The following is a 144,179-nucleotide window of genomic DNA, read 5'->3' as shown; positions in this document are numbered from 1 at the left end:
GTGTCATGAGAATTGAGAGTAAATGCCTTTAGACAGAACAACAATCAGAGGAGCGTGTCCTACTAACCTCTGCTTCAGAATAACTGGAAGAGGCTTAGAAGCAATTGAAAGAAACTCCATTAGATAAGATGGTTGTATGTTAAGGGACAGGCAATTAAACTGGTTTATTCAAGGTGGTGAAAAAATTCAGTTAGGAGGAGCATGAGGGGACGATGTTTCTTCTAACACAAGAATAGTCTAGGATTGACTCTTCCAGGGTCATGGACAGGAAAGGTCATCCTATCCTAGCACAGAGTTACAAAATGAACACTTTCAAATGTATATGAGTTTGGAGATTGAGGAGGAGAAGCTCAGATACAGCAATCAAACTTTTGGATAAATTTATTAAGGTTCAATTATAAATGTTAAAACCTTAGAAACATTATCTAAACAAATAAAAAATCTAGTTGTCTTGCCCATACAGAAGGGACTAGTCTGATGAATGAGAATATGTTTTAATGAAATACATTTAGGACACATTTAATGTATTCACAAACATTGGTAAAATTCTGTCTTACAGTTAAAATTTTTTTAAAAGGTATTTGATTATTTGAAGTGATGCTTCTCAGTGGTCAGGAGGCTTGTGATGTTTTGGAACACTTTATAAATTACTAAAAATCATCAGCTCTAACACTGGCGTCAAGAAGGTATTACAACTGCATGAGCTTTTAATAAAATGCATTCAAATAAATGTTAGCCATGGGCTTCCCTGGTGGAGCAGTGGTTGAGAGTCCGCCTGCCGATGCAGGGGACACGGGTTCGTTCCCCGGTCCGGGAAGATCCCACATGCCACGGAGTGGCTGAGCCCTTGAGCCATGGTCGCTGGCTCCGGGTGTCTGGAGCCTGTGCTCCGCAATGGGAGAGGCCACACCAGTGAGAGGCCCGCGTACCATAAAAAAAAAAAAAAGTTAGCCAAAACTCCAAACTTGCACATTGAATCCTTTCGTTTCATTACCTTCAGAATATGATTTCATAGGAAATTTCAATGTCAATATAGACTTTACAATAGCATATATGCTTAGAATTTCATTTGTATATATTAACAGCTTTCAAACTGTATGAGATATAGTTTATATCTTTTGAGAGGTTTTTTTTTTTAAGTTTTGACTTCCTACATCAAAAAAGGTTAAAAATAACTATGTAAATAGGATTCAGCTGAACGTTATATGGTCTTTCTTTATTCCCAAGGGTCACATTCATGACATAGCACTGAATTTATGTTAAAATATTGTTCTGAGAGGAGTGTTGACATAAGATAATGTGATTTATGCCTCCCATCCATCATATTGACAGATTTTAGACAGATGTTGCTGTTTGTCAAACATGGTACAAAATAAGGCAAAACCTCATAATATCATAAAAAATATTTGCCTTTATCACCAACTCATCCATCTTTCATTCCTATGAAAATTTTAGTGTTAGAAATAATGATTGATTCAATAGGAAATTTTAAAATATGTTTTTGTTAAACAGTTTTCCCCTGAAGACACTTAACATCTGTCACTCAGTTGTCATTCAAATAAAGTGTAGTATTTTAATTTCAGTCAAATAAATATATAAAATGTATTACATATGAACAGAATGAACATGGTTTGAGGGATTATGTTTTAGATAAATGAAACAAAATAAATACCAGGTAAATGAATGTCGATTGAGTGACTTTTTTTTCTTAACAGACCTTAAATGCTGGTTATGATAAAATAGTAACCCTTCCAACTTTCTGAAATGCTCTTCAGTACATTCAGACAGCATTTTATGTATATGAGCTGAATCTCTTTTGTGATATGTAAAAGTGTGCATTAATAAATCACTAAATGTACAGTATCAGGCCCCTGAGGCAGGTGAGAGACCATTTGAAACTACCTTTTATGAATAGCAAACACCTGTGTTATTTGTTATGTAAGAAAACAACAGCAAGGTCATCCATAAGATAATTACTAGAGACCATTGATTTTCAATTTATATGACTCTTTGCCTTATATTTGTTTCTTTGACACTATTTGTTACACTCACATGTGTAAGGTCACCCATTACGCTAACTGGGTGGTCATGAATTTATCAGATAAAAATCAAGGGGGCAGAATATTTTCCTACTCTCTAGGAGGGCTATCAATCTTGGAAACCGTTATGAATTACTGTTTTCATGTAATTCTTAGTATAAATAGTACTTTATTGGTCTCTGCAGATCATACAAAAAAGGCTTATGAATTGGATTCAGCTTTCCAGTATATTATATTTTAACTGAAAAAAACATGTGAAAGTGTAATCTTTTGAAGCTTTTAATAACACTTTAAGTTACCGTAGTGTCAGATGGTTAATATTATAAAATAATTACATTAAAGCATTACTTCCAAGTGTGATACATAGAAAGTAGTAATAGTTTTACCTAGGATAAATATTAAAATGCAGATGTCATAGAAACTGAATCAAATAACCCTAAATAGCTGTTTGAAAATCACACCCATTAAAGGTTTAGGAAGAGAAAAGTATATAAACCCTTATATAGCTAGCATTTAGTTTTCTGTGAATAGGAAATTAGAGCCATCAGATTCTGAGGTTCACTATCAGAGGTTTTCTTTTGTATACAGACCTCAGGAATCTTCATCTTAAACTAGCATTCCAGGTGCCTTACTACAAAAGTACCTGGAACAAGACTTTCCAAAATATTGAAATAAAAAACATATAGAAAGGCTTAATAGAAAGTGATATCTATATTACTATCAGAACAGAGGGTTTATATATATATATATATATATATATATATATATATATATATATATATATATATATATATATATATATATATATATTTGTGTGTGTGTGTGTGTGTGTGTGTGTGTGTGGTACACGGGCCTTTCACTGCTATGGCCTCTCCCATTGCAGAGCACAGGCTCCAGACGCACAGGTTCAGCGGCCATGACTCACAGGCCCAGCTGCTCTGCGGCCTGTGGGATCTTCCCGGACTGGGGCACGAACCCATGTCCTCTGCATCAGCAGGTGGACTCTAAACCACTGCACCACCAGAGAAGACTGAGGGTTATATTTTGAAGAAAAAGATATGACAGTAATCAAGACAGTATGGTACTGGCACAAAAACAGAAATATAGATCAATGGAACAGGACAGAAAGCCCAGAGATAAACCCATGCACGTATGGTCACCTTATCTTTGATAAAGGATGCAAGAATATACAATGGAGAAAAGACAACCTCTTCAATAAGTGGTGCTGGGAAAACTGGATAGCTACATGTAAAAAAAATGAAATTAGAAGACTCCCTAACACCATACACAAATATAAACTCAAAATGGATTAAAGATCTAAATGTAAGGCCAGACACTATGAAACTCCAAGAGAAAAACATAGACAGAACACTCTATGACATAAATCACAGCAAGATCCTTTTTGACCCACCTCCTAGAGAAATGGAAATAAAAACAAAAATAAACAAATGGGACCTCATGAAACTTAAAAGCTTTTGCACAACAAAGGAAACCATAAACAAGATGAAAAGACAACCCTCAGACTAGGAGAAAATATTTGCAAATGAAGCAATTGACAAAGGATTAATCTCCAAAATACACAAGCAGCTCATGCAGCTCAATGTCCAAAAACAAACAACCCAATCCAAAAATGGGCAGAAGATCTAAACAGACACTTCTCCAAAGAAGATATACAGGTTGCCAACAAACACATGAAAGAATGCTTAACATCATTAATCATTAGAGAAATGCAAATCAAAACTACAATGAGATATCACCTAACACAAGTCCGAATGGCCATCATCAAAAAATCTACAAACAATAAATGCTGGAGAAGGTGTGCAGGAAAGGGAACCCTGTTGCACTGTTGGTAGCTATGTAAATTGATATGGTCACTGTGGAGAAAAGTATGAAGACTCCTTAAAAACCTAAAAATAAAACTACGACACGACCTAGCAATCCCACTACTGGGCATATACCCTGAGAAAACCATAGTTCAAAAAGAGTCATGTACCACAGTGTTCACTGCAGCTCTATTTACAATAGCCCGGAGATGGAAGCAACCTAAGTTTCCATTGACAGATGACTGGATAAAAAAGATGTGGCACATATATACAATGGATTATTACTCAGCCATAAAAAGAAACAAAATTGAGTTATTTGTAGTGAGGTGGATGGACCTAGAGTCTGTCATACAGTGTGAAGTAAGTCAGAAAGAGAAAAGCAAATACCATATGCCAACACATATATATGGAATCTAAAAGAAAAAAAAAAGGTTCTGAAGAACCTAGGGGCAAGACAGGAATAAAGACGCATATGTAGAGAGTGGACTTGAGGACACAGGGAGGAGGAAGGGTAAGCTGGGACGAAGTGAGAGAGTGGCATGGACTTATATATACTACCAAATGTAAAATGGATAGCTAGTGGGAAGCAGCCACATAGCACAGGGAGATCAGCTCGGTGCTTTGTGACCACCTAGAGGGGTGAGATAGGGAGGGTGAGAGGGAGTTACAAGAGGGAAGATATATGGGGATATATGTATATGTATAGCTGACTCACTTTGTTATAAAGCAGAAATTAACACAGCATTGTAAAGTAAGTATACTCCAATAAAGATGTTAAAGGTAAATAAATAAAGGGTTTCCTTGGTGGCGCAGTGGTTAAGAGACTGCCTGTCAATGCAGGGGACACAGGTTTGAGCCTTGGTCTGGGAAGATCTCTCGTTCCACGGAGCAGCTAAACCTGTGAACCACAACTACTGAAGCCCGTGGATCTAGAGCCCATGCTCCGCAACAAGACAAGCCACCGCAATGAGAAGCCTGCGCACCACAACCAAGAGTAGCCCCCACTCACTGCAACTAGAAAAAGCCCTCACGTAGCAACAAAGACCCAACACAGCCAAAAATAAATTCAAAATATAAATAAAAGTACTTCACATAAGTGGAAAAAATAAAATAAAATAAAAGGGGGCTTATTGTACGAATATATGGAAAGTACTGAAAAAGAAGAAATGTATGAAAAGATGCACAACAAATTATCATGTTAGTAGAATGTAGATCAGATCAGAGTGGACATCAAGCAATGTGGTAAGGCTGTCTTTTATTTTTCCAGAAGCCCAGCTGCTCATGACTCTGTAAGTCACCATTGTGGAGCCCAACCAAATCATGTCTCCTTCCACTGTTTCTGCTTCCACAGATAACTTCCTTTAACCCAGGTCTTGGCTTACTCATGGCTTCTGCTGTCTCAAAATGTTGCTCCTCAGTGTCTGCCTCCTTTTCCAGCATTACTGTACTTATTACAAACATGTATTACATATATTGAATGCTTATTTCATACCAAATCCATCTACCTACATGGTCTCATTTACTCACCACAGCCACCTCATGGTGTAAACGTTACTACAGTTAACATTTTGGAGTCAGAAAGCTGAAGCTTAATAAAGTTAAGTAATACGCAACAAATCACAAATGTAGTATCACTGATATATGGTGTTGATTCCAGATTTAGTTCTTAACCTCAGCCAGCTCTTTCCCACCATGGTATGTTCTTTCTTTCTTTGTCTGGCATACGAAGGGTAGACTCTGTTTGGAACAGAGCTGTTGTTAAAGAGATTTTGTTTACTCAACTATTTTCATTGGCCAGTGATTACCTACAGATGGCTTCCACCAGTCCAATCAGTTGTCACCTGGGAAGTAGGTTCACTGGTTTCAAGACGTGGTATTCCATTTGTAAAGTTCACCTTCATAAAGCTGTTGAGGTAACACAAACTCAGAAGAAAATATAATGTGAGACCTTGATTAGAACTGTAATATTTTAGACTTTAGAAAAGTCTATCTATTAGTCATAACTCAACAAAACAGATCATTACCATGTGCACTTTAGCTAATTTCTTCTATTTTCAAATTTGTGTCTTGAATTATATAGTCAGGATTTTACTGTGCATACAGTATTATAGCACAATTTTAGTATAGATCCATGAGTGATCTTCTGTATAATTTTCTCAACACTTCTCTAAAAATATAGGAATAATGTACCAAATATTTAAAAAGTTCATTAAAATATAATAGCCATAATGATACTAAGAAGACAAGAATTTTTGCTCAAGAACAAAGAACAAATATATGTATACATCCCAGCTTTTTCCTTGTTGAGGGGGTCCCATACTGCTTCAACTTTCATACAACCTGAAACCTCACTCTTTCACATTCAGAACTTTTAAATTCTGGCATTGCTAAATCTATTAATTCTTTCCATTATAACTTGTATCTTTTGGGTCCATTTTAAAATTCTTTCTCTATATCCAAGTTTCTAAATCTATTCTCATATATTTTCTTCTAGTAAGTATGAGTATTTCATATTTGGGTTTTTATTTCTTTCAGAATATATTCTGTATGTGGAACTATGTCTTTTTATTTCAATGTAACTTTATATCTTTTATTTCAGGAAAACATTTCTATATACTGAAGCATATTTTCTTTCACTTGTTATGTTTATTATGAACCCCATTTTGTTTATATTTGTCTTCATATCTATTCTTTATTCTTATATTTTCTGTCCACTGTGTATATGAGTATTTTCATCATGTCTAGCTAGCACTTAACATATATTTTTTCCAGATTATTCATTTTATTTTTGTTATTTTTAAAATTGAATTATTTGTCTATTTATTAAATTCCTTTTTCCTTTTGAATGACTCTCTCAGCTCCAGTGGCTCATTTTTTAAATCATTTTTTCTCTTGTAACATTTTCTGTTCTGTTTTGAATCTTCTGATCTCTTCTTTCAGGTTTTTCTTTTTTTTTAACGTCTTTATTGGAGTATAATTGCTTTACAATGTTATGTTAGTTTCTGCTGTATAACAAAGTGAATCATCTATATGCATACCTATACCCCCATATCCCCTCCCTCTTGCGTCTCCCTCCCACCCTCCCTATGCCATTCTTCTAGGTGATCACAAATCACCAAGCTGATCTCCCTGTACTATGCATCTGCTTCCCACTAGCTATCTATTTTACATTTGGTAGTATATATACATCAGTGCTACTCTCTCACTTCATCCTAGCTTACCCTTTCTCACCATGCCCTCAAATCCATTCTCTACATCTTCATCTTTATTCCTGTCCTGCCCCTAGGTTCATCAAAACCATTTTATTCTTTTAAATTCCATATATATGTGTTAGCATATGGTATTTGTTTTTCTCTTTTCTGACTTACTTCACTCTGTATGACAGACTCTAGGTCCATCCACCTCACTAAAAATAACTCAATTTCATTTCTTCTAATGGCTGAGTAATATTCCATGTATATATGTGCCACATCTTTTTTATCCATTCACCTGTCGATGGACACATAGGTTGATTCCATGTCCTGCCTATTGTAAATAGAACTGCAATGAACATTGTGCCACATGACTCTTTCTGAATTATGGTGTTCTCAGGGTATATGCCCAGTAGTGGGATTGCTGGGTCATATGGAAGTTCTATTTTTAGTTTTTTAAGGAACCTCCATACTGTTCTCCATATTGACTGTATCAGTTTACATTCCCACCAACAGTGAAAGACGATTCCCTTTTCTCCACACCCTCTCCAGCATTTAATGTTTCTAGATTTTTTTGACAATGGCCATTCTGACTGGTGTGAGGTGATATCTCATTGTAGTTTTGATTTGCATTTCTCTAATGATTAGTGATGTTTAGCATCCTTTCATGTGTTTGTTGGCAATCTGTATATCTTCTTCGGAGAAATGTCTGTTTAGATCTTCTGCCCATTTTTGGATTGGGTTGTTTTTTTTCTGGATATTGAGCTGCATGAACTGCTTGTATATTTTGGAGATTAATCCTTTGTCAGTTGTTTTCTTTGCAAATATTTTCTCCCATTCTGAGGGTTGTCTTTCGTGTTGTTCATGGTTTCCTTTGCTGTGCAAAAGCTTTTAAGTTTCATGAGGTCCCATTTGTTTATTTTTGTTTTTATTTCCATTTCCCTAGGAGGTGGGTCAAAAAGGATCTTGCTGTGATTTATGTCATAGAGTGTTCTGCCTATGTTTTTCTCTAGGAGTTTTATAGTGTCTGACCTTACATTTAGGCCTTTAATCCATTTTGAGTTTATTTTTTTGTATGGTGTTAGGAAGTGTTCTAATTTCATTCTTTTACATGTAGCTGTCCAATTTGTCCAGCACCACTTATTGAAGAGGTGGTCTTTTCTCCTTTCTATATTCTTGCCTCCTTTACCAAAGATAAGGTGACCATATGTGCATGGGTTTATCTCTGGGCTTTCTATCCTGTTCCATTGATCTATATTTCTGTTTTTGTGCCAATACCATACTGTCTTGATGACTGTAGCTTTCTCATATCGTGTGAAGTCAGGGAGCCTGATTCCTCCAGCTCTGTTTTTCTTTCTCAGGATTGCTTTGGCTATTCTGCATCTTTTGTGTTTCCTTACAAATTGTGAAATTTTTTTCCCAGTTCTGTGAAAAATGCCATTGGTAGTTTGATAGGGAATGCATTGAATCTTTAGATTGCTTTGTGTAGTATAGTCAATTTCACAATGTTGATTCTTCCAAATCAAGAACATGGTATATCTCTTCATCTGTTTGTATCATGTTTACTTTCTTTCATCAGTGTCTTATAGTTTTCTGCATGCATGTCTTTTGTCTCCTTAGGTAGCTTTATTCCTAGGTATTTTATTATTTTTGGTGCAATGGTAAATAGGAGTGTTTCCTTAATTTCTCTTTCAGATTTTTCGTTGTTAGTGTATAAGAATGCAAGATACTTCTGTGCATTAATTTTGTATCCTGCTACTTTACCAAATTCATTGATTAGCTCTAGTAGTTTTCTGGTAGCATCTTTAGGATTCTCTATGTTTAGTGTCATGTCATCTGCAAACAGTGACACTTTTACTTCTTCTTTTCTGATTTGTATTCATTTTATTTCTTTTTCTTCTCTGACTGCTGTGGCTAAAACTTCCATAACTATGTTGAATAATAGTGGTGAGTGTGGGCAACCTTGTCTTGTTTCTGATCTTAGAGGAAATGCTTTTAGTTTGTCACCATTGAGAATGATGTTGGCTGTGGGTTTGTCATATATTGTCTTTATTATGTTGAGATAAGTTCTCCCATGCCCACTTTTGGAGAGTTTTTTTTATCATAAATTGGTGTTGAATTTTGTCGACCTTTTTCTGCATCTATTGAGATGATCATATGGTTTTTATCCTTCAATTTGTTAATATAGTGTATCACATTGATTGATTTGCATATATTGAAGAATTCTTGCATTCCTTGGATAAATCCCACTTGATCATGGTATATGATCCTTTTAATGTGCTCTTGGATTCTATTTGCTAGTGTTTTTTTGAGGATTTTTGCATCTGTGTTCATCAGTGATACTGGCCTGTAGTTTTCTTTTTTTGCTACATCTTCATCTGGTTTTGGTATCAGCGTGATGGTGGCCTCATAGAATGAGTTTGGAAGTGTTCCTCCCTCTGCTGTATTTTGGTAGAGTTTGAGAAGGATAGGTATTAGCTCTTCTGTAAATGTTTGATAGAATTCACCTGTAAAGCCATCTGGCCCTGGGGTTTGTTTGTTGGAAGCTTTTTAGTCACAGTTTCAATTTTGGTACCTGTGATTGGTCTGTTCATATTTTCTATTTCTTCCTGGTTCAGTCTCGGAAGGTTGTGCTTTTCTAAGAATTTGTCCATTTCTTCCAGGTTGTCCATTTTACTGGCATAGAGTTGCTTGTAGTAATCTCACATGATCCTTTGTGTTTCTGCAGTGTCAGTTGTTACTTCTCCTTTTTCATTTCTAATTCTGTTGATTTGAGTCTTCTTCCATTTTTTCTTGATGAGTCTGGCTAATGGCTTTTCAATTTTGTTTATCTTCTCAAAAAAACTAGCTTTTAGTTGTATTGATCTTTACTATTGTTTCCTTCATTTCTTTTTCATTTATTTCTGATCTCATCTTTATGATTTCTTTCCTTCTGCTAACTTTTGGGGTTTTTTTGTTCTTCTCTCTCTAATTGTTTTAGGTTTAAGTTTCGGTTGTTTATTAGGTTTTTCTTTAAGTGTTTATCTTGTCTGTAATCAATTTCAGAATATGAAATACTCTTTGCAATTCTCATGTGTTTCTTAATCTCCTTTTTATTTTATTATTTGATATTTTCTTAAGCTTTTAAAAAAATTTAACTGTTTTTCTGAATAGTCCTATGGTTTAATTCTTTCTCCTCACTCCTTTGAAAGTAGCTTCCAAATAATTGTGGTGTGTGTGTGTGTGCATGTGTGTGTTGTGCATAACTGCTGAGAGAGGAGAGGGGAAGAATGTTTGCTATATCAATCTGCCACATCCACTTGTGATTCCTGCTTGGCTTTCACATCCATGTGTCTACATGGCTCACAGCAAAAACTTCCTGTCTCCTTTTTCACTCCAGCTTCATTTGTAGAGTTCTTCCTGTGCTAGTAGGCTAGGTTGTAGGGATCTGCATTTCTTTAATTGTGGTGTCTAAATTAGCCATATCTTTATTACCTAGAAACCTGTTAGAAGTGCACATTTACAGACCCCATGCTACACCTATTAAGTCGGGAACAATGTGCTTGCTGCCCAGAAATCTGTTTCAATAAGTGCTGTAAGTAATGTTAATGCATAGTAAAATATAAGAACTGATAATGAACAACAGAATTACACTGCAAGTTTCTATTTCTCTCTACTCTGATGCCATCTCTGTTCTAGAGTGTTTAATGGCTTTTCTGCTCTTGAGCTCTTTCATGTATCCCCCCAGTACCCCTATATGTTATCATTTTATTCAAAGATAGATGGTTATCTTTCAAGTCAGTGAAACTTACTTTAGAGAATATATATAACCTGCTCACAGTCTAAGGAGGAATGTGTCAGTCTTCAGATAACAATCTGATAAAAGTCTTGATTCTTCCAGAGTTTGTGTTTGGAGATCATAGCATGTATATTGTTTTATATATGTTGAAGGTTTTTTTGTTTTTTTTTTGTTTGTTTTTTATTCAATTTCTTATTCCCCTGCAATTCCCCTGTAGTCTAAATTAACAGTCCTTGGAGAAAAAAATACAATGAAAATTAAACTAAAGAAAATAAAACATAAACTTCTAATCCTTGCTATTCGAATCCAAAGTTACAAAGAAAAGAAAAACACCAAGGCATAATTTAAGTTTTTGGATCCAAAAACTGAAATAAATGAGACTGTCCTTTAAGCTTAAAGTAGAACATTAGAAAGAGACATTCATGTAGTTTTGTATGAACAAAACATTTGCCATAAATCAAGTTGTGAATAAGATTTAAGTTTCATTGGGTCAAGAATAATAATTTTGAAGTGTATTTAAAATATATCCATAGTATGCATGTATGTATCCTGTAAGGTAGTCTCTCACTATAGTTAAGATAATACTAATAGCTCTTAAATGAAACCATAAATAAAATCATGGAATGACCTTTGTTAGCAGAAATGAAATTTTAATGGGTAACTTCTTATATACAAAACAGAATCATCAAACAGGTGTTGTTCTAGGAAGAAAATTTTCTTAAGTAAGACAAGAAATGAACTTAATATCTACTAGTACTATTTAATGAATATTGGAAACTGGGCAGCCTGAGTATTATTTTAAATATTTGTGGTATTAGCAAATAATATATATTTATAATAACCAGAATGTAGGTTTTAAATATTGATCAGAGCCCTGCTATTTCATGTTAATGAAGTAACTTTCATGTTAAGATGCTTTGCTTTGTTTTTGAGTCAAGGAAAAAAAAACTTCACAATGCTATAAATACTCTTTAATAAATAATCATCATCATAAACTTCTTAGCAGTTTATCTTTTTACTGCTAATGTTTTCTGGTAACAGAAGCCTTCATAGTCCTTTAGCCATTGATTAATTTCAATAATTAATAGAGACTTTTATAGTTAATCCTCAAAGCATGCATTTCATATTAATATTCTGACTTTTAAGCAGAAAATTAACAAATTTTGTAATCCAAGGGGAGAATGAATTCATAATTATTTGGCAAACAAAATGACTTTCCAGTAAAATATCCATGAATTTATCTCTAAGTCAAAATCTTTTGTTGGCCATTTATCATTACTAGCTTACTGAATTTGATCCCCACATTCACTTTCTCTCTCTCTCCCTTTCTCCTGTATTAGCTTTCATTAATATTGTTTGAAAAGTTAGTTTTTACGTGAGACACTGCCAAATCATTGAAAAAAAATACAACTACACTTATGCAGAAAAGAGTCATTTCTTCCGTAGTCCCCTCCCAGAAAAAAACAAAAACTCTTTTTAGACCTCTAATAATAATAGGCTGCTTCTCATTGACTGTGGTATGTGCTAGATCCTGTACTAAGGACTTAACTATCTCATTTAATCCTACAATTTATTTTTTAAGGAATGTATTACTTTATCCATTTTATGGTAAAGTAATTCACAGTGATTAAGTCACAGAACTCAATGTCTTAGAGGTAGTAAATGTTATATTAGGATTTTAAGTGTGATTCTATGTAAAAAGTCTTCACAAAAATAAAGGGATAATTTTCACAAAGGAAGTTGCATACAACAGTACCAAATGTAAAATAGATAGCTAGTGGGAAGCAGCCGCATAGCACAGGGAGATCAGCTTGGTGCTTTGTGACCACCTAGAAGGGTGGGATAGGGAGGGTGGGCGGGAGACGCAAGAGGGAAGGGATATGGGGATATATGTATACATATAACTGATTCACTTTGTTATACAGCAGAAACTAGCACCACATTGTAAAGCAATTATACTCCAGTAAAGATGTTAAAAAAAAAAAGAAAGTTGCATACGTTTTTCTAAAAACTTGGAGGGACATTTACAGGGCAGCTACTTTCCCCATTTTTGCCAATAATTTTTTTATTTGCGGCATGGTTTTCCTTTGAGGCAGTTTCTTAAAGTATCCTCTACTCTCTGAAAGAAGACAAATTCTTGTTTAAACTCTCTGACTTTCATGATATTCCTGATTGGGGATCTAAACTGTGAGACTGTTTTTGATAAGAAGGTATTACACTGTATTAGAAAGGCTGCATCAAATGAAGAATGTCTTAGAATATTCTAGGGATTTTGCATTTTTCCTAAGTTAATGTAACTTTTTGCATAACAGAGGATACTCCAAATTTAAGACATTAAACTTTTATTCATTTAAAAATGTGTAGGGCTATCTTTGATTGAAATGAGAGGCTTAATTGAATTTCAGCTAAAATAAGTCTTTTATCTCTTTGTCACTTTACTAGTTAAAACTCAAATTCAGCAATAAAAAAGCCAGAGTCACAATAGTTCCATTTAAACGGGACAAATAATTATCTCTTCACTGTGAATATCATCACAACTGAATGTCTCGTGACATCATTATTGCAATTTTCCATTCCGCTTAGTTCCATTCATTGCATTAAAGTGTATTTTTAGCTTCTCTTATGGCTATACGGGTTCACAGTGGTTCACTATTTAAATAGCTATGGAAACATTAACCAAGTGAGTGGAAGTCAGAGGGCAAGAATATGGAATAGAAGAGGAAGATGTTGATGCAATACAATGTAGGTACAAGAGTGTCAATGCATACACTATGTGGAAGAGATATAGAATATGTTGAAGACATGCCATGTTCTCTCAACTTTGGCTGAAAGTGTTGTGGAAAGTCTTGACTGGTTTAGGTCAAAATTGGGAGCAAAAATCTTTTTCATAGTCAACAGATGATTCAGGGAGTAAAACAAGATATTCTTTCTACTGTTCTCTATATTAACTTCTATGCTCCACTTGTCAGCTGGATTCAGCATATTAGTCACTATATCAAGTTCTGATTAGGCAAGACCACTGCTATTAACCTTACATGCTCTGATGGATGGATAGATAGGTAGGTACGTAGGTAGGTAGATAAATAGAGAGATAGATAGATAGATAGAATAAATGTCTAATTACTAGTTCTATTTCTTGATATTAAAAAAGAAATAAAACATCCATATCTAGCAAAAGAAGGCATCTATATGTTAGATAGAAAAGTAATTTTACTGCAAATATAAAATAGTTATTTTCTGATAAAATTAGATATCTTTGATATACATCATTGCCTCTGGAGTCCCTCAAAATAAAATTTCTTCTACTTGCTTAACCATACAATACACATATTTTCATTTTAGAAGCTAATTGAAGTTGCTCATCTGGAATCTCTTTGTAAGAACGATTCATAACTGTGTCTGAATGAGGAAGAAAATACATACATATTTTTATTGGTTTAAAAAAATCATGCTAATGACTACTTATTACATGTAGTTTTACTGGAAACACATGTTTTATTAAACATGAGGTCCATGAAATCAAACATATTAGTGTTCATTATTGACAGTAAAATCACTGTTCTATTTAATGTGATTTAATAGAATGACTTCTGGTTTATCATGAATTATATTAATAATATCCCCTGGTTTCCCACAGGAAATAGCAAAAAAGTTCAAATTAAAAGATGGAAAAGTTGTGACAATACTGTGTCTTATCTCTTTTGCTCCAATCTACTTGGAGCAAAAGAAATAAGACATTATTTCCTACCACTGATACAGTGGGTATTTGAAATTTCCTTGGGATCTGAATGCCTATTTGACTTTCAGGCAAATTTTACATTCTCTTCCCCTCTGGTTGGAAATTGAAACGTTTATATTATTACATTATTTCATTATGGTGTATTACTTGCCTGACTGAAGAAGAAAAGGATATTCTTGCTCATCTGAAAACCAATGTACCCAATGTATAATTCTTCTAATTTGAAATAATTATGCTACACAAAGTGCGAAGCCATTTATTATATTGGATTCATTGCATCAATTTTCCTTTAAGTTGTTTAAGATATAATATGCCTTTCAAGCATCATTTCTGTAGCACGTGACAAAATTTCAAGAAACAAAGCAAAAATGCGTGCACTTTATTTACCTCTGAGAAAATATGCAAAACTATTTAAACAGAGGGAATTACCATATATTTTTACATGGAAAAATAAAATAAGAGATAAATAGAATATTGGAGAAGGGAGCTGTATGAATCCATTAGGAATACAAAAGATGGATAATTTGTGTCCTAATTACTCACTTTCCAGTTAATTCTACATAATTTTCAAATGCTAGTAACAAAAAATAACACTTAGAATGACTAATTTGGCTTATCTACTCTATTCTTAGACTGGACATAGTTGCAGCTCAGAAACAAATTACTGAGGTGGAGAATTACAAAGCTTTTCTTATCTCAGGAAATACACCTTGTCTATTTCTGAAGGGAACATGTGAACTGAACAACTAAATGTTTCTCAGGTAAGCACATATATTTAAAAAGTATTTAGCTAGATTCATTAAACATTTTAATAAATATCTTTATTAAATAAATATTTAATAAATATCTTAATATTTTGTAACATGAACTAAGAAAAGTAACACCACTATATTAACATATACTAGCTAATATTGTATATTTTACACCATTAAAATTAGAGAAAAAATAGAAAAGCCCCATTTTCCTGGACCTCCCATAAATTATTTCACTGTTACTCTTGGAAAATCAACACTACAACACACTGTTTAAGAGCATGATGTCTGCAGTGCAACTGTGATGACTTGGTTCTTATACCTAACCAGCTGTGCTTTCTTGGAGGCACTCAATTTCTGTTATGTAAAATGGGCTTAATAATGGTATCTACCTCCTAGGGTTTTGAGGAGGAGAGATAATGAATTTTGAACAGCATAGCGAGCACCCAACAAGTATTACCTGTCATCAGCCATTTTGCCTATATTGTACTAAAAAGGAAATCTCAAACATCTAAATCTATAGATAAACAGTAAAACAGTCATTTTCAAAACCTCCTGTAACATAGTCCAGTTTGATTGTTGAAATATTTCCTAACATTATGTAATTTAGCTAGACTGTATGGATTTAATTACTGGACAGGGATTCAGGATACATGTGCTCAGGTCCAGCCTCTGGAATTACAGAATTTAGACAGTGACAGTGATGTTTCTCTGTTTTCAAATTGAGAATTCTCCAAGAATCCTTAATATCTATAAAAATCGGGTGATTCTATGATTCTAACCATTACATTGAAATATATAATGGTTTTTGCAATGATGCAGGTCAGTTGCTACGTCTAAGTCTAGTGAAGATATTCCATGGTGAATAAGACTTCTCTTATCCTTTCTACAGTCAGAATAACATGAACTTAAAATAATAACTCATCTCAGGAAAAATATGCAAGGAAATGTGAAAAATTAAATATCCTCTTGAATAATTTTTCATCTTTTCTAGGGCATTTTATTTGATTTAAATAGAAAATGATTCAATGGAACAATTTCACTTTTTTAAAAATAAGAGTGACTCTATAATTGGAGTGACCACAGTATATAATTGGAGAAATTATTTTAGAAAAATTAAGTAGCAAATGTATTGAGATCCTTATTAGACTAGGAAATGAAAGACTATAATCCAGAGACCCATTCATGTGAGTTGGTCATCACATTTATTCAAATAATAAAATGTCTTTTTTAAGTTAAAAAAATGTTGTTAAAGAACAATGAAAGAGTTCCTTCAACTATGTAATTGATTGAAATGCAAAATAGATTTTGAATAGTCTTCAGTAAAGAACTATATATTTATATTATTTTCAGTTTAAAAAACTTCAGTCTGATAGTTTTGGTTATATGAAATAATCAGTATGATCTTCTACACCTGACAGATAATTCAACAATCATTAATTTTTGTGTTGGAATTCACTCAGAGACACCCGTGAAGATGAATAAATACTATGAAGCATCTTTTTTTTTATACAGAGGTAGAAAGTCAAAAGATTTTTATATACTCCTACATTCTTCCCTTTTCTTCACTAGATGAAATTAAAATGAACTATTTTAGATTGGGGCTACAGAAGCCTGAAGGTGACTAGTTGTACTACCTTTATTCAAATATTTGTTCTTTCCATCATAAAATGGAAAAATATAAAAAACAGTAAAATGAAATAGTCATATAATTTTTGCCATATGATTTTGTTTCCTGTTTAGATGAATAGTAAATGTCTAATTAACTTGTACATATGACAAGCTACTTTTATCCCCAAATATTTGCAATTGAATTCATATCATTTATTGAATAGTGTATCCTTTCTTCACTAATTTGAAATGCCATGCTTTTTATATATAACTCATTGTTATTTACACAGGAATCTATTTCTGGGTTGTTTTCTGAATGTCCAGTCTTGAACGTGCATTTCACTCTATTACTTGAGTTTTCCATGGCAGATAACCTATGACTTCAGCTCTACTCTATTTTTCTTTATCATTTTTTTCCCATGGATTTAGAACGAACATATATAATATCATTAAAATTATCAGATTTTTTAATGTATTGTATTGAATTTATTAATAGAATTGCCACTTTTAAGTACAATTTTCCATTCAGAAACAGCATTACTGTTGATTCACTGAAGTACTTCTTGTGAACTAGAGCAAAATTTTACATTTTATCCATGCATAAGTCTTGCACCTTCAATTAAACTGATTCCTATATATTCATAATTTTCATTTGCAAATGAGATATTTATATTAAGTTTTCAGTTATGTATTGCTGATGAATGTGAACCTTCTCATTTTTTAAAGTTAATTTGTTCCTAGGTGTCTTATTGACCTTACACAGTATAGTGGTTAGAGTATAGACTGGGCAACTAGGCTACTTGTGTTCAAATCCCAGATATGTAACTTTAGATAAACTGTGCCTCAGTCTGTTCATCAGTAAAATGGGAACAATAAAAGATAACAGCTTCATAGTATTGCTGTTATAACCAACTGGTAATTTATATAAGCCATCTGGCATATAAATTTTACTTATGTTTGGATAAATGTCAGACTTTTGAATTTCTAGGGTAAGAACATAATAAAAGCAGAATCATCTCTTTCTTTTAAATAATAAGTATTGCTCATTATTTCTTATCTTATTACATTGGTTTCTTGTTTGGGCCCAGGAAGTGACTGTATGTTTCTTACGTATCAAAAACCAGTGTTTGTTTCAATCTATTTGCATGTAAAATAATCAGTAGGAATACCCAATTTGGGATATATATTGACAACATCTCTAGATATTAGCTGCCTGAATTACCAGGGAAATATAGTCATTGTGTTCAAAGGGTGTCCAAACTGGACTCAGTAACAGATTCCTTAAGAAAACCTGGGCCTATTATGTCAGGTGAAGTGAGTCACTTTTTTTCAGAATATTCAGGACTCGTTTTTGTCTAATAGGGGAACAGACACCAGTCAAGGCATATCTCTTAGCTTCACTCTTTAGTCTTTGAGTGTGCAGAAAGAACATTCTAAACACGTTTTTAAATTGAGTATAATAACCAACCATAAATGTCTAGCAAGCAACAGTCATTTTGGCTTCTGTAGTTCATTGCCTTTAATAAGATACACATTGGTTTTGCCATTGGTATCTTGGAAATCTCACTGTGTCTTATAATCAATAGCATTCTGGATTCAAAAACTATAATATATATATATCTTGAACTTTTTCTCCTTTGTTTTATTTTAATACAAACTCCAATAATGTAATTTTATTTACTCATTTTTCCCCTAAGAGGATCACAAATGACAAAATGGGTTTTATGTCCAAGATGATGGGCCTGATATTAAGATTCTTTCCAGTTTACTTCTCGGATACTTCATCCCTTTTCCCTCTAGAGTTAAATGGGAACAGATTATCTGGCTATTCCAGATGTCGCAGAACAGCTGTTATAATCCCTCCATTTTGGTATAATGGTTCTCATTCTCTGATGCAGGGTAGCCTGATAATTCCAGAGGAAGCTTATGACAAGCTATGGTTAATTATACTGAGAGAATTTTCTTCTATGGCAAGGAGGTTTAAGTCTTATAATTTATTACTTAACATAGGTTTAGAATTTTAGCATATAATGCACATTTCATTTGTGTTTCAGAATGCCTACTTGAATGCCTAATTTTGGTAACATTTTGATGCTGCTTTATAGTGTACATTACAAGCACACTAAAGTAAATCAGCTTCTGGATATTCAAACACATGGAAGTTCTTCCATGTAGGGAGTATGTGGAGTCAGCAGGCAGGATATGTTCTCTTCCTTTATGTCAATGATTTTATCAGGGTTATTGACTTTTGTGAGGATTTTTTCTTAGCTTTCATTGTGTTATAAATGAACGGCAATCAACTGTTATGTGCTATGAAAGATTAGTGGGCTGTATTTTGTTTTAAGCAGATGCAAGAGGCCTCAGGCTCCATGAATTTCTGATGTGGTCTGGGGAGATGAGAATAATGCAATTATACCATATTCCTAGTTGTTTGATCTATATTCACTGGAAACTTATGGCCTTAGTTCAGCTGACTTTTTACAACTTTCAATATATGGAGCAGGATCCTGTTATGTATCTATAAAAGAAAGAGTAATCCAGAGAAATTGATCATTGCATACCTTAATGGTGGACTAGAGGAACCACATAGGTTATGTGCCCATTACCATTTTGCTTTTCCAGGTCTCATTACACATCTTGGTTAAGCAGCTGGTTATTCCAAGTTTACTCCAATCTTGGGTCATGATTTGAGCCCCAAAGATAAGATTATTATATCAGCTCTGGAGCTACCTCTGTTTGGTAGGACTATTATGGACCAATTAAAAGTTACTCATCACCTTGACTCTTTCTTGGGTACTGACCTATGTAATATGTGTGCATGGTTGGTAGTTGTGAGGTGCCTAGGTCTCCATCCAATTGGCATACAAGGCCCAAATTTCCTCTGTACTATTAGAACATGTCCAGACCAAACTTAGACTGTGCCATATCACAGATCACACATATCATAACCTATCTGGTCCAATGAACCTTGGCCCAGATTTTAACCAAAATAGTGCTTTGTTTGTCTGTTGGTTTCCAAGAGAATTGAAGATCAAGTCAAATGGACTGTTGACTTGATTGAGAGATTATTACCTGGTTTGAGCAGTACCATTCAAGAAAATTTTTATGGCTGCCACACCAATAGTGTGAGGACACCCAAGGTCTTAACAGAAAATAGATAGAATCCCTCTGTATCCTTGGCTATTCTTCAACCTGCCCCAATCAACTTGTGATTTCAATTTAAACATGAATCAACCATACCGTTTTCTTGTCATGTTTCAAAAAAAGTTTTAGTCAGACTTCTTAGTTTATCTTCTAGTGTTCTAAGAAGGAAAACTATTTAGACTGTGCTTGTTGATGTAAGCTAGAAGAATAAGAACTTCAATAATTATAAGAGATGCTTCCTGTACATTATTAATATTAATGCTAGAGCTATGGTAAAAGTAATTTATCACTTGATAAAAAATGATGCCAACTGAGTGTAAATTATTATTCATTTAATCATACCTATAAGCTTTTGTGCAACAGCACACCCCCAGCCTCAGTTCCCAAAACTCATGCACACAAAAGGTAATACACACCCCCAGGAAATCTTTGAAATCCATTGTCCATGGACAACAAAGTACAGTAGCCATTGTAAATTGTGTTAAACTATTTCATCCTTCCATTTTTGTTTTCCCAGCATACCAGATCATATTCTCCACTTGTCCAAGGCGGTTCTTTGTCTAAAAATTTTTTGATACCAATTTTGGTAATTATTTCATGGTCATATTTCAACTTTACCTAGCGGTCTACCTGCCCATAGTAGATGTTCAAAAATATTTCCTGAATTGAATTAATCACAGGATTGCTAACAAAAGCCTCCCTATAATTTAGCAGGAAGAATTACATAGTTAGGTATCTTAAAAGCCATATGTTTCATTTTTATATTTTCTAATCTATTCATTTTTATTAGTGAGTCATATATTTATCTCAACTTTGAATTTGTGGTCTTAGCAAAATGACTGTTTTTCTCTTTCTAATTAATATTTCACTCAGGCTTTTCATCATAGAAATGCCCCCAAATGCTTCAGCATTCAAGAAACCTATTGGCTAAACACAATTTTACTTCTTACAGATGCCTGCAACTTGTTCCTGACTCCAAATATGAATTGATTCTAGAGGAGATATTTAACATGAGGAAGGAATTTTGACTACCCCTGCAAAACATCTGTTTTTGCAAATGACTTGAACAGTTTTTAAACAGAATACTTCCAATGTCCATTACACCAAGCCATTAGGTTTAACCAGAGAGAATACATTTTCCATTATGTATTTTATCATTTACCCTTTCGGTGACAGCCTCTTGTGTTAAGTGAATGCCTTGGTGAAATATTACCAATCATGGAATGTTTATGAACAAATTGTGTTAAAAGATTATTGAGGAATTCTGTAAACTAGTTTTCCAAACAGGCAGACCTCTCAGAACTGTATATGATAGATAGATTGAGAGATAGATAGATATCCTCCCTTCATTTTCCATTCTGGCAAAAAAGAGTCTGTCAATATTACATTGAGATCCTAGAGGAATTGTTTACTTGTCCTTCCTGAGGCTGTTACCAACCTTAGGGAGGATAGATAACCAGTTCTCCTGGGATCTCACCATAATATTGGTAGACTTCTAGAAGTATACAGGGGCCATAGCAATAATTATAGTTCCTGTGGACAGTCTATGTGTATAGATATAGTGATAGAGAATTTTTTCTTTAATTATTATTTATTGTTCATAATCATATTTAAATGTATCCCTTTCCAACTCAAGTAGTGAGATATTTTCCAATATAGTCTAACAAATCCTTCTATAAATTATCTCGGTCACTTATATAATGAACTGGTTGCACTACAGATAGAGAGCCCCTGTTAACTGCTTATTCATATTTTATGACTTAGTAAAGGTCACAGATGGATCCAAAACACAGTTGGGCAGCTTGGTGAAAGTACAACACACTACTGTGTAGGAGTTCACAGGTCAAAGAGAAGTGGCCAAATGAGATGCCCCGAGGCATGAAGTGCCTTCTGTCGTCCTTGCTGACACTGGAGTCTAACTCAGTCAAGAAAATAATTTACCAGATGTAAGACCTCAGTATAGAATACAGATCTAATTATCACCACAGTCAAAGATAATGCTAATGTCACCAAGTGGGAATAGTTCCAGCACTCATTTCTACTAAAAGGTGAATTGTGTTTGCTGACACATTTTGAAAAAAAAATTCTTAGGTTTTGCTACAGTATTTTTAGTATCCAATAGCATTTTTTGACTACTTCAGCCTGCATTTCAGTTCTGTGGAAGTAGCAACTAATACAATCTAAAAACAAGCACAAATTATGTTGCTAATATGGTGGAGTGACAGGATAGGGATCTGTGAGACAGCCACAGCAGTATCAAGGATAATAATGCTTGATGTTAATGAATATTAGGTGGCCCACAGTTTGACTGTTTTTTTTTTTTGCCATTCATGTAACAGGTTATAGTGTTTAACCTGTTGTTTTTTTTGTTTGTTTGTTTCCTTAAATCTGATTTTGGTGGACGGACAGAGGTAAATCAACTGCCATTATTTTATTATTGAATATATGACAATAAATATTATGTCATTGTTTTAGGAATATAATAATATTCTATTGTAGTAATGCTTATAATTTTGTAATCTTGTTCCTTTAGTTGGCCATAATGGAATATGTAACTACTCATTATTCCTGCCATATAAGTTACTCCACCCAGTGACTGATGATGTAGGAATAAAAAGTATTATCATCTCCACTTTTGTATATGAGGAAATAGAGACTCACTCTAATCCAAAACCAAATTTATCCTCAATTCAGCATTGCTTTAAGCCTTATCCCTAAAGTGTCCTGCAGCCTCTCTAACAACACTGACATAATGGAATGAGTGATAAATTGGGAGACAAAGTAGGAAAACACTACAATGTTAACCTATTGTAAAAAAAAAAAAAGAAAAAAGAAGACAACTTACATTTGAAAGATTTGCAGAATTGGATGGGCATGTGAACACGTTGTTAAGAGCCCTTCCAACGCTTTGGAAAGGGGCTATAAAAGTGAGGATTGCTGAAGGCTATACTTTATTAGTTTCATAGTAAATTCACCTTTAGTTAATATTGTGTTAGTAAGATCTGCATTTTGGAAGAATTACAAAATGTTAAAATGAAAAAGTTTTTCTTTTCTTTCTCACATTTTTTAAATATAAGAATGTTCTTTTAGAACAAGACAATAGATGGTCTATGCTCTAGATTTTAGGATACTAACCTTAGCATATTGACAATATAAAAAAAAGCCTTAATTTCCTATGAACCATACTCATTGCTGACCTCCAGGAAATTAATTCTTAACTGCCTCTGTGATGCCATTGGTGATCTAGATGATATAATCTCATTTTCAAATTTTTATTTTGTAACGTTTTATATCCATATTTTAATTGTAGTAGTCAAGAACATTTAGAGATATGAAATGTCATAAATTTTAATAAAACTCCTACTTAGGGCTTCCCTGGTGGCACAGTGGTTAAGAATCTGCCTGCCAATGCAGGGGACACGGGTTCGAGCCCTGGTCCAGGAAGATCGCACATGCCTCGGAGCAACTAAGCCCATGCACCACAACTACTACTGAGCCTGCATCCTAGAGCCTGTGAGCCACAAATACTGAAGTCCGTGCACCGAGAGCCTGTGCTCTGCAGCAAGAGAAGCCACCGCAATGAGAAGCCCATGCACCGCCATGAAGAGTAGCCCCCGCTCACCCCAATTAGAGAAAGCCCGTGCAGCAACAAAGACCCAACACAGCCAAAAATAAATAATTAAAGAAAACTCCTACTTGGACAAGGTGACAGGGATTTAGAATAAAAGAGAACGTTTCATTTTTGAGAGGGAATACTTGACCCTACATTGTTATATTCGAGTTATTAATGAAACACCTTATTATAATTTTAAAAGATAATTTATCTGAATTATATATTTCATTGCATAATTCAGGGAATAGCTCACTGTTATACTTAAGACAGAAGAAGGCAAACATAGGGAAAATGAATTCATTCAAGCTTAAATTTGTTAATTGAACTCTAAAATCTAGACTTCTTTCTTGTGTCATGAAACAACTTACTTTGTCATTCTGCAAGTATGACCCTACCTTGACCAAAATAAATCAATCTTTCTAAATTGCTAACCAAACACTGTAACTTAGTACTAGTATTTGCCACATATATAGGTTTTAGATTTTTGAGAACTGCCTTAACTATGATTTTTTTAAAATGTTTTAACTACTTATTTGTGGACATTGTTTAAATACTTCTTACCTAAGAATCTGTTATTCTTACCTAAGAATATGTCTTACGTAAGAATATGCACAAGTGAGGTTTTGTTATTTATTTATTTTCCAATACAAAATGTTGCTCCTGACCTGCAAGTTGGTTTGTCAAAACACTGTCGTTTCTCAGTCATCTATTACAAGAACTGTTCTATGTCAACTTAGAGACTTTAAAAAGATTTTATATCCTTACATATTCATGGGGTATTTAATTCATATGATTTGCTTGATAAAATTTTTCCCCAGTTATACCAATATTTCTATATGGATATTACATGCTTACTAAATACGATGATCAGGAAAAAAAAAACACATTTTAGAGCACTCTTTATTTAGCCTAGACATTAGAGGAGTGATATAAAAGAAAACCTGTAAGAACTGGGAAGGTCAAACCATCTTCAAGTAGGTTTAAATGCATTTTATAACAAGAATGAAGATTATACTTGCCCAAAACTTGCAAATCCATTATTGTGTTAGCCAGATAGAAGATACTTTCAGTTTGGGAGTTTTGGTTTCTGTAAAAGCAGAGTAGCATCTATCACACCAATCTTACCTCACATAGCCATTGTAAACTCCAAATTATCATGAACAATACTGAAAGCGTTGCTGAGGCTTTTATTAGAATGAACGACAGATTAAAAGCCGTCAGAATGGAATTAGACCCTTGAAAGAAAGGTATCACACTAGATAAGATTTATGTTTGTAAAACTTTTGCTCTGAGAGCACTGCACAGTTTCTGTGGTACAAGTTGGCTAGAAATCAAGCAGCAACGTGCAGTCTGTTAGGAGTAGGGAGTCGGAGGGTGGCGTTTGGGAACACCAACCTGGAGAGAAGTTGAGGAGACATAATCCAGAAATGGAAGAGCACAGAGGGTCAGTCTCCACAACTTGTATTTAAACTCCTTTCAAAGCTGTGTCTCCTCCAAGAATTGCGCATTAACACGCCAGTCTTCAAAGAATCCAAGGGGAAGAGAACCACTGCAGAGCTCAAAGAGCTGACCAGAAATTTCAGCACCTGCTCACTTCAGTGGACTGTGGAGTTCAAGTCCCACTGAGTTAGAGAAGAGTGACAAACTTTATTATAAGTATCCACCAAGTCCTGGGCTTAAAACAGTCTGAATAAATTTAAAAGGATTGAAGTCATATGGAATACATTTTCTGTCTGCAATGAAGTTAAAATAGAACTGAATAAGTTGCCTCAAAATAATCAAACACTTGGAAATTAAGAAAAACATTTCTAAGTATACCATGTGTGTAAGAAGAAACCACAAAGAAAAAAAGAAAATATTTTTAACTATACAAAAATGAACAGAGAGCAAATCCAAATTTATGGACTATAGCAAAAGCAATCCTTACACGTATGTCTTTAAATACTTATTTTAGAAAAGAAGTGTCTAAAAATTAATGTTCTGTGACTATACCTAAAGAAGTTAGAAAAGAAGACCAATTAAACTCAACAAAATAAAAGAAAACCTTATTTTAAAAGGGAGGAAATCAATTAAATTGAAAACTAAAAACAATAGAGTAAACAAGTTAAAAAGTGGACTTGTGGAATTAAGAAAATTAAAAAATCTTTACTTATGTTAACCAATAAAATAGAAAATACCGATGTTCAATATCAGGGATTATAGAGAGAACAGTATTATGGAGTCTTCAGATGTTGTCATCATGATAAGGGAATATTATGTATAGCTAATGACAATGAATTCAATAATTTAGATAAAATAGACTAATATCTTGAAAGGCACAACTTGCCAAAGCTTGGATGGGATAATTAGTATATTTGAATGGCCATATACTTTTTAAGGAAATAGAATGTATTATCAAAAACCTTATCACAAAAATATCCCAGGAAAAATTTACTTCACTAGTTGATTCTAGCAAACTCTTAAAGAAAAAATAATGCCTATATAATGTAAACTCTTTCTTCATAAAATGTAAAGGAAAAAATATCTATCAAATTATTTTATAAGGTTAACACATCTCTGATACCAAAACCTGATAATGTATACTATGAGAGAGGAACAGACTAATTTACAGACTAATATTTCCCATTAACCTGATGCAAAAACTCTCAATAAAATATTAGCAATTTAAATCCAGAAGTATATGTATATATACACAAATATATATATATATATATAATCCAGAAATATAAAAATCAAGAGATATGAAATATGATCATATGAAATATATATGTCATATGACTAAGGAGTTTATCTTAGACAGGGTTTATTTTTAACATTCAGAAATCAAACAATATAATCAAAGATGTTAACAGAAAAAAATATTGATGAATGTAGAAAACTGTATTTTACAAAAGTCAACACTGGTTCATGATAAGAACTTTCAGCACACTGATGTTTAAAGGATCTCAATTTATAATCTACAGGCCATCTATGAAAAACCTACAGCTAACATTATACCTAATGGTGAAATGTTGTACATTATTCTCCTAAGATCCAGAGGCAGATAGAGATATCCATTGTCCAGACTTCTGTCAAAATTGTGCTAGAGACCCTAGCCAATGTCTAAAGCAGGAAAAATAAATAATGAGCAAGTAAAACAGTCTTTATTCAAAAAAGACAAGATTATGTGCATTAAATGATATTAAAGAACTACAAAAAAAACAACTAAAAAAATAAGTGGATTTGGGGCCAAAACAATCTTAGCAAAATAATAATAGGGAAACTTATACTAATCTTATTTCAAAACTTACCATAGAGCTATAGTAAGCAAGAAAATGTAGAAATTATACATAGATAAACAGACCAATGGAATAAATTTCATGGAGGGATCAATTAACTCAAAAAGTAAATGATAATTTTTATAGCATATGATGCGGGAAAATTTTTAAAATCCAAATTAAAACAAAGGAAATGTTAACCCTTCCTCACACCACAGAGAAAAACATTAATTTGAGATAGAGAGTAGACCTATATATAAAAGTAAAACTAAAAATTTACAAGAAAACAAAGGAGCAAACCTTTGAGACTCTGGGGTAGGCAAAGAAAAAATAAAACTATAAATTCAACATTAGTTTTAAAAAATATATATCTTAAAAAGACAGGCAATGTTACAAATATGAAAAAGTAAACCACAGACTGGCAGAAAATATCATAATATATTATATATATCTGACCAAGGACTCAAACCAGAATCAGTATAGAATTCATACAATTCAATAGTAAGAATGAAAAAAACTCCACCTGAACTGTTAAAATATAGGCAAAATATTTGAATAGATAACTTACAAAGGAAGAGATCCCAAATGGAACACAAGCCCATGAAATGACACTTAATATTATTAAGCTGATGGAAGTATACATGAAACAGTCATTTTGGAAAACAGTTTGACAGATTTTTATAAAGCTATATACACTTACCATTTGATTCTGAAGTTCTCCTATATATTTACCCAAGAGAAAGGAAAATATGTCTACACGGAGGCTTCTATATGAATTTTATTGTGGGCATATTTGAAACAGCCAAAATTGGGAAAGAAAACCAGAACAAGCACTCATCAATACATAAATGGATAAAAAATGTGGACTACCATTCTGTAATAAAAAGGAATCAATTACTGTCACATGCAAAATATGAATTAATCTCAAATCATTATGTTGAGTAAAAGAGCCAGGCACAGAAAGACACACTCTCTATTTTTCAGTTATATGAAGTTCTCTGACAGATAAAACTAATTATGATGCTGGCAGTCAGAACAGTGATTAACTGTGTTGGGGTGTGGCCTACTGACAATAAAAGGATTATGAAAGAACTTTTTGGGGGTACAGGAAATGTATTTCTTAATCGGGGTGCTGGTTGCATTGATTTGTATATTTGTCAAAGCTTATCAAGCTATATATTAAGAATGTGCATTTTACTTTATGTGAATTTATACATAACCATTTAAAAAATGAAGTTCATTATTTCTGCCTTACCAGAAAGGACATGCAAGGAGGACTCTAGATGATCACAAATAAAGTTTCAAGTCTACATGTGTGCTATGAGGAAGGTAAGACTATTTATAAACTGTAATATTACTGTAAAGGTGTGTGGCAGTAATTATATCTCCTTATGAAAACATTTCAGAGAAATGAAGTCCAATGTTTATAGTGGTAAAAAATACTTAGTATCCATAGTTTCCTCCCCAAACTAAGAACAGCTATTTATATTAGTGGATAATCTTTATATTTCATCTGTGTTTTGAAATATCCCAACTGTAAATCAGTTAGGATGTTAATGTACTAATGTGGTAGGAGCTTGATATACTTTGGGAAATATTGGTTAGTTGGTTAACACATTTTTTTAAAGTTTGCCTAAGATTTTTTATGTGAGTTTTCTACAAAACATTAGATTTTGTCCAGTAGCTTCATTGTGAAAAGAAAAGTAATTAATAAAATTTAACCATCCCTTCTTCAAAATAGAATCGCTCTCCACACAGGCCAATCCATGAGTTTCTGTGAGGTCTCACTGAAAGTATTCTGAAAGCTACCCAACAGTATCCCTGTATAAATATGCAAAAATATATATTTGATTGAGAGGATGACTGTGTGAACTTAAGGTACAAAGAGTCAATAAATCTAAGTGTTTTAATTTTTTTCCAGAGTTTCGTGGGCAGAACAATGTCCTTGGATGGTTGAAATTGCTGTGAGAAACTAAGGACAAAAATAGTTTTTGAAATCGATCCTATCAAACGTCTTTTCCATTGCTTACTCTCACAAAACTGAACACAAGAACCAGGAGTATTCATTCCTGTTCACCAAGGTGGAAATCACAAGCAGTGATGGCCCACACGCTATCAGGTATTCTCAACTGCAAAAATGAGCTCTCGGTCAATACCAACCAAATCAGTGAGGTGTGTGCCAGGACCATCAGAGGGAACAAATTGCTAGGCGCAAGGAAAAATGGATATTGAAAATAAGTTCAATGAATTTGTTCAGAGATTTAAATTGTGGTATCACGTCAACAAAGAAAAGAATTGGCACTTAAGAGAAGAATTTATTGAAGATCTTATGAAAAATATAGTTACTGAAATTTTAAAATATCAGTAGTTGGGTTAAGTAGTAGAATGCATAATGCTGAACAAAAATTAATGATGTGCAAAATTAGAGGGGAGAATTTTCCCAGAGCACAACACACTGGGATAAAATGGAAATTAAATAGGAAAAGAAAAGAGGTGAAGAATAGATACAGAGGTGCTAACTTCTCTCTGGCAGAGTTTCAGAAAATAAAGGTAAAGAGAGTGATGCAATTATTGAAGACATGAAAGCTGAGAGTTTCACACAATGAAAGAAGATGGGATCATCAGATTACAAGACCCCACTGAGCACCAATTAAGTTAAAGATAAAACTACACATTTCAAAACACTCTGATAATTTTTTTGAAGACAGGGAGAAAATCCTAAAAGCTGGCAGAGTAAAAGACATAAATTACCTACAAAGCAGTAAGAATAAGGCTGACTTTAGAATTAGTATCATCAGTATTTGGGTTTAAAGAACAGAGAGCATCTTCTAAAAAAATATTGAAGAAAAATTTTGATTTTAGAAATTCCATTGTCAGACAGATGTTTTGCACTGCACAATTTGAATGGTTAATAAAATTCTAAGTAATATATTTAGCAAATATATCTACACCAGACTCTCCCTGAAAGACTCTGGAAAATGTATTCCATTGAGCATGAATAAACGAATCCAAAAGGAAGAAAACAAATACAAAAGGCAATCTGAAGCAAATAAATTAATGAACTCATTTTTGTACAAATAAGCATTTAAAAGAATACATTTTTATACTAATGTAGAAGCAAAATGTGGACAGTATGGAGGGTTAGAAGAAAGTAAAATTTTGATGAGGTACTTGCCTTGAGAGGATAATAGTCTTAGAAGTGTATTAGCATGATTAAGTTTGGCTGAGAGTAAAAGAAATTCAAAAGTGCAATGGCTTAAACAAGGGCGATATTTATTTTTCTCATGTGGAAGCCCAGTTAGACAGTTCAGGCTGTTGGGATGGCTCTGCCCTACTGCTTCTCCAGGGAGCTAGTTTCCTTCTTTTTTGCCACCACCTGCTATCCAGCATTCCCAGTTCACCTCATGGTTTAAGGTGTTGGTTCTAGTCCCAAATATCCACCAACATTACATCCAGCAAGAATTAGAAAAGGGAAAAACAAAGGGATGTGGGCATAGGATATTTGCCAGTTGCCTTTTAATGAAGCTGATGCAAGATGCTTTGGCTTCACTCTGGCAAGACTTTAGTCAAATGTCTCAGCGGCACAGACCTGCCTTGTCACGGTCTTTGGGTGACTGTTTACCCTTCTAAAAATCAGAGGGTACGTTACTAAGGAAGAGAAGAACAGTTATCACAAAACCAACAGCTCTCTCTACCACAGTGTAAGTGCCAAGCAAGAGAAGGAAAAAATAGAATAAAGAAAAGTAGTTAATCTAATGGGAGACCTGAACACAGAGACAGGGAAAAGCAGCAACAAAAAGCATGATAAATAAAAAACACAGACTATGAACATTTCTCCATGGACATGTCTAAGTTTTTAATATTACTTGTTTTTCCTTCAGCATTTAGCATTGTTTGCTTCTGAGTATTGGTATCTTCACATGAATCTAGGGACTGTGTTTTCAATTCTCTCTATTAAACTGTGATCACTTTGGGATCAGTATTAATATTTTATTATTCTTATCATTTCTTTAACAGAGTAGGCCCCCAGTAAACACTCATTTAATGATTATTAGAACAGGTAAGTGTCAGAGACATCAGGCTTAAGAAGGATAGCTCTCACTGATTTCTTAGAAATTGACAGAGAGGAGGCTATTTCATTTAAGCTGCTTTAGCCTCAGCAGGGCCTGTTCCTCAAAGCAGAAATTTTAAAAATTTATAGTCCAATGGGTAAATAGGTTATTTGATCTAGATTATAAAGTAGATGCTGGCCATACATAGGAACAAAAGCTGTTGCATTCTTTGTCTTCAGGAATGTAGATAAATTATTGATTTTTTTCCTAACATACCCTGAACCTAGGCCCTCATGACTTTTCTCATTAGACATTGCAAATGAAATTTAATTATTCTTGGAAAGGAAATTATAATTTTAGAAGTAAAATGAGGAGTAGAGTTTTGAATAACTACAATTTCTAGTGAATTAAATAAAAGTAATGAATCATGAACTAGCTTTGCACATTTTTACAGTAAATTCCCTATAATGTTTATGTGTTTATGTGAGTGAACGTGTGTGTGTACACGTGTGTGTGGGGGGGTGGGTGCATGTTCCAATGCACATATAATCTCTGCTCTAGAGAAAAAAAATACATCCCAGATTTTTATGAAGAAATAAAGGCTTATGTCTTCTTATTTCTGGCAAGGTAGTAATAACATATTTCTGATAAACACAGGATATATCCTTCAGTAATACTGTTGAAGGTACTGCAGTTGCTGGTTCAATTAGGAATGATACTGAGCCTTTGCTATCAGGAACATACAGAAACCCTGAATGTACAAAGGACAGGACAGCCTAGGCATAGTTGTATTGATAGATAGTTCAAGTAGTTAGAGCACACAGAAGATAGAAGGAAAAGGAAAGACACAGGGTTTGTGCTAGGGGTTCTGAGTTTGTCGTGAGTTTTACAGTGATTTTAAGAGTTAACATATCTGTCAAACTCAATGAATTGTACGACTTAAATGGGTGCAGTTTATTGGCCTTTAATTATTCTTCAATAAAGTTTAGAAAAGTAAAATAAACCTTTTACTATCCCACAAAAAAGCCTTCCTTGGATTACATAATAAAATCATAGAAAAACTAGAGACTTCCCACTTATTATTAGATCTAAACTGGGAACAAGGTGTTAATAATGGGGTGGGGGACAGTGGAATCTGCTGGTGTTTGCAGCAGGAGGGAGCCAGCACATCTCTTATATGGCCACATCGGAATTTAAATCGTGCATAATCCAGGCCACTTTTCTTATTTTGTAACACGAGAATAGAAAATACTCAGACAAGTACCTGTCATCTCCATGAGGCTTAGTTCTCTTTAATATAATACAAATTAAAATATTCAAACTGGGCTTCCTTGGTAGCGCAGTGGTTGAGAGTCTGCCTGCCGATGCAGGGGACACGGGTTCGTGCCCCGGTCCGGGAAGATCCCACATGCTGTGGAGCGGCTGGGCCCGTGAGCCATGGCCACTGAGCCTGTGCACCCGGAGCCTGTGCCCCGCAACGCGAGAGGCCACAGCAGTGAGAGGCCCGCGTACCGCAAAAAAAAAAAAAAAAAAAAAAAAAAAAAAATATATATATATATATATATATTTATTTATTTATATTTATATATATATATTTAATATATATATATATATATATTCAAGCAGTTGTTCTCTCATTTCTATTTTACCTTCTCTCCTCCTCTTCCTGTACCATATTCCTTTCCTTTCCTGTATGTCCTACTCTTTCCTTCCATTCTATACAAATTCACTTTTTAACTACATAAACAAATAGATTTAGAAATAATTATGATTATAATTATGATTATGTTATATGTGTAATGTGCTTTTATTCCCTGCCTATGAGTACTGAGATGGCCTAGAACCAATGATTATACTGAACATTCAAATCTATATTTCTACTTACCATCCTCTGCTAAAATCAACCATTATCCCTTGTAGAAATGTCTAATTTCAGGACTGCAGTAGAAATGAATCTGGAATATCTTGTGTCGGAAAGAAAAAGAAAAGTTCAAAGAACAGTCTCGATATATCAAAATGCAGAAAAGCTCCTCTAAAGGGGTACCTCCCTGGCTAAATTGGTACAATTTAAGCATCAAAGTAAATAATGGTAGTAATGGGTTAAATCCCATTGAATAAAATAGGAATTGAGGATTCCATACAGAGTTTTTTGGGTTTTTTTTTTTTTTTTTTTTGCGGTACGCGGGCCTCTCACTGCTGTGGCCTCTCCCGCCGCGGAGCACAGGCTCCGGACGTGCAGGCTCAGCGACCATGGCTCACAGGCCCAGCCGCTCCATGGCATGTGGGATCTTCCCAGACCAGGGCACGAACCCGTGTCCCCTGCATCAGCAGGTGGACTCTCAACCACTGCGCCACCAGGGAAGCCCCAGAAATAAATATTTATGGTGAGGTTGCCATAACAAAATACTGCATACCCAGTGGCTTACATAAAATAAATTTATTTTCTAACAATTCTGGAAGCTAAAATATCAAGATTAAGGTATTAGAAAGGTTGGCTTCTTCTGAGGCCTCTCTCCTTGGCTTGTAGATGATAGTCTTCATCTTGTGTCTTCACGTGGTCTTCCCTCTGTGCGATGTCTGTGTATTAATCTCCTCTTATGAAGACACCAGTAATATTGGTTTGGGACCGACATATACAAGAACATTTTAACCTAACTACCTCTTTAAAGACCCTATCCACAAATATAGTCACATTAGAAGATACTGAAAGTTAGGACTTCAACATATAAATTTTGGGAGAACACAATTCAGCCCATAACAAATAAGATGGAAGACTCTTTAGCAGAGATAACCTTCACATGGTCTTCACATGGTCTTGCTATAAGGACACCAGTCATACCCTAATCCAATATGAGCTCATATTAACTTAACAGCAATGTTCTGTTTCCAAATAAGATCATATTTGATAATCCAGGTGGACATGAATTTTTGGAAAACCCTGTTCAACTCTTTAAAAAGACTTTCCATTGAAATTCGGGGCTATGTTTTTCCATTGGCTTTGCTTCTGCTAAAAAATATAGACAGTATTTTTTAAATTAAATAAAGGCAATAGTGAACTGCTTTATAAAAGAGGATTTTAACATTAATCTCGTGTTCCACTCTCAAATACTCATTTTCCAATATTAATAACTATAGCTAAAGTTTATAATATTCCAGTAATTTATAAAAAAATAATTATTTCTATAATTTACCATACATATTTCTTTGTTTTATTATATATTTGTGAAGGTTTTTTCAAATTTCTATGTATTCCTATGGTTCTTGATACTAATATCCTCTATACAATAATGGATTAATATTACTAGATTCCTGTATTCTGTAACTCTTGGCCAAGGTAATAATAACACATTGTTATATGAAATGATATAGAATATTATTTTTCATCAAGGTTCTTTGTATATGAAAATAAGCAATAGCTAAATCTAAAATTTATCATTAATTTTAAAGTAATAAGGTTAATTCTTTTACTATGATTCATTATTTTAGCAACTCATTTCATTTTTCACAACACAATTCTTAGACATGCTCATTTTGAAATAAGTCCTAGGTACATTTTTGGTTTTTAAACATAATTAGGTAGTCTATATTATATATAGTTAATATTTCTATGTTTTAGGATTATTTATGTCATTAAATTATTTATTAAGGCAAAATGCATTTAGGAAACAATGAAAAATAAAAATGTGCTCTTTCAAGCAAAATGAGGTGTTTATGTAAGCTAGAGTAAAATTTATTATGTAGTTAATAGCACATGTTCTACCCAATAGATGCCACCAAAGTTCAGACCTAATCAGTGGAAAGATAGACAAACTGCTTAGAGTTTTATTTTCCTTTTTTATTGATATTTTTAAAGTTACAGTGTATAAAACAACAGCAGATTTGTTTAGTTTTTACTAAATATCAAATGGGTGGTGATTATTTACTCAAATTGACTGGTGAACAATGAAAGAAAAAAGCTGATTAGTGAATGCTTTATTTTGCAGGAAACCATTCTGACATAACAGAAACACAGTAATTTACACCATACTAATTACGAAAATTTTGACAACATAATACACAAAGTAATTGGAGGCAGTTTGCCATTCATTATGGAGAAGCACATATTTGATTTATCAATATATCATCTAATTGTGCATGCATTCACACCCTCTCCCATTGAAAATTATTTTCCTAATTTCATTTTCTTGTTTATTGAATTAGATTCCAGTGAATATTTAGTAACTCTGAATGACATACTATATATTTTATTTTTATAATGAACCACTTTATCAACCACATAATTAGGAATATAGCCTAAAGGATAATTTTAGGATGGTCATTTAATTTTTTATTCCTAAGACTCTAGGAAAATTTATGTTTCTCAGCACAACTTGCACTTAAATTCCTTATTCCTTTTAAATTAAGAAGATATTGGTTATGTATATTATAATGTTCCTTGATATAGCTTCTATGCTTCAAAAATTACTCTGCTATATGCCTCTGCTAAATAAGTTATCCACAAAACTTCAGAAACACGCAATAAATTCAGAGTTTACAAAATATTAAGGTTAGGGTTTTGAGAAGGTTTTCTATTGTTTTTAAGCTGAAATGTTACAAATGAAACTCTTATTATAAAATCTGGAAGGAAATTATTCGTGTTCCAAAGAGCCATCTCTTAAGACAATACTGCATATAAACTGCAGACTTTAGTTTCAGTTGTCCAATGCAGGAATGCATAGATAAAATTTCTAAATATAATTTTAATCCTGTGCCAAAATAAGTAGGGAAACCAATCCTAAAATGTGATCAAATTAAATTTTTGTTACGTTTCAAAAGGAACTCTTTCATACAGAAAGAAAACTATTCCATGCACAGCCTCAAAACTCAATATGTGGGTACTTTCATTCTAGGAAGATGGAATAGATGTACTTTCCCTTATCCTTCTGCTGAGTACAGGTAAAAATCCTGCACGTTACATATAAATCAAACATAAGACAACTTTGGAAATTATTCTTTGGAAATATTCTCCTAAATATTTGTTTCAGAAAGGCAATGATTTTCTTAAGTTTGTATAGTTTATTGATTGATGCTTTTAAAAGAATTAAGGCTTTCCAAATCTTAAGATGATTTATTTATAAAATGTTTAGAACACTGAAAACAATCTGAAATTAGACAATACTCAAACAATCTAATTTCCAAACAAAATTTAGTTATAGGTGAAATAAGGATTTGTAATCATGCACTGGACAGTTTTCTCATCATTGATTGAGAGAGTAGTAAATTCAGGTGAAGAGTCATCTATACATTCATTCCCCCAATATTTATACTGTACTGTATACCTTTAAAATGCCACTTGTTATGATGAGTTCCGGTACAATGGCAAAGAAGAGAGCAAGAACAAATGCAAAAACTCGAGGTCAAGCTCCAAATAGGGTCAAAAGGGATTGAGTCTGAGTGAAATAAGGCATAGGTGGCAGGCGTGAGTGAAATGTTGGAAGAGGTAAGACTGGGTCTAGCTTCCCTCAGGCTGTGTTGTGGAAGTCATGGATCAGGTCTTCCTGAGAGACCAGCTCTTATAAAGGGAAATAGAGTAGTTAATTCCCCCATGGGATGGATTAGGAGTAAAAAATCAGGTATACCAGTTGACAGCAGTAAAAACAAAACCTCTTAATCCCCATTAGTTTTAAAACCACATATGAAGGGCTTCCCTGGTGGCGCAGTGGTTGAGAGTCCGCCTGACGATACAGGGGACATGGGTTCGTACCCCAGTCCGGGAAGATCCCACATTCCGCGGAGCGACTAGGCCCGTGAGCCATGGCCGCTGAGCCTGTGCGTCTGGTCTGGAGCCTGTGATCTGCAACGGGAGAGGCCACAACAGTGAGAGGCCCGCGTACCCCCCCCCCAAAAAAAACCCACATATGAAAGCTTTAGGATTTGGAAATGTAATGGCTGGTGTAAAATTGAGTAAAACTCTGGCCCTGTACAAGGAATTTCTGCCTTTACACTCCAGCCCCCATTCACACTGGCACCCTATTGTTAAGCTACCTTGTGAAGCTGAAATTTAAAGTTCTGCAGAAGAGAGTGCCACATACTGCCCTTTCCAGACTTAGTCACTGAAGGAATAATTTCCTTCCAAGATCCTGAAAAGCATATTTATTCTTTCTCCTAGAATTATCAGTTTTCTCAAGGAACTTTGAAGAATACACTGCTTTGAAAGATGATTATAGAATGTACAGCATATTTTAAGTGTTCAGCTGATAGTATGGCTGATAATAACCTTCAAGTTTTTATCATTAATTTTAAATTGTCTATTAGAAAAAAATGCATACTCAGCCTAGGTAGGACATCACTACTTTATTTACACATATTTCAAGGTAATATGGAAAAGTCCACTCAAGCTCTCTTTATGTCCAGTTAAGAGAAATGGCATAGTGGATAAAATCATATGGAAAGAGAATACAAATGAAAAGTGGTGAAATCCTCCACACTAATCGCAAACAATACCTTCTATTAAACATTTTCTTTTCATTTAATTCTTGGAAATTTTAAGCTACTCTCAGACAAAATGGTAAGATAAAGCTGTCAGAGACCCTTCTATTCAGACAAGCAATTTTATTCTAGAAGATTTTAAGTTTCCCCACACAGCATTTAGTTGGTCTTAATTACGGAGTAATATAAATTATTTTTTTACATAGTGCAAATTATGTTTTTTTAATTTGAAAAAATATAGAAGTGAAATTGGTAAATACAGTAATTGGTTTAGTAGGAGACTATGTACAACTAAAAGAAAACATTAATTGATTTTGTTTTTTCCATAGTCATATTTTCTCACTATATTATTTATTAGTATTAAAACTTGAGAAAAATATAACAAATGCCCCTGAAGTCTTGCCACAAATAATAAAACTTAACTAGGTATTTGTTTTAGATGATTATTAAAACTACATTTACTTTGTTGCCCTTCTCTAGTCCAATCCTTTACTTCCCAGCCAAAATTGAAGTTGATTATATTTTATTGTATTCAACACTTTTATGTTTTTTACTAAATACATATATAACTAGATATAAGATATTTGGTTTTGTCTTAAATGGTCTACAGTATTTATTGTGGAAGATTGTATGATTATTCCTAATGATCCACTGTGTTTCCTTTCAGAGAATTATGCATCCACTTCACTCTCCATGTAACTTGCCATGATGCCCTGCACTTTCCTAGCCCATTGAAGTCAGGCTTGGCTATATGACCTGCGATCTCCAAGCTGAAACCTTAAATGACATTGCATGATTCTGTTCTTGCTCAGTCATAAATCAAGGTAAGGGCTGCTTCTTCAGCCAGGGTCTCAGGATAGAGGACATGTCCTGCAGAATGCCAAGTGGCCTGCAGCTGATGTGTGACATGAATGAGAAATAAACTTTGTTGTTGCAGTGACACTGAGATTTAAGGCTGTTTGTTATTGAAGCATACTGTGGGGAAAGATGATTAATACACCATTCTTACTCAACTTGCCTTTTTTCACTTAAGATAATGCTTTTTGATATATTTTGATACACATAGTTTTTGTTCAGGCTGGCAAACTAAGAGTAGCCTTTAATTATTATTAATAAGTTATACAATTTTAATGTGACCTTACCACTTAAGTCTTCTTACAAATTTTGCCATAAAACAATTTTGAAACTATTTTGTTTCCTCTTTCATCTTAGAATTGTACAAAGTTATTAAACTTTGAAGAAAAACTTACACATACACACTCACACTCACAAGGATTCAGTCTTAATTGGAGTAATTTTGAGATTAATATCCCTAGTCATTGGCATTCCAAATATGGAAATGAATACCTGACATAAATGTTCAAGTAGAATTTTGTAATTTGTTTTTGAATTCTGAATGGTAGGTATGACAGCATTTCCAAAAATTGGGGCAAGCTAGCCAGCATTTTTTCTAAAGAAAGAGTCAGAACTTTTCTATAAGTCAAGAGATATAACCTTACTATCCATAAGACTTGATATTCAAAAGAGAAGATGGTTATATTTTATTGATGTAACTTACATGAAATTCAAGGAATGTCAAACTTTACATTCTGCCACAGAATAATAGTTCAAAATCTAGGACAGATCTCAGCAAACTTTTTCACCAAGTATTTTGGGCTTTGCAGGCCAAGAGGCAAAATTGTCTCAATGACTCAGATTTTCCACTGAAGTATGAGAGCAGTCATGGAAAATACATAAAAGAGTGATCATATCTGTGTTGTAATAAAACTTTATGAACATGAAAATAGATTATTCTTTGTTTGATTCTTTTTAACCATTAAAAAATGTAAAAACATTCTTTGTTCATGTACTTTATATACAAAAACAGGTAGGAGGATGGATTTGACGTGTGAGCTATATTTTGCCAACCCCTGATTGAGAACAAGCAATGAGTGATTCTGCAGTAAGGATAAAAGAACTATAACAGTAAGTAATGAGTATTTAAAATCTGTTAATGATACAATCTACACATGAGCTTTGAGGCTGTTGCATTCTCACATGTGAAACCAAGGCACATGACTCTGTAAGTTTCCCAAATATGAGCATTTACTACTGAATTTCTGACAACTATTTGGAAACCATCTTAGTGTAGCTCTCATAAGAGAACAGAATGCACGACCATCTCCACCAAGTCAAAATTTCTACTCTAGGAAACAATCTGTTATGATTTTTAGAAAAAAGCCATCATCTCTCAAGTTATTTAATTTGTATCTCTGTCTTCCTAAAAGATGCTATAAATAAACAAAACTACTCTCCTATCCTATAAATAAATACCGACCACCTCCTTGCCATAGAGAAAATCTCTTTAAGAAAGTTATAGGAATTATGCATACACACTCCATTCTTTGGTATTGGAAGCCACCCATATGTTACCTAGGGGGCAGAGGGTGGGCAGCAGTGTTTGGAAACTAGAGGCTTATTACATTCTCTTCACATGAACTTTTATCCTTAAGTCTCAGTGTGTCAAAATTTTCTTGTCTATTTTTTTGGACACCACTTTCAGTTTGAGGTGTCTAAAGTATACGCCATTTCTCCTAACTCAGAACCAGCTGTTACAGGAGTTAGTCCTAGGATTTTGCTTAGTCCTTTTATTGTGCCGTACTTTCCTCAATATTGGTTTCTTCAAACCAATATTACCAATATCATCCTTCTAATATTTAAATAAGATCCTACCTATTACAAATTATAATGGATATAATTATTGATGAAGAGAAATCTTAGGTCTTGCTGTTCTACTTTCTGTTTGTATACCATAGAGGGTTAACTATCTACTCTCCAGTGAGGTATGGTCCTATAGATTCATTTTATAATTTTTACAGAATGAGAAAACTGCCAGTCAAACTATCTGCCATTTATTTATCGATCAATACACAATTGTGTAGTACAGTTGTTCTAAAGTTCTTAGTAGACAGTGAAGGGGTGATGAGTCTAGCATTGATTGGCTCATGTCATAAGTTGTCATGGAAGAAAAGAGTGCTAAAATTATATGTGTGGTGTAAATATAGAAGGCACAAAAATATTTTTAACCTTTATCTTTTTTTTTCTGAGTTATTTCCAAATAACGCTCTGAAAATCAGTCCATGTCCTGGCTAAAAAGACCAAGTTATTAAGGCAAATGCAGGATGGAGATGTGTTTGTGTGATTAATTATTTTAATAAAACTTTGTAAACTGCAAGTAGGGGAGTATATACAACATGTAAGTAAAGAAATAAGTGGGAAAAATAGAAAAAAACTATAATATTTTTAAATCCATGTAACTAATGATTAAAAGGGACAGGCTGGCATAAAAAATGTTTCATACTTATTTCCATCAAGTCAAAAGAATTATGAAAAAACTGATTTCTTTAAACTGAGGAAATACTGAAATTAATTTGATAGCTGGCAGCCGTGTTTCCAGCTTGAAAACATTCTTGATATGATCCAGCTGCAAGGAGATACTGCAGGCAGGACTTGATAGATATCTGGTCCATCTTGGTTACCTTGTAGAGCTCCATATAGCCTCAAGTTTTGCTTAGTTGGAAATGCTGTACACTCTTTGTTCCCCCAAGAAAGTCTAGGTGAGTCATAGTATGGTGTGTCTAGTTCCCCAGAGTTACCTCATTACTGATCCCTCCCATCCTGAGTGGACCCAAGTAAAGATAAAACACTGTGGACTTATAAAAAGATTATGCCACATCCTGTGATTAAAAACAGAAAAATAATGGCTCTGACTAGAGTTTTGTGCTTATTAGTAAGTCTTGCTTTTCCATGAGGAGATTGTTAAATTTTTTTCCTCAAAGATAATGATTCACTTTTACCAACATCACTTCTGACTCTCAACTGAAGGTAAAATTTCCCTGTAGCTCAGTCAAGACGGTGGATCTGAAAGTCTCTGGAAGACAAGCTTTCTGGATTTGATCTCTGCAACAGTAATGTGCAGAGTAAAACATACCATATTTGTAGCACACAAATAGTGATTTCACTAATTATTTAAATCCAGCCTCCAGTTGGCATACACCAATATACTTTGGAGATTCTCCTCCAACTTATTATTTGCAAACTCTGCTCTCTTATGCCAGATAAAACTTGAATTGTCTCCATCAATTTGAATTCAAATAAAGGCTATCACTTTCTTTCCCTGATAAATATATTTTATCACATTAGTATTTAAATATGGATTTGGTCTTTTAGCAAGGTGGGATGTGTCATAAAACAGAGGGGCAAAAAGCAAAGTGCTGGGAAGGATTTTTCATTCCCTGAAAGAAGCAATCTAGAGCTCATAATTGGAAGCAGAGGAAAGAAGTGCAAATGTACTATGAAAACTCTCCAACTACTGAAATATCTAAAGTGAAATATTAAAAACATTGTGTAATATGAGTATATATATACACATTTTTAAAATTCTCACTTGACAAAATCAAAAAGGTTTTATCTTACTATACCTAGTAAGACTGACTTTAACAAACTTAGCTTAAACTTGCATTTATTGCATGCAGTGGTTAATGTGGTTGCTTTTTCTTGAGTTTAAGGATGTAACTATAGATACTGAGGGCCCAAATAAATACCCTAGGTAACTAGCTGCAATAGAGAACACAGAATTTTTGAAAAGATAGTGTTATTCTTAGTGAATGTGTATATGTGCGTGTTTGATATGAGAGCAAAGATAAGCTCTGTGAAACTCAATGTTATCATATACAAGTAGGCACAACTAACTACTAGATACTATTAGAATTGCATCATCATTACAGTCATTGTTTCAAATGAACTCAATCCATGCATCAGCACATATACACCAATGGCATTGCATATAATTTCCTACATGTTTGCTTAATCCTCGTTTTTATTTTTTATTTTTTAAAAAAAATTTATTGGAGTATAGTGGCTTTACAATACTGTGTTAGTTTCTACTGTACAGCAAAGTGAATCAGCTATACATATACATATAGCCCCTCTTTTTTGGATTTCCTTCCCATTTAGGTCACCACAGATCATTGAGAAGAGTTCCCTGTGCTATACAATAGTTTCTCATTAGTTTTATTTTACACATAGTACCAATAGTGTATATATGTCAATCCCAATCTCCCAATTCATCCCACCACCACCCCTTTCCCCCTTGGTTAACTAATATACTTTCTATCAATAATTTCATGGGCTAACATTAGAGGAAATAATGCATGCATATATGTCTGTTGTTGTAATGGATGTTATTTGTTTTCTGATCAACACACACCTGCCCAATTTATCCCTCATTTTTCCATATTCTGACAACTGCTTTCTTCCAAGCTCTAACCAAATGAGTCCTGAACAACCCTCTTGTTCTTACATGATCCTGACACTGGATATGATTGCTTACATCAGCTTTTCCTTGATTTTTTTGCCAAATAGGAGGCAAAAGTTTTAAAAATATCAACTTCTGAACCTGTTGGAAATCCTATCACTCCATGAGAAGAAAGCTTCTCTGTTAGTCAAGAGAATGATGTCTGAGTGCTGAGGTCACGACAGAATTCAAGTTCCCATTTCTAGGTAATATTGAGTCACAGCGGCAACACCACCCTCCCTGGGGTTAGGTTTATCATCCCATTCATCAGTTGTATAATGTAACATTATTTTCTGTGGTCCAAATTGGTCTGAATAGAATTTCAATAACTTAAAATAAACTAATATGCTTTTTTCAGGGCCAAATGCTGAATAAAATGTGTGTTGACCCTGTGGGGACCAAGTATTCTTTCTGTAACAAAGAATGAGAAGATTTTTATTTGGGAGACTTATAAGAGCAACAAGAAAATACAATTAGAACAATTGAGGCACTATAGGGAATTAGTGAAAAACTTAATTTTAGATAATATAAACAAGAAAAAACAAAATATTCAGGCACAGACAGAATATCCCAGGTATAGATTATCTAACATATTTTATTAGATTATTTGTTCATCTAAGAAATAGATATTGAGACCTACTAAAGAGGTATTGACATAAAATGGTCTTGTTATGTTCAAGGAACCTCCCACAGGTCAGTGGAAATGGAGTAGGTTAAGAAGGGGTGTCAACAAACAGGGATAAAAAACAAAACTAAACTTTATGTCATATTAAGTGAATGTTGTAGGCTGTGAAAGGTTTTGAAAGTGTAAAGGGCAAAATACTTCATCTTCATCATCTTCATTAACTTCCTTGATATTCCATCTACCCCTGTGTTCATACTAGAGTCATTAACTGTGTCAAATATTTTACTTACTTTATCTCAAGTATTCTTCACAACAACCCAAGAGGGGATATTATTCTTCCCGCTCTAAAAACAATTAAACAGTGGTTATGTAACAAGCTGAGAGTCACACAGCTAGGAATTGGAAAACATGGGTTTAAAATCCAGGAACTTTTTCCTACAAAAAATTCTTGGTTTATTAATATTGTCGCTTAAAAAATAAATATAATTTAGTTTAATTAGCTTCTCTCTTCAATCTTTTCCCCACTTTTTCCTCCACACACTTCAAAAAGTAACCTACACTTCTTTATTGCTTATTTTCTGTTCAACCGAATGTCTATCAACCATTTTACTCATTTATAGAATAACACTTTACTTATTGTGCTAGCACACATATCTATCGCTCTTTGCCCCTAAGTTCATTCTCTATTAAAAGTAATCCATTTCTGTTATAAAAATTATAAATGAATCAATCACTAGAAAATATTTCACTGAATTTCCTATTATTTATATTTATGTTTATCAATTCCCTACTTGACTGTTTGCTTCTGAAAATAGGAACCAAGTAATCAGAGATTACTTTTAGGTTGATTACTGAACCATTTATAAAGTTAGAAAAATCATGTCATGAAAATTCAAGAGTGTTAGTTAGCATGACAAAGATGTGAACGTGTTCTACCAGTAGCCTCTGTAAATGCCTGTAAATCCTATCTGAGCTTGAGCTGGGAGAGTCGTTGTAGTCCTCCTTATCATGGATAAGGAGTAGATACTGCCATTAAAGTTACATATATATATGTAATATATATATTATATAGTAGAGTTAATATATGTTATGTTAGTTATACATATATAATATATATCTATATATATCATCTATATCTATATCTATATCTATATATATAGATGATATATAGATATATAGATATATAGATATATAAAATGAGACACTGGCCTGCAGAAGGAAGGAAAAAAGATCAAATCAAGAAACTAGACTTCAGAGCCAATGTGAAAAAACGAAGTCATAGAGAATAGGACTCACCAACCATCTCAAGACATGAAACAGCTGAACATAAGTGCTAACATAAAATACCTAGTAATGTAACCCTAAAGGAACTGCAGAGATGCATGTATTCTGTAAGGTAGGAGTTAGTGGAGAAGATCAGATAGGACCCATTATTTTCATCTTTACCCAAAATAGACCAAAAAAAAATACTACAATCTCATCTATACTACAAACAAAACAATAACAAAAACAAAAACAGCTAAATGAAACACAAAACATAGCTTAAAAGCATATAAAATACTCTGTTTAGATAGGACAATAGAATAATTTTTTTTAAAAAAGAAAATAATTTTTGTAAGAGTAGAATGTCACCCACGTTCTTACGGGATATTTTTTCCTTGAGGAGTGATGACCAAATGACCAAGGATAAATTCAGTTTTTTGTTAATTTACAGTTTAAAAGAAGCCCAAATTTGTTATATTGTTGGAGTTTACTCAGACGGACCAATTTAAATCACACTGTAGTTTTTTCATTCTGTATTAAAATATGTGTGTGTGTGTGTGTGTGTGTGTAAACTGAATATGGTTTAATCTGTTTAATATATAACAGAAAATGAAATACAATTTTTGTAGGTAAAATATAGTAATGAAAAAAAGCATGAGATTCCAATATCTATTACCAACTTTTCATTTTCATAGCACTGGAAATACTATATCAAAATGATTAAATTATATTTTAAGGAATATAATTAGAATAAGAAGATTATTATATCTAATAATTAATTTTCTTCACATAGACAAAACGTTTTGACCACAGAAAGTATCATTAGCCCAAATAATAGAATGTTCTTGTAATTTCTACTGCTGAATGACTTTATTAATTTAGCACTTTATGGATTTCATTATTGAAGTCAAATATAAAGAACAGTCTCTGAGATATTTATTGTATTTGGGGGAAAAGAAAGTTACTTTAAAAAAAGAAATCTCTTCAAGTAAGTTGTAGAATTCTGTCATAATTCTAGCAGCTCTATAACTCCAGCTCTTGCTTGCCTGTCACAGAACTGAGGTTAAATAAATCCCAAATGACTGGAGCCCTGTAACCCCATCCCATAGAAATGATTGTGAGATTTATCTATTAATCATGTAAGTCCAATTCTGCTTCAGGTATTATGTGGCAGTTGTGTGTCAGCAGAGTAAAAGCATCCAGCTGACAAGATCTGCCTTTCAAAATTAAAATGTATTTTGTTAGTATTTTTCTTTGAGATTGAATTCAATGTTGCCATTCATAGAAAGCAAAGTTGAATTCTTATCAAGTAGTCAACATTTCTAACCTTAACTCGAATTAATTTTTACTTTTTTTTCCCCAATATAATAGAGGTAACAATAATCAGTGTAAATTGCAAAGCACTGGGGCCCTCTATTTTTAAAATTATGTGGGTTTCCAAGATCAGAAATAGTGAGGTAGCTTCATTTTAAAAACAATGCGTTTGAACAATGTACACCAGGGGAAGTGCTAATCTTCCTTCCCATGCTAATAGTTAAAAACTCATATATGAAGATTGTTTTAAAGTTTAAAAAATCTTTCCCATAATTTTTCTCATCTGAACCTCAAAAAGTCCTACCAGATAGAATGGGCAAATTATCATTTATAGAGAAGGAAACTGGTAATTGTATCAGTTAAGGGACATACCACAGTAGTACAGTCAACCAGCAGCAGAGCCTGAACTCAAACCTGCATCTTATTTAGCAGTTCCTACAGGAGACAAAACATTTTAAAATTGAAAGAGCTCAGACTCTGAAATCACAGATTTCTGCCTTTGAATCCCACACTTGCTGTGTGTGCTCTAGAGCATATATCATAACCTGTCTTAGTATCCACTTCCTTGTCTACAATATGGAGCTACTAATACCAAAATTTTAAAGTTTGAGGTGGGGATTACATGATGTAAAATAACAGTTCCTTGTTAATAGTTTTTTTGTGTGTCATTTGTTTGTTTGAATTTCCACATCCTTCCAACTACACTGACCTTCTCTGATAGTTCTATTATAATTTTGTTGAAGTGAAAATTTGCTAGAAATATTTCTGTGAAATGATAAGAAAGCCCAAATCTGCATTCTAAATGCTCTGTATTAGGAAAAAGAGCAAAATAAGAACTGGAAGACCTAGATTCTAGCCTTCTATTTTATAATGATTAATTTCATGTGTCAACTTGGCTAAGCCATGGCACCCAGTTTTTGGTCAAACACTGGTCTAGATGTTATGATAAAACTGTTCTTTAGATTTTACTAACATTTTAACATTACTAACATTTTAACATTAACATAACTAACATTTTAATCAGTAGACTGCATAAAGAAGATTATTTCTAGAATATGCATGGGCCTCATCCAATCAGTTGAAGGTCTTGAAAGAAAAGACTGAGATCCCCTGAAGAAGGAATTCTGCCTCCAGGCTGCCTTCAGACTTGAGACTGCAACATCAACTCTTCCCTGGGTCTCTGGAGAACGCTGACTAATTTTATATCCATTTATCCAGGGGTTCAATTTAAAACAAATAGTGAGTTTGGAAATGCTTTGGAACATAGAGGGAAAAAGCATTATAGAACTAGTAAGCATTATTACAATAAAAACTTATCTATTGAGCACATCATATATGTCAGGAACTATTCTAAAATTGTGTGTAGGGGGAAGGAGTGTAGTTCATTTAATCCTCAGGATACGTTGTGATATAGATACTATTTGTCGCTCCATGTTATACATTAAGAAACCGAGACGTAGAAATCTTAAGTAGTTAGCCCAGGGCCAGACACTTACTAAGGGTAGAGTCAGGATATAACCAGGAATATTGATGTCAAAGCCTCTGTTTTATTTATATCTGCAAACACATGTGTACTGTATTTCTTTACCAAATTTCCTAACTTTTCTAAACAATAATTTTTTACATTATTTCCTCTTACCTTGGTTTTCCAAAATCTCTTCCATGCACTTTAATCTTAGCAGATGAACTTATTACCAATTCCATAAGGAAAAACACAGACATAGAAGCAGTCAGAAAAGACATTTCACACATTCCCTACACCAGATCAGACAAGCCAGCTACATCTATGTTCCCTTCTGTAACCAAGCAAATACCCCCCCAGGCCTGTATTTCCAGCCAACACCTCCACTCCTGACAACAACTGGATTCTGAACTACAGTAGTACTCCTCCTCATATTCTGCATCATCAGTATTTCCAGATCTATGGATCCTTTCTCTAAACACACACATTTGCTGACATATTATACATCTGAAAATAATAATAATGGCTTCCCTTCAAAACATATACCTTTCTAGCTGCTGTCCCGTTTCTCCTTTCCCCTTAACAGTAAAATGATCTTAAGAGTTGTTGAAACCAGCTGTCTCCATTCTTCTCCTTCCATTTCCCATTGAGCCCACTCCAGCGTGATTCCCTTTTTCTCACTGCCGCCCCTATCTGTTCTCCACATAGCAACCAGAAAGAGCCATTTAAAATGTAACTCGAATTGTATCACTTCTCCACTGGAAATCCTGCCCAGTTAGAGTAAAAGCCATAGTCAGCATGGAGCACTTGGTTGGCCCTTTGTGATCTGTCTGTTTTCCTCTGCTCCCTCTGGTTCATCCTCCTACAGCCACGTTCAACTCCTTACTGCTCCCCAAATACACCAACCACCTCTGACCACAAGATTTTTTTTTTGAATTTTATTTTATTTATTTTTTGATACAGCAGGTTCTTATTAGTTATCCATTTTATACATATTAGTGTATATATAAGACAATTTTTTAACATCTTTATTGGAGTATAGTTGCTTTACAATGGTGTGTTAGTTTCTGCTGTATAACAAAGTGAATCAGCTGTATGCATAAGTATATCCCCATATCCCTTCCCTCTTGCATCTCCCTCCCACCCTCCCTATCCCACTGCTCTAGGTGGACACAAAGCACCAAGCTGATCTCCCTGTGCTATGTGGCTGCTTCCCACTAGCTATCTATTTTACATTTGGTAGTGTATATACGTCCATCCCACTCTCTCACTTCATCCCAGCTTACGCTTCTCCCTCCCCATGTGCTCAAGTCCATTCTCTACGTCTACATCTTCCTGTCCTGCCCCTAGGATCTTCAGAACCTTTTTTTTTTTTTGAGATTCCATATATATGTGTTGGCATATGGTATTTGCTTTTCTCTTTCTGACTTATTTCACTCTGTATGACAGACTCTAGGTCCATCTGCCTCACTACAAATAACTCAATTTCATTTCTTTTTATGGCTGAGTAATATTCCATTCTATATATGTTCCACATCTTCTTTATCCATTCATCTGTCGATGGACACTTAGGTTGCTTCCATGTCCTGGCTATTGAAAATAGAGTTGCAATGAACATTGTGCTACATGACTCTTTTTGAATTATGATTTTCTCAGGGTATATACCCAGTAGTGGGATTGCTGGGTCATATGGTAGTTCTATTTTTAGTTTTTTATGGAACCTCCATACTGTTCTCCATAGTGACTGTATCAATTTACATTCCCACCAACAGTGTAAGAGTGTTCCCTTTTCTCCACACCCTCTCCAGCATTTATTGTTTGTAGATTTTTTGATGATGGCCATTCTGACTAGTGTGAGGTGATACCTCATTATAGTTTTGATTTGCATTTCTCTAATGATTAGTGATGTTGAGCATCCTTTCATGTGTTTGTTGGCAATCTGTATATCTTCTTTGGAGAAGACCACAAGACATTTACACTTGCTGTTTGCTCTGCATTGAATCTTTTTCAGCCAGTTATCTTTATGGCTAACTCCTCTTCTCTCTGATCTCTGCTGAAAGTTTACCTCATTAAAAAGGCCTTCCTTTACCACTTACCCTAAAAAGGCAATCTTCATTCCTCCCTCAAATCCCTCTCTCTTTAATCTACTTCACTTTCTCCATAGCACTTTTAACCATCAGACAATTTATATATTTACTGTTATTTGTTTATTGTGTTCCCCATAAACTTGAGAGCTCAATGAGGGCAATTGCTTTGAAACTTTTTATTACTACTCTAATCCTAACACCTAAAACAATAGTAGCACCCAATAAGTATTTTTTAATAAAAACGTAAATGCATGATTTCCATGGCTTGTACTAAGATCCCTATTGCTCAAAAACCTCTAATCCTGATACTCTTGTACAAACTACACTCTCTCCTGCTTCAGGAACTTTATATATGCTGCATTCTCCTCCTCATTCCCAAAGCAACCGATCTTCTTTCTCTTTAATGAGCTCTCTCTCTGTTGAGATTTGGCCAATGTGGTGACAATCAATAAGAGCTCTTTCTCAACACCATACTTAATGGAGTAACTCCACCATCACTTCTATTCCGTGTCTCTTGCAATAATTTTATTCACTTGTATAATTACTATTTTTTTGTTTTTGTTATTCCATGATGTCAAAAACCATGCCTTGCTACTTAAGCAGTTTTGGGTTCCATTAATTTTTCTCAATATTTTTTGTTTTGTTTTCAATTTCCTTGATTGATTTCTGCTCTTACCTTCATTAATATTTTTCTTTCTGCTCAGTTTGAGCTGAGTTACTCTTTTTGTACTAGTTTTCTAAAGGTGAAATCTTGGTTATGTCTTTGAGAACTTCATTTCTAATGTAGGAATTTACTAGCATCCATTTACATTTAAGCACACTTTTAACCCTAAATGCCACAAATTTTGATATATTTTATTTTTATGTTCTTTTAGTTAAAAATATTTTCTTATATTGCTTGAGGATTACTTTTTTATCCATAGATTATTTAGAGGTACAATGTTTAATTTCCAAATATTTGGAGTTTTCTAGATATCTTTGAATAACTGACCTTTGGTTTAATTCTGCTAATGGCAGATGGCGTACTTTGTGTGACTTAAATCTTCTTAGTAAGGTTTGTTTTATGCACAAGCATATTGTTTTTTTGGGCAGACTTGAGTGGTGTTATACTGTATTCGGGTGCTCAAAACCTCTGCTTTGTTACTAGTGACCTGTTCAGTGCATGTGCAGCTCAGGGGTAAGCTGGAGACTGGGGTCCGCTCAGGTGAAGATTCAGCATATCTCACTTTTCAGTTCCTTGCTCCTTCCTCTCCAGGCTCTCCAGTTGACAGAGGCCTCTTTTCCTGGTGACTTTGGTCAGAAATAGTGATTTAGCTCATTATTTTTATCCTCTTACATGATTGTGGACATTCATTTGTAACTGATTTCCCTCTCAGAGGGAAGCAGCAAGAGAAAAGTAGGAGAAAAAATAACAGACATTTCCCTCCATACTCTTCAGACCACAGGACCCCATTTCCTAGCTTTTCTTGCCAGATAGAAAGAATTTAGGTGTCAGCACAGATGCACTTTGACCATCCCTGATGCAAAATCAGTGGGATTTTGACACTGGGCATTCTTGGGTGGTGTTTGGAGAGAGAGATAAGGAAAACAAGGAATTCCTCCCTACACTGCACTCAGTGTCTCACAGAGGCCTTTTCCCTCAGACTTCTGGATAGAAAGATATTATTTCTTTCAGAGTTTTTACTGCCTGGGCCTGCAAACATTTCTGGGATTCGAATACTTTCAAGTCAAAGCTAGGATCTATAAAGTAGAGAAGATCAGAAAAGGCATGGTGGTGCTTATCATTCTTCAAGATTTGACTTCCCACCCCGATCTGTCTGCTGTTATTTGTTTTTCAGAGTCTTCAGGTAACTTCTTTATGTATTTAGAGTTTTTAGTTGTAATCAATGGGAGAAATTGCATATAGCAGGCTAACTCCATCTCCACTGAAACGTGAACCCAGTGTAGTAGTTCAAATGATGGAATTCTGTTGATTCAAATATTATTCAGAGTAGACCCAATACCAATCACTTAATCAATTCTAGGGAAAAATACTGTGAATAAGATGCTTCGTTCTCTATTCTATGAGTAAAATCTCTGATTTTAGTAGAAACAAACAGACACCTATCAAAAGTTAACAAGAAGTAAACATCTTAAAAGCTCTATACAGTAATTCTAATAGGGAACATATATTTGAGTTTTCTGTGCTACTAGCAACATGGAACATAATAAAACACTTCCAACATAAATTTCCAATATTCCCATCTGCTTGCTTCCTTTGCACTCACTCTTCATCTTTTCTAGTTAGGTCATTTCTGAAAGGAGCTCTTTAGCCTAACAAGATATATCAGTCCCACACTAATAATTGAACAATGCAACCACTTCAGAAAATAATTGTATGAATAGTTGTAATAATTACTATGTACCAAGGGTCTTCTATGTTCATGAGCTGTATAGGGATCTTAATATGCATCATCTTATTTAATATTTACAACAGTGATAAGAGTTGAGACAAAATGCCTCATTTTACAGATGAGGACTCCAACTGTCAATAAGCTGAAATACCTTGCCTATGGTCACTCAGCTAGTAAGTGGAAGAGAGATTCTAACCTAGTTCTGCCAGACTTCAGCTCCCTCTCCCTTTAGAAAATGACTGTAATGACAATACAAATCTAATCAAACAAGTCTTATGAAAATATATGCAAACAATATAATTTTATTAAGTCAAAATTATGAGTTAGAATGAAGATGAATTAAGTGGATATTGTAATTACAGTGGATGGTGAAGTTATACCTAGGGAGTTTTGGAAGAGAGTTTGAAGTGAGATTCAAAGGCTATATAATGGCAAGGATCAAATGAAGGAGGGACAGAATAAGAAATAGCAATATTATTATTATTAATTTGTTTTACAAAATATAAAACAATAGAAATGAATCAATATTTTCCTGGATATATGTGACTGACAGTGGATCTATGGACAGAGAATTTTGAATAAATAGTGCAATGCACATCTAAGTACTTTGGCATATGCCCTTGGGTGCACATTTAAGAAACTCCATTAAGGTTCACAGGCAATTGTGATACAATATAGTACACTGAAGTCATGAGATCTTGGATAAATGGTTTACTTTCCCAAGGGGTCTAACAGAACTCACATTGGTATATTCAAAACCCCCTGCCCCTTGGCAACCACAAGTCTGTTCTTTAAGTCTGTGTGTCTCTTTCTGTTTCGTAGATAGGTTCATTTCTGTCACATTTTAGATACCACATACAAGTGATATCATATTGTATTTGTCTTTTTCTTCCTGACTTAAGAAGGGATACATTTTCCTCCAAGTTCTACAGCTCTTGTTTGACTTTCCTGGAATACAACTAAGCTATATCAGATGCAGAGCCTAATCTCACAAACAATAAGCTATAATCATTCCATCTATGAATCTACTATCTATGTCTTCTGGACTGTTAATGGGAAACAGTGATATAAATATGGAAAGGCTTTATAAATAGGGTGTATGTTCTGAGTAAATGTGAAATCATTAGTCTAAATAAAATGATATGTAGGGTTTTAAAACAGTTAAACTTATTAGTTTGTCTTAGTTATTTCCATTTATTTTAATATAATATATCTGTGTTTACTCATTATTACTGGCAAGCTCTACAGAGCTCCTGAGTCAATGCTTCCAGTGTACACTTAATAGGGGTTTACTGGGAATACTGAGTAACTGTATAATGAGAAGTCGTTTTTCACCTTAAAAAACAAGTAAACTCTTCCTACCATAGTATATTTGAAACAACCCTCCTAGACTGATAAGTAAATGAAGTAACCTGTGAACATTTAACTGTTAAACACGTGTCCAATATATATGTTGTCAAACAATAACATCAAATTGATGACTTCATTTGCATTAAATATTTAAGGTCATACTGAAGTTTGTTATACTCTATTAAACGTTGAAAAGAGATAGATAACACACCATTGTAAAGCAATTATACTCCAATACAGATGTTAAAAAAAGAAAATGAAAAGAGATAGAATAGTTATTGTGTAGCACTGATATATAGAAATATCTTCAAGATATTTCTTGAAGGCAAATCAAGGCATACAAGAAAGTCTGTAATTTCTAGTTTTGGTAAAATGGTCAAAATATAAAGTATGTAGCATACATGTTGCTTATATCTGCAAAAGAACACTGAAAGTATCTGTAAGAAAATAATAGAAATGGTTGACCATAGACTATAAAAAGGTTAAGGTTTGGATGTGTCTTCTCAATGTGTCTTCCTCATGAAGTGTTTCACTAAATCAATAAGTTTAGTTCTAGATCTTGCCATAAATTGCAATCTCGAATTATTTCTTCCTTGGATTTACTTATCTAATGAATCATTAAAAGCAGTTACTCTGAGTAATTTTGTTAAATTTATATTAATTCTCTTAAACATAATATTACACAAAGTCAAAATTCCAAAATATGAGAGGATAGAGTCGTATGTTTAGCAACAGAAAAAAATTATTAAACAATGCTTGCTTAATTTTCCAAAAGTTACAGTTATGACATAGAATGTAAAAACATCTCCTATGCAAAAATCAAATTTAATAAATGATGCCAGGTAATGCCTGTGTATGTTTAAGGCTGTAATATGTGAAGTATTCAATATTTGTGATTATATCAGAAACCAAGACCATGGTACCCAAATTCCTGACTGTCAGGAAAAGTACCAATCCATGATGAAGTTCCCATAAAAGCTAGAGAAACAAGGATGCTGATGTACAGAGTGCTTCTTAAAAATTAATCTTGATTATTTGAAAAATTGTCATTATTCTGAAATTGCTATTTCTAATTTTTTGATATTTCTTTTATGACCTATTGGTGATAAATAAATGATTTTCATTTTTGTTTATAATATACTAACTCAGAAAAAATGCAACTTTATGTGACCCCCTGGCTCCTCATTTTTCTAAGTGGTTCAAAATCTCCAAAGTTTAAGATCACCATCCTACAGAAATTGTAAAATACCAAGCTGTAGCAACCAGGAATTATATGCATAATGTTACACAGTTAATAACCATATTTATGGTCATGTATAGATTTGAGTTCAGCTAAGTCCCTACCTGGAGGTTATATTATTCCCCTGAAACAAAAGGAATTTAAAACCTGCCTCTCACTTTTGCATGAAAGTAAAAACATAATCAGCGAAGAATGGACTCAGTCACGAAGTTGCACAGTTACATACATAAAGCAAAAGTCACTTTCTTTTCTGAGCAAATTAGAGGAAGCTTCACTCTTTAGCAATACAGTTAGATAAATTCTGCATTTAAAACAGGAATTTTGATTGAATGCTTTTGTTTAAAGAAATATCGATAATTATTTCTTTGAACCCAGAATCACAAAAAAGTTAAGCAATTACTGAAAGCATTAAAAAAAAGTGTCTCTATTTCTGCCCTGCAAACCTATTCATCTGTTCCATTTTCTAGGTTCCACATATATGTGTTAATATACGATATTTGTTTTTCTCTTTCTGACTTACTTCACTCTGTATGACAGTCTCTAGATCCATCCACGTAGAGAACAAACGTATGGACACCAGGGGGGAAAGTGGCAGGGTGTGTGTGTGTGTGTGTGATGAATTGGGAGATTGGGATTGACATGTATACACTAATGTGTATAAAACAGATAAGTAATAAGAACCAGCTGTATAAAAAATAAATAAAATCAAATAAAAAAATCTCTGACCAGAGCAGATTACACTCTTTTTTTTTCTATCTAAGGATTTAGGAATTAGGTAGGAATTCTGATTTATTAACAGAAGCACACTTTATATTTAGTTTATGGTTTATTATTATCTTTCCTGGCTGTTATGAAATACACTATAGTTGATCTTAATATAGTAGCTTGTTTGAAGGTACATGGATGGGATTTGAACAGAAGAGCAGTCTTCTTGAGTGTGATGTCAAAGGCACAGTGACCCTGCCAGCTGTCTGGCCCTCCTTTAGAGAAAGGCCACTTATGTATTCATCAGCTCATGTCTCAAGCTGTCCAGCTGGGGTGTGAACACATTGACAGAAAGGTACCATAAATTCTCGAAGCTGGGAAAGACGGTGGACTGTTTAAGCTTCTTCATGTGACCCCAAAGTTCCTGGGCTTCCAGTTGATTTTATATAAGCTATATGAATTTTATTAACATGACTTCATTGAATTCAGATGTTTGGGTTCACAGTCTCACTCTAACTGTGACTAAACCAGCTTTAATAAATGGAAAAAAAGTAACTTAAAATGTGTCTTTCATAAGTGAATTACTATGTCATGACTTTTTCACTTATAGAAACCTTTTTCTATTACACAAACTTTGAAAATCACATTACCATCAGTCACTGAAAATGTAGAACAAATTCTATGTGGATTCCCAAAGCTGTATGTTATTAGGTTAATTTACCAATATAATAAATTGAATGTATACATACTATACATATAGTATTTTACTTATTGTTATACTTAACTAGTTCTTTGTCTCAATAGAGTCAAAATAAAAGAACACTGTTAGTTTTACTTAGTGTAGCTGGCTAATTCAGGGGTTATAATGCAGACAAAATTTTTGTATCTAGAGTGGGCATATCAGGAAGTATCAATAAAAACAAAACAAAACTCTTACAAAATGCTTTCTTTGCCAGAATTCTTCCTTTCTAGTTACACCTAATATTAAATTGGTATGATTGTTTTTGATGAGATCAAGCATGTAAAATAAGATATTTTAGGAATTTTGGAATTTTTGCAATGCTTATTAATTTTATAGAAAGACTCTCTACTAAGTCTCATATTATAGCCATGAATAATGTTCAGAAATATGGCCCATGCCATAAAATATACTAGTTATCAACAAAATTCATGTGAAGAAATACTGGGGGAAAAGTTTAATGTAATATTTGGTGTGCATTGTCATTCTTTATTTTTTTCACTCTGTTCTTAGCAATGCATTCCTTTTTTTCTACTTTTTTACATTCTGCACCCTGCCTCCTTTTTTTTTTTTTTTTTCTTTAGCTTTGGTTGTGTTTTGATGTATGCTGAGGATCTAGTGACTGTTTTCCTGGGAATCAGAAAGCCACTCAGAAGTTATTATTCACAGTCCACAGGAGAATAATCCACCATTTGCACTTAGTTACTCACACTAGTTTGGAAAGAAATCATGACTCATAAAGTTCCTTTGTAGGAAAATGTTTTCCTCTCATTTTTTTGAGTAGCCTACAACCTAGAGTCTATGGCTTTACTCTTACTTTTCATCTATTAGTATGAATTAAATTACGCTTTTATCAAGAAGGGACCATGTCTCAGCCACTTGTGAAGAGAGCAGTACTTTTTCCTCTGTTTGGTTCCGTTAGTCTTCAGCAATTCTTAATGACGCATGGTGAAAGTCCTATTAGCTGCAACATAGCAAAAGCCTTCACAGAATTGATCTGATAAAAAGGTTCACCGGGTTCATGAAGTTTCTTCTTCTAAAGTGTTCTCACATGCTCATGTGCACAGCTCAACTTGTACATTTTATCACTGTACAAATTCTACTCCTGAACAACTTTGAATTCTTCATGGAATTCTTGAGTGGATTAAAAGGTCCTAGATTTCAAAACATTTTAAGGGGACCATTAGAATAACATTTCACTATATTTGAAACCTGTTTTATAAATGAGATCCTAGAGAAGAAGAAAATGTTCAAGCTCAAGTGTGGATAATAGATTGCTATGGCTCTATAAGAGCCCAAGTAATTTTTCCTCACAATGTAATTTTGTAAAATAGTTGTGATCTTTTGTAGACAATGAATGTCCTTTATTAATTTAATTGTTCATTCAACAATATTTGAGAGCTTATTATGTCAATTTCTATGTGCCTGCTATAAAGAAAAATTTCAAATGTCACATGATCTATTTTTAATGTAGTTTACGTTCTTTGGGGCTGAAATATACAGATACACATCTGTAAATAGCATATTTTTCTTAGACGTATTGCTCATTAATTTAAACATATACCTTGTGCCAAGCACTATACTGGTCCCTGTGAACAAATGAATGACCAAGTTTAAATCTAAACAAGAAAAACAAACCTAAAGAAACCTGATTATATGCTACAAAATACAATGGTTCCTAGATGAGGACAGAATTAACTCTGCTTTGTTGTTCTTTTAAACATTTAAAGAACATATAAGCCTGGCAGAGCCAAATAAAAAATATAATGTCAAATGTAGAATACTGGAAAGTGAGCTGATCTGAGGACAAGAACCTGAAGTATTATTTCTCTCTTTTATACCAATTGTGCAAATGTACTTTCTGGTGGTTTCACTAGCTTCTGCTATGAAATATATAATTTTAATGCTATAGGGAGGATACACCCAGATACGGTTAATGTTAGGTTTGTGTTTGACCAAGCTCACTAAAAGTTCACTATATGAACGTTACTAAATTTAGTTTGTAGTATAAAAGCTTAATTAGGATGAACCTAATTTTGTTTTGAGTCTGTATGGAAGACAGAGCCAAATGACATTCTTCATGAGGCAGTAACTCAGCGACCACTAATGCTCATGGGTCAAAGAACAGCAGAATCAAATTAAAAGAGTCTGTAGACACTTTTTTCATATGTTCACTTAGTATATATTAAATTTGGAATTTATGACAGGATTTTATTAGGAATGTATGTAAAAACGGCATATCTAAAATAGTAAAAAAAATTAAATCAACTTAAGTAGGTTCAATTTAAAGTTTGTGAGGACATCTAGTTTTTAACCACTGTGTTAAATAATTTTTAAAGTAATTTGTGAAATTTTTTGGAATTCTGGTGACAAAACAGGAAATGGGGATGATAAGAAGATGCTCTTTCACTATTTTTAAGTCTTTTCCACAGAATTGGATGTAACATTTAGATTTATTCAGAAAATTTGATTAAGAAAAATAATAGCTTGTAACTTAAACATGTATAAATTAGCTTGTAATTTATACATGTATGCAAAATCACATGATTATTTTTACCAACCAAGTCTTTGTTATGTGTTTTCTCATGGGCTTGTCTTTAATATGTGTGGAGAAGTAACGTTAGTATATTTATTATAGGATCTAAACCAAAGGGGGTTTAAATATTGATCAATTCGCTTGGCCAAGGGGGATGCTAACAACAGCCTCTTCTCACAACTGGCTTCATTCTGATGTCAATGGAGCTCTGGTCAGCCAGGTCTAATTGGATTTTCTACATAAATCAATTGATCAGAGCTTGTTAAGACTGCCAAGAGCAGTTCTCCCACTTATTCTCTTTATCCTGCTCTGGCATTTATGGCCTGTTAAATTTGTCCTCAAGCACAGATGACTGACAGATTCTGATTTTACAGGAGAGATTCACTCACCCAATCTACAAAAAGCAGGAATGTTCTACAGTTTGCCATCACAGTAGCTTCTTTCTTATTTTTTTTTTGTTCCCAAAATAAAATTTCTGGCATAGAATTTAGTTATTGCACAAAGACTCTTGTGCTTCTGAGTGAGTTGGGATGGATGCATTTTGGAGCTTTTGAACCCTGCTACTAACCAGCTGGTTCTCTTAGTTTTTCACTGTATTTTTGTTTGTTATCTGTAAAGTAAGAATTATATATCCATGTCTTTCAGGATGTTATATTATATGATTTGAAAAAATATAATGCCCAGCACTTATCTTGTACAGGTATCCCAAAAATATTAATTTCATATGCATCCCTCTTCAAAGTCTCGAGTCCTCCCTGAACAAATGTACAATCTCCATCTTTTTAAGTGGGAAAATTATGTACTCTCAATAACAGAACAAAGAAGTAAATGATTCCCATAATACAGGCATTGTGATTTAGTCAACAACTCTTTTGACAAAAATCCAGAGCTTCTCCTTGTTTTTGGATAGGTGTTTTGTTCTCTTATTTCTAAAAGCTTTTAAGATAAAAACATTTTTTAATCAAAAATCAACCTAGAAGAACTGAAAAAATTCCTAGAAACATACTTTCTTCCAAGAATGAACCAGGAAGAAATAGAAAATATGAATAGCCAGTTACCAGTAATAATTGAATCAGTAATTTAAAAAAAAAGAACTCCCAACAAACAAAAGTTCAGGACCAGATGGCTTCATAGGTGAATCCTACCAAACATTTAAAGAAAAGTGAACATCTATCTTTCTCAAACTACTCCAAAAACTTGCAGAGGAAGGAACACTTCTGAACTCTTTCTAGGAGGCTAGCATCACTTTGATACCAAAACCAAATATATCACACACACACACACAGAGATCATAGGCCAATATCACTGATGAACACAGAGCAAAATCTTCAAAATATATTAGCAAGCCAAATTCAAAAATATATTAAAAGGTTCATACACCATGATCAAGTGGAATTTAACCCAGAGATGCAAGGATGCCTCAGTATCCTCAGATCAATCAATGTGATACACCACACTGACAAACTGAAGAATAAAAACCATATGATCATCTCAGTAAATACAGAAAAAGCTTTTGACAAAATTCAACATCTAGTTATTATAAAAACTTTCACAAAGTGGGTATAGAGAGAACATACTTCAACATAATAAAGCCCACATATAATAAACCCACACCTGACATCAAACTCAATGGTGAAAAGCTGAAAGCACTTGCTCTAAGATGAGGAACAAGACAATGATGCCCACTCTAGCCACTTTTATTCAACATAGTATTGGAAGTCCTAGCCACAGAAATCAGACAAGAAAAGAAATAAAAGGAATCGAAATTGTAAAGGAAGAAGTAAAGCTGTCACTGTTTGCAGATAACATGATACTATACATAGAAAATCCTAAAGACACCACCCAAAATTACTAGAGTTCATCCATAAATTCAGTAAAGTTGCAGGATACAAAATTAATATACAGAAATCTGTTGCATTTCTATAAACTAACAAAGAACTATCAGAAAGAGAAGTTGAGAAACAATTCCATTTTTAATTTCATGAATAAAGAATAAGATATCTAGGAATAAATCTAACTCAGCAGGTAAAAGACCATGTACTCTGAAAACTATAAGAAACTGATGAAAGAAATTGAAGATGACACAAACAGATGAAAAGATATACTGTGTTTATGGAGTGGAATAATTAATATTGTTAAAGTGACCATACTACCCAAAGCAATCTACAGATTCTATGCAATCCCTATAAAAATACCAATGGCATTTTCCACAGAACTAGAATAAATCATTTCAAAATCTGTATGGAAACACAAAAGAGCCCAAATAGCCAAAACAATCTTTAGAAAGAAGAACAGAGCTGGAAGTATCATGCTCCCTGACTTCAGACTATACTACAAAGATACAGTAATCAAAATAGTATGGTACTGGCATAGAACCAGACAAATAGTTCAATGGAACAGAATAGAGTCCAGAAATATACCAATGCACTTATGGTCAATTAATCTATGACAAAGGAGGTGAGAATATGCAATGGGGAAAAGACAGTCACTTCAATAAATGGTGCTGGGAAAACTGGATGGCTATATGTAAAAGAATGAAAGTAGAACATTCTCTAACACCATATACAAAAATAAACTCAAAATGGATTAAAGACCTAAATATAAGACTAGAAACCATAAAATTCCTAGAAGGAAACATAGGCAGAATACTCTTTGATATAAATTATAGCAATATTTTTTTAAATCTGTCTCCTAAAGCAAATGAAACAAAAGCAAAAATAAACAGATGGGACCTAATTAAACTTAAAAGCTTTGCACAGCAAAGAAACCCATGGACAAAATGAAAAGATAACCTACTGACTGAGAGAAATATTTGCAGATGATATGTCCAATAAGCAGTTAATATCCAAAATATATAAATAGCTCATACAACTAAATATAAAAAAATAACCAATTAAAAAATGGGCAGGGGCTTCCCTGGTGGCGCAGCAGTTGGGAGTCCACCTGCCGAGGCAGGGGATGCGGGTTCGTGCCCCGGTCCGGGAGGATCCCATGTGCCGCGGAGCGGCTGGGCCCGTGGGCCATGGCCGCTGTGCCTGCGCGTCTGGAGCCTGTGCTCTGCGGCGGGAGAGGCCACAGCGGTGAGAGGCCCGCGTACCGCAAAAAAAAAAAAAAAAAAAAAATGGGCGGGATACCTGAATAGACGTATTTCCAAAGAATACATACAGATGGGCAACAGGCACATAAAAATATGCTCAACAGCACTAATCATCAGATAAATGAAAATCAAAACCACAATGAGATACCACCTTACACCTGTCAGAATGGCTATCATCAAAAAGACCACAAATATTAAATGTTGGTGAGGATGTGGAGGAAAGGGAACACTTGTACACTGTTAGTAGAAATGTTAATTGATATGGCCACTGTGGAAAACAGTGTGGAGGGTTCTCAAAAAACTAGAAATAGAACTATCATATGATCCAGCAATTCGACCCCTGGGCATATATCCAAAAAAAAGGAAAACAGTAATTTGAAAAGATACATGCACCCCAATGTTCATAGCAACATTATTTACAACAGCTATGAAATGGAAGCAATCTAAATGCCCATCAACAGATGAACAAATAAAGAAGATGTGAAATATACAGATATATAGATAATGGAATACTACTTAGGCATAAAAAAGTGAAATTTGTCATTTTCAACAACATGGATGAAACTGGAGGGTATCATTCTTAGTGAAATAAGTCAGATAAAGACAAATACTGTCATGTTATCACTTATATGTGGAATCTAAAAAATAAACAAATGAATACAACAAAACAGAAACAGACTCACAGATATAGAGAACAAACTAGTGGTTACCAGAGGAGAGTGGCAAGAGACAAGGGACATGATAAGTGTAGGGGGTTAAGAAGTACAAAGTACAATGTATAAAATAAATCAGCTACAAGAATATATTGTGCAACACAGGGAATATAGCCAATATTTTATAGTAACTTTAAATGGAGTATAATTCATACAAATTTTGAATTACTGAACACCTGAAACTAATATAATATTGTAAATCAACTGTGCCTCAATAAAAAATTGAAATTTAAAGAAAAAATTTTGATAGACAAGGAAACAACAGGGAAGCATTATTTATTTTCTACTTGGAACGTCATTATTTTTTAAATGATTTCAAAATGATTAAATATCTATGAAAAAAGTTAACATATTCATTAGTAGTTGGAATATATTGAATATTTATAACCTAACTTTTAAATTCTCTCCTTTCTGTTTGAAAAAAAACATACCCTAAAGCTAAATTTTTGTTGTTTAATAATGGATAGTGAAAGAGCAGTGAGTTGTTCAGATAACACTAGAACAAAAATTATATTTTTAAGACAATTTTCATATATAAAACATATTTCTTCTGCCACTCTAGTTTAACTTCTGGCCACAAAACCAACAAAGGGAAGTAACTTTTAAAAAGAGTAAAGAATAGTAAGATTACCATTGTCAAACCCAAAATCATGTCAAGAACTGCCTACAAACTTATAAAACAAAGATTTTTTCACTGAGAATGTATGACTTCAAAATTACCACCAACAGTAATAGAAGTTACATAGTCATTAATAAGAGAATAGTTGTTGTCTTATTTGTATGGTTTATTATGATTCCCAGTTTTGGCAAATATAGCTATAGTAGATATTAAGGTGCTATTAAACCAACAGTTAGGAAGTTAATTCTAAAATGTTTGTTACTGTATTACATTTATGTGTTTTAGAGACTTGGATTCTCTTCCTTGAAAATTTTGATACAATATGGTATGCTTATTTGGACTTCTAATTGTTATTTGCATCCAGGACCCCAGAATTTATACCTGATGCAGGTAGAGTATCCAAATCCCTGAATACTTTAGGATTCTGAGAGGCAGGATGGTGGCCCATCTCTTATCTGAATGACTTGAAGATAACTATTAGTGTTTCTAAGCTTCTGTATTTCCATCTGTAAAATAGTGGTATAATCTTACTCAATGTGTTGTGAAAATATACATAACCAGTTGGGAATCATGACTGCACTTAATAGTTGGTAAATATATTTGCCATGTATTTCTCACATGATTGATAAATAGGAAAAATATCATAAGTAGGATGAACTTTGCAAGACATCTTTTCAATTTTTGTATTAAAGACTTCCAATTCCCTAATTTTACCCCCAGCCCTTTTAAGTATGATCTTCAATTAATGTTTTCTTTAATTTCATTTTGGCATTTATCTTTTCCCTAGAACATTTACATTTTCCTAGCAACCTATACTTCCTAAAGAATGAAATTGATGTTTTAACTCTCCAATATTTCTTTCAATATTGATATTCTAATTTTAATTTTGAAATGTTTCCTTTAGAAAACTATTAGGGATAATAGTTCTTTTTTGATGCTACTCTTAAATGTTGCTTATTTTCTTCAGGTGTTTGGTGATAATTGGTTGTTCATATTTTAAAATTAACATATGTTAAGACTAATTTTAAACAAAATTAATGTGTTAATCCTCAGACCAAATGGAATATAGTGTCTTCTTGTATTTGTGGTAAATAAATTTCTGATTATAGGAAGCAATCCCATTATGATTGTATCTTCTAGATGTGGTAGTTTAATACCTCTCCTGTTGCCATACTGTTTCCAGAGTCACTGCTTTGCTGCTCTGGTCTCAGCTCTGCTCTGCTCAGATAACTGTAGGGCAGAGGAATGGAAGTCTCTGTTGTTCTGTGCTTTAAGCTGGTAAACAGTCTCTTCTTGCCTCTAGTGTTTCTGCTTCTGACTATAGAATTATTTGTGGATTTTGATGGAAAAGTATTTTCTTATAATCTTTTTATCTTAGTACATGATCATAGGTTTATTGGCCCTGATGGGTATCACCTCTTCCAATATGCTTTACATCCTCCATAAATCATTCTCTATCCTTATTTCTTACAGGCATTTCTTCTTATTTTCCAATTCTGTTATCAAGTTCCTTTTATTTTTGTACTTCTTCTGTGTTCCTCATGGTCTAATTGATGTAGCAAGGTACAGTATATTTCCATAAGAGAAAGACACAACTTAACATGACCAAGTATACACATGGAATCCAGAGGACGGTGCAAAATTTTTTATTGTTTTTAAAGTTTTCCCTCAGTGTACACATCAATTCTCATCAGCCTACAGTGTTATCTACCTTTGACATCAAGGGTTTCCCTCTCTCTGTGCCCCCTTATTCTTCCTTTAATTCAAAATAGTCTTCTCAAATTTTTAACATGACTCCTTTCCCTCTGGGATCCCACTTCTTCCTCTCAACCCTGACTCAAGCTCTCCATCAATTAGAGTTTAACTGATTTTCTCTTCAAAGAGTCAGAAGAGGAAACAGCTTCAGGTCCTTCTGGTCTGTCACTGGGGGTTTGAGGAGTGAGGTGAGAGTGAAGGAAAGCTGTCCAACCAAATGTGAACCAATATACATAAATAAATCAAGCATTTCTATTGTTCATGTCAACTCTACTTTTATTGCTAATGTTGCTTTGATTTTGTTAATGATGACAGAATTTGTATTGTACTTTTTCATCTTAACAAAGGCCATCTTCTGTTTTTCTAGCTTGAGGTGAACCAAGGCCTTGGGAGGTGTTTTAAAAAACCTTGGTCCAGGAAATGGATGAGAAGTTTAACACAGTCCATACAGGCATGTCATTTCAGTGGGATTCTTGAAAGGAGGGACACTAAGCCATTAACCCTATTTATTGAGTCAGTTTTTTGAATTATACTATTTCATCTTGAACTAGAAATTATAAAAGAGAAATATAAATAAAATGAAAATCACATGTATTTGAATAAAACAATATTAACTAATATTGTACAATAAATATATTGTGAAGACAATCATAAATACTAGAACATGTTTTGCAAAGAATAAAATATTTTTACAGTATGTTATAATGTCAAAATTAACTGTCAATCAAACTATTTGAAGTACTCTTTTGGGATGTCTCATAATCAATTCCAAATTCATTCAGCCAAAATATAAAATTTAGAGGGTTTTTTAGCAAAAGAATAAACTTTGAAAATCACTTTATACTCAATCACATTTTTAATTAATTCTTGAAGTCAGTGGAAGGGGTCCACAGTTTCTCATATCTTCCTATCCTTCTCTATTTCTTAGACTATTTGTTTCCTTCTTTCATTTATGGCATTCTTAAATATCCTACTTTACTTGGATTCAGGGATATAGTTGAAAGGCAAAAGCATAAGAAAACATCTTACAGGTTTTCCAACTGAAAGATACAGATACTTTTCCCACTTAGTAGATGTAATTTGCTATTTATTTATTAGTAATATAAATATTCCTGACTAGGAACAACTCACAGAACAGTTATGATAACCATATCTTTATCTGGTAAATGGACAGCCCTTCTTACATCTTACACGCCCTTCTTACATGACAAGATCATCAAGTTACCCACAGTTCGTGTGTCAGTATTGGAGGACTTTCACCATATCACAGTAGGAGAAGGTAGAAAATGTTAGTGATTACCTACAAGAAATGTTTTCTCCATTTAAAATATTACCAATATAAACTACTTGTTTTACTACTGAGTCATTTTCTATCTGTCTTGAGTCCCTCAAACGATTGCTGAGATTCACTATATTGTTGACATTTGCAGACAAATATTTGGTATGCTCTCATTCTATGTACTGCTTTTCAGATAAGAAAATCTCATTTTGCTCATATTTACCATAACCCAGCTATCAAACATTTGGATTTTATATGACTGCTGCTTGTTTTGAAACACTCATTATTGTTTAAAAGTATGTAAGTGGCATACTAAGTAGTTCAGTATCCCATCTTTTAATTTTATAATTAGAATGCATTCAAGCTGTGCTTCTGAGTTTTTCTAATGCCCTAAACACTAAATTGAAGTGTATTCTGAAATCATACATTAAACAGAAAATCTTTGAATTAGTTACTTAAAGTTTAGCTTTATACACCAAGGAGTTTTACTCATTAGCAGGTAATTTAAATTCTTTTTTCTCCCCCACCCCTTTTGCCCCAGGGAATGCTGTGCTTGTTTTTCAAGCCCTCCTTCTAAAAGATGAGGGGCAAAAATAGTACAAAAAGTCAGGATTTGAAGATACACAGAGGTCCATTAGCAGCCTTGATCTCTCTATTTGAACTGTTTGTATCAATATTCTATGGAAGAATAACTGGGTTGCCACTGGCAAGGCAAAGAGTCTTGAAAACTGTCTCTGCAAATAGCTTATGGGTATATTACGGGTTGTTTCCCTTTTGCTTCCTGGGTTGCTTTGTTAAGACTGCCATAATAAGGTACCCACAGACTTTGTCTTAAACAACGGATGTTTAATTTTCTCACAATTTTGGAGGCTAGAAGTCTGAGATCAAGGTACGGCTGGGTTGGTTTCTTCTGAGGCCTCACTTCTTGGCTTATCTTCTCACTTTGTCTTCACATAGTCTTCCTCTGTGCATGTCTGGGTCCTAATTTTCTCTTCTTATAAGGACATCAGTCATATTATTTTATATTGGGGTAGAGTTGATTTACAATGTTGTGTTTGTTTCAGGTGTGCAGCCAAGTGACTCAGTTGTATTATACATATACATATATCCATTCTTTTTCAGATTCTTTTCCCATATAGGTTATTACAGAATACTGAGTAGAGTTCCATGTGTTATACTGGAGGTCTTTGTTGGTTATCTGTTTTATATATAGTAGTGTGTATATGTTAATCCCAAACTCCTAATTTATCCCTACCCCCACCCCCACATTTCCTGTTTGGTAACCATAAGTTTGATTTTGAAGTCTGTGAGTCTGTTACTGTTTTGTAAATAAGTTAATTTGTATCATTTTTTAAAGATTCCATATATAGGTGATATCATATGATATTTGTCTTTATCTGACTTACTTCACTTAGTATGATAATCTCTAGGTCCAGCCATGTTGCTGCAAATGGCATTATTTCATTCTTTTTAATGGCTGAGTAATATTCCATTGTATATATGTACCACATCTTTATCCATTGCTTTGTCGATGGACATTTAGGTTGCTTCCATGTCTTGGCTATTGTAAATAGTGCTACAATGAACACTGGGGTGCAAGTATCTTTTCAAATTATAATTTTCTCCAGATACATGCACAGGAGTAGGATTGCTGGATCATATGGTAGCTCTATTTTTAGTTTTTAAAGGATCCTCCGACAGTGTAGGAGGGTCCACTTTTCTTCACTTCCTCTCCAGCATTTATTGTTTGTAGACATTTTGATTATAGCCATTCTGACTATTGTGAGGTGATAACTTACTGTAGTTTTGATTTGCATTTCTCTAATAATTAACAATGTTGAACATCTTTTCATGTTGCTTTTTGGCCATCTGTATGTCTTCTTTGGAGAAATGTCTATTTAGATCTTTTATCCATTTTTTAATCAGATTTTTTTTTGATATTAAGCTGCATGAGCTTTTTGTATATTTTGGAGATTAATCCCTTGTCAGTCACATTGTTTGCAAATATTTTCTCCCATCCTCCAAGTTGTCTTCTCATTTTGTTCATGGTTTACTTTGCTGTGCCAAAGCTTTTAAGTTTACTTAGGTCCCATTTGTTTATTTATTTATTTATTTTATTTTTAGTGCTCTAGGAGGTTGATCCAAAAAGATATTGCTGTGATTTATATCAAAGAGTGTTTTGCCTGTGTTTTCCTCTAAGAATTTTATAGTATCCAGTCTTACATTTAGGTCTTTAATCCATTTTTAGTTTATTTTTGTGTGGTGTTAGAGAATGTTCTAATTTCATTCTTTTACACATAGCAGTCCAATTTTCCCAGCACCACTTACTGAAGAGACTGTCTTTTCTCCATTGTGTATTCTTACATCCTTTGTTGTAGATTAATTGACCATAGGTGTGTGGGTTTATTTCTGGGCTTTCTATCCTTTTCCACTGATCTATATGTCTATTTTTGTGCCAGTACCATAATGTTTTGATTACTGTAGCTTTGTAGTATAGTCTGAAGTCAAGGAGCCTGATTCCTCCAGCTCCATTTTTCTTTTTCCATATTGCTTTGGCTATTTGGGGTCTTCTGTGTTTTCATACAAGTTGTAAAATTTTTTGTTCTAGTTCTGTGAAAAATGCGTTTGGTAATTTGAGAGGCATTGCACTGAATCTGTAGATTGCCTTATGTACTATAATCATTTTGACAATACTGATTCTCCCAATTCAAAAACATGTGATATCTTTCCATCTGTTTGTGTCATCTTCTACTTCTTTCATCAGCATCTTATAGTTTTTGGAGTACAGGTCTTTTGTCTCCTTAGGTAGGTTTGTTTCTAGGTATTTTATTCATTTTAATGTGACGGTAAATGGGGTTGTTTCCTTAATTTTTATTTCTGATCTTTTATTGTTAGTGTATAGTAATGTAACAGATTTCTCTGTATTAATTTTGTATCCTATAACTTTACTGAATTCATTGATGAGCTCTGGTAGTTTTCTGGTAGCGTCCGTAGGATTTTCTATGTATAGTATCATGTCATCTGCAAACAGTGACAGTTTTACTTCTTCTTTTCCAATCTGGATTCCTTTTCTTTCTTTTTCTTCTCTGATTTCCATGGCTAGGACTTCCAAAGCTATGTTGAATAATAGTGATGAGAGTGGATATCCTTGTCTTCCTGATCTTGGAGGAAATGCTTTCAGCTTTTCACCATTGAGTATGATGTTAGCTGTGGGTTTGTCACATATGGCTTTTATTATCTTGAGGTAGGTTCCCTGTATGCCCACTTTCTGGAGAGTTTTTATCATAAATTGGTGTTGAATTTGGTCAAAAGTTTTTCTGCATCTATTGAGATGATCATATGGTTTTTATTCTTCAATTTGTTAATGTGGTGTATCACACTGATTGATTTGTGAATATTAAAAAAATCCTTGCATCACTGGGATAAATCCCACTTGATCATGGTGCATGATCCTTTTAATGTACTGCTGCATTCAGTTTGGTAATATTTTGTTGAGGATTTTTGCATCTATGTTCATCAATGATATTGGCCTGTAATTTCCTTTTTTTGTGGTATATTCATCTGGTTTTGGTATCAAGGTGATGGTGGCCTCATAGAATGAGTTTGGGAGTGTTCCTTGCTCTGCAATTTTTTGGAATAGTTTCAGAAGGATAAATGTTAACTCTTCCCTAAATGTTTGATATAATTTGACTGTGAAGCCATCAGGTCTTTGACTTTTGTTTGTTGGAAGTTTTTAAATCACAGTTTCAATTCCAGTACTTGTGGTTGGCCTTTTCATATTTTCTATTTCTTCCTGGTTCAGACTTGGGAGATTGTACCTTTCTAAGAATTTGTCCATTTCTTCGTGGTTGTCCATTTTGTTGGCATATAGTTGCTTGTAGTATTCTCTTATGATCCTTTGTATTTCTGTGGTATCAATTGTAACTTCTCCTTTTTCATTTCTAATTTTATTGATTTGAGTCCTCTCCCTTTTTTTCTTGATGAGTCTGGCTAAAGGTTTATCAATTTTGTTTACCTTTTCAAAGAATCAGCTTTCAGTTTCAGTGATCGTTTCTATTGTTTGTCTCAATTTCATGTATTTCTGCTCCGATCTTTATGATTTCTTTCTACTAACTTTGAGTTTTGTTTGTTCTTCTTTTTCTAGTTGCTTTAGGTGTACGGTTAGCTTGTTTATTTACTTACAAACTTTTACCATTTTTAAATACAGGTAAATAAAATTTTCCCTTTGAATTTCTTTTCTTCCTTCCTTAAATCCCTCACTCCTTTCTTTCTTCCTTCCATTCTTTCTGCCTGTCTCCCTTCTTTTCAATTTAGTTTTCCAAATATAGATCTGGGAATAAAGGCACCTGCATTGTATTTCAAGCACTGGATTACCCTCTGTTGTTTCATTCTTAGTAAAATAGATGTTGGATAAAAAATCCAAAGGTAAGTAGTAGCTAACAGTAGTCTTATGCTGCATGGAAAACTATGTACATTTGAATGCAATTAATATAATCCTTCACTTTACTTTAGGATTCCATGTATAGGTAACAAGTTTTTCTACCTGATCATAGAGACGTTCCTAGTAAGTACCTTGCAATATGTGCTGAGCAGGGTCTAATGTCCATAAGTTCTTCATGAGATTTCTCTCTGTGCTTGAAAATGATCACAGATATCAGTGAACATTCCTTTCAGGGATTGATATACTATTTTTATGTAGGTTTTGGGTTATACTGTTGGAGGTAATAGAGCACAGTAAGAAAGAGAAGACATGTGGGAGTCAGGGAGACAGGGTTCAGATTTTTTCTACTTTGTCTATCATAGGCAAACTGCCCATCACTTTGGACTTGATTCCACTTCTGTAAACTGAAATAATAAAAAGACATTACTTATGAAGTGATACAGTTGTTAGAGGATCAAATGAGATATATAAAGTGTTTATTGTAGTACTTGGGATATTATAAATATTCAGTAAGTGGTAGTACTTTTAGTTCCTTGAATAACAGTTCCATAGCCCACTGACTATGGGCAAAATCCCATACTTTATCTATCTTTTGGCAACTCACAATGCACAGTGGCTAATGAAATGCTTTGGGGACATTTTTGATCTTTTTCATATATTTATTTAAGCCTAATATTATGTGAATTATATGATGGGAGCCTGTATGTGTGTGTGTGAGGGAGAGATTAATGTTTCATTTTACTTTCATTCTGGAATAAAATGCTCTATTACTCTATTTCTACCTTATCTTTCTATCATCATAAATAAGGATCTTTCTGTTATATTAAGCCTGTAAGGATAAAATGTAACTTGAATTGGCAAAGTTAACATTGCATGGGAAAGCATTTTCTGTTGATTAAATGGTTCTTGAAATTCCACAGTCAGGAAGTTTTTACTTTTTGCTTCATCGTAGAGGTGTGATGTTTTTTCATTCTGGTTGATGAGACATATTTGTTTGGAAAGAAAAAAATTGAGTCCTAGAAATTTCTTTACCAACTTCTTCTGGAAACACTTCAAGTACTGTTAGTGTAAATTAGAGTTCTCTATTTGATCATTCAAATTCCCATAGATATTTCTCATGTGTATACCAAATTTTGAAGTTTTTATATTGGGAAGTGCTCAGTACTTTCTTTGGTTATTAAATATACCCCATTCTTTAACACGAAGTCAGTTAATTATTTAACGTTATACTAAAGCACTCTGAGAATTTATCAAAGCTATTTCAGTTTTAATATTAAACAATTTTGAGTTCATGTAAGTTTCAAATCAAACACTTCAGGAGAATTCCAAATTTAAGAGAAATGCAGGTTATTTAAAGCATGATTTTTTTGAGTTATGAACTGGAGATTGAAGAAGAGATAGGGAAAAGCATTTAAAAAGATGTGTATTTGCAGCTAAGTGGCAATGTTTTAATCAAGTGGGAAACTGTCTTCCCAGATGTTAACCTTGGAGCATATTTGTAGCAGCTGTGCACATTTTCTAATATTACAGGAACAGCAAAATGTCCTTCTTTTAACTTGCTTCTTTTCCCAGAGACAACATTGGCAGGTAGAAATGGCTATCTGAGCACAACTGAATGAACGGCTTTTAAAATGAAGAATATGGAGGTGCAGGAGAGGAGAGGAAGCAGAGGATAACATTATGGCTTAGCAGCAGTTTTCAGGGAATCAAAAGCAGGGAGTTAAGTATATTTACATTCTTTTAGGTATGCTTGTATTTATTCCCTTCTCAGAGTTTAAGAATATATAGGTTTATTGAAAACAATGTTGTTTTATTTTTTCTTCTGTTGTTATTGTTGTTTCCCTGAACATCCTAATGTCATTCCAGGACAAAATTCAGGACAGACTCTCACGCAAGGATAGTAATGATGCAGGATGTTTATCTTCCTCATCTGCCACCTTCCCCTTCTCTTTCCCTTGCCGCAGCTTGCCCCTTCCTTCATATGCCTTGTGGCACATAATCATTATTCCTTCAACAGATCTCTCACAAAATGATTTTATTTTTTTTTCATGAATTCACACCCAAATGTTATCTCTGTAAAGTTTATTTGCATTTTAAACCTTATCTCAGACTGTTGAAGCAAAGAATTTAACACTCTGTTAAGGGGATTTTAAGCATCACTTGGCAGGCTGTGGTACGTTTTCTGTGAGCAAATCCTTTTTCTGCTTCTCAGAAATTGTATTCTCTGCAGTTGCTTCTCCAGGTGGGAAGGCAAAATAGCTCAAAAATAAAATCACTGGGTTTAGAGACAGGCAGACATGAATTTGGATCCCTGCTTCTGCCAGTTACCTTTTGAGTAATCCGGGAAACGTCATTTAACCTCTCATTTTTCATTTCAGTTAAGTGAGTTAAGTAATCAACTCTACCTCATAAGGCTGCTGAGAGAATTGAAGAGGTTATTGACACAACTGTATAATAATTAAATGTAACTATTATTATTACATTAGCCTGGTTTTGGTTGAAGAGATAGAGTATTCAATTTACCCTTAATTATTATTATTTTTAATAAAACAGTGAGGGTCTTATCTACTCTTATACAAAATCTTAAAAACTCTTAAACTATCCATCACCTTAGATGGCTGACGGTGTCCAGTACAAGACCCTTGGAATTCTTGATATTTCCACTTGAGTGCCGCCTGCCACACAATATTCAGCATTTTCTCTGTTCTTCTTTGGACTAGGATCAATACTTAACTATAGCTGCCTGGCCTCCTTCTGACAACAAATAATGCCTGAGAACAGGAATACCTCAGATTCAGCAAGAATAAAGCAGATTAGCGAGCAAGGAGAGTGAACTATAAATTCACATATAAACCTAGCATCACCAGCACAAAATTCAAATTTCATACTTTCTCGCCATTCAGGATCGAGATTCTAGCTCCATAAACTAAGACCTGCCCTAGCTGGCTTCCTAGACATGACAAACTAGTGATGATATCCAGTGATGCTCTCAAAACTTTCATTTTTCAAGATAATAGTACCTGGCTCTCAATAATAATCCTATCCTGTGGCTTACTATTTTTTCATTAAAAAACACGCATTCATTCATTCAGTTTTTACTGGATACCAATATCATGTTCTACATGAGCCAAGGAATGAATGTACTCACCCAGGATCTGGGCCTTTTTATTTTATTTTATTTTATTTTATTTATTTATTTGTTTTAAACATCTTTATTGGAGTATAATTGCTTTACAATGGTGTGTTAATTTCTGCTGTATAACAAAGTGAATCAGCTATATGTATACATATATTCCCATGTCCCCTCCCTCTTGTGTCTCCCTCCCACCCTCCCTATCCCACCCCTCTAGGTGGTCACAGAGCACCAAGCTGATCTCCCTGTGCTATGTGGTTGCTTCCCACTAGCTATCTGTTTTACATTTAGTAGTGTATATATATGTAAATGCCATTCTCACTTCATCCCAGCTTACCCTTCCCCCTCCCCATGTCAAGTCCATTCTCTACGTCTGCATCTTTATTCCTGTCCTGCCCATAAGTTATTCAGATATATATATATAATATATATATATATATTTATATATATTTATATATATATATAATATATATATATTTTATTTTATAAATATATATATATATTTAGATTCCATATATATGTGTTAGCATATGGTATTTGTTTTTCTCTTTCTGACTTATTTCACTCTGTATGACAGACTCTACATCCATCCACCTCATTACAAATAGCTCAATTTCGTTTCTTTTTATGGCTGAGTAATATTCCATTGTATATATGTGCCACATCTTCTTTATCCATTCATGTGTCAGTGGACACTTAGGTTGCTTCCATGTCCTGGCTATTGTAAATAGAGCTGCAACGAACATTGTGGTACATGTGTCTTTTTGAATTATAGTTTTCTCAGGGTATATGCTCAGGAGTGTGACTGCTGGCTCATATGGTAGTTCTATTTTTAGTTTTTTAAGGAACCTCCATGCTGTTATCCATCGTGGCTGTATCAATTTACATTCCCACCAACAATGCAAAAGGGTTCCCTTTTCTCCACACCCTCTCCAGCATTTATTGTTTGTAGAGTTTTGATGATGGCCATTCTGACTGGTATGAGGTGATACCACGTTGTAGTTTTGTTTTGCATTTCTCTAATGATTAGTGAGGTTGAGCATCCTTTCATGTGCTTGTTGGCAATCTGTATATCTTCTTTGGAGAAATGTCTGTTTAGGTCTTCTGCCCATTTTTGGATTGGGTTGTTTGTTTTATGATATTGAGCTGCTTGTGTATTTTGGAGATTAATCCTTTGTCAGTTGCTTCATTTACAAATATTTTTTTCCCATTCTGAAGGTTGTCTTTTTGTCTTGTTTATGGTTTCCTTTGCTGTGCAAAAGCTTTTAAGTTTAATTAGGTCCCATTTGTTTATTTTTGTTTTTATTTCCATTTCTCTAGGAGGTGGGTCAGAAAGGATCTTGCTGTGATTTATGTCATAGAGTATTCTGCCTATGTTTTCCTCTAAGGGTTTTATACTGTCTGGCCTTACATTTAGGTCTTTAATCCATTTTGAGTTTATTTTGTGTATGGTGTTAAGGAGTGTTCTAATTTCATTCTTTTATATGTAGCTGTCCAGTTTTCCCAGCACCACTTATTGAAGAGGCTGTCTTTTCTCCATTGTATATTCTTGCCTTCTTCATCAAAGATAAGATGACACTATGTCCATGGGTTTATCTCTGCACTTTCCATCCTGTTGCATTGATCTATATTTCTGTTTTTGTGCCAGTACCATACTGTCTTGACTACTCTAGCTTTCTTGTATATTCTGAAGTCAGGGAGCCTGATTCCTCAGCTAATTTTTTCTTTTTCACATTGCTTTGCCTATTCGGTGTCTTTTGTGTTTCCCTACAAACTGTGAAATTTATTGTTATACATCTGTGAAAATGCCATTGGTAGTTTGATAGGGATTGCACTGAATCTGTAGATTGCTTTGGGTAGTATAGTCATTTTCCCAATGTTGATTCTTCCAATCCAAGAACATGGTATATCTCTCCATCAGTTTATATAACCTTTACTTTCTTTCATCAGTATCTTATTGTTTTCTGCATACAGGTCATTGGTCTCCTTAGGTAAGGTTAATCCTAAGTATTTTATTCTTTTTGTTGCAATGATAAATAGAACTGTTTCCTTAATTTCTCTTTCAGATTTTTCATTGTTAGTATATAGGAATGCAAGAGATTTCTGTGCATTAATTTTGTATCCTGCTACTTTACCAAATTCATTGATTAGCTCTAGTAGTTTTCTGGTAGCATCTTTAGGATTCTCTACGTTTAGTGTCATGTCATCTGCAAACAGTGACAGTTTTACTTCTTTTCCAGTTTGGATTCCTTTTATTTCTTCTTCTTCTCTGACTGTTCTGGCTAGAACTGTCAAAACTATGTTGAATAATAGTGATGAGAGTGGGAATCCTGGTCTTGTTCCTGATCTTAGTGGAAATGGTTTCATTTTTTATCATTGACAACGATGTTGGCTGTGGGTTTGTCATATATGGCCTTTATTGTGTTGAGGTAAGTTCCCTCTATGCCTATTTTCTGGAGGATTTTAACATAAATGTTGTTAAATTTTGTCAATAGCTTTTTCTGCATCTATTTAGATTATCATATGGTTTTTATACTTCAGTTTATTAATATGATGTGTCACACTGATTGATTTGCATATATTGTAGAATCCTTGCATTCCTTGGATAAACCCCACTTGATCACGGTGTATGATCCTTATAATGTGCTTTTGGATTCTGTTTGCTCATATTTTGTTGAGGATTTTCGTATCTCTCTTCATCAGTGATATTGGCCTGTAGTTTTCTTTTTATGTGACATCTTTGTTTGGTTTTTGTATCAAGGTAATGTGGCCTTGCAGAATGAGTTTGGGGGTGTTCCTCCTTCTGCTATATTTTGGAAGAGTTTTAGAAGGATAGGTGTTAGCTCTTCTCTAAATATTTCATAGAATTCGCCTGTGAATCCATCTGGTCCTGGGCTTTTGTTTGTTGGAAGATTTATAATCACAGCTTCAATTTCAGTGCTTGTGATTGAGCTGTTTACATTTTCTATTTCTTCCTGGTTCAGTCTTGGAAGGCTGTGCTTTTCTAAGAATTTGTCCATTTCTTCCAGGTTGTCCATTTTATTGACATATATAGTTGCTTGTAGAAATCTCTAATGATCCTTTGCATGTCTGCAGTGTCAGTTGTTACTTCTTTTTCATTTCTAATTCTGTGGATTTGAGTCTTCTCCCTCTTTTTCTTGATGAGTCTGACTAATGGCTTATCAATTTTGTTTTTCTTCTCAAAGAACCAGCTTTTAATTTTATTGATCTTTGCTATTGTTTCCTTCATTTCTTTTTCATTTATTTCTGATCTGATCTTTATGATTTCTTTCCTTCTGCTAACTTTGGGGGTTTTAAAATTTCTTTTTCCTTAATTGCTTTAGGTGTATGGTTAGGTTGTTTATTTGAGATTTTTTTTTCTTCAGGTAGGAATGTATTGCTATAAACTTCCCTCTTAGAACTGCTTTTGCTGCATCCCATCGGTTTTGGGTCATCGTGTTTTCCTTGTCATTTGTTTCTTGGTATTTTTTGTTTCCTTTTCATTTCTTCAGTGCTTTCTTGGTTACTTTGTAGCATATTGTTTACCCTCCATGTGTTTGTATTTTTTACAGGTTTTTTTTTCCTGTAATTGATATCTAGTCTCATAGTATTGTGATGAAAAGATACTTGATACAATTTCAATTTTCTTAAATTTACCAAGGCTTGACTTGTGACCCAAGATGTGATCTATCCTCAAGAATATTCCATGAGCACTTGAGAAGAAAGTGTCGTCTATTATTTTTGGATGGAATGTCCTATAAATATCAATTAAGTCCATCTTGTTTAATGTGTCATTTAAAGCTTGTGTTATTTATTTTCAGTTGGATGATCTGTCTATTGGTGAAAGTATGGTGTTAACGTCCCCTACTATTATTGTGTTACTGTCAGTTTTCCCTTTTAAGGCTGTTGGCATTTGCCTTATGCATTGAGGTACTCCTATGTTGGGTGCATAAATATTTATAATTGTTATATTTTCTTCTTGGATTTATCCCTTGATCATTGTGTAGTGTTCTTCTTTGTCTCTTGTAATAGTCTTTATTTTAAAGTCTAGTTTTTCTGATATGAGAATTGCTACTCCAGCTTTCTTTTGATTTCCATTTGCTTGAAATATATTTTTCCATTGACTCACTTTCATTTTGTATGTGTCCCTATGTCTGAAATGGGTCTCTTGTAGACAGCATATATACAGGTCTTTTTTTTTTTTTTTTTTTGTATCCATTCAGCCAGTCGGTGTCTTTCGGTTGGACCATTTAATCAATTTACATTCAAGGTAATTATTGATATGTGTGTTCCTGTTGCCATTTTCTTAATTGTGTTGGGTTTGCTTTGTAGGTCCCTTCCTTCTCTTTTGTTTCATGCCTAGAGAAATTCCTTTAGCATTTGTTGTAAAGCTGGTTTGGTGGTGCTGAATTCTCTTAGCTTTTGCTTGTCTGTAAAGGTTTTAATTTCTCCATTGAATCTGAATGAAATCCTTGTGGCTAGAGTAATCTTGGTTGTAGGTTTTTCCCTTTCTTCACTTTAAATATGTCCTACCACTTCCTTCTTGCTTGCAGTGTTTCTGCTGAAAGATCAGCTGTTAACCTTATGAGGATTCCCTTATATGTAATTTGTTGCTTTTCCTTTGCTGCTTTTAATATTTTTTGTTTGTATTTAATATTTGATAGTTTAATTAATATGTGTCTTGGCATGTTTCTCCTTGGATTTATCCTGTATGGGACTCTCTGCACTTCCTGGACTTGCCTGATTATTTCCTTTCCCATATCAGGGAAGTTTACAACTATAATCTCTTCAAATATGTTCTCAGTGCCTTTCTTTTTCTCTTCTTCTTCTGGGACACCTATAATTGGAATGTTGATGCGTTTAATGTTGTCCCAGTGGTCTCTGAGACTGTCCTCAATTCTTTTCATTCTTTTTTCCTTATTCTGTTCTGTGGTAGTTATTTCCACTATTTTTTCCTCCAGGTCACTTATCTGTTCTTCTCCCTCAGTTATTCTGCTATTGATTCCTTCTAGTGAATTTTTAATTTCATTTATTGTGTTGTTCATCATTGTTTGTTTGTTCTTTAGTTCTTCTAGTGCCTTGTTGAACATTTCTTGTATTTTCTCCATTCTACTTCCAAGATTTTGTATATCTTTACTATCATTACTCTGAATTCTTTTTCAGGTAGACTGCCTATTTCCTCTTCATTTGTTTGGTCTGGTGGGTTTTTACTTTGCTCCCTCATCTGCTGCATATTTCTCTGTCTTCTCATTTTGCTTAACTTTACTGTGTTTTGGGTCTCCTTTTCACAGGCTGCAGGTTCATAGTTCTCATTGTTTTTGGTGTCTGCCCCCAGTGGGTAAGGTTGATTCAGTTGGTTGTGTATGCTTCCTAGTGGAGGGGACTGTTGCCTGTGTTGTGGTGGATGAGGCTGGATCTTGTCTTTCTGGTTGACAGGACCACATCATCTGGTGTGTTTTGGTGTGTCTGTGAACTTATTATGATTTTAGGCAGCCTCTCTGCTAATGGGTGGGGTTGCTAATGGGTGGGGTTGTGTTCATGTCTTCCTACTTGTTTGGCATGGGGTAGTCAGCACTGGAGCTTCCTTGTCATTGAGTGGAGCTGGGTCTTAACATTGAGACGAAGATCTCTGGGAAAACTCTCACTGATTAATATTAGTGGGTCTGGGTGTTCTCTGGTGATCCAATGTCCTGAATTTGGCTCCCCCTCCTCAGAGGCACAGACCTGATGCACGGCCAGAGCACCAAGACCCTGTCAGCTACATGGCACAGAAGAAAAGGGAGAAAAAAGAGAAAGAAAAAAAAATAAAGTTATTAAGAGAAAATAATAAAAAAATTATTAAAATTTAAAAAGTAATAAAAAAAAAGAGAGCAACCAAACCAATAAACAAATCCACCAATGATAACAAGCGCTAAAACCTGTACTTACATGTACATAAAAATCAGAAACTATTCTGTCTCATACAGCAAACCCCAAGTCTACAGTTTCTCCCAAAGTCCACCACCTCAATTTTGGGATGATTCATTGTCTATTCAGGTATTCCACAGATGCAGTGTACATTAAGTTGATTATGGAGATTTAATCTGCTGCTCCTGAGTCTGCACGGAGAAATTTCCTTCTCTCTTCTTTGTTCTCACAGCTACTGGTGTTCAGGTTTGGTTTTGGCCCCTCCTCTGCGTGTAGGTCACCCTTTGGCATCTGTTCTTCTCCCAGACAGGAGGGGGTTAAAGGAGTGGCTGCTTAGGGGGCTCTGGCTCACTCAGGCTGGGGGCAGGGAGGGGTACAGAATGCGGGGCGAGCCTGCAGTGGCAGAGGCCAGCGTGATGTTGCAGTAGCCTGAGGTGTGCCATGTGTTCTCCCAGGGAAGGTGTCCCTGGATCATGGGACCTTGGCAGTGGCAGGCTGCACAGGCTGCCGGGAGGGGAGGTGTGGATAGTATCCTGTGCTTGCACACATACTTCTTGGTGGCTGCAGCAGAAGCCTTAGCGTCTCACACCTGTCTCTGGGGTCCATGCTGATAGCTGCGGCTCATGCTAGTCCCTGGAACTCGTTTAGGTGGTGCTCTGAATCCCCTCTCCCCACGCACCCTGAAACAATGGTCTCTTGACTCTTTGGCAGGTCCATACTTTTTCCCAGACTCCCTCCTGGCTAGCTGTGGTGCACTAGCACCCTTGAGGCTGTGTTCACGCAGCCAACCCCAGTCCTCTCCTTAGAAATCTGACCTCCAATGCCTGAGCCTCAGCTCTCAGCCCCCACCCACCCCAGCGGGTGAGCAGACAAGCCTCTCAGGCTGGTGAGTGCTGGTCGGCACTGATCCTGTGCGGGAATCTCCCCGCTTTACCTTCTGCACCCCTGTTGCTGTGCTCTCCTCTGTGGCTTCGAAGCTTCCCCCTGTCCACCCCTCATTTCCACCAGTGAAGGTGCTTCCTAATGTGTGGAAAACTTTCCCCTTTCACGGCTCCCTCCCACTGGTGCAGGTCCCGTCCCTATTCCTTTGTCTCTGTTTTTTCTTTTTTCTTTTGCCCTACCCAGGTTCATGGGGAGTTTCTTGCCTTTTGGGGAGTCTGAAGTCTTCTGCCAGTGTTCAGTAGGTGTTCTGTAGGAGTTGTACCACATGTAGATGTATTTTTGGTGTATTTGTTTGGGGGAAGGTGATCTGCACGTCTTACTCCTCTGCCACCTTGAAGGTCCTTCTCTGGGCCTTTTTAGAATAATCTGTTCTAATGTGTTCAGAGATAAATTCTTTATTATTTCCTGGGCCATGTTTTATTCTAACATTACCCTCATTCTCTAATCATGCAATAACAAAATTGACCACCTGTTAAGTATGGCTAATTCTTCCTTGGTAATGTTTCCAGTAGCTCCCACATCATTTTTTTATTCTGATTACTATTAACTCAGATCCTTATCATTTTATTCTAATGCACATTCATTGATTCACTCTTTATTTCAACCCCAAAATATTTAACCTGAGTGAAGGATATATTTAGGTCACTTTCCACCTTGCCATTCACATACAAATAAAAAAATAGATAAACATGTGTGAATACATCTTATCTCACATTACACATGTAATAATTCCTTGTGGAGTACAGATCTAAATCAAAAGAAAGAACTTTAAAAATGATGCTGAAAAGATATTGAAACATTTCTTCATGACACCTGGTTAAGAAAAATTTTCTTAAACATGATATAAAAAGAAAATATCATGAAGGAAGATTAATTTGACTACATTAATATGAAATGTTTCTGTTCACCAAGTAGTATCTTTAAGCAGTCCAAGAAGATAGCTTAGACTCTGAGAAGACATTTGATTTCTAATGCATAGGCAATACTTATAGAATTCAGAATATACTAGAAACTTCATGGGAAAAAGTAATTGGTAAATTTCTATTTTTTCAAGAGAATGCAAATACTGTTTCACACCATCTCATGGGTAAGAAGTTAGAATATCTAAAAATAGTTTGTTACATTACAAGAACTCTTTTACACTGTTAGTAAGAGTATATTAACTAATGGGAGTATTTTTTTGTAATTGTAGTATAATTGCTTTACAATGTTGTTTTAGTTTCTGCTCTACAATGAAGTGAATCAGCTATATGTATACCTATATCCCCTCTCTCTTGGACCTCCGTCCGATTGCCTCCCCCCATCCCACCCATCTAGGTCATCACAGAGCACCACATTGAGCTTCCTATGCTTTATGCATGTTCCCACTGGCTATCTATTTTACACATGGTAGTGTATATATGTCAATCCTGATCTCTCAATTCGTCCCACCCTCCCTTTCCCCCACTGTGTCCACATGTCCATTCTCTATGTCTACTTCTCTGTTGCTGCCCTGAAAATAGATTCATCTGTACCATTTTTCTAGATTCTACATATATGTGTTAATATACAATGTTTTTCACTTTCTGGCTTACTTCGCTCTATATGACAGACTCTAGGTCCATCCACATCTCTACAAGTGACCCAGTTTCATTCCTTTTTACACCTGAGTAGTATTCCATTGTACATATGTACCACATCTTCTTAATCCATTTATCTGTCATTGGACATTTAGGTTGGTTCCATGTCCTAACTATTGTAAATAGTGCTGCACTGAACATTGGGGTGCATGTGTCTTTTTGAATTATGGGTTTCTCTGGGTATATGCCCAGTAGTGGGATTGTTGGGTCATATGGTAGTTCTATTTTTAGTTTTCTAAGGAACCTCCATACTGTTCTCCATAGTGGCTGTATCAGTTTACATTCCCACCAACAGTGCAAGAGTGTTCGCTTTTCTCCACACCCTTGCCAGCATTTATTGTTTGTAGATTTTTTGGTGATGGCCATTCTGACTGGTGTGCGGTGATACCTCATTGTAGTTTTGATTTGCATTTCTCTAATAATTAGTGATGGGAGTATTTTAAATAGGATATGTGTTATGTAACATGAGTACAAAATAAAATATCACATTTTATTTATATCCCGTGGAAAAGTCCAGCCTATGGTATCTTTGTAACTTGGAAGTCTTCAGAGAATCCAACCTCTATTTCACTGTTCTATCATTGTGGTGGGTCCAAGATGAGCACTTACCATTTGTTAATAGACAATAATGAAAAATGTCTTTTGAAAAATCCAGATGAAAAGTAGAACAGACGGTCATCACCTAGAAAGAAAACTATATTTAAGAGACAGTTTTTCCATTGAATAATGCATTTAATAGTAATTACTGAGCAACTATTATGTACAAGATACTGGACTAAAATCTTTCTCTACATAGCATTTTAAGAAGTTACCACCATTGGAGCAGTTCATTGAAACAAAACTAATTTTTAATCATCAACATATATCCTTTATTTGCCAATAAATCAAGCTACATAGTTTTGAAATATAATATCAATTTTTGTTTAAAAATGTATACCATTTTTCCTCCATAAAACTTGGAACAGGGAATTATTTCATGCTTTGTTTTTGACATAACATCTAGTATGATTCCTTAGAGCAAATAAATAAATATATACTAATTCATTTATGTTAATGTATATATTTATGCATTCATTATATATGTTTTGAACCTTGACATGTTTCAGGTTCCATGCCATATTCTAATTAAAATAATAATATTATAAATATTGACTCTCAAAAAGTTTCAAAAAGACATATAAATAATTATTAAAAGAATGGTAAAATATAACGATAAAGCTATATCAAAATCTCTATTGGACCACAAAGAGGGATTGCCTATCTGATGAGGTTGAGAAGTTAGACAAATCTTTCTAGAAAATATGATTCTTGAACCAAAAGATGGGAAGGAATTTGTCAAATATAAGTAAGTAGACGGTGATAGGATATTTTAGGCAGACAGAAGAGCATAAAAAGACGAGGTAAAAAAGGAGATTGACAATAATCAAAATTAAGAATATTCATCATAGAATATTTTCATCTCAATATATTTTGGCGTGCATATTTTTGAAGAAAACTGTCAGATTATCAAACACCTGTAGTTTTAGCCCCATGTTATAATCTATTATAGTGCTAACATTATGGAAGAAGAAAGAAAATGTGGGTGAGGAGGAGAAAGATAAGAAGATGAGGTAGGAGGAAGAGGAGGGAGAAAGGTAAGGAGAGAGGGAGAAAGAGAAGAAGAAATCTTAGGGAAAACATGTGAAATACAGATGAGTCTTTGGGAATGAAAGCACATCTTCAACTAGTTGTAGTTATATTGCAGGAGACATTAATATATCAACTTACTAAATTATTCTTTCCTTATTTTCTTGATATTCTCTCACATGTATTTGATTATAGTTTTAAAAAGTAAAAAGAAGCATATACTAGCCATTAGTTCAAATGTCTGGTAGTATAAAAATATTACACATTGTAAATTAAGTATAAATAGGTTAAATTATTCCACATTAATTTCTGCTTCTGTTCCAAAAAAGTCTTTGTGGTGGTCTGACATGAATAGTCCACAGTGCCCAAAAATTACTCAGCTAAGGCATAATTAAGGATGTGGTACTTATTTCTAATGTTTCTCTAAACCCAGATTTGCATGACAGAATTTTCATCAATAACTAAGGCAAATGATTGTTCTAGTCCAGATAACTATATTTTATCACGAAAGCAAAGCTAAGAGAAGTTTACCAGAAAAAAATTACATTCTGTATCCTGAGTTAAGCTTATAAAAACTTACTTAGCTGATAATGTAGGTAATTTTTAATGATAATAAAAGCAAATGCAAACTATTTAAACTCAAAACCTGTTAGACATTACATCTGTGTTCTTCACTTTCAATTTCCAACACAAATTTAAAGCCTTGTTTTCCTGGTAATTCAATACTCCCTAAACAAAACAAAACAAAAAAGTAATTTCTGTTTACCCTATGGCTGTCCAAGTGGAGTCTAATGTTTTATTGCTTACTCAAATTTTTCATTTCATTCAATGCTTACTCCTCACAAGAAGATATTTTTTATGTGCTGCTATTGGATCCCAAGTTTTGTGTTTATGCCCTTGATAGATGAACACAGGCAAAGTACAAATCTCTCAGTCTCTATGGGCAATGTTGGCCTTCTCTAACTCCTCGACAAATACAAAAGGATGCTTGTTGGCTCTCATCATTGTAATTCTGGCCAAAAGCATATGTATGGCAAGTATTCTTTTATCACTTCATCTAAATAACTGAACTAATAAATTCAAAGAGAAAAGCATTGCTTATTGACATACTTAGGAAAAATGATCCATATTGTTTTAACAGTATGTTTTTAAGTTAGAAGCTCTGGAAATGAAGAATATCTAATATTTATGTAAATGCTTATTTATGTTAATGTAAGTGAAATTAGAAGAAATGAACTTACTTCCTCACCTAGCGTATTTCATTAATTATCTAATGTGTCCATGCTTCCAGAGTTTTTTGGTTCTGTTTTTAATTTAGGTGGAGGGAAGGAGTACAGGATGATAAGTTATAGTCATATTGATTAATAAGGTGATTCAATTCTCCAACAAATGTTTGCACTTTAGTATTAACAAAACTGAAAGATAAATTATTTTGTTATTAGTTTATTTCTGCTAGCTTAAGATTCATTTCTTAATTGCATAGGTTAATAAATTCACATTAACATATTTTTCAGTGAATCAGAAAAATACATTTAGAAGGATATACATTAGAATAGGATCCTTAATTTTTCTATGGGTAATGTAATTAAATGAATAAATTAATTTACCTAAGTGGTTGATTTTAAAACATACATTTTATATTATAAGAAGAATTAGTATTTAATTTCAAATTATATTTTTAAAGTTTTAGCATCAAATTTTTTATTTTTAAATATAATAACCAAAGAAAGAACATGATATGCTATATTTCCCATTTGTATCATTACTTTTTTGGTCCTCCAGACCCAACATGCTAAGTGTGAGTAGGATATACACATTAAATAACTAACACAAGCAAATATTTATTTCTAGCACTGCTTTATGAGTATGTGTGTACGTATCTGAGTAAGACAGGGATTATTTTATTCTAAATATCTGACATTTTTGCTAAGTTTTTAAATTTAGATAGGTTGAATCACTTAACATATGTGCTCTCAATATGCTTACCTCATTTCATATTTTGCAATGATGAAATTTACTCCCTGTGAGAAGTGCATTCGTAGAGTTGCAAATATTTATAGTCTCCGGAAAAGTTTAGACAAACATACTAAATTGAACAATTACAATACTGTCAGCATATATTTTTATATTTTGTGATGTACTTTGTAAATACTTGAGTTAGCAGAAGTTGTTAACATTGGAAGGGAGATTATTTGTGTCTGCCCAGAATTGTGACCAAGCTTATAGTTAAAGGACTAAAAGATCTAAACCCCTTTCTTTCTAAATTCAGAGAAATTTCATTGGTTGAGGCCAACCATATTTCCAAGTGTTCTCTGATAATCACCATTTCACTAAAAGCCACCCTTCCAATATCTTCACTCCTACTCGTGCAGCCCTCACCCCCAACAACATGAAACTATATCTGGGGAGAAGCGAATAAATCATGTTTTAGGGAGTGCAGTGTTTGAAGAGAAAGAGTAACTGTGAATGGGATAGACTGACATTTCTTCCCCTGAACAGCCGGGTGCTTACTCAGGAGGAGAGGGTGGAAAAGAGAGTTTTGACTGCCCCACCAAGAAACTGCTACTACCCTTCATGTGTATACTCCTCACCAGTGTGAGAGAGGGCAGACATCCCTTAGACAAATTCCCTAGAATAGTAGGGACATCCCACAGAAAAGCCAGGGTGAGCTTTGGAGTCAGTAAGGAATCTGTCTGGTTCCTGTCCCGTGCCTTGCTTGAGGAGCAAGCACATGGAGGAAGGGAAGGAGAAAAGCTCCCATGGAAAATCGGACTGTGTGACCCTACCCATTCCAAGACTCTTAGCTGTTGGAGAGAAGAGATTTGAACTGAATATGAGACTGAGGTTTTCATAAAGGCCTAAATAATAACAGTGACTGCTTAATAATGAATGACTGAGAAGCTGTGGAAGGAAACTAAGATGTCGTTAAGGAACAGCATCCCCAGTGGAAAAATGAAGGTGGATTGGGGGCTATATATCATAGATGAGACAGTTACTGCAAAAATGAAAACTTTTCATGTTTTTCCATTAAAGAATGGGCCCTCTTCAAAAAGAGAGTTACACATATCAAATTAAGTACATCTATTTGTATTAGTATGATGTCCTTCAAGTGACATATTGCTTGCTCTTTTGTGGATCTAGACTCTGCTTATTTCTGTCATTTTCACAGACCATGTATTTTCACTATCATCCCAAATACTAATTTCCAAATCTTATCATGGTAAGAGGTATTATTCAGATAAAATATTTTCATATAAATTATTATCTTAGTAGCAGTATTCTATATAAATATAAAATATTTCATATGACCCTTGCATAATCCTTACCAAAAAAGATCTATTTCTCCTTATATTTAAGCATTTTATAGTTTTCATACCTGTGGAATGGAGATAATAATCGTCTACCTCTCTCAGAGAAATTCTGAGGTAGTGAAAGGTACTCTAACATAGTTCTTATTATAGTTATTAGTATCCTCATTATCTTGCACAACACTAACAGACCGATAAGAGTACGTCTTAATAGTTAATGTCAGGAAAGCACCCCTTAGAGAAAATTGCATTAGGACTTTGAAAAGATATTACCTTTCTGTTTTCCAGACAGTCTCTGAGGCAGCTTCTTCTCCTCAAATATAATGCAGAGTTCTATATCTTATACAAAATCTAGTCATCAAGATGAGCATTTCAAATCTTGCAGTACCTGAGAGCTCATGTAGTCCAGTCTTCTGATTTCATTAGTGTGGGACTGAAGGAATCAGAACTAGGTTGGTGGTATTTTATCCAAGCTATGGCTCAGGACACAAGTCAGCCTTCATCCTCCCACACCTATATATTCTCTTAATCCTTTACTGGTTCTCAGCCATTGCAGCTTAGAGCCCTGTTTTGCACTGAGCAGAATATCTTGACTTTAAAACCTGAAACCTTTGTGGAAATAGATGAAGTACAACCAAATGAGAAAAGCAAAGACTGTTTATTCAGAGCTTGCTATGGCCAGAGAGTCAGCCATCATCTCTTGCATTTTGGCAGAGACTCAAAAGCAGACAGAGAAGTGGGAAAGCTTTACAGTGGACAAAAGGAAAGGCTTCAGGTGTGCCCTGACTGGATGGAGGTTGCTGGTACGAAGATGTAGGCGTAATGCATAGAAAACAAGATGGAGATATGTGATTAGTTAGGATTTTGAGACATCTTCCTTTTTTCAATTTAGGGAGCATGGAGAGTATCACTGAGGAATGTATGCAAGGAAGTGATAATCAGGTTTTCACTGTGATATAATCACTCTTATGTAGTAATGGAGAACACAATAGGAGGCAGCAAGCCTCCAGAAAGTGGGCTAAGAGTGACCTCATTATAGAATTTGCATTTTAACAACCTCCCCTCTCTTTCTAAATTATCCAGTTGGAAATTTGAATATGTTTACTAAGCAGATGGAATTTAAGAAAACGTTATGAGCATTACATAATTTTAAACTTCATTATTAAACCGAGAAGACAATAAATATGTCTTAAATGAAAAAAACAAAACAAAACTCTGTATTATCTGCCATGTGATGCTTTTTCCATTTCCGTTTCCATTTTCCCCTTCCTTGTTCTTGCACATTCTGTATCTAGTCTATTTTTTAAAACTACTTCTTCTTTTTGTATATCTCCTCCCTGAAATCCAAAGGGGTGTCACTTTTCCACAAGCCAAAGGAACAAGATCATCATTACCTGATACCCTTAAATAAATGCACTGCTCAAAATGACAACCCCATTGTCAATCAATAATGACAAAGAAAGAATGGCTAAAGCAAATGATGAGTTCAGAAAAGCAGTCTAGTAAGCAATTGCTCACCTCATGGAACAAGGTTAATAGTGATTGATTTCAAGTACACCTTACAGAGCGTATTTGTCTAACCATTCATCCATTCCTATCTCCTTTCCAACTTTCCCCTTTTTCTGTGTCTACTTTACTGATGATTTAAAGATATAGTGAAAGAGCTAATTATAAAATCTTGGTTTCTCAATACAAACTGAAGGTTCTAAATATGTTATTATCAGTGATTTGTCTGTGTTGAATAAATTTATACTTTATAAGACTATTACTTAATACTTGCTTGTGTTGAAAATATTATAATTCTATAAATTCTGTATGTGTACTTGATTGAAATTTCTAGAGGAAAATGAAAAAGGTCCTTCCCCACCATCTCTTCATACCCCATGCCAACTCACATTTATGCACATCTTAAAAAGCCAACTTTTCTAATAATTCTTCTCTGATCCTGGTCATCCTGTCTCTCTCATTTGTCTTTTCTTTGAACCTTCTCTTATTTTTTACGTTTTTTGTGGTTCTTTTTTTCATTCATTCAGAAATTTATTTTTTAAAGTATTGAACATATACTAGATAGTAGACATTACATAGTATCTGAAAATGAAAAGACAATGGTTTAATGGCTTCTGTCATCATGGATTTAAATTCTAATGAAAAAGCTCTGAATTTATGACAATTAACATAATACAGTATTATGGTTTGATAGAAGTAAGCAAAGTAAGTATCACAGAGATACTAAAAATGGCCCAAAATGTTGGGAGAGTAAGAGTCTTGTCTTGAAGGTTTCTAGTTTTTAAACTTTTTGAGTAAGCCTTCTTGAACTACGCAATGAGTCAATAGTAGAAAAGGTGGTCCAGGACGGAGAAATATATTTACACAAATGATAAACCCCAGAATTCAAGCAAAAGGAGACCCACTACAAGTGGCACAGGCTATATTACAAAACCTTTGCATTTGGTACCAGGAATTTCAGTATCTTATTACAAGATGTTTACAAGAATCAGCCATGGTTCTTAGTAACAGCAACCAGTTTTAGTTCATTAAAACAGGAAGGTATAGATATATATCTCCTCCTAGACTCACCAGGAAATCTAGAGACCAGATCCTGGGGTTTGAAAGGAGGAGGAAAGTACAAAATCCTATCATTGTGCTTTGAATGCTGCAGCTTGAACTACCAGACTGAACCTAGAGAAAGTAGACAAAAGAGATTTGATCTTACTGAAAGCACAACAATTGCCAGAGATAGTTTCTTACAACTCTTGCTGTTGTGTATCACTGATTCTCAGTTCAATGGCTGGAGTAGATGCATCTCATGCTCCAGCTTATGCCATATCCTTGCTGCTCAGGGCAATGGGAAAGAAAATATCTAGCTTTTCCAGCTTCCATAAAAAGTATGATAGTTAATTTTCTGTGTCGACTTGGTTGGAAATGGCACCCTGATATTTGGTCAGACTCATTCTAGATGTTTCTGTGAAGGCATTTTTTAGATGAGATTAACATTTAAATCAGTAGACTTTGAGTATGTGGTTTGCCCTCATCTAATCAATTCAAGGCCTTAATAATAAAAAAACTGACCTTCCTTGAAGAAGAGGAAAGTCTACCAGGAGATAGCCTTTAGACTTGAACTGAAACTCCTCCCAAAGTCACCAGCCTCTCAGCCTATTATACAGATTTTGGATTTGCCAGCCTCCACAGTTGTGCATGTCAATTGTTAAAATATATCAATCTCTCTCTCTTAGGTAGAGAGTTAGATGACAGCTAGTTTGATAGATGATATATAGTTGGATATTCATTTATATCTATCTATATAGATAGATATAGATATAGCTACATATATATCTATGTATCTATCTATCTATGTATCTATCTGTCTGTCTGTCTATTTACATCCTGTTGGTCTGCTTGACCAATACAATGAGCCATATGCTCTGACTCACCAAGACTCATAAGGAAGGGAATCCCCTAAACATAATAAGTGCTTCAAAGGTTCAGTGGCCAAATGTTGTACTAGTCAGTGTAGAGGGGGTTATGTTGTGATAACAAAAAACCCTAATATCTCAGTGTCTTTAAACAGCATAGGGGCATTTCTTGCTCTTGTGACGTGTACTTGAAAGGTTTCTGGGGGCACAGCTGGGCTCTGTCACTGTCTTTCTTACTCTAAGAACCAGGTTGACAGAACAACAGTGCAACCATTTTCTTTACATTGCCAGTTGCTCTGGAGGAAGTAAGAGAGAATGTAGTAAAAACATGTTGGTTCTTAAACCATCCCCCAACCAAATTTTTTCCACATACCTCATTGACCAAAGTAAATCATAGGATTAAATTTGAATTCATAGAGCTGGAAATCTCTAATCCTTCTTTGGGGAGAGGAAATATGAAGAGACAGTATTATAGTCTGAACCAAATATATATGTTTTTAATGCAATAGTATAATTTTCAGAAATGTCACTCTGATATTTGGGGAGATAGAATTGTACAGAGTCAGAGTTGGCGAGACAGCATTCAGTTTAGAAGGCTATTGCAGTAATCCAAACAGGAAATTGTTAATGATATTTAATGTAATAGTGGTGGTAAAAAATAGAAAAATAATGAAGAAATATTGAGAGTCATTAGGAGATAAGAATAATCATGGCTTTCTGGCTAATTGGTTGTGGGTTACATATGAGAGGAAGTGGTTAATAATGACAGCCAGGTTTTTAGTTTGGGTAATTAAATGAGTTTGAGGTTGTTTTCTTTAAACTAGCATAATCTGGTGAAAGCTGACTAATATGAGTGTGAGTATCCCCATTCTCTCAGATAAATCACAAAAGAAAAGTACAATATTTTTGTTGACAGGTATTGAGTTAAATTTTGAGTTTGAGGCACCTGTAAAGTGTCCAAGAAGTGTTATGCAGCCAAATTTGTCTGGAGCTATAGATTTAGAAATATCAGAAACTATCTGATGGTCATATTCATGGAAATTATATAGAGAAAGAAGAGAGGAAGGCAGAAGACAGAAAATGAATCAGAAGAGAAGCAGATGGGAAGGGAAACACTCAAAATAAATAAATAAATAAATAAAGCAGTAAACAAGTGGGACTTGATAGACATAGAGATAAAAAGCAACACAGGATAGAATGGAGTCCACTTTAAGCCAAAGGAACAGAGAATATTTCAATAAATCAGGGAGAAAAAAATTTTGTTAGTAAGATGCAAAGGAGCCAAAAAAGTTAACTTTAGTTACAAATTAGGGCAGTTCTTATGCTACACCTATAGTATAGTCCTGACTATTGACTAGGGTTTCACATTAAGCCAGAATGTTGATAGTGGAATCATACTGCTTGGGCATAAATCTGATTCTTATAATGTAAACTTTACTGTTATAAAAATATTGTGTGCCTTTGATGTACATGACTAGACCCTCTGGATATGTGTTGACATGCCACAGAGAAAACACTATCTGCCCTTGAGAAAGACAAGAGTGACAGATTGATGGAGGTGTGTGTGTGTGTGTGTGTAAAAATTTATACCTATGGACATATTTTGTAACATTCACAGAACAGAATTTATTTATAGAGTGATATATCTAGTTATGGCAAATATAGCAAGAAGGTAAATTTTGACATATTCTAGGGTAAACAACCATGTGAAAAGGGAGACAATATTTATATAAAGCGCTATCTGGAGATAGAAAGATGAAATCAGCCTCTATTTAAAAGCTAAATTTTCATGTTCATCCATGAAGTAAATTCATATATGACAGACCAGATTTGTTCCCAAGGCACCAGTAAATACATTATGTAAAACTATTGTTTATATCAAATTAAAACATGCAATTAATTTTTGATTCCATAAGAATTTAGGTGGCATCCAAGTATTATTTACCCCATGTATGCCAGACTAAATTAACATTTCTGTTAAATGTCATCTAATATATGAATCAGAGTACTAACCACTTAGATATACATATGTTGTAGTAGATTTGTGTAATATAATATCAAAATTATTTTTAGTTTACTGAATTTTCTGTAATTCATATAGAGCAAAGTGATTTCTATTTAATCAGTCATCAAAGAAGAGAGGGTTTTGTTTACAGAGGGGTTTCTAGTGACATACTTTCACTTTCCAATACACTAATGTAGAAAACTCCCCTATATTCTAGTTGATCTCTGCTGTCTTAGAGACATTAAGGGAACTAAGCAGTTTCTACAATGATAGGTACAAAATAAATAAAGAGTGAGGTATATTTATGTGGAAAAAAGCAAAACAAAACAAGGAGAAACAGTAACCTTGCTTTCATTGTTTCTGTGTCAATACCAAATTACAGAAACGAACTTGCTGTATATGTGGAGAATATTTATCTTTTAGTGTTTCTTGCTGTACTACATAAAATATAAGAAATAAAAAAAGAATCAGGAGAACTGCATAATAATGCGAATAGCTTCTTCTGTGACCTTGAGCAAGGCGCTTAACCTCTTGGTGACTCAGCTTTTCCATCTGTAAAACTGAATGGTAATTACCTCATTTATTCTGTACTCAATAGTTTGCCATTTGTATAAGCCTTGTTCACTTCAAGGACATTTCTTCAAGGCTTCCTTCTTTTCATGACTTGATGTCTATTTTTCACAATTTATATAACGATTAATATGACCACTATAACAGAATAGAGTGGGGGAAGCATAAGTTATCTACTTCTGCCGAACAATAGCTGATAGTTAAGCCATGATAATGCATGCCTTATGTGTTTTGCTGTGTTTATAAATTGTAGATGAAAGGCAAAGACTAGAACAAACTACATCTAATTAAGCATCACCCATCAATTTTTTTTAGTGATTTCTGTATTTTAATTCAACTCCTACAGTATATATAAACTCTCTCAAATCAGAATCAAAGCCATCAACGATGGGGACACCATCTGTTGTACATACCCATTTTTAGCAGTTGTTTTCTCGGTGTTTTATTCAAGAGGTCAACTACTTACCTCACTCATACTTTGGAAAAATGCAAACAGATGTTCCATTTTTCTCTTGCATATCATCAATTCTGACTAATGAAGGTAAAGTTCAAATTGGTGAATTTTCCCTGGCCTGCATTCTATCTTCTAAATAACTTTGAGTCTTGCTAGCTTCTTGACACCACTTTTATCATTCAGTAAACACATTGATTACTTGACAAAGAAGATTTCAGCTAAACTGGACATTTTTGAGATCGATTTAGACACTGTCTCACTATTAGAAGAACTAATACAATTTTAAGCACATTTATTTTGCTCATATCAGGTATACTGGCCTAAAATGCACTTTAAAGCCAGACCATAACAATCTTCAATGATTCTTAGAACCCAGAATCCACAATTATATTATAATTAACATCCATGAGCACTAACTCTAGAAATATGTACAAGCTATAGAGGAATGTGTTGTTTAGATTTAATGAATAATTAAAATCTTTGCTAATTGTGGTTACTGATTTGTATATCCAAGTGACATAATGAAGTGCTTAAATAGCAAGATCATTTAAAAGGAGAAGTTGAAGATTAACATAGAGGAAAGGAAGTATTTCAAGTCACAGGAGCTTAGTACTTCCTAAATCAACTATAAGCCATGAAACTTTCTTGTTGGACTAATAAACTACCACCACGATACACACTCCCAGTTTTTAAAAATAATTCACATATGTGTGTTTGTTTTTATAATAAAATCCCACGAATAAAATAATAGCTTAATGTGCCTCATATTGTCAAAACATACACTATTAATAGCCTTCTAACCAAAGCCTGAAAACATGTATAATAAACATCTACTCATTGTTCTAGTTTTCTACAGATGAGAGTGTTGCCAAACATTTCATCACATAACAAAGGTTATTCCCTTTTCTCCAGCCTCCAGTAACATTTTTCTTATTGTCTTTAAAACCTTTATCAAGTATTCTTTTCCAGCTTTCGCTATCAGTCCCCTTGAGGCCCTTGTAGCTTCTGCCCCTCTGCTCCAACTCGAAAACAATGCCCTGTGTTGATGATGCTAGGCAAGAACCTATCTTTCAACCACTAGATTCTGCTATGTTTTTCTATTTCTTCATAGCAAACTAAACAAACCTAAGTGCTTTAAATAACAACTTTAAAAATTATATCTCATGTTTTTCTAGGTCAGGCACTTGGATAGAGCTTGGCTGGTTAGTTCTCATGAGATACCACATGAGAAAACTTCGTGGTATTCATCTGGCATATACTCAATTGGAAGGTGCACAGTGTCTTCACTCGTGTCCAGTGGCTTAGAGAGGATGATTAGAAGGCTGGACTCGTCTGGGACTGACAGGGACACCTATATAATTTTGATGGGCACAAAGTAGTTGGATTTCTTCCATGACAGCTCATAAACTAACAGCCTGTGGCTATTCCCTGTGACTATAGCCATAGCAGTAGTCAGTCCTGTCTCGGTAAGCAGGCATTTAGCTAATCTCAAAGGGTAAGGAAGAGTGATGCAATAAAATGGAATTATTTGGAATTGTAGTGAGCAGTTAAGGGAAAATAAATAGAAAGTTAAATAAATATCTGTCACATTTGGGAGGATTTCAAAGAAATGATACTGTTAATTCAAGAATAACAATAATTATCAACAAATAATTTATCATATAAGGTATTACAAAACAATAAAAATGTATTTTTTTTTTTTTTTTTTTTTTTTTTTTTTTTTTTTTGCTGTACGCGGGCCTCTCACTGCTGTGGCCTCTCCCGTTGCGGAGCACAGGCTCCGGACACACAGGCTCCGCGGCCATGGCTCGCGGGCCCAGCCGCTGCGCGGCATGTGGGATCTTCCGGGATAGGGGCACGAACCCGTGTCCCCTGCATCGGCAGGCGGACTCTCAACCACTGCGCCACCAGGGAAGCCCTAAAAATGTATTTTTAAAAAGTTAGTTCTACCTCAATGTCAGGAGAAGCTAAATTTGATTCATAATATACTAGACAGTGTTCCAGTGGGATAAATGATGCACTTTCATTATGATGATTCAAGAAAGTTTTAATACAGGGACTGTTTCCAAAGATGTGTGTGAGGGATTATGAAATCAGGAGGGGTAATAAAATTGTTTAGGAACAGTAAGAGTGAAGATGGAATTATTTTTAATCCCAGAAATGACAAGGAGAGGGAGTGGCTACAAGAACCTGAGAACTGTAGACAGAGACACCTTTAGTGGAGCTGTGCACTCTATCTAAGGAATACAGTCAGCCCGAGTTCCTCATATGGAGAGAACCATGGAAATATAAAACACAACCTCATCTCCCTCTGATTGCCTACTCGGGTTCTCCATTGGCCCATTCAACTGGAAGCCAAAAAACAATGACACAGCTTATTGTCTTATCATGACAAAAAAATAGACAAATACCAATCGAGGGGCATTCTAGAAAACACCTGAATAATACTTTCCCAAAATGTCAAGGCCATCAAAAACAAGGAAAGATACAAAAGTGTCACAACCAAGAAGAGACTAAGAAGACATGATCACTAAATGTAATGTCGTTTTCTAGATGGGATCCTGGAACAGAAAAAAAAGGGGGTATTAAATAAAGCTGAGTAAATCTGCCTGAAGTATGGGCTTTCGTTAATAATAATGTGTCAATATTAGTTTACTAATTCTAAAATATATACTATAACAATGAAAGATGTTAATCACAGGAGGAACTAGGTGTGAGTATATGGAAAATTTCTGAACCATCTTTGCAATTTTCTGTAAATAAAGAATTGTTCTAAAATAAGGGATTATTAAAAAATGAAATTCAAACATCTTTTTTTTTTTTTTTTTTAGTGCTTTTGGTGTTATTGTCACCCAACTTGAGTGAAATATAGAATGTGCCTGAAATTCAAAATAACTCTTACTAATATCAGTTTGTTTCAGTATTGTTTGTTCTATTCCCATCACCTAATAGAATGCCTGGTATATTGCTGGAACTCCAATTTTAAAAGAACCATTTAAGTTCAAAAATATTAAGGATGAATCCACAGATTGCTAAGTCATTTTGTAGGGAGATATAACATTTTTGTTGCACAAAAAAGAAAAGATTATGACATGAAATGATATTCTTATTAATTCAGTAGTAATTATAAAAATATTAAACTACAAATATGACTTTACCTAAAAATTTAAATGCCTATACACAAGGTACAATTTCCTCTTTTTTAAATTTTTGTTAGAGTATAGTTGCTTTATAATATTATATTAGTTTCAGGTGTACAGCATACTGATTCAATATTTTTACAGATTATACTCCACTTAAAGTTATTACAAAATAATGGCTAAATTTCTCTGTGCTGTACAATATATCCTTGTTGCTTATCCATTTTATAAATAGTAACTTGTACTTCGAAATCCCCTAACCCTATCTTATTCTTCTCCTCTTCCCTCTCCCCACTTGTATCCACTAGTTTGTTTCTATATCTATGAGACTATTTCTGTTTTGTTATATAAATTCCTTTGTTTTATTTTTTAGAATCCATATGTAAGTGATAACATGCAGTATTGTCTTTTGATATTTAACTAAGCATAATACTCTCTAGGTCCATCTACAGTGTTGCAAATGGCAGAATTTCATTCTTTTTGTGGTGGGGTAATATTCCATTGAATATATATACCACTTCTTTATCCACTAATCTGTTGAAGGCAACTTGGGTTGCTTCCATATCTAGGCTCTTGTAAATAATGTTGCTGTGAACACTGGTGTGCATATATCTTTTTAAATTAGTGTTTTTATTTTTAAAATTTTTTTGGATATATACCCAGGAATGGAATTGCTGGATCATATGCAGTTCTATTTTCAGTTTTCTGGGGAACTTTTATGCTGTTTACCATAGTGGCTGCACCAGTACATCCCCACCAACAGTGTACAAGGATTCCCTTTTCTCTACATCCTTAAGAGTATTTGTTATTTATTGACTTTTTGATTAAAGCCATTCTGACTGGTGTGAGGTGATATCTCATTGTGGTTTTGATTTGCTTTTCTCTAATAATTAGCAATGTTGCACATCTTTTCATGTGCCTGTTAGCCATGTATATGTCTTCTTTGGAAAAATGTTTATTCAGGCCTTCTGCCCAATTTTTAATTGGGTTGTTTGTTTTATTGGTATTGAGTTGTGTGATCTCTCTATATTTTGGATATAAACGCTTTCAATCATATCATTTGCAAATATTTTTTTCCAATTCAGTAGGTTGTCTTTTCATTTTGTCAGTGGTTTCTTTTGCTGTGCAAAAGCTTTCAAGTTTAATTAGGTCCCATTTGTTTATTTTTGCTTTTATTTCCTTTGCCTTTGGAAACAGATCCAAAATAATATTGTTATAGTTGATGTCAAAGAGTGTTCTATGTTATCTTCAAATAGCTTTAAGTTTTCAGGTCTTACATTTAGGTCTTTAATCTAGTTTGAGTTTATTTTTGTATATGGGGTGAGAAAATATTCTAATTTAATTCTTTAACATGGAGCTGTCCAGTTTTCCTGGCACTAATTATTGAAGAGATGGTCTTTTCCCATTGTATATTCTTGCCTCCTCTATTGTAGATTAACTGACCATAGGTTACTGGATACATTTCTGGGCTTTCTATTCTGTTCCATTGATATATGTGTCTGTCTTTGTGCCAGTACCATACTACTTTGATTATTGTAACTTTGTTGTATAGTCTGAAGTCAGGGAGAATGATAGCTCCAGCTTTGTTCTTTTTTTTTTTTTTTTCCTCAAGATCGCTTTGGCAACTCAGGGGTTTTTGTTGCTCCACATAAATTTTAAGATTATTTGTTCTAGTTCTGAGAAAAGTGCCATGAGTACTTTGATAGGGACTGCATTAAATCTGTAGATTGCTTTTGGTAGTATGAACATTTTAGCAATATTAATTCTTCCAATCCAAGAATATTGGATGTCTTTCCATTTCTTTATATAATCTTCAACTTCCTTAATCAATGTGTTATAATTTTCAGAGTATAGTTCTTTCACCCTCTTGGTTAAGTTTATTCCTATGTATTCTTTTTGATGTGATTTTAAACAGGATTTTTTTTTTTGCTTTCTCTTTCTGATATTCATTATTAGCATATAGAAAATCAACAAATTTCTGTATATTAATCTTGTATCCTGCAACATTACTGAACTCATTTATTAGTTCTAATAAATTTTTAGTGGAGATTGTACAGTTTTATAAATATCATATCAGGTCATCTGCAAATAGTGAGAGTTTTACTTCTTCCCTTCCAATTTGAATGTCTTTATTTCTCTTTTCTGATCCCTGTAACTTAGAATTTCAATACTAAATTAAACAGAAGTGGCGAGAGTGGGCATCCTTGTCTTGTTCCTGGTTTTAGAGGAAAAGCTTTCAGTTTTTCACAACTGAGTATGATGTTAGGTGTGGGTTTGTCATAAATGGCCTTCATTATGTTGAGGTAGTTTCTCTCCATACCAACTTTGATGAAAGTTTTCTATATGAGGATGTTGAATTATGTCAAATGCTTTTCTGCATTTATTGAGATGATCATATGATTTTTATCCTTCCTTTAGTGAATGTGGTGTATCAAACTTATTGATTTGCAGATATCGAACCACCCTTGTATCCCTGGAATAAATCCCACTTGAGCATGGTGTATGATCCTTTTTATGTGTTATTGGATTTGGTTTGCTGATATTTTGTTGAGGATTTTTGCATCTATATTCATCAAAGATATTGACCTGTAAATTTTTTTTTGTAGTGTCTTTCTCTGGTTTTGGTATTAGGGTAATCGTGGCTTTGTAGAATGAATTTAGGAGTGTTCCCTCCCCTTCAATTCTTTTGAACAGTTTGAGAAGGACAGGTATTAGCTCTTCTTTATATGCTTGGTAGAATCGTCCTGTGAAGCTCTCCTGTCCTGGACATTTATTTGCTGGGATATTTTTTCTTACAAATCAGTTTCACTATTGGTGATCATCAGTTCAGATTATCTGATCTGAACTGGTAGTTATTAAACTACTTGTTTTAAACTGGTAGTCATTTAAGTTCAAACACATTCTAAAAGATCTACTTTTTTTATACCCCTCCCCTACATTTTGTGTTTTTGATGTCATATTTTACAACTTCATGTTTCTCTCTTCATTGTTTATTTTAGTTATAGTTGCTTTTACACTCTTTTTGTCTTTTAATGTTTGTAGTAGCTTATTGGTTGACCTTCAGCCCTTACTGTGTATTTGCCTTTCTTAGTGGGATTTTTCCTTTCCTATATGTACTTACTTTTTGTTATTGTCTTTTCTTTTTCACTTAGAGAAGACCCTTTAACATTTATTTTAGGGTAAGTTTAGTATTGATGAAGTCTTTCAGTTTTTGCTTGTCTGAGAAGTTCTTTATCTCTCCTTCAATTCTAATTGGTAATCTTACTGGGTAGAGTATCCTAGTTTACACATTTTCTCCTTTTAGCACTTTGAATATATCATGCCAGTCCCTGCTCACCTGCAAAACTTCTGCAGAAAAATCAGCTCAAAGACTTATGGGGGTTCCCTTGTACATGACTCTTTGCTTTTCTCTTGGTATCTTTAGAATGCTCTCTTTAACATTTGCCATTTTAATTTTTCTGTGTCTTGGTGTGGGTCTGTATGAATTCAACTTGTTTGGGACACTCTATGTTTTCTGCAACTAGATATCTTTTTCCTTCTTCAGGTTTGGGAAGATTTCAGACATCATTTCATCAAATACATTTTTTACCCCTTCCCTCTCTCTTCTCCTTCTGCGTCCCCTATAATGTGAATGTTAGTATGCTTTATGTTATCCTAGAGATCTCTTAAACTGTTCTCGTCTTTTAATTAGTTTTTATTTTTGCTGTTCCAGTTGGGTGATTTCCATTATTCTATCTTCCAGATCTCTTTTGCCTTCTTCTATATCGTTTAGTCTGCTATTCATTCCTTCTTGTATGTTTTTCATTTATTATATGCTTCTGTTCTGACTGGTTCTTTTTTTTTTTAATTTTCTAGTTCTTTGTTAAAATTCCCAGTGTGTTCATCTACTCTTTTCCTAATTCAGTTGGCATTTTTATTACTAATGCTTCAGATTTTTTAATCTGGCAAATTGTTTATTTCTGTTTATTTATTTTTTCAGGGTTTCTGTCTTGTTCTTTCAATTTAAAACAGTTTCTCTGCCTTCTAATTTTCCTTAACTTTCTCTGCCTCTATGAATTTAGGTAAAATGGTTACCCATTGCAGTCTTGAAGGGGTGTCTTTATGTGGGAGTGTCCTTATACTGTCTGCATGTGCCCAGTGCCTTTGGTGGGAGAGCTGGGTTTGACATGAGCAAAGTCATGTCTTGTATGTAGCAGGGCTTCCCCTCTGCTCATGCCCTATTGGAGTGGGGTCTTATCTCAAGTTGCTGAGGCAAATGCCCTGAGGGTCACGTGTGAACTGGCTCTGATCCCTTTAAGTGTGTGCTCTTCCCTCTCCCAGCACAAGTACCCTTGCCCCAGAGGGGAGGAGTGCTGGAGCATGAGGGGCCTATGCAGCCTCTTGGCTAGTGATGGGCCCTCAACTGTGGCGGGCCAACTGCAGACAGTGGTCCTGGCTACCTCTGAGGTACCACCTGTGAAAAGTGCCAGCAATGCCTAAAAGTGCCAGCAATGCCTAAAAGTGCCAGAAAATGCCTGCTCTGCTCAGACTTAGCTTTGGGTCTGAGTTTAGTTGGTTCCTCACAGCTGATCACTCCCCACAGCTTATGCCACCCCCACTCTGTTGTGGAGCCATGCTGCAGGCTAGGTGGGGCCCGAGTGGGCTCTCACTATGTATTGGGGTGCAGGCTGTGGCAGTCCAGCTCCTGTCTGAGATTGGGGCTGCTTCCTCTGTACTGCCTGAGTAAGCACCAGCAACAGCCAGCCCTGCAGTGCTCAGATGCTGCCCCAGGTCCAGGTCACCTCTGTGTCCTACAACCAAGCTCTCTCCCTGCTCATGGCAGCCCTTGCTTTAGTGAGGAACTGCGAGATGACATAAGCAGGGCTGGAGTGTTTGCTCTGCTCAGGCTGGGATGCACACCAGGGCAGGTGTGGGAAACCAGGCAGCTACTGGAGCATTCCTCTGTCCACCCTGTCTGTCCAGCCTTGGGAGCAAGCCAGAACTCACACTCTTCATGAACAAAGTCCAGGCTTCCCACAACCCTCCAGTTAGTCCCAGCTGCTCTCTGACCAGCCAAGGAAGCTCATCTTCCCTGTTTTGGACCTCAGGACTGGGGTGCCCAATATGTGGCTAGAACAGCTTACTCTCCAGGGTGGATCTTTGCCTGTGTGATCTCCCTTTTCCACTGAGTTTCCTCTCAGGGGCACAGGACATGACCCAATCACTTCTCTTCCATTTCTACCCAATTCCATGTGGGTTTTTCTTACAGCTTTGGTTGTATAGGAGTCTTTCTTCCAGTTTCCAGTGAGAATTGTTCCACATAAAGATGAATTTCTGATGTGTGCAATGGGGAAGGTGAGTTCCACATCCTCCTACTCCACCGTCTTGATCAATCTCCCATAATATACAATTTGTAAAAAAAAAAAGAAAAAAAAAAACCACCCCAGCAACAAAGTCACCAGTTTTTTCATCAGCATATACAAATATTAATATTTAGGTTGCACTGTACAATTCTCTTGATATTAATTTGCATTGGCAACGTACATCATTGTGTGTTTATAGATTTGTTAGTGCAACAACTCCACTTTGCAAGTTAGTTCTTATGAAAGTTGACAGACATTGGAAAAATTAAACAACACTACAGACAAAACCTAAATAAATAAATACTGCACTCTGTTAAAAAATAATGACTATAATAATTATTTCAATGATACTATATAAAGTCAGTTGTCATCTCCCTGAATCTTAAAGTAACTGTAAGACCTATGGGAAGAAGTCATTTCAGAGACAGAGAAAAAAAGGCAGTGTATTTTAACACATTAACTCTCAAAACAATCTGTTACCTATGTATTTTATTGTGACACTGATTGTTAGAGTTCTCTTGCTGGTATTCTGACATTAGAATTGTTTAACAAGTGTCCTGAGAATTAGAAGGTATTCCTCAGTGGTCACACATAACCTTCTCTGCTGCATACATAACAGTGCTTCTGCATCTCCCAGACTGACCCAGCATTAACTAAATTGGATGTCAAGTGTGTCAACATGCTCTAACTGCCAGTGACATTGTTATGTAGGCTCCTAAGATGAAAGACAAAACACCGTGCAAGGAACAGAATATAGGATTTAAAGAAGCAGGTGGGCGGCAAAGGATTTGTCTTTTATTTTTGGATTTATTATATTCTGATACTTCAGTGCTTTATTTAAACAACTGCCCTAAGCTTTCTATCGAACATGGAATTAGAGACATTCCTTCATTCGTAGACTCACATAGACCAAAGAGCAGTGCAATTAAAACTGTGGCTGAAAACTTGCAGTCCCCGTCTTTTTTTAGATCCTATTTCATAATAAGTACCTACCTCTTACTGGCACCTGACTAAATTTTGAGAGGTATTATCATAGAAATTATTTTCCTTTATTTTCCATCTCCTGAACAGTGGTAACATTTAAAACATGATGACAGATATAACTAGTAACAATTTATTTTTTAATTAAAAAAATCAGGTTTGCTTATAAAATAAAATTTAGTGTAGCCATGTTATAACCATAAAATAAATAAAAGATTGCAAAAGTCTACTGATATCCTGTGAAAGGAATGCTATGTCTTTTCTTTTTTAATGTTGAGCCTTCTTTTAATTTATTTATTTTTATTTTTGGCTGTGTTGTGTCTTCATTTCTGTGTGAGGGCTTTCTCTAGTTGTGGCAAGCAGGGGCCACTCTTCATCACAGTGCGTGGGCCTCTCGCTGTCGTGGTCTCTCTTGTTGCGGAGCACAGACTCCAGACGTGCAGGCTCAGTAGTTGTGGCTCACGGGCCTAGTTGCTCCGCGGCAGGTGGAATATTCCCAGACCAGGGCTCGAACCCATGTCCCCTGCATTAGCAGGCAGATTCTCAACCACTGCGCCACCAGGGAAGCCCGAATGCTATGTCTTGATTAAACTGGCTAATGGTGTCATTTAGACTAGATTTCATTCTGCTGTTCCTGAACTATTTAATAATACCAAATGAACAAAGTCATGAGTTTTATCCATCCTTCAAGACCCAGGTGAACTTGTATACACTTTGGTAAGCTTCTCTTGATTTCTTCAGTTTGTGATATTGTTATATTTATAAATTTGTTAACATTTCTGTCCTATGCCATGAAACTGGCATTACTAATTTATATTTTCCCGTTAGATTATGTGCTCTCTCTTTTTTATGTTTAATTTTTTAATTGAAGTATAGTTGATTTACACTGTTATATTAGCTTCAGGTGTACAGCATAGTGATTCAGTAGTTTTGCAGATTACACTCCATTAAAAGTTATTACAAGATGATGCCTATGATTCCCTGTGCTATACAGTATAATTTTGTTGTTTATCTATTTTATACCTACTAATTTATATGTTTAATATTTTAATGCATTTAAATATTTATTGAAGTATAGTTGATTTACAATGTGTTAATTTCTGCTGTACAGCAAAGTCACTCAGTTATAGATAGACAGATATATATATATATATATATATATATATATATATATATATATATATATATATATATATATATATATATAATATTATTTTCCTTTGTGGTTTACCGCAAGATATTTAATACAGTTCCCTGTGCTATACAGTGGGACCTTGTTGTTTATCCATCCTATATATAATAGTTTGCATCCACTAATCCCAAACTCCCAATCCTCCCCTCCCCCACCCTCTACCCCTTTGACAACCACAAATCTGTTCTCTATGTCTGTGAGTCTGTTTCTGTATCATAGGTATGTTCATTTGTGTCGTATTTTCGATTCCACATAGAAGTGATATCATATGGTATTTTTCTTTCTCTTTCTGCCTTACTGATTACATGCTCTCTTGAAGAGAAAAACATATATAATAAACTAAAAAAATTAAATTGACATAATTGTGGCAATCACAGACACTTATCAATATCTCTTGTCCCACTTCCATTAATCACAGAAGTCAAAATTTTAATCCATCACACTGTTGGCCAGAATAAAAGACTACATTTCCCAGGATTTTTACATGTCAGTGTGATTGTGTGTTAAAGTCGGGACAGTGAAATATCAGAAAAACTGATGCGAAGGGTTTTCAGGAAATTTTTATAATTGGATATTATTCTTCAACTCTGCTGCCTAGAAGTCTGTGATGATGGCTGCTGTTCTAGAAACTATTCTGATCCAAGAGGTGTACTTGAGGATACAACAGCAGAATGGTTGGAGCTAGAATCCCTGAAGATAGCAGCAAGTTTCTGTAATTTTACATGAATAGGTATATAGTTAAGATATTGCTTTATATCTAAATGATCTTTATTTTTTTAAGTATAAATGAAGTAATTGTTTATATTCACCTTTAAGCACAAAGAATTAGTCGTTTTCTTTATGAATGGGAAAAAGGGATTTGAGGTGTATATTTCTTTGGGCGTCTGTGTGTGTGTGTGTATTCCTAACTTAATTGTTTGCTTCCAGAGAAGAAAGCCCCCTAGTGAGTTTGTTAGTTCTATAAGTTATGTCCTAAAAATGACCGACTACATAATTTACATAATAGTGGTATCTGAAGTAAGTCAACACATGTTTAGTAATAATGGAGTAAATTATGCATCAAGCACCCATGTGTATAACAGCAAAAATCAATAGGCCATCAAACTAATAGGTTCTATATAGATGCATTTGCGTTTCTCTATATGTATAAGCTATTTTCATCATAGTTTGTTGATGGGAGATGTAAATGCCTGTATTAAAAGCCTTAAGTAATCTGCCTGTGATTTATGTTTCCTATTCTGCCATCGAGTTTAATGCAATGCTTCTCATACTAATTGCAGCTTCATTGCATTACTTGGTGAAGAAAAGTTCTTGCTTTTGTTACAACACAGACCAATTACTCTTTAGTTAGGCCAACAGTTTATTCTATCCAGTCTATATCTCAGAGATCAGAGCGGGTTCAAGGAGGGGGTGAATAATTACTCTGCTCTCAAAGAGATTAGTAGTGCCCTGAAAAGACCACAATTTTATATGTTCCGTGTTCTATGTAAGCTGAATTAATTGGAGAAGATGGAAAGGAAATAACATCTATTGTGCAAATATTACATGCTAGGCACATTTTACAGTTTCACTCCCTTATCCCTCTAACACTCTGTGACCAGTATTGTTCTTACTTTGTAGAGGACAAAACTGACGCCTCTGATTAAGGAACTGTGTGTCACATCTATAACAAGGTGGAGAACAGTATTCCTTCATTCTTACCAGTGTTCTGAATATAAAGGATATACTACTTGCAAACTTCTGGACAGAGTGATATTTTTCTAAGAGTTGATTTTCGAAAAATATTTAAACAGATTTTGCCTCATGTGGGAGACCATGCCCTTTGCCTTACAATAGGTGCCCTGGGAAATCATACACAAGCCATTTGAAATGCAGGGTCCCTTGTATAATTAACTTTCTGTTGAACGTTATGAACATTCTAATAGAACATTATGTAATAGAGCTAGCTCATTTGAATGATTTGAGCTAAAGAAAAAGAGGTTTTTACGTTTGAGACTGCTTGCTACCTGGTCCCATTAGATAATAATGACTTAGTCTTGTGCCTGCTCACTATCTGATCCTTCCCCTGTTCCCCCCATCCCAGAATGAGACCACCACATTATGTAGAAGCTGCATTGTGTACTTTCTACTTGGGAAGAACTGCATAGAAACCATAGCTTGGGCATTAACCAGCAGGGTTGCTTCAGACAACTGCATATATTATTTTTAATTGAAGAACATTTGATTTTAATTCCATATATTTGTTTGAACTTCTCCTTATCAACCATGAAATGGGTGTAAAATATGATGTACATGGTTGTGAAGAAAAATCAATGGGATAACGGGCCTACTGTGTCTTACCGGGCAATAGGAATATGATGACTAGTCATGGAATGTTATCTCTCTTCCTTTCCCGTCCTGTAAGCAAGATAAACAGAATTTTGAATCTTTAAAATCATCTTTTACTAAATTCTTACATACACACATTTACATTATCTGTCGTGAATGCCTGGCCACCAAACACTGATAAGTAAATAGCATCATTCTAGGATATCAGCTCTTTCCCCTCTATGGAGACAACTAATGCTAACACCCATGATCTATATGATTGAGGAGCACAGATGTAAGTTTTTCCTGGTAAATTCACATGTCAATGTTCTTAATTCAAGACAATAAATACCAAAAGAAGAATATTCTTATCATGAAACAGTTAAATGCTCAATTTTCTTGTCAATTAATTGACATCTGCAGTAGACATTTGTTAACATATGTGATGGATAGCCCAATATTAAATTTACCCTTCCTTTATTGCTCACTGAATCATTTCCATCACTTCCTATATCATTATTACGTTTTCACTTTGTATTACAACACTTGATGGCAAGAGAAAGCAGAATATTAAGTCATTTGTTTTTTGTTTCAGTTAATACTTTTAAAATTTACATATTCAACAGTTCAAATTATTTTCCCTTAATAAAATGGAAATTTTATTAAGGTGCTTAAAAAATGGAAATTTATTTAACAACTAACAGTTCATCCATCTCACTCAGGAATCTTGAAATAACAAACTGACCATTTTTATTATAAAGTGTCCTCTGTTAAAAGTTGTTGCTGCTTGATAATGTATTTTCTTCTCCCTGTAAACTAGCTATTTAACAGCCATTAGGCTTGTTTTTGTTTGTTTTTAGTAAAATTCCAAATGGCTAACTTCAGGCATTGCAACTTCTCCACTGTGGTCAACCTCCTGAATTCAATCTCAGTTAACTTCCCCAAAATGTTAGGGTTGACACTGATTCTCATATCACCTTGAGAGTTAAATATTTCTTCTTCCTTTCATCTAAGGAACATTTGCAGATACATGAGATGTCCCTAAGTGAAACCCGTAGAGAAACACTTAGTACGTCCTCAAAGATTCATATTCATTTTATAAGGTTTAATTATCTTTAATTTATCATTTATTTCATGACTTTTGGTAATTCATAAAAAAGATAATCTACCAAAGTTGACAGCCAAGGAAGTGTATCTGCACCACTGTTCATCATGGACTTGAACTTTTCTAAAATATATATTTAATCTCACGACATATAAGAATTTATTTGGGTTTAGGTGAATAGAATTGGCACTGTGTCATCAAAGTGAATGGAAATGTTGCATTAGTTGGCAGGAATTAGTAGTTTTGTTTTCTTGAGTTGTTTTGTTTTGATTTCCTAGGAGATTTCATGTTATAAAGTATGTGAAATATTTATTGTAAGTTTTAGAGAGAGATCACTTGATTAACCCATAGCCTTTATAATTTGTTAATGAATTAGAATATACTTCTTTCCCAATGTTTTATTTTGCACTAAAAAAATCCTCCAAAGCTACCTAACTTAGCCAGGTTTCTTCATGTGTGATCTTAATGTAACCGTGTAATATTTATCCTGACATTTACACATAACCATGATTCTTTAAAGAAATATTGATTATAAGATGTCAGGCTCTGTTCTAAGCATGTGGGGGACAATTGTGAATGATAAAGAGGAACCACCTTCTTTCCCTTTGGCGCTTTTCCCATAGAAAAAGGCAAATTATTAAAGTGGACAAATAAACATAATTTCAGAAAGTGACAAATGGCATGAATAAAACAGGTAACAGGATAGAGAGACACTGGAGGTGGGTAGTCCTTTAGAGTGATCAAATAAGTCCTTTCAGAGGAAACATTATTTGAGATCTGAATGATGAAAGAGGATGATGCTAAGAGTTCTGTGGAGAAGTCTTAAGTAGAGGGAACAGCGAGTGCAGCGTTCTTAAGTTAGAACAAATTTGGATTGCTTAGGGAGAAAAAAACATATCAGTGTATCCAGGGATTATGAGGAAAGGAGACAGTGATGGAGAAGGCAGATTCTGATCACAAAGAGTCTTGAGGTCCATTGAAAGCTTAATGGGAAGCTACTGAGTGGAGGAATGGCAGGGGAACAAGAGTGTGATTAAATGTTTCAAATTACTGTGACTGGTTAATGGCAAAGAAATTTAGAGTAGCAAGGAGAAAACAAGGAGAATGTTTCAGTTGTTGAAGTGAGAAATTATTAAGGGTGTTGAAGAATACATGCAAATAAATGTGGGAAAATGACATCTGCAAATAAACCATTAGAGAACTGGTATAAAGAAGGGCATCAGAGACTGCAAGGAAATTTAGGGTTAAAATATCAATCTTTGTTTAAAATAACAAGAAACATCAGAACAGATTATGGTTGTATGTATGCCAATGTGTATTTTCAAATTAGCAGAGATAAGTTAGTGCTGTGAGAGAGAAGTGAAGATCTTGAAAAGGTACAGTTGAAAGTTTACTCAACCCAGGTACAAATCCCTGTCTTGAGAAGTACGGGAACACTCCTGTTTAAACAAGAGAGCAAAGAGACTGTGAATGTGATTGCGTGAACACAGTGCATGGTGGTTGACATTAATGGCATATTGAATGGTTTGGCACTTGGAGACAAGCTCCAAGGTTGTACATGCCTACTGAGGAGAAAGGCTGTCTCAACCGGTCACATGCCAGGCTATATCCTTCTGCCAGGGATATGCTAGCTGTTTGTACAAATGAGTTTTGAAGTTTGCATAGTCAGTCATTTGAAGACAGGCTACTGTAGACATACCAAGTGATACTGTCTTCAAAGGCTATTTTTATAAACTCATTGCTGGCAGAATCTGATTAACCTGGGATGTTTCACTCCATCTTCTCAGCCAGTCAATATCCCATGGTTAATATTCACCCAACTAAGCTAAGATTCCTGTATGGTAATTCACCCACCCCCAGCATGGCAAGTTAACAGTGTAGCATTAAGTCTCGAATCTGAAATGAGTAACAGAGAAAAGTACCAGGAAGAACAAATGCATATTCCTTCATAAATGTCTTCCTCCAAGTCCACAATGAGGGCCAGAATCAATTCAACTGAGCTGCCATTAACAGGAGGTATGTATAAGTAGTCAGAAGGATCAGACTTGCTTACTCTAGCTGCTGTCTGCTATCTCTGATGCAGTTTCTGAAATGGCATACTTATTGTAGGGTATCAGAACCTTCAGCTTATTATGCAGACATAGAGAATGGACTTGAGAACACGGGGAGGGGGGAGGGTAAGCTGGGATGAAGTGAGAGAGTGACATAGCCATATATACACTACCAATGTAAAATAGATAACTAGTGGGAAGCAGCCATATAGCACAGGGAGATCAGCTTGGTGCTTTGTGACCACTTGGAGGGGTGGGATAGGGAGGGTGGGAGGGAGAGGCAACAGGGAGGAGAAATGGGGATGTATGTATATGTATAGCAGATCCACTTTGTTATACAGCAGAAACTGACACACCATTGTAAAGCAATTATGCTCCAATAAAGATGTTAAAAAAAAAGAAATTGCAGCTTATTCAGTTTGTTAAGGTTCATGATATTCTGATCATGATTCTCTGTGCATCTATAGCTACTGGCAGAGAAGATACCGAGCTGTGAACCTCACTGAAAGCCATCTATATAAGCTTTTGGACTGGCCAGCTGACACCAAGGATTTTCTCTTTCATGATTGTCGTATAGACCCGTAAGTAAATAATCCATTTTTTATCTTGACATTTCCAAACCCTATAATATTCGCCATGGAAGGCACAAGCTCTTATTTAGGTACAACTTCTAGAAGTAGCCTCTTTAAAAACAGTATTAAGTAGGCAAACCAATGGATGGTGACTGTACCAGATGAAGACAATGAAGCTGAGAAGTTATAAGCCAGCTGGTCATTAATTCCCAGGGAAACTGTTGTCCAGGCATCGTTAATAATAATGGCTGAGCTTACGCAAAAAAAAATAATAATAATTTTTGGATATGATATATGGTCTAGGTAACTTATCCTATACCACACAGCTAATAGGTGGCAGAGCAGCTTTCCGTCTCTCATCTAGCTCAAAACTATGTTCATTCTTCTACAACCCAATAAATACACAATCTCAGCTCACTAATTTAACCTCTCTAACCACAAATTCTGTAATTACAAGATAAAAGGGTTAAAACATATTAATTGCAATGTCAATTTCTTTTTTTAGACCTTCACCATTTCTACATACCGTATTAGCCATATCAGCAAAGCATAAATCAAAGTAATTTCAGTCATTTTTGTTTATTGAGAAGTTTTTCTTCTGTGGGACTATATTTCTGACGGTTAATTTTTAGATGAAGATCTCTCAGTGGATGCTTGCTCTATGATTAACTTTGAATTCAATATGTGGCTAAACTAAACATGTCTCAGTTTAGATTTAATAAGGAAAGATTAAAAATTATATTCAACACAGTTTTATTGAATACCTATTGAAGGCAAACTGGTGTTTAATTTTTGGATGTTAATTATTTCTAATTTGCCCTAAATAACAGCAATCCAGTCTCCATTTGTTTCCTCTCTGAGGTAAATATTGGGGTGAGGGTTTATCTCTGAGTGCTTATAGGTCTTTCCTGTTTTGTTAGCTTACCTAATTTGTGAGCAGGAACATAAACCTGTAGTTTTATGTATCAAAATATGACTTTTTGAATTTTTTACCTCTTTTCAAGTCATCAAATCAAAAACAAATTCAAATTCCACATATGAAAGTAGCTAGAACTTTTGCAATGATAAATGACTAGGTTGAAGCTAGTTATCACATCTCTTAAACACATAATTAAAGTGTGATATTTTATCTGACACAGTTAGTTTCCTGCATGTCAGTTTATCCTAATTAACTTAGTTGAGTTTGACAGGTATCAGCATTTCTTGTCTTTGTGCCCTTATTATATTCTGGCACATTAAATTTAGTCTTAAAACATAAAAAATATGCTACCATATCTGTAGTAAACTCAAGCCTCTCTGAAGCCCTGAAATCACGGTCACAATTTCCTTCATTAAGAAAAATATACTTACAGGATAAAAATATGGAAATTTAACCAGTTTTCCATTGAATATTTTGTATGAATGATCTTTTCAGTAATGTTTAAGAAAACATTTTTCTGATGATTTATATGTATATAAAGGCTATTATAGTTTTCTTTTTTTTGGCTCTTATAGTTTTATCCTTATGATCATGCAGTATAAAAAGGAAGAAAAAGTACAGTGATAAAACTAATTTCTGTGCATCCCTTTGCACAGACAGGGTATGAATATAATAACTTAAAATTGAAAAATTATCTTTAGTAACAAATATATTTCAATACTTCTGTAAAAGTATGTTAAATAAATTTTTTTAATTTAAATATATTTTTATATAAAATGAACAATTTTTTCATCAGTGATGTGGAAATTAATCAAAGAAAATATTAAGTAGAGTTATCCCTAAAAGTTAATCAAGCTCTATTATTATTATTGCTATTGTTACTATTATTTGTCTTAAAAAACTCCACATGTTTTTAGTGAAAACTCTCATATAGCAATGAATCCAAAGAAGAACAACTATGAGACCAACTGAAGCTCTTTTATGAAGTGTGTTTCCCCAGTATGGTGCTCTATTTATGTTTTTTATTTAATTAACTAATTTTGGGGGCATGTAATCAAAATCTAAATGTTAGTTAAATGGAATTATCACATTTGGTGGGGGGGGGGGCTTTTGTAAAGTACCAGGTTCCTGAATTCCTAGAATAACCTTGAGAAAGTAGCTTGCTAACTTTTAACAGCTGATGCTACCTCTATGAGTGCTACATTCATGGATTATCTGCTAAATGGAAAAAATCATGCCATAGGAGTGACTTTATTACTGAAGAGATTAAGGTGATAAAACTTTGCCAAAAATTAGATTTCGACAATGGTGTTCAGAAATGCTGCCCTTTGCTTTTAATTGATATTTGAAACACACCTGTAGATCAGATAATTTTTATTTACCTTAATTTCTAGAGAGATTTTTTGTTTTTCAACTCAATATCGAAGTTTGAATTCTGTAATAATTTTGTTTATAATTTAAACCCTACTGTATGAGTAAAGCTGTTTACTCCTTGATCCATATGTTACAGTGCTAAAAAAAAATACATGAAATTCTTTTCAGTTTAATTCCATTTAAGTTACCTATGGGGATTTAATTCAGAAAAAAATTGGATGCTCAGTAAATTTTCCCACTTGAAAAAGGAAAAATATATATATTGTTTATGTAGGTGTCCTATTTCTGAAATGGCAAGGGGTAAGTTTAGATAGCTATTGAGATCCACTGACCTAGATGTTGTGAGGTACCCTGACAACAAAACTGTCAGTTCATATAACTGTAAAATATCTTGAATTGCTACTTTACTATGACTATTATGAATATCTATTAATTTATTCTAGAGGGGACTAGCTTTATTTTTCAGAAGAACACAAGACACTATTCAAGATATTATCTTTATGCTCAATTAAATAGCTCCATTTAAACTATTAATTTGTTCTTGTTACTTTTTCTGTTAAAAATGGTGTATCCTCTATGTCTAGTAGAATGACCAAAAAAAGTAAATTAAAATAGCAATTACAAATTCTGGCACAGAATATGGACCAGGTTGGACCTTCATACCCTCCCTGGTGGTACAGCCCTTTTGGAAAGAGATTGGCAATTTCTCATAAAGCTAAACATACACAGGTATCTTCCTAAATAATTGAAAACTATGTTTACACAAAAACCTTATATGAATATTCATAAGTAACTTTATTCCTAATGATGAGAAACAGGATACAATTCAAATGTCTCTCATCTGCTAAATGGATAAACAAACTGTGGTATAATCCTACAATTGAATACCATTAGACAAGGAAAATAAATGAATCACTGACAATGTGCAATAGCACTGTTGAATCTCAAATGAGAGAAGACTTACTCAATAAGTTTCATTCTACATAATCCCATCTATGTGACATTCTAGAAAAGGAAAATGTATATGGGCAGAAAAACTCATCAGTGGTGGCATGTGGCTAGACAAAGCAGGAGGGAATGACTGCAAAATTGTAGCATGAGGGAATTTTAGGGGGTAATGGACCTTCACTATATCTTGACTATGGTGATAGTTACATAATTGCATATAGTTTCAAAACATTAAACTACATTAAAAAGTGAACTTTACTGTATGTACATTATAGCTCAATAAAACCTAATAAGAATATAATCATCAATTAATCATTCTCTTTGAACTCCATATTATTTGCTTAACTTGTAGCAGAGGTTTCCATTCTTCAAGCAAGTTGTGAAATAAATAACTATTTTGTAAGAATTATTGGTAATTGTATTAGAATGTCCTTTAAAGACTATTTCAATTACTCTCAAAAGTTAACTTTTGAATGTTTACAAGCAAAATGTTGGAAATAAGTATTGTATTTTATTACATCATATTAATGAAACAAGCAAGTTTTCCCTATAGAAAAAGGAGAAAAAAACTTTCTTATGTGGGAAGAAAAGTCTGCTTACTAACAATGCCAGTTATCATTGTAAAAACTTGTTTTATTTTTAGATTATTCATTTAAAAAATGAAGCATAAAGTCATTTTCCTAAAAGGAAGGCAAAAAATGGAAATTATGCTTGCACTATTCAATGTCATTCATGTCATTAGACTTTGCTTTGTATTCATTAAAGTAACTGACTTTTCCTTAGCTTAAGGATATTATATGTGGGGGCTTTGTCTCTTTTTAAAATAGTTTTGTTTGAAGTGATTTCATTTCTGTGAAAGAAGAAAGCTGAGATAATTACAGCACTACGCTTCACAAGCTCAAGGGGTTTCAACTTTTCCATAGTTACTTCTTGAATTAGCTCTATTATAAAAATAAAACCCTTCACAGCTCATTGTCACTAGTGTTATTGCCTTTAAATGAATCACTTCTCATCTTTTCTTCTTAATATTTGACAAGGCACAACTGTTTTTTTTAAGCTTTTCAGATCAAACTTTAAAATATCCTCTTAAAAAAAAAGAAACTCTTCTCAGCAGAACAAAGGTAAGACAATTATCTCCCAAACTGGGCAAATGAAAATAAATTAAATTATTAGCTTCATAAGAAGTTATGGTGATAATCAATTTGTTTTTTGCATGTCAGACTGTCCTAGTTATCTCTATGAATCTAAAGCAGAAACATTCTTAATTGAATATTCTATTACCCCTTGAGAATTTAGAAGTTGTAATTAATAAATACATATTGGTTTTTAACATGGAGCATATCATAATAAATAGAATGTGAGCAATGTTGTTTCCAGAATCCCAATTTCAATAAATATAATACATTTATCATTTTATTACTATATTATGGGCTAAATATCACATCATATTTGAAGAGGAGTTGATTATTTTGCCTGGCTTATTACAAACCATATCTCTTCTCTCTATTCCTTCAAAACTTGAAACCTGCTTTAAATTTAAAAAAAAAAAGAAAAAAGGAAGCATAATAAATAATTGCATGTCTCCTTAGGTCTCATTAAGACCACAGGAAAGATTGTGATTTACCACCACTATGCCCTCTCTCCATATTCCCATTATGTAATAGGTTGAATTGTGTCTCCCTCAAAAAACATGTTACTAATGCCCAGTACTTCAGGATGTGATCTTATTTGGAAATGGGGTTGTTACTGAGGCTACTAATTAAGATTAGGTCATACTGGAATATGGTGGGCCCTTAATCGAATATGATTGGTATCTGTGTAAGAAGATGACCATGTGAAGACAGAGACACACATAGAAACTCCTTGTGAAGATAAAGGCAGAGATTTAAATGATACATCTACAAACCAAGGAACACCAGTGACTGATGGCCACCACTAGAAGCTAAGAAACAAAGAAGGATTCTCCCCTATGGGTTTCAGAGGAAGAATGGCCTTGCTAATAGCTTGCTTTTGGACTTCTAGTCTCCAAAACTGTGAAAAAAATAAATTTCTGTTTTTTGTAACCACTCAATTTTTGGGTTTTGTTAAGGCAGCTCTAGAAAACTGATGTGTTTCAGAAACAGAACCCTCTTCTTAATCCTGCCCTGCAAGTTCTGATCAGTCAGACCATATTTCCCAGAGTTCCTTGCAAGTTAGGCCCATTTTGTATTCTGTAAAATGCAGTCCTTTGCCTGCTACCCTATGTTTCTCCTTTCCATTGCCTGGAACACAGATACAGAGCTTCAAAATATTTAATGAATATCCAAAATATATAAACAGCTCATACAACTCAACATCCAAAAAAACAAACAACCCAATTGAAAAATGGGCAGAAGACCTGAATAAACATTTTCCCAAAGAGTACTTGCCAGTGGCCAACAGGCACATGAAAAGATATGCAACATTGTTAATCATCAGGGAAATGAAAATCAAAACCACGAGATATCACCTCACTCCTGTCAGACTGGCTATCATCAAAAAGAACACAAATAACAAATGTTGGCAAGGATGTGGAGAAAAGGGAACTCTACTCTGCTGCTAGTGGGTATGTAAAGTGGTGCAACCACTATGGAAAACAGTATGAAGATTTCTCAAAAAACTAAAAATAGAACTACCATACAATCCAGCAATTCCACTCCTGGGTATATATCTGGAAAAAACAAAAACACTAATTCAAAAAGACACATGCACCCTAATGTTCATAGTAGCATTATATACAATTGCTAAGATATGGAAACAACCTAAGTGTCCATCAGCAGACGAATGGATAAAGAAGATGTGCCATATATATATATATATGTATATATATATATATATATATATATATATATATATGTATATATATATACATACACAATGGCATGCTACTCAGGCACAAAAACAGAATGAAATTTTGCCATTTGCAAAAACATGAACAGGCTGTTATCACTTATATGTGGAATCTGAAAAATACAACAAAAAGTAGCGAATATAACAAAAAAGAAACAGGGGCTTCCCTGGTGGTGCAGTGGTTGAGAGTCCGCCTGCCAATACAGGGGACACGGGTTCGTGCCCCGGTCTGGGAAGATCCCACATGCCGCGGAGCGGCTGGGTCTGTGAGCCATGGCCGCTGAGCCTGTGCGTCCAGAGCCTGTGCTCCACAAGGGGAGAGGCCACAACAGTGAGAGGCCCGTGTACCGCAAAAAAAAAAAAAAAAAAAAAAAAAAAAAAAGAAACAGACGCACAGATATAGAGAACAAACTAGTGGTTACCATTGTGGGGGTGGGGCAATAAAGGGATAGGTGAGGTACAAACTATTTTGTATAAAATAAGCTACAAGGATATGTTGTACAACACAGGGAATATAGGAATATAGCCAATATTTTATAATAACTATAAATGGAGTATAACTTTTAAAAATTGTGAATCATTATATACCTGTAACTTATGTAATATTTTACATCAACTATACTTCAATAAAAAAATCAACCTCTGACAACAAGAAAAAGAAACTAGTATGGTGAGAAAAGAGGGTATGGATGCGTACTTTCCTAATCTTTTTAACTTTCTTCAAAATACTGCTTAAGGGCAGCACTAAATAATCCTTCAATACATTGAATATGCCTAGCTTACATGTAGATGAATGCTTTCTCTAAGACAGTGAATTAACTCTACAGGACTTATACAGACACACACATACACATACATATATACACAGTACATGACACATCAAGAAATTTATGGATTAACTGCAAAAAACCGTAGCTTTTGATAAAATTACCTTAGCCTATTCATATCTACATGGCTCAACTAATTCTGTTGTTTTAAAAATTGAGTTTTTATAAAATAAGAGACCATTAAACTAGATGGGAAAGAAGGACAGGACATAATTTTTATTTCTTTATTTTCCCTTAAGCCCTAGATAGAAGATAGAAGATAGAGAGGTTTACCTTATATTATATTATATTGATTTATCTACTTTATCATGTTTAGGAATAAAATTTTATTAAATCACACCATTGTCATACCTAGGTCTTGCTGAATAGTAAAATTCTAATTTTTGATTCTTTATTCATATTTATTATTTAGATTCTAAAACCTAGCAGTCGCTTAGTCCCCACTATTTAAGGAAATGATGAAAATCCTAAGAGGAAAGTTTCTATTCTGAGGCATACCTTAACTTCATTTCTTTTTCAATTGTAATCCAAATGATATGATAATCAAAAGCAGAACTTTAGGAAATAGCTAACTAATATTGAGAGTGCATATTTAGCACTGAGAGACCTGAATTCAAAGTTCAGTCAATAGCAGTGTAAACTTAGAAAATATATTTAATTTTCTAGACCCTCAATTTCTCCATCCAAAATTTAAAAATGACACCTATAAAACAGGCCATGTGGAAAGGGAAACGAGATAAAGACTCTAAAATGCCTGGTATACAGTGTTTGCTCCATTCATATTAATTCCTCAGCCAACTAATATGAATAAGTATAGGTTTATGTTAAGCCATGATTTCTCTCAATGACACAGCACTGTTCAGGCCTCCTGAGAGGAATTTCCATTTGCAGAATCATTACTGACATTCCCCTCATGGCTTCTGCTTACTCAATATTGGGATTGTCTTATTACTCATTGCTTATTTAATTTATCATTACATTTATGATCTTTTATGCCAGTAATTTGTAATTATTAAATACAATATTAAAAGGACCTCACTGCTCCCACTGTTAAACAGTTGAAATGAAATTCCTTTCCTGAACATGTCTACTTCAATTATTTGAAATTTCTTTCTAGTAGCTACAGTCAGTGCCCTTGGCCAGATCATCCAGGATCCTCTTAATGGTTCTATGGAAATAGATGTCCATAGAGTCAGATGCCCCCAAAGATAACTGTGTCTGGAATTTCAGCCCTCCCACCCCCAAAATTGCCTGGCATAGGATTGTGAAAGCAATTGTGAAAGTCCAGCTCCCTCACCTCAGTGGAGAACAAACCAGTGATTTTTATGATCCTGATCCCTGCTTCATCAGCAGCAGCATCACCTGATGGTTTCTTGCCCCTTCTCCACCCTGCTTTCCTCCAGTCTCTTACGAATTCTCCTCGTCGGAGCATTTTTAAATAACTCATTTCCATAAGAAATGATTCTACTCCAGGAGACCATTAGACACTATTCCCACTGTTAAAATACCATATCTAACACAACATGTTTAAAGAGAAATATTCTCTTTAAATTATAAACCATAACCAAACCACTGGAAGGTATATATTTCTGCAAATATCTCAGTGATTCCACATCTATGCACCAAAAAAAGTGAGCAGAATATTTATAAAATTTGTTTATAATTGTGTGCTTATTATATTATAGATGATATGATTTTACTTCACCAGGAAGTATCTCATTATCATTAGCCACTGGCAGAGACAACACAAATTATATCCACCTCACAATTACAAATTGATACAACTAATTTAACTTGATTAAAGTTTTCTGGATGCCTTGTTTATATTTATTTATTATTGACTATACAAATTAGGTAACTCCACCTTCTTTATTTTTTATTCTTTTGTGTTACTCTCTTTTACTGATATGGTATAAATATTTGCTGTGTTCATGCCAGACAAAAAGCATAGCACAAAGATTTGTGTTTATGGATTCATTCATAAATGTAAAATGAATATAAGTTCTTCAATAAAGGAATTTTATAGAATTTATCAAAAAATTTTAAATAGTAGCCATGCAAAATTTAAATTATTTTTCTCCATTTTTTTCTTTTTCATAAAATATTCTTATATAATGGGACAAAAGACATAAACTATGATATGTTCAAAACAAATATAACTATTTAACTAAAATTCTATCATTTTTCATACTTCTTATTTTTCAGTAGACACAATTCAAAAGAGCAACAGCTAAAATGGAAATACATGTGAACATATATATGAATATATCTCATATAGCACATTAATATATCTGTTGCCTAAAGTACATAATTCTATAGGTGCCTTATTAAAAATTTCTATTTTAGTATAGATTGCTATTTTATCAAGACCTCCCATTAATCTTAAATTATTTTCCAGATTAAAAATATTGAAAACAAATATTGATGCTATTTAAATCAAGCAAATTTTGTGATTTCAACCACCCATTTTAAGTATAACTAAACAAAATTTAAAATTATTTTTTGGTGAATTTGGTATGGAATTCTAGGTTTGCATTACAAATTCTTTTTTACAAAGAATGTCAGAAGCTAACATGCTGTGTGATTAAGAAATTTAGGGACTTTCCCAGTGGTCCAGTGGTAAAGAATCTGCCTCCCAGTGCAGGGGATGCAGGTTTGATCCCCGGTCGGGGAACTAAGATCCCACATGCTGAGTGCAACTAAGCCCAAGCGCCACAACTACTGAGCCCGTGTGCCTCAAACTACAGAGGCCACACGCTCTGGAGCCCATGTGCCAGAACTACAGAGCCCACACACTCTGGAGCCCACACGTCACAACTAGAGAGAGAAAACCCGCATGCCACAACTAGAGAGAAGCCTGCACACCACAAAAAAAGATCCTGCATGCCACAAGGAAGACCCAATGCAGCCAAAAATTTAAGAAAGGAAGGAAGGAAGAATTTTACTCAAGGAATCCCCTGGCGGACCAGTGTTTAGGACTCAGCACTTTCACTGCCATGGGTCCAGTTCTGATCCCTTTGATCCCTGGTTGGGGAATTAAGATCCTGCAAGCTGAGCTACAGTGAGCCTAGAATGTAGGTAAAGCTGTATGACTGCAAAGTTCATGTTTATTTCCATTTATGTTACCTTCCTCATGAGAAATGAATAAAAGCATACAAATGTTAATATGCAACACTAAGTAAAAGAAAATGAATTTCTTAAAGTGCAATCATATTACAAGGTAATCTCACAGACAATTTATTTGAAGTAAATGAGATCTTAAGTGGTCACATAAGGGGGACAATGGCGTTAACTTTTGCCTTAAAAGATGAGTTGAATTTCAAAAGGCAAGAAAGAGTATGCACTTATACAAACATTTTGTCAAACAATTTAGTAGGTTTTGTATCATTATAAATCTGAATACCCTTTCAACTATTATTTCCAATTCTAGATATATCTATCCTCTAAACATACTCATATGCCCAAAGATATATTAACAAATATGATCATTACCCTCCTATTTATTAAAAAATTTAAAGTTTGAAACTATATAAATGCCAGTCAAGAAGAGAATGGGTAAATAAACAAGTTGTAACTATATAGTGGAACAAATAAATTAGAGGTACAGTTTGAAATATGGATATAAATGTGATACATTATTTATTAAAGAACTTTCTAAACAATATCCATAGTATGATTCCATGTATGTAAAAAGAAGCAAGTTAAACCAGGATATATTTTTATGTAGGTATAGATTACTAAAATGCATTTTCAAAACTGTGGAAGAATATACCACAACCTGGTAATGCTAGCTCTGAAGGGAAGTAGGATTACTGTGGAACAGTACAGTTTGGCATGTGACAATGACAATTAATATGTTATTTTACTTCTTATTCTCTATAATTATCAGTGATTGAATATTTGTTCACTGCACGTATTCAAATATTATTTAACTATTAAAATACTATAACGGATCTAGAAAAATAAGTCCCCTGCCTAGATATATTTTCTACTACCACCCAGAAGGCAGAGAACTAACCCTCCCCCTTCCACCACTAGCACAAAAATGCATAAAATGATTGTCAGTCTCTACCATCTCTCTGCAATCAATCTAAATACTTTCTGGAAACTTCAGGCAGTCCTGGTGTTCCAATAAATTGTACAACAAATTGTAAAGATACTTGAGACTAATATCTTATCATCTATCATTCTTGTAAAATGTGATGGTCCAGGAAAAGCAAGCATTTCTTTATCCTCATTTGCAAAATTGTAGTGTCTTTGAATTCTTATTCCATATCAATATGCTTCTCATCATCTGATGAATTATCCAACTAACCTTTCTCCCTTCTCTCTCAACATATTTCTGCTTTGCTCTCTGAAATTACTTTGGCATTATTCAGTAAATATTTTGGATCTGGTTCATATCCTTCAACTTCCTCCAAATACTGCCACACCCAAGGTAAATTTCAAAATTCATTAAGCTTTCCAGCAATGTATCTTGAAAATTATTGGACTTTATCCAATGCGAAAAGGCAAGAAAAGGAAATAAGTTAAAAATGTTGTAAAGGAAGATATTATATATAATGATGATCTACATAGGAAGTCCAAGCGAATCAATCAAATAACTATAAATACATAAGATAATTCAGTAGGGGGACCAGAGTAAACATTGAGTACAAAAAATAAGTAGCTTTCTTGTAATGATTTCTTGGATATGACACCAAAAGCACAGGAAACGACAACAAAAACTAGATGTCAAGATTAAAACCTTTGTAAATCAAAATATTCTATCAACATAGTAAAGGCAACCCAGTGTGAAAGAAAATATTTGTAAATCATATATCTAATGAGATTTATATCTAGAGTATATAAAGAACTCCTACAACCCAACAAAAACAAAAAAACAAACAACCCAGTCAAAATGGACAAAGGACCTGAATAGACATTTCTCCAGTGAAGATATACAAATGACCAATAGACACCTTGAGAGATTCTCAACATCACTGGTAATTAGGAAAATAAAAATCATAAACACAAAGAGATACTTTTTTGCATCTGTTAGTTTGGGTGTTATAAACACACACACACATACACACACACACAGAAAATATCAGGTGTTGGAGAGGATATGGAGAATTTGGAACTCTTGTGTATTGCTGATGGGGATGTAAAATGGAAACAATGGAAAATGGTATGAGGATTCCTCAAAAAATAAAACACAGAATTGCCATATTACCACAAAATCCAACAATACTACTTCTTGGTATAAACTCAAAATAATTGAAATGAGATAATTGAACAAATATCCATACACCCATGTTCATAGCAGCATGAGTTACAATAGCCAAAATGTAGAAGCAAGCAACCTAAGTATCCATTGATGGATGAATGGATAAACAAAATGTAGTGTATAAAATGGAATATTATTCAGCCTTAAAAAGGAAGGAAATTCTGACACATGCTATGAGATGGATAAACCTTGAAGACATAATGCTATGTGAAAGAAGCCAGTCACAGAAGGACAAATATTGTACAATACAATTTATGTGAGGTACCTAGGATAATCAAATTCATAGAGACAGAAAGTAGAATGGTGATTGTCAAGGGCTGGGAGGGAAGGGACAATAGGTAGTTTAATGGGTAAAGAGTTTTGTTTAAAGAAGTTGGAAAAGTTATGAAAATGGATGGTGATGATGTTTGCACACTAATATGAATGTACAAAACGTACACTTGAAAAAGGTCAAAATGGTAAATTGTATGTTATATATATTTTACTGCAATAAAATAACTAGCTTTCTTACCTACCAGCAACCATAACTTAGGAATATGATGAAATAAAGTAAATTAAATTCACAATTAACAACAAAACATGAATAATTGAGAATAAACCTAATAAAAAATTCGGAAGGCAGAAGAGAAGCACATTCTTCTCAGGAGTTGGTTGGAGTCAATACCTATATGAAGGAAGATAAAACTTTTACTGAAAACTAAAATAAGATGTAAATAAGAATGGCTCAAAATGGCCATCCTTCCCACAAAATAGAATTCAACAAACCCCTTCTTAAGGAAGACGACACTTCTGTGCCATCCATTTACAGTCTGTAGTCCAAGGTCCACGATCTCTATAAGGTCTGAATTTGATGCCTCTTTCCTCAGAGATATAAAAGAGAATGATAACAACAACAAAATTATCTGACCACAATCATCCCTCCCTACTTCTGCCAACTCCAACATCAAACAAGATCACCCGGGACAGTGAGGAAGCAATTCATACATAAGAACGCTGTCCAAACTGGGAACGTGTACAAATTCCTTCTTCTCCTAGTTAACATAAATAATGCTACTTCTTTACCTGTTCCAGCAACAGAACCCCTCTATTCCTTATGCCTTGTGGATAAACTTATTAATATACTCAGTCATATCATTGCCCCTGCATTCTGACAGCACTCAATCCAGAATAAAGCTGTGTTTTCTTAAATCCTCCCCTGATTCACCTGGCACAAATTCAAAACACACATGGTGCCTCTTCTAACATGCTTTTACAGAGACACCCTGTGTTTTTTCTACAGTGTGCTATCCAATGAAGCAACAAACCCAACTCTGTTGAACTACTCATGGGTTTCTAGTGGTCACCGGCTGGAGAATATTATGTCATAAAGAATTTCTCTTATGTTCCTATTAGGGTGAAGGTACAAATTCTCCTTGTTGTTTTTAATGGTATCAAAAAATACAAAGAACCTAATTTCCTATTGTTAGTTTGTTACATTCCCTTTTGTCAACTTAGCAGTACCCCACCTCTCTTTAAAAGTCACCACTGCTTTGCTAAGGAGAAGCTTCCAGTTTTCCTTTCCTTAGGATAGTGTTTGCCAAGTAGTGTTACTCTGGAAATATTTGGGAGGCAGAGGAGAGGCAGAAATTCTTTATTCTCAGGAGTTGGTTGTAGCCAGATGCTTGGGGAAATGAGGGATTTAGAACAGCTCCTTGGTGAGTGCCCAAGAGCTACCTGCTGGGCGGCTGCCACCTTAGATATTTAGTGGAACCTCTCACAGAGCCTCTTGAACATGATGGCGGTTCCCACATCAGTGCTTCAGGCTGAGATTCTCAGTGTCTCCTTCTGAGTGTCTGCCAGCCTAGTTTCTCTGGCTTCCCATGACATCCCATGCTGTTACCCCAGGTCATTCTATTAAAACCCTCTATCTGGATTACAGAGTGTTTCTCTTTCACTGACTGAATACAGATTAATGTAATTAGAAAAGCAGTTAAATAAATTATGGTACGCATGAGGTACTCCAGCAGTTAAAAAATATGAAGTAGGTCAGTGAGTATTATTGTTAAGGAAAAAATTTGTAAGAGAACACATACAGTACTGTATCATTTAAGGAAGTATTTATAAAATTGCAACAGTGGTTGTCTCGAGAGAGATTCTTTGGAGGGTTGGGTGGGATGAATGGTGACATTCACATTTTTCTCTTTAAACTTCTGCATCATTTGCATCCTTTAAATAAAAATCTTAATGATACATTAGTTTTGTAGTTAGAAATAATATCAACAAAAAGAACTAGAAAAACTAAACCAAATGCCTGATACTTCTTAATCTAAATGGTTGTTGTCTCCTACACAATAACTTCTGATAGTTATGTACAGGACTACAACTTGTATTTTTATCATTACACACACACACACACACACACACACACACACACACACATCCTTCAGAAACTGTATACCTCAACATAGCATTCTCCTGACACACAATTCTGACTTTCCATTTTGGCATTAACATTAACCCACATTTCAATATCACAGAGGCCTGGATGACCAATTTCTTCAAATTTTCTTAAATTCATCAGTCTTCTTTTTCTGTTGCTTATTTCTTTCTATTCAACTCCTTTTATAAAGACAACCAAACTTCTTAAGATGCTTATATTTCTTTCTTATTTTTCTGTGAAAATTCAAGCCCCAAATCACTATTTCAATCTGATTCCTTCACTCCTAGACAAGGAAAATGCATTCTGTTGGAGGATATAATCCAACTTTCAGACTATTGTTATTTGAAGCTAATGAACTACAACCATATCTGTGTTCTCAGCATACAGCCACTATTTTAATTTTCCATAGTCATCTCTTTTTCTTTCCTGTCCAATATAATTCTGAACTCTTATTTTGTCACTCAAAATTTAGCATAAGAGTCTATTATTTCATTTCATAAATATCTGTCATTCATTCTCTGAAAAACAAAAATGTGGCCACCAAATGAGGGTTCATCCTATTCTCACCTCTTTACCAAAAATATATTTATAACAATTCAAAATTCAAAATTCCTGTCCTAGGGTGTCAAAGGGTAACTCTTTCTTGCTGCCTCACTTTGACCTCTCCGTCTTGCTTAGTTTTCTATAGCTTGTTGCTCAATAGTTTTCTGTCTTCCTTATCCTTGGTAGTGATGATTTCCCCTAAGCACATTCAGATGCTTCCCCATTATAGGACTTTTGACCTTAGGCATCCCTTTAATTACTCACTAGAGGTTCTACTGCCTTTTATCAACACTTCTCAGAGAATACTAATTGCTATCTTCACTCCCATATTGCTAATTGGCTAACTGACACCTACATCTACCAGCGCCTGGTTGGCATCCTCATTAATTCTAAGAAATAGTGATGATAATAGCTAATATCTACTGAATGCTTACTGTATTCTAGGCATCTTTTAGGCACAGTACATATTTAAATATTTTTATTCTTTCCAACAGCCTTAAAAGGTAAGTACAATTATAATTCTAAGTTTAAGATTTGGAAACTGAGTTATAGAGACCTTAGATAACTTGCTCAAAGTCACAGTCAATAAGTGAATGAACAAAAATTTAAGCTCAAATTGTCAACTCCAAAATTCAATATCTTAACTATTTGTCACACTGCCTCTCAACTACATATATTAGTGAAATAATTTTATTCTTTAAATAGGGAGGAGATTGTATTTGATTGATACCTCACAGGAATGGGTGATAGTCGATTTTTTATGATGTACATTCTGTAAACTTTACACATATATAAACATTTTTACATATGATACATTTTTAAAAAATAGCCACACCACTGTGGTTAGGTTAAGGATCATCCTCAAGATTCTAATTGGTTCCCTTGCCTTTGGTTTATATCTTGTCTGAATGGGAACTAAAATTTTCCACATGGAAATTTACCCACTGCGTGTGAAACCCTCATTTTACTTTTTGAGGAGTGATATCCCTAGAGCCATTACGTTTTCCTCAATTAGCACAGTTTAGAAGCTCTGGGTCTTCATGTCTCAGTGGACATCAGTGGGATGAATATTGACCCTCAATAAAATACCACTTTCCAGGGAAGTTTCTAGGTGGGCGACATTCCAGTGCAACTCTGAACAATACCTAGACATTACTCACATTACCTCCTGCCCTTTATCTAGAGGTGGGAGGCTTTATCATCTGAAAGTAGTAAGACTCTTCAGTAGATTAAACAGGGGTAGCTCACTAGGCATTTAGTGTCCACTGACAAACACATGTGGTAAACACTGAGTGACTTTCAGCTAATAGCCAGGTATTCTGATAGATTTTATTACTTTCTCCAGAGAAACAATATTATGGATCAATAGTGAAATCCAATTAGAATTTCATTTTTCCTCATTTGGCTAAACAGATACACTCTGTCTATGGAGACATGAATTAACTGTAAGTAAAGAGAATTCCTAATCAGAAAATTTTAAGCTTTGCTTTTCTGATAATACAGCTGTGTATCATCTTCTAGAGAGTGTGCTGTGACCTTAGCACAATTTGCTTAAGAAAAATGGCAAAAGTATATTGTTCCATCAGTTCCAGACTCTAGAGGAAATTACTGTTTGCTAGTACCAGAGGTATTAAGCAGCATTTGGGAATTTTCTTAAATTTATACCATAATAATATTATTTAAGGAAGAATCTCACTTTGATTCACAAGCAAAGAGTAGACTGAACTCTATCTTTGAAATGACACCCTTTATAAACACCTTCCATATTTCTCTCTCATGATTTATTTTCTCCTGGTGTTATGAGAAACTCATTATGCAATTTTGATTTTTCTATTCTATTCTAACATCAGTATCCAGAAGCAGCTATAGTATCTCTTCAGCTTAGAATTCTGTTCTCTTAAATATTCATGTAACCAGCTCTTTTTTTGTCATTTACTCATCAGCCTAATAGTTACATTCTTAAAAAGGTCTTACTTTAACCATTCACATTTCTAATTTTTGTTTCTTCATTAGAATGTAAATTCTATGAGAGCAGGAACTTTTCATCTTAACATGATACCTTCAGTGACTGTCTAGAATAATGTTTGTTACAAAATATGTGCTCAGCATTGATATGGTGAATGGAAGAATCATCTGAACTACATTTTTTAAAGGATGGGGTTGAAATCTGAACCATTTTTGAAATAATGAAATAACATTGATCAGTTTTCCTTTCTCAATAAATATTGATTAGGTAAATGAAACATTACAAATGGTATTTACTGTGAAGACTGAGAAAAAACTTTGACAAATACATGTGATGATTTCCAATTGCCAGGATTCTAAAAATAACTTTAAAAATATTATGCAGGGTTTTATCCCACATTCTTAAATAACTCTATTATATGAAGATCTTATTTTTTCAATTTTAAACTTTAGTTAAAATATGCATTACCACAACCAGATAAAAGATTCAAGTCTAAATTTGTACAGCACAAAATACAAGATCTGACTAACAAGTTAGTGTAAATGAAAAAAAAAAAATAAGATCAGGTTTTCCGTTGCTAATTGAAGTATTATAGAATTAAAATAAAAGTAATTAGTATTTTAATTTTCAAATGTGTTTTGTTAAGATTTCCAATTTAAAATATAATCCCTTATACCACACACAGTTGTGTAAGGTAATATGCTTATCTTTTCATTTAATGAAACAGAAATAATGATTATGATTTGGCAATGAGATTCCCCTTGCCATTTTTATTACCTGCTTGCAAATGCCAGTAGGAATTTAGGCTCTGAGCCCAAAAGTTAAAATCCTTACAAGATGGAAATTATTTCCGGTTTTACATTTTGCAAGATATCTTCATTTTCCATGGAATCAGTAAATAAATCAGTATTTAACCATGCATAAAAGTGCTTATTGCTCCTCTCTTCTCTTTACCGTGGCAGAATTTAATAAAAAACTAAAACAAAAACAGTAAAACAAATCATGACATACTTCTTTTGGGTATTCCTTCAGTTTCACACATAGCACTTTTTAAGTTTTCAATTTTTTTTAAATTTATTTATTTATGGCTGTGTTGGGTCTTCGTTGCTGTGTGCGGGCTTTTCTCTAGTTGCGGTGAGTGGAGGCTACTATTCGATGTGGTGTGTGGGCTTCTCATTGTGGTGGCTTCTCTTGTTGTGGAGTATGGGCTCTAGGCACGCAGGCTTCAGTACTTGTGGCACATGGGCTCAGTAGTTGTGGCTCGTGGGCTCTAGAGTACAGCCTTAGTAGTTGTGGCACACGGGCTTAGTTGCTCTGCGGTATGTGGGATCTTCCCGGACCAGGGCTCAAACCCGTGTCCCCTGCATTGGCAGGCAGATTCTTAACCACTGTGCCACAGGGAAGTCTATCACACATAGCACTTTTAAAGTGATGATTCTAGTAAAGACTTTTTTTTTTTTTAATTTTACTTAGGGTAGATTTCTGTGGACTTACAGGATCCTTGAGGGCTTGCAGTGGCAAGTAGTTCTACTTCATCATGACACTGCTGGACTCTTTTAGGATAAGAATGACTTCTTTTGGCAGGGTTGGTGACAGGATTAGATAGTAAATTGTGGTGGGTGAAGACTGCCAAAATCCAGTGTTTTTTATTTTTTATTTATTTATTTGTTTATTATTGGAGTATAGTTGATTTACAATGCTGTGTTAGTTTCTGCTGTACAGCAAAGTGAGTCAGATATACATATACATATATCCACTTTTTTTTAGATTCTATTCCCATATAGGTCATTACAGAGTATTGAATGGAGTTCCCTGTGCTATAGAGTAGGTTCTTATTAGTTATCTATTTTATATATAGTAGTGTGTATATGTCAATCCCAATCTCCCAAGTTATCCCTCCCCTCCCTTTCCCCCCTGGTAACCATAAGTTTGTTTTCTACATCTGTGACTCAATTTCTGCTTTGTAAATAGGTTCATTTCTACCACTTAAAAAAATACTTGATTGAATTCTAAGGCTGGAATTAAAAAAAACTTTTTTTCACTTGCCTTAATTTGTTTACATCAGAAGAAATGAAGCATGTGACTGTGTTCTTCCAATAACTTATAATATATAATCCCCATCAATAGATCCAACAAAACCTAGGTAGGTTCAAAATCTGCATATGATAAAGTAGAATTTACTCCCCTGAATAATCATTTTGCTAAAAGAAAGACTCCTGGCTTTTCAAAAATCTTGTTCACCTTGACACCTAAAATCCCTTCCCAGGATCTCTAATTTAGCCTGGTTATAGGAGCACAAAAGCAGAAATTTGCTGTAGGTACTATTATTTTCTTCATCAACCACTGATGAATATTCTTATTTCTATGCAATTTGAGCAAATCAGGGGAATGTTATACACAGCAGTGAGAGAGGGTTTTTAGGTAAAGGGAGATTAAGGATACCAGTTTGCAGAATTAATTGCATGAATCCTGGGCAGCCCCATGTTCCCTTAGCTGAAGTTTTTAATTACAATCACAGAGTATTCTCAGTCCATAGAATTTGGCATCCCTACTGCAGTACCCCACCCCCATTTCTAGGTAACACTGCATGTCCCTACTGTCACATAGGGACCTTCTTGGCTTCGACCCTGCCCCTTAATAAGTCCTAGGAAGAATCTTCTCACCTCTGATGGAAACTCTACTTCTAACCCCACTTACTGGCTGTCTCCTTGCTCTGAAAGGCACTTCTGCTTTCACCATGTTGGATCACACCTGTTAACATGCCCTACCCACCACTCCATAGACCAGAGGCCACTGGCTATTGCCACTGACACAGATTAAGACCTAGTTCACCATGTTGCTTGGAGGTAGGAACAATACAGTTGGCTTGGAGAGACCAGTGCTTAGTTAAAATGGTGTTCCTGATTTTAGTTCTGTCTGCTCTCAGCTTCCTCCCCTTCTCTACAGTCTCAACTTGAGTGTCCAATAGTTTGGTAGATGATCCTGCTACAGTTATGACAGACCTTAAGACATTACAGATGTTTTTGAATTCCAGGACAAGAAAATTATGAATTTTTGATAGGCTATGAAAAGCTATTGTAAAACTTTGAAGGGGGCAGTAAAATGATTAAAGGTGCTTTTGAGGAAACTTGTTGAATAGTGTGACTTTGCAAAAGGAAAAATGGAGGTGGAAACTTTTTCTTAGATTCCAGTTGAGTAAAAGTGCTTTATCAACTCCAAAAAACAGTGACTGGTAAAGAGGGTTTTATAACTTTATATCCCTCTATGGAAAATTTCAGAGAAGCAAATTTACACAAATATTTCAGCGAAGAGTTTTGTTTTAATTTTTGTTTTATTGTAGTAAGAACTCTTAACGTAAGATTTACCCTCTTAATACGTTCTTAAGTGTACAATACAGTAGTGTTAACTATAGGCACAGCAGATCTTTAGAACACATTCCTCTTGCATAATTGAAATTTTACATACATTGATTAGCAATTTCCCATTCCTCCCCTTTCCCTGCCCTGTCCCAGCCCCTGAAAACTACTATTCTACTCTCTGATTCTATGATTTTAAATATTTTAGGTACCTCATAAAAGTGGAATCATGCAGTATTTGTCCTTCTGTGCCTGGCTTATTTCACTTACCTTATGATTTCAAAGTTCATCCATGTTGTTGTATAAAATAGGAGTTTCTCCTTCTTAAGGCTGAGTAATATTCCATTATATTTAAAGACCAATTTTTCTTTATTCATTCATCTGTGAATGGACATTTAGGTTGTTTCCACATGTTGGCTATTGTGAATAGTGCTGCAATAAACACTGAGTTGCTAAAATGCCTTGGGAACTTGTTGCCTTTTGCATTTTTATATGAGTTTTAGAATTTTTTTTTCTCTTTCTGTAAAAATTCATTTGAGATTTTGGTAGTGATTGCATTGAATCTATAGATAGGTTAGAATGGACATTTCTAAAATAATAAGTCTTCCAATTTATGAATAAGGAATATCTTTCCATTTGTTTCCTCTTTAACTGCTTTAATCAGATGTTTATTGTTTTCAGTGTATTATCATTTTACCTCCTTAGTTGTTTATTCTTATTGATTTTATTTACTGTGTTTTTTCGCTATTGTAAATGGGATTATTTTCTTAATTTTCTTTCCAGCATGTGCATTGTTGGCATATGGGAACACGGGTGATATTTATATATTGATTTTGTATCCTGCCATTTTATTGAGTTATTTTATTAGGTTTAGCAGGTGTGTGTGTTTGTGTGTGTGTGTGTGTGTGCATGTGCTACCTGATAACAGAGTTAATTTTCCTACTTCCTTTCCAATTTAGATGCCTTTGATTTCATTTCCTGCCTAATTGTTCTGAATAGGACTTCCCATGCTATGTTAAATAGAAGTGGCGAGAGTGGACATCCTTGCCTTATTCCAGATTTTAGAGGAAATTTTTTCAGTCTTTCATGATTGAGTATGATAGCTTTAAGTTTCATATCAATGGCCTTTGTTATGCTGAGGTGCATTGCTTGCATACCTAGTTTGTTGAGAGTTTTTATCATGAAAAGGTGTTAATATTCTTAAATGCTTTTTCTGCATCTATTGGGATAGTTGCATACTTTTCCCCTTTCATTCTCTTAATATGGTATATTGCACTAATTGATTTGCATATGTTGAACCATTCTTGCATCTCAGAGATAAATCCCACTTGACCATGGTGTATGATCTTTTTAATGTTTTGCTGAATTTGATTTGTTAGTATTTTGTTGAGGATTTTTGCATCTATATTCATCATGGATATTGGCCTGTGGTTTTCCTTCCCTGTGATATCTTTGTCCAGCTTTGGTATCAGGGTAATGCTGGCCTAATAAAATGAGTTTGAAAATGTACCCTCTTAAATTTTTTGGAAAATTTGAGAAGGACTGACATTAATTCTTCTTTCAAAGTTTGGTAGAATTCACCAGTAAAACCATCTGGTCCTAAGCTTTTCTTTATTTAGAGTTTTTTGATTATTGACTTGATAAGCATACTACTTTAATATCTCTTCAGACTTTTTATTTCTTCATGATTCAGTCTTGTGGGTTATATTTTTTCTGGGAATTTATTCATTTCTTCTAGGTTATCCAGTTTGTTGGCAAATAATTGTTCATAGTAATCTCTTAGGATCATTTTTTGTGTTATTAGTTGTAAAGTCTCATCTTTCATTTATGATTTTATTTATTTGGATATTTTCTCTTTGTTTCTAGTTAGTCTAGCTAAAGTTCTGTCAACTTTTAAATTTTTTTCAAAGAAGCCACTCTTAGAATTTATTTTTTTCTATTCTTTTTCTATTCTCAATTTCAGCCTTGAGACAGTGAGGGCAAATTTCTTCCTTGACATTATGGACAACATCAGAGACATTGAGATCAAGTGTTAGGGATAAAAGAATCGGCTTTGGTTTTGACAGATTTCTGACACTTACCAGTAAAAGCCATAGTTGTGTTATTAAATTTTAAATATATCCTTTTATTGGTCTGGATAGCTCCATATAGAGCAAGGAGAATGAGCATTGCTATTATAGTGACATAAAGAAAGCAAGGAACAAAAAAATGACTTGGTACTTAGAGAAAGAAATCAACAGTTTCCAGTGATTTTTAAAACATTGTTTAGCATGTGAGAGCAATTATTGGGTGCTCATTGTACCTCTTTCCCTCCCCTGGGATAAGCTGAGAGCTGGAGTTTTTCAACTGCTAGCTCTGTACTGGCCTGGAGGGAATGGTCATGGTGGCTGCCAGTCTGAGCCAACATCTCTCTTCTCACCATCCCTGGGTGGCTACAATATTGACTTTTCCTCTCAAGATTCTGAGACAGGTTAAACAGAAGTCAGTCCTCATGGTAGCCACTGGAAAAGTTGGGGCATTGGACACATGATACAACTCTTTCCCTCCCAAGGATGAGCTAGATCTGTGGGGTTTGCACAGATAGTAGGCACTGTGTGGGAGAAGGATTATGGCAAGAGGGTGTCTGGAATGTCCCTATTGTTCTTTGCTTGTTTGTTTGAATGTCCCTATTGGTTTTGATGTGGCTGGTTTTACACTCACCCAGGGTGCAGGGACCTCTTAACTAGGTTCTGGATTTCTCAAAAACGGAATATGTTTATGTATTATTGTTGAATTGGTGTATTTGTGATGAAAATGGGGGTTGAGGGTTTCCTATTTTACGATCTTGAAAGGTCAGTATCTTTTTGTCTATCTTTACATATTATTTCCACAATTACTTCACAAAAGTGAAAAATGTGCAGTATGTTTGTGTTTCTTTCATGTGTGCGTATGTATAAAATCTATACTAAAGATAATTAACTTTTTAAATTTTAAAACATTTTCTAACACAATTTTTTAAATGTCCTCATTATAAAAACTAGTCTAGGAGTCACCAATATTCAAAGTTTTCATAATTCTCTGCAGCTTAAAATTATTTGTGAATATAAGTTCTCATTAACCATTCAAATCTCACATAGAGCACAAGAAGAGATTATAGTTAAAGGTAATCTGTGTAAAATATTTGGACTTATATTACAGTTAATGACTACATTTTTCTTTTTAGTTGAGTTAAAGCAAACTTAAAAGGCTTTAAATGTCACAAAAATTGTCAAGGAGAATAATTGTGAATGGAATGAATACGGTAGAAAAAATTCATATTCAATAAGGGGAGAAACAAAAGAAAATTACCTGTCAGTGTTAGAGAAAACCCAGAACTAGTGAAACACTGACAAATAAAAACATTAAAGGTTCGAATATATAAATTTTGTCCTGTATATGAGAATGAGTTCCTCTCCTAGCATTTTTTCTGTAGCATCTGTATTTCATTCCCTTTGTATACATCCCAATACCTACCCTAGTTCTTCCAAGCTGATTCATACTCAGAGAACACACTTATTTTTGTAACATAACAGCTTCATCTATCTGCTTCTGATGATAGATATGGATGACCCTCATTCAAGTAATTAACCAAATGAAAACTTAATATCATGTCATTAATAGACCTTCTACACCAAAATGAAAGTAAAATCAGTTTCTTTGGATTACATGATTAAATGCTTAAGGAGTCTAAATAGTAACTAAAAAGACATGATTATTTCTACAACAACTTAACTATACTTTCTCTTACAATATACATATATTTTGGTAAAACAGCATGATACATCAATGACTATAATCACAAAAGAGAAAACATTTAGGAATTTAATAACTGACAGACCAATAGATGAATAGAGATGTAACAGCTACATCCTAAAAAAAATATTCACTGGTACTCCATAAGATGCTTTTAAAGGAAAGATACTAGCTTTTCCAAAATGTATGAAAATGTCTTACTGATGGTGTCAGTTGTGTGTGGGTGTGTGAGAGAGAGATTTGTCTTGAAATTCTTTTAATTATTCTTTGATTTCCAACTACAGTTACAATTTTGGAGTTTGGTTCTTTTCATGGTACTGCTTCCTAATGTGACATTCTGCCTGATGTCTTTTTCAGAGAGTTACCACTTCACAGGTTGTTAATCACAAGGCAATCTTCTGTTTGCCAGGGTCTGGCAAAATACGAGAATGAGTCACTTCACTGTAAAATGAAGCTTCTGCAAATCTTTCAAAGACTGTGTGTGTGAAGTGTTTCTATGTGTATGTGTACCTGTGTGTGTATAGTTGGTTAGCAGCTTGCCCAGTTCATTTTCTCAAACACTACTTATGAATCTTGTGGTAGCACAATAACGGCCACCATCACAACCCTCTGTATGCCTAGTGCTGGGCTAAATATAGCCTATTTTACCTAATTTTCAAAATGCTTTTTCTGAGAAAACGATTATTGTCTGAATTTTTGTAGTGAGGAAAAATTTTGTAGTGGTCATTTGTTCATCATATATTTATTGAATGCTCACTATGTGCAAGACCCTGTATAGGCACTGGAGCAAAAGTGAACAAAAGATTCATTTATGCCTACATGTGTGTTGTCTACATTCTATTGTGACGAGATATGCAATAAACAGAATTAAAATGATTTTTATAGTCAGTTAGAAGGTGATTAAGACTGTGAAAAATATAAAGTGAGGAGGAGAGGTGGCAATCTTATATAGTGTAGTTAGGTTGATTTCAAAGAAAAGGTAGGCAAATTTTGAGAAAAAGCTTAATGAGATGAGGAAAATATCCTAGGAAGAAAAATCACCAGTAGGAAAGTTTTAAGGTGGGATCTTGTCTGATATTTGAAGACCATCCTGGAAGACAATGTATCTAATAGAGTGAACAAGGGAGAGAGTAATAGCAGACAAGGTCAAAGATGGAAGGAATAGGGAAAGTTGTAGCCTCAGGTGTGCTTTTGAGTGAAGGGCTGACACAAACTTATCTATGTGCTTTTAAAGGGTCATCCTGGTTACTATGCAGAGAACATTGCTATAAGGAGACAAAGGGGGTGGCAGATATCCACGAAGTAGCTGTTTCAATAATTCAGAAAAAGAAAAAAAAAAGATAACATGGTAGTGGAGAAGATAAGAAAATTGCCCAGTTCCATGGTAAGTGCATTTGAATTCAGATCTGCCTTACTTCAAATATGCACTTCCATTCCCTGTGTGTTTGGTCCAGCAGTACTATAACTCAGCCTTGGGACAGTGAGTGCAAATTTCTTCCTTGACATTATGGACAACATCAGAGACATTGAGATCAAGTGTTAGGGATAAAAGAATCGGCTTTGGTTTTGACAGATTTCTGACACTTACCAGTAAAAGCCATAGTTGTGTTATTAAATTTTAAATATATCCTTTTATTGGTCTGGATAGCTCCATATAGAGCAAGGAGAATGAGCATTGCTATTATAGTGACATAAAGAAAGCAAGGAACAAAAAAATGGCTTGGTACTTAGAGAAAGAAATCAACAGTTTCCAGTGATTTTTAAAACATTGTTTAGCATGTGAGAGCAATTCTTTCACAAAGGGCACACTGCTTGGAATCCTTCTTATTGTTCTGTGGAGCATGGAGACTTGGCAGTTACTATACTTATTTAATTTTTGAGTGAGTAGATAACATTTCTGCACTCCAGATGAAATTTCAAATCAACACATTTGAAGTGAATAGATCATTCTTGAGAGAAGTTGGAAGAGGCTATGGATACTGAGGAAACATTTAAAAAATATATCCTGACAAAGTAGAGCAATACCAGATAAACAGAATAAAATATATTCATGAATAGTTTTACTTGTTTCTGGAGTATAAAAAAAAATAAAATGTTTGATGAATTAAAATCTTCTCATATGAATTTAAGTGTATCTATGTCACCATTTTGTTTTCCAAAAATGAATACTAAATAAGTATTTTTTCAACTAATTTTATATTTCATTAGAACCATTAGGATTGTCTCCTAGAAAATCATAGTAATTAGGCATTTACTATGAGAGCATAGATATGAAATGAAAAGGAAAAGAATGTCTGCATATTTGCCTGATTCAGATGATAGTGAAGCCTCACATTTCCTGACATTAGACAGACAGCAAGGCTGGGGGGGGTACTTTATGTGCTCGTATGCTGTGGCTGTGTAAGTACAAAATCAGCACTCAGTGCATTGAAGCAGGAGATCATCAGATAAAATTTCCTGTATTCAAAAGACAGAGCAGTTTATAAATGTATCAAGGACACACACATACACACACACACAGACACCTCATACTAGAAAATACTATTGGAGAACATCAATAAATACGTGCTTATACAGTTCTCAGAATTTAACTATTATGATTAAACAGAAATTCTTCTCCACTAGCATTGTTAGGAATTTCAAATTAGCAATGAAAGAACTGGCTTTGGTTTTCATAGACTTCTGTGATTTAGAGAGGAATGAGAAATATATATATATAATCTCAGTTAAGCAAATAGTGATAAATGATGTCTTATTTTTCCACAGTTGTATATGCTATACATTTTTAATGCAAACTTACACACCTAAATTATTATTTCAGTTTACCCTTCTTAAGACTTCAAGAATTCCAGTTCACCCATCACTGGCCTACACACAGCATTTTTTTCTTCAACCTCTATCCTCCTCTATTACTGGTTTAAACGCACCCTTTTTTTCACAGACAAAATCTACCTCCTGTCTTCATTTCCTCATTATCCATCACTACTCAACTCGTTACAGTCTGGCTTTATCTTATCAAGACTCTATTGGAGGCTTCCCTGGTGGTGCAGTGGTTGAGAGTCCGCCTGCCGATGCAGGGGACACGGGTTCGTGCCCCGGTCCGGGAGGATCCCACATACCGCGGAGCGGGTGGGCCCGTGAGCCATGGCCGCTGAGCCTGCGCATCCGGAGCCTGTGCTCCACAACGGGAGAGGCCACAAAGGTGAGAGGCCCGCGTACTGCAAAAAAAAAAAAAAAAAAAAAAAAAAAAAGACTCTATTGGAACTTGTCTCACTAAATCTCTGGGATTTTCCTAACTGCAAAGTCAATGAATCCTTTAGTCTTGATTTTCCTTAATTTCTCAGTAGCATGTCCCTCCCCTAGGTATTCTCTACGTCTTGAAAAGTCTTTCTGATGAATTTCTTGAAAAGAACACTCCTGATTCTCCTATTATTCTGATAATTCATGTTACACTCTCTTCCTCTTATATACACCCTTTATATTTTGTTTCCCAGATCTCCATGAAGAATCTTCTTTTCCATCTACTTACCCGTCCATTTCATGGGACCGTACCCATTTGTTTCTTTCATTTATTACCAAACTCAGGGAAATCCAAATGTCAATAAACAGCCTGAAGTCTAGTCCTCTAACCTGAGAACCAATATGTTTAACCCTCTGCTTAACAAGGGCTTGTGGATTGTCCCATTACCTCACACACATTTTCTCTAATAATAAATGTATCTGTTCTCTCAGAATGATCATCCTCTGGGTAATCTGTACTATAATGAACAGAAGCCCCCTCAACAATTATCCTAACTAACCAAACCAGAAACTCATCCTTCTCAGTGACCCTGCTGTCTAGTCAAGTCACAAAGTTTTGTGGATTTTAATTGGGTGCTACTCCAATCTCTCTGTCACTGTTTTCTTCAATCTCTCATCTTTTTCTAAAGACTTCTTAGTGGGATCACTGTTTTGAATCTGGATTCTCACTAACCTTTTTTAGCAGCTACACAGTAATTTTGGGTTTTAGAGAGAGAGAGAGAGAAACTGACAGAGAAGAGAGGGGCAGAGAGAGAAAGAGATTGTTCTGCTATAACACAGTAGCTTCATTTCTAAGATCGTGGGTTACCAACAATCATTATATGAAAAAGTTTTACATTTCGGGGGAAAAAAATGTGCTAGGGAGTTTCCAACTAGTTAAAACTCCCTTCTCCCATAAGAATTTGAATGACAGAGATTTTTTCCTATCTGTGTAACCACATTGAGAAGATCTTCAAGTTAAAGTAGCAAATGTGTCCTCTAGGGAGGTCCTTATTTGCTGGAATAAATATATTAAGATCCTTGGAATATGTTCTTGAAGGTCATAAGGTCCCCAAAGAACATGTGTTAGAAAATGTTTGTCGTTCTGCTAATCACCAGGTTTCTGTTTGCTAAGTATGCCAGCTGAGAGAGAAAAATGAATTGTTTAGGAGAATTCAAACAAAATATTAGCAGCTCTTTAAATGATGAAAGACGGGAATGATAAATTATGTAGCAGAAAAAAGGAACTTTGCTGCTAGTACAGAGATTCTGAATTGGAAACGTCATGACAATTTCCCTGATACAAGTATAATATGAACCTTTTACCCCAGTTACTCTCCTTCCTCTCCTCCAAACAAAGTGTTGTTGGTACAACACAAACAGTAGTCTTTACTCATTTGATCTTATCATATCCAGTTAACTCTATGCGTTCTTAATGCACAGGAGAAATACCTGTGCCATACGAGTGCATTCAAAATGGCAACATAAAACCTAGCTTTGTCTCCTCTCAATCCATACTCTGTAGTCCTCTATTTAAATTACTCACATCTGCTGTGTGCACTTGTCTGATTTTTCCATTATACTGTACGATGCTTAGAGGAAGGACAGAGGCCATACTTTCATCATGTGTCACACTCTCCACAACCTCCCCACTTGTTCTATCTCTTCAGAATCTAAAATAATGCTTTAGATATAGCACATCAGCAATTTTTATATCATTTAAAAAAGTGACAAAAACCCAAGTATCTTAACTTTTAAACCCCGTTTTCTCTACTAACTCTGTTACTATTACCTCTTCTGTATGGAATAAACCAGAAAATAAAACATACATTTTCAAGCCCTTAGAATTATCTTATGGTGAAAATCAATCTACCAAAGAAGCAGAGAGGCTTCAAATATACCTCTTATCTGCTTAAGGAATAAAGCAGCCTGAAATCAAATGCTGTTTGCCTAGTTTTTGGGGAACGCTTGCAAAGTTTGATGTAAAAGAATAAACATTTTGGGGAGCTGTGGTAAGCCTTAGCAACTAGTATTTCTATACTCCTTATCTTCGAAACATGATTTTTAAAAATGGATTAACTCTGTTGCCTGCAGTACCACTATTTCATCGCTTCTAGAAATAGATCATTTGCCTGTAAAATACTTCAGAAATGTTCCACAGGTGTTATTTTGTATTCTGCAATTTCTTCTTATTGTTTATAGCTACAAACATTGCACTCCCCAAAATGTTTTTTAAAGTCAAAATTCCAGTACCTCTTTAAGGGCTGTAAACCAAGAAGTATCATCACTGTCACAAATTATTGCTTCATAAATTTCCTTACCAAAATGCACCTTGTGATTATTATTTAATCAGGAAATAATATGTTATTGGGTAGAAATGTCTACTATTTATTCTCTGATTTTACTAAAGAAAGTCGATTCTGTACAGAATCACATTTCAAAATATAAAGAATGGTTTCTGCTCTCATAGCTCTATTACAGTCATTGTCATATATTAAGGTTTATTCTAATTCCAGACCAATACATGGACACTGCACAAAATAAATAGCTTTTTTAAAAACAGAATGAACAAAATGTCTTGAAGCATGAATGAGTGATTATCATGCTTCTTCATCTCTTGGAAAATTTCTTACTGTTGCTGTTAAGTCCCAGTGAGTTATAGTTCTCTTATACACATAAAAAAGGATAATGGTTATAATCCCACTATCTGAATTTCCACTTTCACCTCTCTCTCTAAAGTTAAAAGTTAGCTTCCAAAGCTTTTAGAAAGCTGCTGCCCTTTTCAAACAGCATTTCTAGTACATCAGTCTTATTGATTTATTCATAGTAAATGTTACCCGCTCATTCTTTGTGTGTGAAACTGAAGAAGGCTACATAAGTGCTTCCTACACTCTGGCAACCATCTCAGATGTCACTTGGCTAAACAGTGAAAACATATTCTTTCTGGTCAGGGCAACAGTCAGGCCGGAGAGGGAATATGGGGCTCTCAGTGCCAACCCGGATAAGCCATAAATTCTAGTTTACCACCAATATCAAATGTGAAATGTTTTACCATTCCAGGAACTATTACTTCCAGAAAGTGACAGAGCCTCTCCACTAATGAAAGCATTGATCCTGAACTGAACTCTGAGTGCATGATGTAAATTGGAGGAGTCTTTCTGGAAAAATCCATTTGTGAGTCTCAAAGTCCTTCAGTTTAATATAAGTAAATTCATATCAAAAGAAATGAGTGAGGCAGCTTAATTCTACCACCCAAAGTACAAACTTACAAAGAGGAAAAAAAAAAAAGACCTCTTTGAGTTATACTGAGATATCTGATCTCCCTTTATTTACATATTTACTCATTCATGTTATTTCTAACTTTCTAGCCCTGATTTTGCATTTCCATTTTGGCACATGGAATAAAATGCAATTTTATTCCATGTGCCAATTTATACTGAACTAAATGACTTGCTACCACCTAAAGGTTTATAAGGCAGAGAAAGCCTGCAAAACATTTATTTTTGACCAATAACCAAAGAAAATATGTAAGTTCTCCTTTTTATTGTCTTTGTTGCTTATCCGTTGGAAAGAATTAAGTAGGGCCCATATTCCTAACTCCATGAAAAAGCAAGAAGCTAAGATGATTTGATCTAAGTAGTTTGATGCCCAGCACTCATTCTCTAGTTCAACATCTAGAAAGATAACAACCAAACTTATATTATGATAGACACAAATGGTGAAGTTATTATTTTCTGGAAAGCAAATACAACCAAAAATTCTCTTTATTTTTGGTCCTGACCCAATCGATCAGTGATGTGGCAATGGGGCTGGTGTGTAGTGAAGGAAGTTCTAAGCTGATTCTCAGTGCCTCACTGTTAAATATAAATTGCCACGGAGCACCTAACAGTTGAGATAAGCATTTAATATGAAGTTACAGTAACAAAGTCAATATGCTAACATGGGTAACAGAGACAATGTTTGGAGGTGAGGAAAAAATATAAAGAAAATATATTTAAAGGGGAAAATATGGTCCTCTAAGGAAGAAAGAAAAGACAAAATGAAGGTAGGAGGAAAGAAAAAGAAAAAAAAAATGGAAAAGAAATATAAAAGGAGGGCTTCCCTGGTGGTGCAGTGGTTAAGAATCCACCTGCCATTGCAAGGGACACGGGTTCGAGCCCTGGTCCGGGAAAGTCCCACATGCCACAGAGCAACTAAGACCGTGTGCCACAACTACAGAGCCTGTGCTCTAGAGCCTGTGAGCCACAACTACTGAAGTCCACGTGTCACAAATACTGAAGCTGCGCACCTAGAGCCCGTGCTCTGCAACAAGAGAAGCCACGACAATGAGAAGCCCGTGCACTGCAAAGAAGAGTAGCCCCCGCTCGAGGCAACTAGAGAAAGCCCACACACAGCAACAAAGACCCAACACAGCCAAAACTAAATAAATAAAATAAATAAATTTAAAAAAATTTAGAAAAAAAAAAGAAATATAAAAGGAAATTCAGGAAAAAGAAAAACTCTAATATATGTTATAGCAGAACTTTTTTGGGGGGGCGGATAGAGAATTTGGCAGAAAAATTGAGGAACTCCCATAGGAAAGGTAATGAAATATTAAAAACTAGAGAAATATAATTTTCATATTTTTTTTGCTTTATAATATCAGGATAAATATGTAATCTAAGTCTAGTTGTTCAATTGAACTAATTTGAAGTTCTCAGTTAACAATCCCAATAACTAATGTGAACAATGTTAAGTATAACATTAGCTGAGCTGGTTTTTTTGTTTGTTTCTTCTAAAGATTTCCACTAATTTTATCCTTCAAAATTTAATCCCTGGGACTTTGTTCTCAAGAAATGAAGGGTAAATTACAACCCTTCGTGGCTGTGCCGTGGTCATCCACATGTCCTATTACCACACAAAAAAAGTCACATCCTCTTTTATTTTTTTATACAGCAGGTTATTATTAATTATCCATTATATACATATTAGTGTATACATGTCAATCCCAATCTCCCAATTCATCCCACCCCCACCCCAACCCCCGCCACTTTCCCCCCTTGGTGTCCATACGTTTGTTCTCTACATCTGTGTAAGAGTCATATCCTCTTAAGCAGAACAGGAACATTTTGCATAGATTCAGCTTTACACATTCAAAGGACTACAAAAAATTTATGTACACTTAAGTTGATATCATTCTGGGATATCTACAAAGGATGATGCCTCTGTCACAACTGAATGCTTGTAACACCTTTATTTGAAGAAATTCTGCAGAATTGAATTTATACAATATCTTAATTATACAAACCTAGATTGTTGGTACAGAGTTTTTACTTATATATTGTCCATCATTACTAGAATGCATAATATATAAGTATTCTGTATTTATGAATGTTAGACTTTAAAAGAATGCTTTATTGGAATGGTGATTTCTTTAAACTTTGTTTACCTCATATGCTATATATATTTGGATCTTAATAAAAAGCTAATAATCAAGAATAGAAAAAGAAAGTTGTAGAGGAATTAAGGAAAATATATTCTGCAGGAACTATGCTCAAGTGAAATGATTTTTAAAATCACTTTGAATAATAAGTGATGATAAACTTATGTGTAAGCATGTTTTAAAAATCATCAGTGTAGAATTAGGAAGAAGAAGGATGGAAATCTGTTCTCCTCTAAGACAGCTTTCTTTATTATGGATAATTCATTAGCTGGTCTAGTTTTGTTCTTATGTAAACAGAATGCTTATCTCATGAATATCATATACTATATCAACATTTTGAACTCTTACTATGTGAATGATACTAAGATCTATTAGGTCCTAAAAGATTTTGAAAATACTTCCATTCATCTTTGGCTGTACTTCCACAATATCTGTTCCAAAACTTTTCCACTTTTCTTAGTTTCATATTCACTGATATTAATTTATTGAGAAATCAAAGTTATCTAAAGTGATGTCTGTCTTCATTCTCTAGTTTCATAGCTCCTTTTTCCTACCCTCTAGCCTCAGGCCCAAAAGCATTTGCACTACTTCCAAAAACTAACTTCTGTACTTAAGTTTTCAGTTATAGCCCAAACTGAGCCCTGTATGCTTCATTTCTGATCCTCCTTTTAAACTTTTAATTTCATCAAACAGGTAAATACTCAACTAACACAGAGATAACGACTTAACCCTGATGCTGTCATTTTATGTTGAAACTACAGCCCTCCTTTTAAGTGACTAGTATCTAAGGATTAATATCTCACAATCACTACATTTCCATGCTCCGTATTCTTTCCTTAACTCCCCCATCTTCCAAATTCCTTACTTTCAACTATCAAAACTATCAGGGATTCACAAATCACAAGACTAATAGTTGTTTCCAAGCCCACATTTTCCTTGACTTCCTGGAAGCCAGTTCTGTTTTCTTCTTACTCATTAAACGTCTGAGTTCTTCACGTTTTATTTCTCAGTCTTCACCTCTACTTTCTCTGCTCATGAACGAATGCAAAGTGTGTATTTCCAATTGTCTACGGCTACTTGCATATGGGTGTCTTGTCTTATTTTAACACATTACATTTATATCTAAATTCA

The sequence above is a fragment of the Mesoplodon bidens genome (genome assembly GCF_964165515.1).
Source record: "Mesoplodon bidens genome assembly, chromosome: 4".
In the NCBI taxonomy this organism is placed as follows: domain Eukaryota; kingdom Metazoa; phylum Chordata; class Mammalia; order Artiodactyla; family Ziphiidae; genus Mesoplodon; species Mesoplodon bidens.
This window is presented reverse-complemented; position numbering follows the sequence as displayed.